Source organism: Eschrichtius robustus, chromosome 4 (assembly GCF_028021215.1).
Source record: "Eschrichtius robustus isolate mEscRob2 chromosome 4, mEscRob2.pri, whole genome shotgun sequence".
NCBI classification, from domain to species: Eukaryota; Metazoa; Chordata; class Mammalia; order Artiodactyla; family Eschrichtiidae; genus Eschrichtius; species Eschrichtius robustus.
The window spans coordinates 147,238,578-147,382,756 of NC_090827.1; the positions used below are offsets into that span (position 1 = coordinate 147,238,578).

The 144,179-nt window shown below is 41.1% G+C and overlaps 1 pseudogene; it reads right to left on the bottom strand.

Annotated features, from left to right (window-relative positions):
• Positions 1 to 10,435: 10,435 nt before the first annotated feature.
• LOC137763556 (large ribosomal subunit protein eL32-like) lies at positions 10,436 to 113,874 on the bottom strand (annotated as a pseudogene).
• Positions 113,875 to 144,179: the final 30,305 nt, after the last annotated feature.

Sequence of the window (144,179 nt, forward strand, 5' to 3'; positions counted from 1 at the left end):
GAGACCCACGTTAGGGCTCCAATTAACTAGCAAGTGTAAACCACGGGAACCAAGAGACTTTCTGCAGACTTTTTTTTTTCTCTTCTCTGTTTGTATTATTGTAGTGAGTAGGGCGTGTGGTGCACAGGTCTGAGTGTCAGCACGGTGGAGGCATCAGGAAAAGAATGAGTTGACGGTAAGAAAAAAATAAGAAAAAAAAAAGGTCATGAAGAACCTAGGGGTAAGACGGGAATAAAGACACAGACCTACTAGAGAATGGACTTGAGGATGTGGGGAGGGGGAAGGGTAAGCTGGGACAAAGTGAGAGAGTGGCATGGACATATATACACTACCAAACGTAAAATAGATAGCTAGTGGGAAGCAGCCGCATAGCACAGGGAGATCAGCTTGGTGCTTTGTGACCACCCAGCGGGGTGGGATAGGGAGGGTGGGAGGGAGAGAGACGCAAGAGGGAAGAGATAAGGGAACATATGTATATGTATAACTGATTCACTTTGTTATAAAGCAGAAACTAACACACCATTGTAAAGCAATTATACTCCAATAAAGATGTTAAAATAAAAAAGAATGAGTTGACGGGTCAGGTAGGATGCTGGAGGATGGGGAAGACGGACGTCACTGATTGTGACTTCAGACCTCAACCTGGATGACTCAGCCATTTTCTTCCATTCTTACCTACGTGATATTTTATGTCCTATCCCTTTCTTATTGGGTCTAGTGGGGACCACGGATATTTGGATCCGAAGGCACTCTTTTTAAAGGGCTCATCTTGACACACAGACTGTCGACTGGCCTTATTTATGCATTAAATCTCTGAACAACTTTGAAAACCTGCACTAAACAGAGCATTTGACTTCCAGGTTGGGTCGCTAAGTAGGAGGCGTCACCATGGCAGAAATCCATGGCGATGCAAGACTCCAGTGTCTAGAGAAGACACGCCAGCCTCACTCATTTTGTTTTGAGAGAGCACAGTTTCCATGGTGATTAAGGTCTTGCACCCCATGGGGAAACAAGGAACTATGGCAGAATATGTAAAACTCCATTCTCCTGTCCCTCCTTGGACGCCGATGAGGAGAGACAGGGCCAAGACACAAACAAGAGGGCACGGTGTATGGTGAGAAACAAGAGGGCCCGGTGAGATGTGGTGAAAAAACTACATCAATAACAGAGGAACTGGGGTGCACACCATCCCTTCCGTATCATAGCGCAAAACAGTCAAGCTCCATCATAAAAACTAAGATCATTCATGGAAAGGAAACATCTCCTCCGGGGAATTTTGGGTGCCGTCTTTCACTGGCCCCAGGGAACTACTGGGTCGGCCACAAATTTTGTTCGGGTTTTTCTGTAAGACAGTATGGAAAAGCCCGAACGAACTTTTTGGCCAGCCCAATATTTAACTTTAAGTTAATTTAAATTAAAAATGTAGTTCTTTAATTGCACCAGCCACATTTCAAGTGCAAATAGCCATGCTGGGCCAGTGCCTGCCATATTGGACAGAGCAGATACAGAATATCTTTATCAGCACAGCAGGTCCTATGGGACGGTGCCGCTCTCGTGTACTCTGATCCAATGGCGTGCTCTGACCTGTAGCTCATCGGGTAACCATTCTCAAGCCAAAAGAAAGCTATGTGTGAGAGGGAAATAAGCCTCCACTACACGTAGCACAGCCTGAAAGGCTCCAACGAAAGCACTGAGAAATTGCGGGGACACACCCTGGGAGGATGCAGAGATGGGAATACTTCCTCCCAAAATGGATAGCTCCTTCTCTTCTGCCCGAGGGTCCAACTGGGAGCAAAGAGGTGAGGAGCAATTCCTCATATAAATGAAGTGGGAAGGGAGGGCTAGCCCAGCACTGAAGGCCTCGGAAGCCAAGAGCGCCAATGTGATTAAATAATTGAACTGTCTCACCCTGCCCAGTCAAGCTAGATTCCAACGAGGGTAATTAATCTTCATAGTGCCTGCTATTCCCAGCCCTGTGCATACCTCTGCTCTTGTTCAAAGTCAAGTTTCCCAACCTGCCTGTTTCTTACAAAGAAGAAAAGGGAGGAAGAAGTGAAATAGACTTCCTTATAGAAGGACATAAACAGAAAATTACCTTCAAACCTAGTCTTTATGAATCCCCCTCCAAAAATGGTGGAATTCACACCGTTAAGTGTATGTAACGTTATAAGCAAATTTCAGAGAAACAAAGATGTTTGGGGTTTATAGTTACTCTTGGAGGATGAATTTCAGAACTTTCCTTCAAGAAACCCTCAGCCCTTGGAATTCCATGAGCCCAGAAACAAAACAAAGGCTGGAACAAGGAAGGAAGACAAGGCAGGTGCCAAGGTTGGCCTCAGTACCCGAGAGAACCATTGCTCAAGAGCAAAGCCAGAAGGTGGGGAGGGGCCGTCATGGCACATGTGTTTAAATTCATTCATTCACTCAACAAATTCATTGAGTGCCTTCCATGCCAGGCATATTCTAAGAACTTGGGGCACAATCCCCGTACTGGTGGAACTTACATTCCTAAAGCCGATGGTTAAATTTGTTTTGAATCCACCCACACTTTACCCAGTAATAATATGAGTCAATTTAAAAGATGCAACATTTGAGCATCTATTTATTTTGTATCACTTCCTATAAAGTGATGGCTTGACTCCTATAAAGGTGTGTTTGTGTGGGTGCATGAAAGTAACTGTGACCCCCAGGAACTTCCCAGAATCATGCAAATTGTGAGCCTGACTTCATACCAAGAAGGAGAAAGGACAGACCTTTCCAGTCAGTTCTATACACATCTACCAGCTCCACAAAATGACCAGCAAAGCCAAGGCACAGCCAGCTGCCAGATCTGTCTCTTCCTGGTGGGAAGTAGGTAGGCGAGTAGCTGCTTTCCACAAGACAAGGACCGTGAGAAAAGATGGGAGAGCCAAACAAAAAGTGAGAAAAGGAAAAATAATCTTACTGCATTTTCCACCACCCCTAAGTATGTATTAATGAACCGATAAGGTATGCCCTGGAGAGTCTTAATACTACAATATTAAACTCGGTACACCAAGAAAAGCAAAGATGGCACATTATAACAAAGAGAGTTTGGGTTCTGTGTTGTTGGTTTTCTGGTTCTCGCTAATGTTCTGGTTTTTAGCTTTGCTCACTTGGATGTATTTTCCTTTAAAGGGCTGCTGGCCACAGAGACCATTTTCCAACCAAAGTGCAATGCTGCCCCCTGGTGATAGAATAACATAAGAGCACCTGTAGAAATCAAGAATCTCCAAGGCAAACTTTCCTACAGTTCTGCCTAGATTTCATTTTGCTATCTTTTCGTCCTCCAAAGTGCAAATAGTTCATCCTTAAAGATCCTCTGCACAGAGATATTTTCTGGCTCAGCCTGGTTCACACCAGTAATCAACACAGCGTTTTATTCTAAAACATGAACTGTGTGGTGATTACAAAACAAGCAGTGGTGAGGAGAGGATTTCTCTCCCTTTTTGCTTATAAATTATGTGATCTCCCCAGAGAAAGCTCAGAAATCAGGTCTATTTCATATAACCTTTAGAATCCTGATTGGAATTCTCACTGGTAAGACATTTACTGAGAACTCAAGCTCAACGAAATCAATGCCTGGGTCTGATAGACATTCAGCTCCCAGACAAATGTATTTGATTTCAGATCATCCCTCAATCTTTGCAGCGGGAGTAAACCTGAGACCGAAAACTCTGTAAACAACAATGCAGGTGATACACTGAACTATCAGAAGCCACCTTCCTGTGTTACATGAAAATACAACTGCTATCTTAGAGAAAATTATGTCATATGAAAACATGTGAGGAGGAGTTGAGTGGAGAACTCCTCCCTCCATGATTAGCCAAGGTCAAGTATTATATGATCTCCTTTTTCCTCAAACCATGACTGCAACCACCTGCATCAAAATAATCTGGGAGTTTGATAAAAATGCAAACTTGGGGGCCCAATCAAGCTCTATTAAATCTGAAACTCTGGGTATAGGATCTAGAAGCTTCTTGGTAAAATGTGCATACTAAACTTTGAGAACCAATGAGTAAAATTTAATAAAAATTTTTAAATTTCCATTAAGAAAATTTTCCTATTCAGGAATTCTCAAACATTATAAAGCTACAGAATAACCAAAAATAAAAATAAAATGATACCTATCAATTAACACATTTCCTTGATTTTCTACAAAATTAAAGGGTATCACTTGGCCATGCAAGGCACTCTCCAACCAGTAGACAATGATAACAGCCAACCCAAATCACAAATACCATTTGGTCGTTGCTGGTGATCATTTCTAACTGTACTTCTTACCCTAAAGCCATTCTTTCAAAAAGCCCCATCAGGAAGTCACATGAAATGGTTCATTAGGCAGAAACATTCACTAAATCAGAAGATAAGACAGCCTTGAGTACCACACAGCTCTCTGCCCTCATAGAGAAAGACCTGACAAAACCAAACAAAAAAGAAAAGGAAACAAAATATATATATATATCCAAGCAACTAGCACTCCCTATTTTTCACCCCTTCTGAACTGCATGGCTGGCCCTGGTGCTTCCCTCCCTTCCCCCTGAGCCACAGTTCTCGGCCTCTCTCTGTCATCATTTTGTGGCCACTTGTCACTGGGTCCAGTTCCAGGGCCTGGTGAAAATGGAATGTGCTCTGGTCCTGCCAAGCCCGGGCTGAGATGCCAGCCCAGTCAGACTATCTCCTTGCAGGCTGTAGTGCTTGGACGGGTGCCAGTACCAATGGGTTGTATTTCATGTTCCCCTTGATTGCCTGATGAGCCACAGAAGGGGACAGCAAGAGGTGGAAAAGAGCTGTGTCTTTGCCTCAGGGAACCTGTGTGGGGCTTAAAGAGGGTCTAGCAGCTCTGTGGACCATCCCCTCAGCCAGCCCTCAGCCACCAGCAGAAAGAGCCAGGTCCCCCAAGTTTCACAGCCCATGTGTGGGGAGGGCAGCGCCTCAGCTCCACCAGCCTGGGGTGGCCAAAGAAGCCAATCATGAAAAGGAAACTCCCTCACACTCACACCACAGGGAGAGCAGCCTGATGGGGAAATCTAGAAAGACCCACAGTGGTCAAGCCGACGTCCAAGAGCAACAGCTGCAGGGGAAGTTCTAAAAGCATGAATAACATTAAGAAAAGAGCCTTGGGCTTCCCTGGTGGCGCAGTGGTTAAGAATCCACCTGCCAATGCAGGGCACACGGGTTCGAGCCCTGGTCCGGGAAGATCCCACATGCCACGGAGCAACTAAGCCCGTGTGCCACAACTACTGAGCCTGCGCTCTACAGCCCATGAGCCACAGCTACTGAGCCCGCATGCCACAACTACTGAAGCCCGCGTGCCTAGAGCCCACGCTCTGCAACAAGAGAAGCCACCGCAGTGAGAAACCCGTGCACCGCAACGAAGAGTAGCCCCCCACTTGCCGCAACTAGAGAAAGCCCACGTGCAGCAACAAAGACCCAATGCAGCCAAAAACAAATAAATTAAATAATTTTTTTTTAAAAAAGAGCCTTTTGGAGGATGTGGAGAAAAGGGAACCATCATACACGGTTTGTAGGGATGTAAATTGGTGCAGCCATGTGGAAAACGGTAGGGAGGTTTCACAAAAAACTAAAAATAGGGCTTCCCTAGTGGCACAGTGGTTGAGAATCTGCCTGCCAATGCAGGGGACACGGGTTCGAGCTCTGGTCTGGGAAGATCCCACATGCCGCGGAGCAACTAGGCCCGTGAGCCACAATTACTGAGCCCGCGCGTCTGGAGCCCGTGCTCCGCAACAAGAGAGGCCGCGATAGTGAGAGGCCCGCGCACCGCGATGAAGAGTGGCCCCCGCTTGCCACAACTAGAGAAAGCCCTCGCACAGAAACGAAGACCCAACACAGCCATAAATAAATAAATAAATAAAATTTAAAAAAAAAAAACAAAACCTAAAAATAGAGTTACCATATGATCCAGCAATTCCACCCCTGTTTATATATCCGGAGAAGAGGAAAACTCTAATTCGAAAAGATACATGCACCCCAATGTTCATAGCAGTACTATTTACAATTGCCAAGGTATGGAAGCAACCTAAGTGTCCATCAACAGAGGAATAGATAAAGATGATGGAATACTACTCAGCCATAAAAAGGAATGAAATTTTGCCATTTGCAGCAACATGGATGGACTTGGAGGACATTATGCTAAGTGAAATAAGTCAGACAGAGAAAGACAAATACTGTATGATATCACTTATATGTGGAGTCTAAAAAATACAACAAACTAGTGAATAAAACAAAACAGAAGCAGACTCAGATATAGAGAACAAATTAGTGGTTACCAGTGGGGAGGGGCAAAATAGGAATTGAGGGGGGGGGAGGGCTATTATGGGACTATGTGAAATCACGTGTGTGAAACTTTTGAAAATTGTAAAGCACTATAAAATTTAAAGAATCTTTCATTCGATAAAAAAGAAAAAAAGAAAAGAAACTTTTGGTTTATTCTGAAGAGGGATACTGGGGCCATGTCAGGTCTGTTTGTTCCGGGAGAGAGATCGAATACTACAGAGCACACTTTAACTTAATATAGAATTTCAATACATCTGCTGAAGTGGTTTCTAAGTCACAGCTACCCAGTGACAACAACGAGAGGCCTAGGACAAGAATTTACCTCAGAGGTTGGCTGTTAGGGTTTATGTCTGGCTACAAAGAGAAGCAAATTGCAAATTTAATGATAAAACAGTTTAGAAGAGAGAGGGCTTTTTTTTAATGAATTACAATAAATATATATGAATCCAAGTATTTTCCCAGAGGTAGGATTTGAATTTTCGTAAATCAGCTAATGTCTTTGTCAATTCTCCATTTGTATCTGGCCTATGTCACATCTTAAAATCCATACCACTTTATATCTCTCCTTAATTGCTCCACGTGGGTAACTTGCCTTTAAAACTAGTTCCCTTTGCCACCTGACCTTAAAAAGAAGATTAGAAAGTAAATTTTTCATCCTGCAAAACTACTATACTTCCATACACATGAAATAAATCACGAAGAGCACAGTCGAACAGAAATTCGATTAATGTTTTTGCCATTTTCAAGCCTGTATGAGACAGAAAACAACTGTTTCAAGCAAAGATTAAAAAAAAAAAAAGGAATCCAAAATTGTATTAATATTGCTTATTTGTAAAAATGGATTTTCTGGTCTGCTTTTGCTTTTCGTTCCTTTGATAGGCAAAATAATGCCTCCCCTCCCCCGCCCGCCAAGACTATCCACATCCTAAACCCTGGAATCTGTGAATATGTTATCTTACATGGCAAAGGGACTTTGCAGATATGATTAAGTCCAGGACCTTGAGTCGGGAAGATTATCCTGGATTATCTGGTGGATTCGATGTAATTACAAGGGTCCCTCTAAGAGGGAGGCAGGGGAGTTGTTCAAAGAAGGAGCTGCCATGGTGCAAGCAGAGGGAGAAGTGATGTACTTGTTGGCTTTGAAGATGGAAGGGGGCCCCCATCCAAGGAATCTGGGTGCTTCCAGGAACACAGCCCTGCTGACACTTGATTTTTGTCCCGTGAGACCCATTTTGGACTTCAGACCTCCAGAGCTACAGAATACTAAATTTGTGATTTTTTTAAGCTGCTAAGTTTGTGCTCATTTGTTTCAGCGGCAATAAGAATAGAGTCTGCAAGCCCTTTCTGAAAGGAATGATGACAACCATTCTCTATGTATCAAAAATTGACAACACAGCAGTGGCCAAACATTCAAAGTCGGTCATATTCTTGGGCATAATTAGAATCTGACACATACTTTATAGTTATAGGTGACGACTACCAGTGAAAAAACAAATTACCACTGAACATTTTACTTTTTAAAGTAAAAATTATTAAGGATTCATCAGAGAGAGCACTGAAATGATGAAATCCGCTCATGCAAACTGACTTGGCAGTTGTTCTGGTGATTTTATCATTCCTTCTGATCTTCATGATTAACAAAGAGTGGGCAATTGACCCAGGAATAGGTCTTTGTTTGTTTGTGTGTTTGTTTTATTGAAGCATAGTTGATTCACAATGTTGTGTTAGTTTCAGGTGTATAGCAAAGTGATTCAGTTACACACACACACGTTCTTTTTTATATTCATTTCCATTACAAGTTATTATAAGATGTTGAATATAGTTCCCTGTTCTATACAGTAGGTCCTTGTTTTTTGTTGCGGTTTTTTTTTTTTTTTTTTGAGTATAGTTGCTTTATACTGCTGTGTCAGCTTTTGCCATACAGTAGGTCCTTGTTGATTATCTATTTTATATATAGTAGCATGTATCTGTTAATCCCAAACCCTTAATTTATCCCTCTCCCTCCTTCCCCTTTGGGAACCACAAGTTTGTTTTCTTTGCCTGTGAATCTGTAGAAACAGGTTTTTTTTTTTCAAATGAGGGAGAGAGCTCCACTAAAATGGACTTCCCGACCTGTATATCTACCAGATGAACAAGAACTCATTTTGTTGCTAAAAACGGAAGAGGTACATGCATCCCAGCCATAGAAGACCATGGAAGGGATGAGCACGAGGGGGAGACATCCCAGAGCACGTACCTCCCTGCCACGGAAGGAAGACAATGGCCACGCCCTCACCAAGAGGGGACACCAGGGTCTGACTTGACATGAGGAACCCTGTCTTTGAACTGGACTTGTAAATATGGACTCTTTTTAGGCTAGCTCAGGGAGAATAGGCTGGGAGGTAATAACCCAGAGTGAAGGGCTATCGGATACCTCTCTCTTTTTTTTCTTTATTAAAGATTTCTTTTTTTTTTGATGTGGACCATTTTTTTTTTAATTTTTGAATTTTATTTTATTTTTTTTATACAGCAGGTTCTTATTAGTTATCCATTTTATACATATTAGTGTAGATAAGTCAATCTCAATGTCCCAATTCATCACACCACCACCAGACGTGGACCATTTTTAAAGTCTGTATTGAATTTATTACAATATTGCCTCTGTTTTATGTTTTGGTTTTTTTGGCCGCGCGGCATGTGGGATCTTAGCTCCCTGACCAGGGATTGAACCCACGCCCCCTGCATTGGAAGGCGAAGTCTTAACCACTGGACCGCCAGGGAAGTCCCATCTTTCTCTTTTATAATCAAGATCCTGGACACTCCACTGATGCACAAGTACTTACTCTGATATTTAAAAGTGGGAAATACTCTTTAGTGTTTTTTAAAGACTATTTTGGTCCTTCCCAAGCCCCACTGAAATATTAAACTCCTAAAACCTTTCGTTTTCAGTAAAGTTTCACTTCCCAGACAGTTTGACATTTGTTTTTCTATCCAATTTTGTTTTCTTGGTTTTTAGATTAATGGTGTCTTGAGAGCTGGCCAGGAGTAAGAAGGGTGTTTTTGGAAGGGAGAGAAGGTGGAAAATGAAGAAGCAGTGACGGGCTCACTCGAGCAATCAGACAAACAAGTCATCTGTCTTGGGGCTCAGGAAGGGGAAGGAGGGAGAGAGCTGCATCCTGCCCTCAGCCCAGAGTAGGTCTGGTGCAGCAGAACCTCTCCAGCTCTGAGGGAGAGAGAGAAAATCCTCCTTTCTCTCAAAGCAGTAAGTACAGAAGAAGAGGCCGTGTCCATCTCATTAGGAATAATAGAGAGAAATTGCTTACAATCATCTCTAATGGGTTGCCAGTTTTCTAACAATGGGCTCAGCAATTACTTTGTTGATTTTTAACCGAATGCAAAAATAATAATCACCCTCTGAGTGAGCCTTGGATCTGCCCTTCCACCTTTCACGCGAGGCTCCCGAGGCCCCAGGCGCCCTGCATTGGTCTTTTGACATTTGCCACATCTGCTTCTGACCAAGGAACTCATCCACCTCGTACAAGGTCTCTCAGGAAATCCAGTGGAAAAACAGGAAGAGGCTCACATAGAAAACAAACTTATGGTTACCAAAGGGGAAAGTAGAGGGGAGGGAGAAATTAGGAGTTTGGGATTAACAGATACACACTACCATACCTAAAATAGGTAAACAACAAGGACCAACTGAATAACACAGGGAACTATATTCGATATCTTGTAATAACCTATAATGGAAAAGAATCTGAACAAGAATACGTGTGTGTGTGTGTGTGCATAACTGAATCACCTTGCTGTACACCAGAAACTGACACAACATTGTAAATTTACTATACTTCAATTTCTAAACATGGTTTTAAAAAAAGGAAATCCAGTGGGAAATCCTGGATGTTCACCCTTTCCCACTCTAGTTCCTCCAAACCTTCCAAAAAATACATTTTCCCTACCTTCTGAACCATAAGTTATCTTTGATTTTAGCCTGGGCTAAACCAGAGATTGGCCTCTTAAAGTTTCTGACCTCTGACCTCCTCATATTAATTTCATGGTTAAGAAGCTACGGCTGTCAAGAAAATCTCTCCATCTCGTTTCCCAGTCCTCTGACTATCCTAAGAAGAGAGTGCAGCCCTGTCTAACCCTGGTGGGGAGCTGACAAGCCCAGACAGGACCTCCGGGCTGTGGGCTGGCTGAGCCTGGAGAGGATGAGGACGAAGTAGCCAGAGGAGAAGGAGGCGGCATCCAAGTAGCCGCCTAAAGCAAACAGCCCAGCGGTTCATGTCCTGAACTGGCGACAAGAACCCACGTGAAAGGCCTGGTTGATTCCAGCCATGAAATTTCTAGCAAATGCCTTCCATGTCTTGGTGTTCCTCTTTCTCTCCCAAGAGACGATAATGACAAACCCTGTGACCACGTCTCCTCTGAGCACTTGAGAGAAAACACTCCGTGAATCCAAAGCCCAGTAACCATGTTATTAATAATGCCACAGCACTGGCTGCGTTCTTTCCAAGGTCGAGATGTTTAACGGGCACCCTCTCCGCCTCGTCACAATGGTGGATGGCACGCTGATGGGGGTAGAGAGGGCGTTCTGGCCAAGGACACTTGGTGAACCAACAAATTCCTCCTCCTGAAGCTATACGTGAACCTACCTTTCTAGAAGAAAAAGGGCGTGATGGGAAAGCAGGAGAGTCCACTGCTACAACAGTCCCCCTTGCTACCAGATGTGCTCTTCTCCCACAGCTCTTCCCTAATTCTCCCGTCCTCGTGCAAGTGTCCCTTAGAGAAAATCACCTACCAAGAGCTCATTTTACTCTGTGCCAGGAGCTGTGATGACATTCCCACATCCTAGGAACCTCCTCTGACCACTCTGTGAGAACCACCGACACCATTAATCTGTTTGCATCCTTCCTGGCTCGTAATAGACTTTTAATTATGTGCTTGTTCACTTATCCCGCAACCATGGAAGCCAGGTATGATTATACCCATCTTACAGGAGAGAAGCCTGAGTCTCAGAGAGCTGGAGTCATTTTGCCAATGCCACAGAGCTAAACGACTGTGGAGGCCAAGATTCAACCCCAGACCTCTGGGACTATAAACCTGGACCATCTTTGTCAACACGGGATATTCTTCCTCCTTCCATCAGCCAACCCCATCCCTCCCAGAGTATGTATTAATATATATATACACCCCATCCCTCCCAGAGTATGTATGTATGTGTGTATATATATATACACCCCATCCCTCCCAGAGTATGTATGTAATATATATATATATACTCCATCCCTCCCAGAGTATGTATGTGTATATATATACACCCCATCCCTCCCAGAGTATGTATGTAATATATATATACACCCCATCCCTCCCAGAATATGTATGTATGTGTGTATATATATATATATACACCCCATCCCTCCCAGAGTATGTATGTAATATATATATACACCCCATCCCTCCCAGAATATGTATGTATGTATATATATATATATATATATATATATATATATATATATATATATACACCCCATCCCTCCCAGAGTATGTATGTAATATATATATACACCCCATCCCTCCCAGAGTATGTATGTATGTGTATATATATATATATATACACCCCATCCCTCCCAGAGTATGTATGTATGTGTGTATATATATATATACACCCCATCCCTCCCAGAGTATGTATGTAATATATATATACACCCCATCCCTCCCAGAATATGTATGTATGTGTATATATATATATACACCCCATCCCTCCCAGAGTATGTATGTATGTGTATATATATATATATATATATATATATATATACACCCCATCCCTCCCAGAGTATGTATGTGTGTGTGTGTGTATATATATATACCCCATCCCTCCCAGAATATATATATATGTGTGTGTGTGTGTGTGTATAACTGAGTCACTTTGCTGTACACCTAACACAACATTGTAAATCAACTATACTTCATTTTAAAAACTTAAAATTAAAAAAATAAAAATAAAATAAAATGAAGGTCACCTTCAAAATAAATAAATTTAAAAAAATAAAAGAAGCTCAAGGTCCACCTCCTCCTTGAAGCTTTGCCCATTAATTTCTCCACAATCGCTGACCTTTTCAGCAGACTCTCATCTTTACTTACATAATAGCTTACATGTGGGCTATTTGTCTACCTGAGTTATATAATGATTAGAAAAGAAAGGAAACTGGAGGGAGGGAGGGACTCAGGAAGAGCAAATGGAGGTAAGTGGATTTCAGAACAGGAGGAGATACTTGTGCGATGCAGCCTTGAGAGAGATAAAGGATGCCGAGGAGAGAGCAGCTGAAGTCCAGAGAGCTCCTCCTCCCCCCCTACACTGGGAGGAAGGAGCTGGGATATACAGACTCACATTCACACATGGGTTCATTCTGCCTGGTACTGCTGTATCCCAAAACGGAGTTCCCACGGATGGATGTACAGTGATGCGACCCTGGATAGTGGGCAGGGAGAGGGCAGAAATTCCTGGCTTAAAGAGAGATACTTCCTGAAGCTACACCAAACCATGGCACCACCTGACTAAGGTTCCCCACATTCTTTCTATTGGAAGCATCCCAATCCCTCAGTGCTTCAAGTCTACAAACAGCCTGGGGTGGGGAGGGAGGGAAAAAGCGGGGCAGGCAAAGGCAACAGACTATAAAGTCAAGAGGGCAGAAACCCTGTGCCTTCTTAGCGCACACCTGAAATGTTGCGGGCAGGGTTGTGCTGCATACCTGCTCTGCGTGTGTGTCTTCCTATCAACCCCTGCTGACCACCTGACCATCTGCACTTTAGCAGAGGACTTCTGATACGTTCAGACACAGAGCAACTAGTTCTTCACCCTCCCTGGCTCCTGCATCTCAAGACAGCACCATTACTTCTTCAGATCTCTTTACTCCACCCCATTGGAGGTGCTTAGCTCTCTCAAGAGTGAGCAGAGAAAGTATGACTTAAAATGCAAAGTGGAAAACAGCTCTCTGGCTATTCCACACGATATTATAGTGTGGCAAGATTTCAGGAGCATCTGCACATGCAGCTGAGCCCTATCACAGCATAAAGCAAGCCCAGAATCATTTATGGGTCGAATGCCCCCATCGCCACCTTAACAGAGGTGGGCTATTCCATTTGGCCCACATTATGCAGGACGAAGGAGAGAGACGTAAAGAATCACCAGTTCTTTATTCCATTACGGTTGGAAAGAAGCTGACACCGACAAGGACCCTTTTCAGCAAGGGATTATATATCACACCAGAGAAATGCATAAAAGACAAATGATCCCTGACACCATTGTGCCTCCATTGACCTGCTCAAGGTCTAAAGGCGGCTGCAATTAGAGACCATGGTCACAGATCTGCTGGCAGCTCAGAGAGCCTGCATTTACTTTAATCCTGCAGAAATGAACTGGGATGAATTTGGTGGGCACAGACTTCGTCTAAGTTTGAATTCTGTGGGTCTGATTCCGATTTCTGGGAGTTTGGTAATTTGCTTTTGTTAACAAGATCTTTCTCAGCTTCTTCAGTGTTTACAACGTAAGATCTAATTTGGGCTTAAAACGCTCATGAAAATTAAGTGCATTACTTTAAAAAACGCAATTGGGGAGAGATGGAGAGGGAAAACGACGCCACATGCCACAGATTTAGCACGTTTGCACATTTGCAGAGGTCCTCCCAGCCGATGGCGACCGACAATCATAGACACCACCGCTCCAGCCCTTCCGTCAGACCTGACTCTCCGACCTGGGGACGTGTTAAGAGATCTATTTTACCGCTTTGCATCCTAAGAGACCTTGAAAATCTATTTGGGATGGGAGCATCAAAGTTTTATTTATTATAGCACTTAAAATGCATACAAGCCCCCTGAAACCAAGCTTCTGCAGCACCGTGGAAACGGCTGCAATATGAATGGTTATTGTGGTGCCTTTTTTCTATAATAAGAGTAGTTTTCACGTACTGAGTGCTTTCATGTGCCAGGCATCACTCTGAGCACTTTCTTTTTCCCAACAACCTGTGAGGAGGTTGAAGCACAGAGCAGGAAAGGAATCTTAGCAAGCCACACAGCTACTCAACGGCAGATCTAGAATTCAAGCCCAGCTTCACTGGCCCTTAACCCCTCACCCATCACTCTGATATGCTGATTGCTCTAAACATCTTCTTACGCCACCACCCCCCAAACAATTAGAGAAGGTCCATTAGATTATGACACCCACATCCCCTGCACATAAACAATACTTAAAACACCTTTCATTCATGAGTTTAGTAAAAGCCAGCCAGGTGAATTTCAAGACTATAATGCAAAGGATGGATCGGTCCAAACAGATTCCAGAAATATGGGTGTGGATTTTTAAAGAAAAAAAGCCAGCTTATTCAGAGAACTGCGAGTTAGTGTGTTGCCTCCAGGGAACGGTCAGCTGACTGTCTCCAAAGAGACACTTCACTGCACAAAGAGTGGACACCGGTCTATGTCAGAGGTAGCTGAGGAACAGCAATCATGTATAAAACCGGAATCCCAAAGCACTAATTTCCAACAAAAATTGACCTGCCACGTGAAAACTATCCACCCCAGTCTCCCCTTTCTGCTGACCCATAGGGAAGTCAGCCCGTAACCAGTAGGGGGTTGGTGAACATGGAATCAGAATATACGTCCTGAGATGCAGCTTTCATGGCATCTCATGATGATGGCTTATCACGGATCTAGTTAACGCAATAGGGACGGCCTCGTGAATCAGGCCTGAATTCGACTGGCTGAGGTATCCTCTCGCTTGGACGAGACTTTGAGGTGGGGAGATTTCTGTGAACCTCTTTGCTCTCTCTACCCGTGACTGAACAACCCTCCTCCTCCTTGAGAAATTCTGTCAAGTTATAACCGAATCCTTGCTTTCCTAGGAATCGGTCTGTTCTTATTAAGTGATGTTCATATATCTGTACTCTGTTCTCACGGGGTGAATTTTAAGGGTATCCCAAGTTAGGTTCCTGGGGAAGCCAACTTTGAGGGAGAACGCTGGTTAAGGGGCACCCTTGGGAACACCACCTGTACAAGGGGTGGGGGTGGGAAGGAAGCATGAGGGGGCAGAGGAAGACACTGGGCAGCAATGTGGCCCAAGGAGGACCTCAGCCAACCCCTCAGGGACCCCTGGAGCTGAGAAGCTGGGATGACCCTTCAGAGTTGTCCCAAGTTGGGATGAGGCGGTCAGGCCTTTATACTCCTATAGCCCTCGGTCACGGGCTGTGGACCACCCTGAAAGTGGGCGAGGTGGATCTCTAGAGCCCAAGCAGTCCCCAAAGGAAGCGGAAAGCTGAGCTCTCTGTCAGCAGCATTTGGGCAGTTGGGAAAATAAGTCTTTCACTCCTGGAGGGGCAGATGGGCAACTCATCATAGCAGCCTCCAAGAAGGAGAGCCCTAAATTCCTGGAGAAAGCCTCACTCGTTCCCTAACAAACTGAGAACCGGAGAAGAACTGAAGAGGCGGTGGGGATGGGAAGGGCTAACCGGGGATCAAGTCCGCCCAGCCCCAAAGGCTTGGAAGGATAGGAATGCCTTCCTCGGGCCAGGGCTGCCCAGGTCTAGTCTCCCCACCCCCCCCTCCCCGCTCCCCCAATCCACCGTCCGGCAAGTCCCACCTTCTGTCCATCCCTCCGAGGGCCAGGCTCTCCTTCACCTCGGGACCTTCCCACACGCCATGCCGCTCCCTCCGCCTGGGACGCCCGGCTTCCGCCTCTCCCCTCACCCCACCTGAATCCTATTCCCCCTCAGGTGTCAGCGCAGAGCCCAAACCCCTCCCCTGGAGAGATGAAGTCCACCTGCTGGATGATCTCAGCTCCCTTCACTTCTCCATCCTGGGTAGTTCTTCTGTTTATTTCTAGACCATCCCACTTTCCGCTAACCCCGTCAGCTTGGTAAAGGAAGGGACTGCATCTGTTTCACTCACCGTGGTTTTCCCAGTGCTTGGCACAAAGCCTGGGAACACGCAGGCACTGATGAACACTGAGTGAATGAATGAATGAATGAATGAATGAATGATTGATTGAAGGCATAAATGAATGAATTCTAGCAATTCAGGGCAGCACCAGCAGGGTGAGAAGGGCCCCAGAATAGACCTCCAGCTCTGAGATGGTTCTAAAAATGATCCCACTCCAGAGATAACCCCCCAGCCCTGAGTTAGGTGCCCCAGCAAAATGCTCCAGCAGCGCCATACTCCTGCCAGAGCCCTGGATTCATTCACTGCCTTGTAATTGCCTGTTCACTGATATTTTTTCGTCCCCACTACATTGTAACATCCATGAGAGCAGAAGCCATTTCTATCTTATTCATCATTTTATCCCCAGCACCTAGCACAGGGCCTGGCATATAATGGGTCCTCAAGAAATATTGCTTGAATAAATAAAAAAGAGAGAAGTGCATTTATTAAGGAGAATTCAGTGAAATATTTTCAAATTTACACTGGCATTAAAGTGAAATGTGATGGTGTTTAACTAGCTTCCAATAGAACTGTAAACAAAAGAGCAGGGATTTGGGGGGTCTTCTCTGAGGAATGGGGAAGCCCTGTGAACCCACAGAAGGGCCCCCCCCCCTTCCACGTGAAGCGTTGTGAAGCACCTGACACATTTGGTATATTTCAGCGATGTTTATAATCATAGCCACGCTATACCAAGGACTCACTGAGAGCTTAGCAAGGTGCTAGGCATTTTATACAGACAGTATTATCTCTTTACATGTATAGAAAATCACTGCGATGTAAGATTATCCCCCTTTTTCAGATGATGAAATCAAGGCTTAAATAGATGTCACCTGCCCCAGGTGATCAAACTAGTTAGAGGGAGAGGAAACATCGAGAACCAGGCATGCCTGATTCCACAGCCTCTACTCATCTTCAGTGCCATGGTAAGCTCCCCCTTCCACAGGATACAGTCTCTCCACACAAGTGAATGCAGTGGGATGTTTAAATATGAGCACAAAATAATACTGGGGTTACTTTAATTAAGCTTTTTAATATCTTAACACCATCCCAATTTCCACCATATCACACCCACAAGGAAGGCAGAGCGGAGCTAATTACAACATCTAGAGGACTGAATAAAGCATCCACTTGGAAATCTTGACAGTGGTCTGCCAGCGATTCCAATGACTTCTCTCTATCTATTCAATCAAGTCCCACAGGCAACGTGCAAAGATTTGCAAAGCTCACGTGGAGCCTAAAGATTTTTCTATATGCACCCAAGGCAACCTACTCACGTTCAAAGTGTGTGTGTTGAAAATGCATTTCTGGCCAATCTGTGAGGCAGGAGAGAAAGGGAGGGTTTGGGTTCGCCTCTGGTCAGGGCTGTGTCTTCCTTCTGCCATGTCATGCCTCAAGGGAAAAGTAGGCTGGTGTCTGAGATCTAAAAATTAATGTACTAAAACATTTTTCTTATTTTTAAAATTTATGTTTCCATGGTAACAGAGCCATCAACCAACAAATGTGTCCTTTTCTCCTGCAAATAAATAATGCTTTCCTCAACGAAGAAAATGAGAATAACACATTTATCCACTTTGATAAGGAACCTATCTTGGGAGCCTCCAAGAAAGTTCACACTTTCTTTTCCATGTCTCTCCTTCTTTGAAGACTTGCCCAAGAATTAAAGTTTTGCATCAAGGAAAAAAAATAGTCTAGAAAAGCTTTTGGTGTCATGAAAACGTGAGTTACAAACCCAGGAGAAAGATTTCAGTTGGCCTTTTTCCTGAATCAAAGAAGATCCGAAGGTTATTTTTCCTCCCCCTAAATTTCCAGGATCTTGTTTCTGAGACATCCTTAGACACATCTACTGCTTGGATCAATTCTGGAAACCTAGTAAGCCCCGTTGTCCCCTGGCCAGACACTAACAATAACCCCATGACCCTTAACTCATCCAGAAACCCCCTCCCCGCCCCCTCCCTGCAGGCACCAGAGTGGCACCTCCACTCTCCCTTCTTGGGTTCCCCTCTGGAAACCAGAGCTCTGGGAAGCCACAAAATCGCCCTGTACTTCCCCGACCCTGGGCATTCACGGAGAAGAAAAAAGCACTCTCTTCAGGTCAAACCTCAGAATCTTCGAAATAGTGAGGGGTCGATTTCTTTCGGACTTAATGATCTACCCAACTCTCTATCTTCCTTCTCTGTAACTAATTTTAGAACAATGACATCATACATGAGTGTGACGTCATATAAGAGCACAGGGAGCCAACCTCTTCTTTTTTTTTTTTTTTTCTTTTTTGACCAGGGAGACTGGCAAAAAAATATTCACACTTATAGGACAGTTATAGGGCATGGGATACAGAACATCAGAAGGGATGAGGAGCCAGTGGGGGAGTATCTGACAATGGTTTCAGCCCAGCCGCCTGGCTGGAACCCCACTCCTGTTCTATGGCTGGACCCCTGTACAGCTGTGCTTCCATTTCTAAGATCCCTGCTGTATCAAACATCTTATAGGCTACCCTGTACCTAGAGATGATCATACTAAGTGAAGCAAGTCAGAGAGAGACAAATATCAATGATATTGCTTATATGTGGAATCTAAAACAATGATACAAATGAACTTATTTATAAAACAGAAATAGACTCACAGACATAGAAAACAAATTTATGGTTACCAAACGTGGCAGGGGGGGATAAATTAGGAGTTTGGGATTAAAATATACACACTACTACATATAAAGTAGATAACCAACAAGGACCTACTGTATAGCACAGGGAACTATACTCAATATCTTGTAATAACATATAGTGGAAGAGAATGTAAAAAATGAATATGTATATTTATATAGATATATATGTATAACTGAGTCACTTTGCTGTACACCTGAAACTAACACTACGTTGTAAATCAACTATATTTCAATAAATATTTTTTCAAATTTTTAAAAAAAGAGTACCATCAGATTTCTCCTACAAAGTAACATTTTTAGGTACCTACACGCTCTCTTTTCTTCTGTTCTTTCTAATTTCTTTTCTTAAAAAGGAAAGAGAAAATAAGAAAAAAAAAAACCAAAACTAACCATATAATGCAGAGCCAGGCACCCAAGATGGAGAAAATATCATCCTTGGATCTCCCTCACCATGACTTCCTCCCCGTGGGCTGTAGGGAGAAGTTTAGGGGGGAAGTGCTTCGGCAGGTTGGCCTGGGCTGTTCTGAGCTGGCAATGGGGCGAGGACAGTGGATTTTCTGTCCAACTGGAGGGCGCCCCTTTGGGAAGGTCTGTCTTGTGGGCTGAGACAGTTTGGGCAGCAGCTGCAACTAACTACCGGAGACCCTGTTTCCTAGTGTCACTGTCACCTCTGGAGCCTAAGAATAAAGTACTCAAGACTAGACCCCCATTGCTGGCAAGTGCAATTCAGTAGGTATGGGCAAGAGCTGGGCATCCATGGTTTTTCAAAGATCCACAGGTGCTTCTGCTATGCAGCCAGACCCAAGACCCATGGACCTCAGGATGTGACCTCGAATGGAAGGCGCCCCCGAGAGGGGCCCTACTTCCCATCACACCTTCCAGATATTCCAAGTTGACATTAAAGATGAGCATTAGCAGTGAAATGACAAAAGATTTATCCTCTTTGTATCAATTTCCTCTTCCTGCTGTCACAAATTACAGCAAATTCAGTAGCTCGAAAAAACACACATTTATTATCTTACAGTTCAAGAGGTCAGAAGTCCAAAAGAGGTCTTACAGGGCTCACACAGGTGTTGCAGAGCTGTGTTCCTTTCAGAGGCTCAAAAGGAGAATGTTTCCTTGCGTTTCCAGCGTCTAGAGGCCGCCTGCATGCCTTGGTCTGCGGGCCCCGGCCAGCAACTGCATCACTCCCATCTCTGCTTTTCTGCTTCTGACTCTCTGGCCTTCATCTTTCATTTAAAAACCCCCTTGTGATTGCACTGGGTCCACCAGGATTATCCAGGATAACCTCTCCCATCTGAAGATGCTTAATTTGATCACATCTGCAAAGTCCCCTTTGCCGTGCAAAATACCATATCCACTGGTTCTGGGGATTAGACGTGGACATGGGGCGGGGAGAAGGGGATGGCAGTGCTCTTCTGTTTACCACACTCTTCTGGGAATTTTGGAGTGGTCCAATTAGAGTGGAGAGTGGGTGTCTGCCAGAGGATTCTCTCCTTATCAAAGTCTCCAAACCATCTTTGTTTAGTAGTCTATGCTCATTCTGCCTGCTACCCGTTTCCACTCCTGCGTTTCCTGGCTAGTGATTCTCTCTTATTTCATCTCTCCTTGTCTTTGGAGATACATAGTTGAAGATAAGACACAATGCTTTTTCCAAAGTGAGACAAGGGCGCTGCACTTGGCCTGCATGAAAGAAAAATAATTTCAGAGCATAAGTTTACAAACTTCGTGCAAAATAAGCTTGGGAAACTCGACAGCCAAATAATGTCAGTCAGCATTCCTGGCACGTTTGTTCATTAAATGCTATGCAAGCTGAGCAGGTCTTTATCGTTGTTGAAATAGCAAATCTGCACATTTTGTGTGATTCGAAAATATTTGTAATAGCACTGTTACTCAGTATATAAGCATGGTGTCAGTCTTCACATTCCAATTCTTTCTTGATGGTGAAGGAAAGCATTGCAGCCAGCAGTAGAGCTCTGGGGAGTTTTGTCCATGATAATAGAGTATTCTGGAGGGTAAGGAGGGGAAAGGGGGGAAGGCGATTGTAGAACAGGGAGACAGGATACGGGGTTCTATTTGCTCTGGGAAAAACAGTTGGACATCCACTGTGGTTGTCAGAGAAGGTATGAAAGTTTCTTGGAAATTAAATTCAGGGAAGATGACATTCAAAGCAAGAGGAAATGAAAATTCTCTCTGACTCAAAGCAGGCACATTTAAGAAAAAATGAAGTGATTATAAACATTTTCCAGATACCTTCTTTACATTCCTTGTTTATGAATGGCCAGTTCACCTTCATTTTTCTATTATAGGGTTCATCTTTTTTATTGATTTGTAAGCACTCTTTGTGTATTAGGGCTACTGACCTTTCTTTCTGAAATACGTATTGCAACTAGCTTTCCTGTTTGTCAGTCCCATTTGTGGTAAGGATGTTTTTCCATGCAGATGTTTTAAATTTGTAATCAAACTACCAATTTTTTCCTTCATGCTTTGTGAACTGATTATTAAGCTCAGACAGGCCTTCTGTACAAGTAAAATTATTAAAATTTCACCCACTAATAATCAAAAAATGCAAATAAAAATGAGGTTTAATTTCTTTCCTATCAGATTCATTCCTTTATTTCCTCAAAAAATGTTTGTCGGGCTTCCCTGGTGGCGCGGTGGTTAAGAATCCACCTGCCAATGCAGGGGACACGGGTTCAAGCCCCGGTCAGGGAAGATCCCACATGCCGCGGAGCAACTAAGCCCGTGCGCCACAGCTACCGAGCCTGCGCTCTAGAGCCCGCGAGCCACAACTACTGAAGCCCAGGTGCCTAGAGCCCATGCTCTGCAACAAGAGAAGCCACTGCAATGAGAAGCCCACACACCGCAACGAAGAGTAGCCTCCGCTCGCCACAACTAGAGAAAGCCCGCACACAGCAACAAAGACCCAACACAGCCAAAAATAAATAAATAAAATAAATAATAATAAAAATTTTTTAAAATGTTTGTCAAGTGTCCATTATGTGACAAGCATTATGCTAAGAGCTGGGGATCCAGGAATAAAGAAATCAGAAAAAAAAAAGTTCTATCCTTGTGACATTTACACTCCACTGGGTCCAGATAAGCAATAAACAAGATGAATATGTAAGCTACATAATATACTAGAGAAGTGTTATGAAAAAAAATAAAGCTGGAAAGGGGGACGAAGGCTACTAAGGATGGGACAGGTGGCATTTTAAATAGGATCATCAGGGAAGGTCTCCCTAGCAAGCCAGGCTAGTGATCCTGGCAGAGCTTTGAGCCACTGTGAAATTCTGAGACTTTGATCTGCAAACAAAGAGACCAATGCGGCCAGAGGGGGAGAAGACAAGGGTAAGAGTGGACATAGGTGGGAGTGGTCAATATCGCCCAGGCCCTGTGGGCCACTGCAAGGATTCAGGCTTTTTACTATGAATGAGTTGGGATGACACTGGAGGGTCTTGACTAAGGGGTGATGTTATCTCACAACTTCTCAGAATCACTCCGGCTTCCACGTGAAGACCAGACTGTCCTGGAAGTAAGACAACCTGTTCGGGGACTACTGCATTGATCCAGGTGAGAGATATCAGTGACTTGGGCCATGTGACAGCAAAGGATTGAATGTCTGAGCGATGAGTCAAAGGTGGCATCAAGCTTTTTGACAACAGAAAGGATGGAGTAGCTGTTAACTGTGATGGGAAAGCTACGAATGAAACAGATTTAGATACTAAGCATCTAAGTGGAGATGTCAAAGAGTCAGCTGGATCTACAAGGTACATTCCCATGCTCTCTTCCCTCCCTGAACTGGAGATGGACATTTGGGAATCACCAGCATAGAGGTGGAATTCAAGGCCATGAGGCTGAGTGAGATTACCAAGAGACTGGCAAAGATGAAGAATACTGACAATACCAATACCGACAGGTGCCTAAGAAAATGCACATTCTCATATGCCCCTTCATCTAAATCTAGATAAGCCCTTTTGGAAAGCAGTAGCACCATATATCAAAATTTAAACATGCATATCTCTTTTTTACTGAAGTATAGTTGATTTACAATGTTGTGTCAGTTTCTGGTGTACAGCAAAGTGATTCAGGTATACACACCCACACATATATATTCTTTTTCAGATTCTTTTCCATTACAGGTTATTACAAGGTATTGAATATAGTTCCCTGTGCTATACAGTAGGACATTGTTGTTTACTCTGTGTATAGTAGTGTGTATCTAAAACATGCATATCTTTGACTCAGCAATTCCATTTCTAGGAATTCATCTTAAGGAAGAAACCAAACAGGTGAGTAAATATAAGGACGCTCCAATAAATGCCCAAACAAAAGGGAATTCGTTATTGTGGCACACACACAATTAATATTATATAGCCATTTAAACTTACAATAAAAAGATTTGTATTCACATGACCTATCGTATCCATAACTTACTAAATACTTTAGCAATATAGTATAATATAGATATGCATGGGTTTTTTTCTTTCTAGTTTAGGCTACACCCTAGAAGAAGACAATTGTTCTAATCAGGAATCCACACCCTGGGGCGGTCAGCTAGCATTTTATCAGAAACACCACACTCCAGAGGGAGTTACTAAAAGCCCTTCTGTAATCCACATCTCTAATGAACAAGAAATGGTTCTGCTAATTAGCATACTGAATTTCAGAAATGGGTTTTCATAGGAGAAATTAATGGGTTGTTAATGAGCGTAATGGATATTAGAAATGGGCAATCACTGGTGAAATTTGTAGAATTCAAATTCGTGAAGTGGCTAAAACGTTTTAGAGACACCTCTTCCTTTTGCACCAACAGGGCAACAGGTAACTAGAGCAGCCTGAGGGCTATATTTTCAGGGATGAGTCTAGATTCCTAAATAGTCCTGCATCCAGCCACAAGTTTAAAGACTCCCAGGTGCCTACTGATGAAATGAAGGGCGAGAGAAGGTTGTCTCGAGAATTCAGTGGGGTTTCAAGTGAACCTTTCACTGAAGTGATGGTTGGAGTCTCTAAGAGGAGAAATTACAGGACTTCAGTGAATTTATAGAATAGGTTAGATGTATTGTGTGGTTTTGCTCCTGCTTGCTAATGATTGTTTACTTGCAGAAGATCTTCATATTCGTTGGAATTAGCTCTGAGATACACTTTCATAGATAACCTGAGATCCAGATCCTGAGACACAGCTACTGCTTACCCCTCTCACTTTTCACATGGCCACTCTTTTTCACCCAGAAGAACCCATGCGTTGTGTGTGACTCAGGCAGATGCCAGGGGCACAACTCAGAAAAGGACCGTCTGCCCCTGAGACTACAGCACTGGGATACTTGCGTCAGGAAAGCACAGGGCTGATACTTGGGTTGCATTTTTATAATCAGGTAAAAAGATAAAGCTTGAAATTGTGTTTGAAAAAGTGAAGTCAAAATAGAATGTGCAGGGCTTCCCTGGTGTCACAGTGGTTGAGAGTCTGCCTACTAATGCAGGGGACACGGGTTCGAGCCCTGGTCCGGGAAGATCCCACATGCCGCGGAGCAACTAGGCCCGTGAGCCACAACTACTGAGCCTGCGCGTCTGGAGCCTGTGCTCCGCAACGGGAGAGGCCGCGACAGTGAGAGGCCCGCGCACCGCGATGAAGAATGGCCCCCGCTCGCCACAACTGGAGAAAGCCCTCACACAGAAACGAAGACCCAACACAGCAATAAATAAATAAATAAAAATTAAAAAAAAAAAAATAGAATGTGCAGGACTTCCCTGGCGGTCCAGGGGTTAAGACTCCGCGCTTCCAATGCAGGGGGCGCGGATTTGATCCCTGGTCGGGGAATTAAGATCCCATATGCTGCACGGCCAAAAAATTTTAAAAAATAAAATAAAATATTAAAACTTCTTTAAAAAAGAAATAGAATGTGCAAAACAGCCAGGGAATTCCATCAGCTTAAACAGGCAGCTGGAAATGGATATGTCACCCCTATTCCTAACTCTGTTACACCCCTGTTTTTTTCAATAGTAGCATTTAGGGCTTAAATTACCTGGAAAATTTCTCCTCCTTTTTTCCCCTGTCTCAGGAGCAATCATTATGTCTTAAGTGACCAGATACATTCAGATATTCATAAACTGGGCGTATTTACCCTAACTCTCCTACTCTGCCCCTCCTCCCACAGGCAGTCAGCAGGATTGATGAATTTGTTTCCCATCGTTCGTTTTAAGTAGCAAGATGTTATTCTTGGTTGTTCAAATTACTAACATTTTCCATTGATTCTACCTTTCCTCCTTCCTCTCTCTCTTCCTTGCTTCGTTAAGTAATCCCTGATTTATTTCCCCTTTTATCCATCCCTCCCTTCCTGTTGCTCTCTCTTCTTATTCCTATTCTCCAGCAATCCCAGGCACCCAAAGGAAATAAGAGCAAGTTAAGAAGCAGCCTGCTCTATTTACAATAGCCAGGACATGGAAGCAACCTAAGTGTCCATCATCGGATGAATGGATATAGAAGATGTGGCACATATATACAATGGAATATTACTCAGCCACAAAAAGAAACGAAATTGAGTTATTTGTAGTGAGGTGGATGGAGTTAGAGTCTGTCATACAGAGTGAAGTAAGCCAGAAAGAGAAAAACAAATACAACATGCTAACACATATATATGGAATCTAAGGAAAAAAAAAAAAGGTCATGAAGAACCTAGTGGCAAGACGGGAATAAAGACGCAGACCTACTAGAGAATGGACTTCAGGACACGGGGAGGGGGAAGGGTAAGATGTGACAAAGTGAGAGAGTGGCATGGACATATATACACTACCAAACGTAAAATAGATAGCTAGTGGGAAGCAGCCGCATAGCACAGGGAGATCAGCTCTGTGCTTTGTGACCACCTAGAGGGGTGGGATAGGGAGGGTGGGAGGAAGGGAGATGCAAGAGGGAGGAGATATGGGGATACATGTATATGTATAGCTGATTCACTTTGTTATAAAGCAGAAACTAACACACCATTGTAAAGCAATTATACTTCAATAAAGATGTTAAAAAAAAAAAAAAAAAAGCAGCAGCCTGGTGAGGACAGGCCCCAAGAGAATTTCATGGAGTAGGTAGTGTACCCCGAACATTAGAGAAAGGGTGCGTTTTTACAAACCCACACTCAAAAACTTGCCCTCAGTGAAGCTGGAAAAAAATAGTAATCAAATGATTAAATTTTTTCAAAAGCTTTTTTCCCAGGCTTTCTAAAGGCAGAATAGAAACAGACATAGGAGGGAAGGGTAAATCACAAAACAGGAGAATGCAAGCCTTAGAGCACTCTGATAAGAATGTCGAGAAACAGGGGCTTCCCTGGTGGCGCAGTGGTTGAGAGTCTGCCCGCTGCTGCGGGGGACACGGGTTCGAGCCCTGGTCTGGGAGGATCCCACATGCCGCGGAGCAACTGGGCCCGTGAGCCACAATTACTGAGCCTGCGCGTCTGGAGAGGCCATGATGATGAGAGGCCCCGCGAACCGCGATGAAGAGTGGCCCCCACTTGCCACAACTAGAGAAAGCCCTCACACAGAAACGAAGACCCAACACAGCCATAAATAAATAAAATAGTGTTTAAATAAATAAAAATAAAAATAAAAAGCCAGCTTGTATATCACCTGCTCTTTAAAAAAAAAAAAAAAAAAAAAAGAATGTCGAGAAACATTATTTCCTCTTCCAGTGACGTTTTTTTAAAAAAAATACTATTTGATTTTAAGCTCACCAATCTATGTCTGGATGAACATACGTTACCACACAATTATTCCCTGTTGAAAATCTCCACTGCCGTACAAACCAGCAGGAAAAGGGATTTTCTGGCAGGGGGTGGGCAACATGGCACGAGCTGCCTGACCCTTTTAACTGCTTTAAGTGGCTGGCTATTTCCTTTCTGTGTGTCTTTTTTTTCCCCTCTCCTCCTGCTGCTATGACTGTTGTTTCTGCTTTGCAAGGACATACCATTTTACTTACCACTCTCTCTCCCCCTTCTTAATTGGCCTGCAGTAAAAATACAAATTGCACCACTGTACTTTATCACGAGCCATTTGATGGGCCAAAAATGCCTCATAAGTACTGCCTTGAGGATATGAATCAGACCTGCTGACTTTCTAAGCACCCACTTTTATATCTTGACCCCCAGATGAGGCCAGGGGGTGGTACTCACGCCCACTCCCATGGGAGTATTCAGCCAGTCACTGCCTTTCCATCAGCAAAGACACAGCAAAAAGGTGTAACATCCGTCCCGCACGAGGCAAGTCCACAGCCCAAATCTCTCCTTCTGTCCATTAGCTTTAATGCCCGTTGTTCTTTATGAGCATGAAAAGTCTGTCTCATTTTTTTCCCCTCTCTCTAGGTAATAGAGCATGGAATGAATGTCTGAATCCTAAAATGGCAACTAAGCTTAGTAATCTTCTTTAAAGTCTCATAGCCTGGCAAAGGCAGCCTCCTTTCTTTGGAAGCAAAATCCAGGAAAACTGTGTGGTCTCAAAAAGGCTGACAAAAAGTGAGGTTCCAGCTAGACAAGCATACGGAGCTGGCTTCAGGGGTACTGTCTGCGTTGCTGTTCCCACCCTGTGTGTATAATTGTATGTTTCGCCGGGGAACGCTCATTGAAGATCTGCTTATGTCATATGATGATATAGGTTTATTGTAAGATTTCAATTTCTCAAAGCTTGATTCTTTGGGTAAATCTCACCACCAACCTTCTTGTATCAGATATCTCGGAATTCATATCACTGTGTGTACTCTGAAACATCAGAAAGGAGAAAGCAGGTAAAAAAATGTCCAATGCGAATAAAAAGCAAAATGGTAGAACAAATAAACTGACTATGACCTAATCTCTGTCTTAACTTATTCATTCAGTAACTAACTTACACGGCATACTTTTGTACCTCTAGGGCAGAAGCTGTGTGCCAAAAACACATCTTCATTTATTACTCAGCTTAATAGGTATATGCTCAGTGTGGAATATGGTGGAACTTCAACTTCATATTTTTCTTACTTTTATGCATCATTTATAATTTTGTCTAAGGTGCTATTTTCTCCACCTCAGGTCATTTCTTCAATATCTCTATTTTCTGTTTATAAATTTTCATGAGTTCCAAGGTTTTGTAGCCATTATGATTTTTTTTTAATGGCATTTCAGCTCCAAAGGGAGATCTCAATGCATTCTACCAGTAATTTTCAGAGGAACTCCCAACATAGTCCTTGCTTTCTGATGTTATTGTGCTTTCTGTTTTCATCTCAGAAGCACACACATCACTTATAGATGTCTCACTCTTTTGCATTCATGATTCTTCCAGATCAGTCAATGTTAAGTTCAGCGAATTGGAGCTTTCATGCTCAATTCCGTTCTGGAAAATCACCTCCTCTCAGGCAATGAGCCCATAGAGAAAAGGTCTGGGAACAGAACTCAGGAAACACCAACATTCAAACCCACAAAGAGAATGAGAAGCAGCAGTGAACAAGAGTGAATGCAAAATAGGAGAAAATGGCATCACAGAAGCCAAAGAAAGAGTCAAGGAGGAAGGGAGGGTTCCATGAGGAAGACAGGCCAGAAGACCAGGAGAATATTAAGGAGTAGGCACTCACCAAAACCAAGGAAACACCACAGAAAACAGAGGGTGATGTTCAAGGCTATACGTGAGACAGTGTAGGCGGTAAACCACTTGAGGGCAGACACCGTGACTATTATTTCGCTTATAAATATCCTAACACCTAGCACAGTGCCAGAGATATGATAGATCGATAGATCAATAGATAGGTAGATAAACTATATATAATGAGCATTAAGTAGTTTCCAAGTATACGTTTGTATATTTTTCTGCCCGAAACACAGGAAATAGCGGTCAAAATGTAACCCTGCCACTATGGAAAACAGTATGGAGTGCCGTCAAAAAAAAAAAAAAATAGAACTACCATATGATCCAGCAATTCTACTTCTGGATATACACCCAAAACAAAGGCAAAAACACTAATCTGAAAAGACACATGCACCCCAATGTTCATACCAGCATTATTTACGACAGCCAAGATATGGAAGCAACCCGAGTATCCATCAACAGATGAATGGATAAAGAAGATTACATTGAATTATATATTCAATATATAATTGAATATTACCTGGCCATAAAATAGAATGAAATTCTGCCATTTGCAACAAGGTGGATGGACCTGGAGAGTATTATGCTTAGTGAAATAAGTCAAACAGAGAAAGACAAATACTGTGTTATCACTTATATGTGGAATCTAAAAAGTAAAGCAAATGAATTTATATAACAAAACAGAAAGAGACTCACAGATATAGAAAACAAACTAGTGGTTACCAGTGGGGAGAGGGAAAGGGGGGAGGGGCAATAGAGGGATAGGGGATTAAGAGATACAAACTACTACGTATAAAATATAGATAAGCAACAAGGATAAGCAACACGGTTATATTGTAGAGCACAGAGAAATGAGGCCATTATTTTGTAGTAACTTTAAATGGAGTATAATCTCTAAAAATATTGGATCACTATGCTGTACATCTGAAACTAATATAATATTGTAAATCAACTATACTTCAATTTGAAAAAAAGAAGAAAAAACGTAGCTCAAACATACAGTAGCCACTGTCAATAGGAGTCTTGGCAGAATGTTAAGTTGATGATTTCTGTTTGGGAGACAGTGTTGAAAAGAGAAAACTTGAGTGGACAGCAAGTTAATAAACCAAGATTTGAACCCTGCCTCTGCAATGACCCTCACGGGACTCCGAACTAACCCATAGCCTCTCCAACCTCAAATAGCAAAATTAGGGGAGTGGATTCTGTGGTGCTTTTGCCAACTACAAAACGTCATGTACAGCATCCTTTTTTGCTCTCCCACCTCAAGGCTTATCCTTTACCCACGCAGGCAAAGATTTTTCCCTGGCTACCGTGTCCTCCCAGACCCCTTGCGCTGTCCTCTGGCTGCATCTAATTCTCACACAGAAGCCTGTCCTTCTGGAAATGCCCACTTGCTCAAAACTACCATTCTTGCAGCGCAGCTGGTCTCCGCTGAATGTTATCAAGAAAGTAAAATATTTGATTGACTCCGTTCTCACTCGGTAAACTAGGTTGGTGTGCGGTACGTCTTGTGTTTGGTGGAGACGCGCTCTCCACCTTTACTCTTACCATCATGGACCACATCAGCAGAGGTCCTGTGCCCTCTGGCCAGTGGGAAGTCCTAACAGGAAATCAGAGGAAGGAAGAAAGGAGAAGAGGGGCGTGTATCTCCCTGGCTGCTTCCCTGTAAGCTTTACTGGAGATGACAGATGCCTTAATTAAAAGTCACTATTCATCTCTCGAGAGGACACTTTTTTTTTTCAATCTTGGCATATTTTATTACCAATTTAGAAACCAATAAATTCTTTTTTTTTTTTTTACAGTAGATCCTTGTTGGTTATCTATTTTAAATATAGCAGTGTATACATGTCAATCCCAAACTCCCTAACTACCCCTCCCCCCAACCCCTTCCCCCTGGTAACCATAAGTTCACTCTCTAGTCTGTGAGTCTGTTTCTGTTTTGTAAATAAGTTCATTTGTATCATTTTTTTTTAGATTCCACATATACGTGATATCATATAATATTTGTCTTTCTCCCTCTGACTTACTTCACTTAGTATGATAATCTCCAGGTCCATCCATGTTGCTGCAAATGGCATTATTTCATTCTTTTTAATGGCTGAGTAATATTCCATTTTATATATGTACCACATCTTGTTTATCCATTCATCTGTCAATGGACATTTAGGTTGCTTTTGTGTCTTGGCTACTGTAAACAGTGCTACAGTGAACATTGGGCTGCGTGTGTCCTTTCAAACCATGTTTTTCACATTTTATGAAACTCTTTCCTCTTGTGGCTTTGGTAACTGGTTCAGTAACCTCTCCATCTTCACCCCCCTCTCAGCCCCAGGGGTGGTAACAGCTCAATTGTTACAGCTCCAGTTTACTAAACTATCCCTTCTGGTTTCCGTGAACTCACCCCTTTGTATCAATAAATAAAACTCCTTAAATTTTCCTTGAGTTATCCTAATTTGAGTGTTTCATTTGTTTCCTGTTAATTATTGCTGGGTTTGACGGGCAAAGGGGAGGGAATGTTTTTAAACCAGCTTGTTGATATAAACTAATCTCTAGTTAGTAAAATGAGGCCTACAGTGGTGCTTTGATTTTTTTAAGGTTGAAGTTCTTTCTCTGGCCTGTTCATGGACCAGTTCGGTACACTTCCCCCTCCTACAATGTCTGAAAGATTGTAATCCTTGGTCTATACCAATTCAAACCTTGATCAGATTTTACTTACTAGAGTTAAAAACACACCTGAAGTCTAACATGACTTCAGGAATAATTTACCCAAATCATATGATTCCCCCAAAATACACACCCTGAAGATATAATATGTATTGTTTGCTCCAGCTATTTTGAATTATTGATTTTAAATGGCCCTCAAAGGGCTATTCTCATTCACCACTCATGAGAAGATTCTGTTATAACATGAGCACATCAAAGTGGGCAGCGTCAGACAACCAGCATCCATGTTACTGGATCCCCATGAATTCCCAAAAGAGGAATGGCCAGACCAAGCAAGGAAGCAGCACTCAGCCAGGCGGATTTAGCCATCCTCAGAATATTTTTCTTTTTGAAGTATAGTTGATTTACAATGTTGTGTTAATTATTGCTGTATAGCAAAGTGATTCAGTTATACATGTGTGTGTGTATATATATACGTATGTATATATATATGTGTATATATATATATAAATATATATACATTCTTTTCTTCATAGTCTTTACCATTATGGTTTCTTATAGGATACTGAATATAGTTCTCTGTGCTGTACAGTAGGACCTTGTTGTTTATCCCTTCTATATATAATAGCTTACATCTGCTAACCCTGACCTCCCACTCCATCCCTCCCCCAACCCCCTTCCCCTTGGCAACCACCAGTCTGTTCTCTATGTCCGTGATCTCAGAATATGTTCTAGCCCCAAGAGCAGTGGCCTTCGAGGAAGTTACACCACCAGCTCACTTGACATGTCTTTTTATATTGTCTGCTTCAAAGGATTTTTTTTCTTGACCTGATTTTGTAATCACTTTGCTTAGCAAGCACCATATTTGGAAATATGAAGGTTTTGATTCCACAGTAGCTCCTGAAAATAGAGATGTTCTTCTTATTCAGATACAGCAAATGTCTAATTCTTGCCTCTAAACAGTCTAGGTTAATTGCCTCACTTAATATCCCACCGCAGCAAATTCTACAGCCTAATTCCACGTTACACTAGAAAAAAATTCTCTTTGTGTGAAACCGGGCCTCTAAGTTAAACTAAATGGGGAAAGAAAATAGGTGTTAAGAGTCTACCTTTCCCCCAAATCAATGTTATCTCGGTTAATGGTCTCTGGAGAAAGAGAAAGCACATCTCATATTCTCCATGAAGCCACCCCAACATGTACGTATCGTCAGGTAAAAGCTGCCTCTGTCAAGCATACACAGAGAATCTTGTGTCTCTGTATATAAAGCACGTCTCTTCCGTGTGACAAGTCGTGTCCAGGCAAAGCTTATTACAAATTCCATTTGAAATCTTGAGAAGGAATAGGAAAAAAATAACAACAGATTTGTGGAGCTATACTCAGGAAATGACTTGAACTCATCCCAATTTTAAAGTTCCATTCTAGACGGCAAGCAGCTACAACCCCATTTTCTGGGGGAACTGCCCTTACAGGGAACGTGTGGCAAAGCCACCTGCTGCTTTATAGCGATGGTTTGCAGCCTTGTTTTTCTGGACCAGCTATGAAATTGCACTAATCACAGAAACAGACTGTTTGGCCAGGAAGCAGTGGGTGCCAGATACAAGTGAATTTAAGCCCACATGTATTGAAGCTGCAAGCTTAGTTTGCAATTTATGGGCAAGTGGTTTTATATTTATTGATCTGGACCAAGTGCAGGTCCTATAGGGGAAATATGACAGATTTCATCTGTCTGACAGCCAAGTCTAATTGTATTTTCAGTCTGAAATGACCAAAGACAAAAGTGCACATGTCAAGAGCCTTCACTCTGGTGCCATATGGAGTATTAGATTCAGGGCTATGGTCACTGTAAGTGTTCATTTTAATAACTAGATGCAGACTGCATCCTGAACAGCTAAAACAAGAGAGGTGAGAGTTTTTCATTCAAATCTGAATTAATACACCATCTGATTCCGCCTGAATGTGGGTGGGCCATGAAAGTGTGCCTTGTATAGACCTGATTGGGGGGAATTTAAAAGATGTGTCATATATTATTGATTTATCTGGACCAGGAAACTTCCGAGCCAAAAGTCAAATACTTCCCACAGTGTTTGTCATAAAATTATAACCAGTACTTCTGGGAAGGTCTGGCATCTTAAAAATCAGAAACATCTCCTATAACCTTAGTTATAGCCAGGAAGCTTAATCGTGCCTGAGAGAATAGTGATCTATGATTTCTCTGTCTTTCTGTCTCTCTGTCTCTCTCTGTCACACACAATCATATCTCATCATCACAGCATATTGTACAGGCACTTCAGTAGAAGCCCTGATATAACTGAAGAGACCATAGACAATGAAACGTACCTCAAAAGAGTACCGCCTAATACCCAGCGATCCAGAGGCTGGGTTCTAGTGAAGCATCGTTCAGGATTCTGAATTCTGATCGGACAATCTTTTACTAGTAATATTTGACCCTGTAGATCCCTCCTGCTTCTTGGCTTCTTCTAACTGTGTGCATGGTGTACAAGACAATTTACTGACTGGTTATAGGCAAGTTACTTATCTTCTCTGATTCTGGAGTTATCATCAAAGCAGTTCCAACACTACGTCCTAATGGATAAAATGGATGGCTGTTATAAGGATTAAATTAGTTAACATGTCTTTAAAAAATAAAATATACTCTAATGCCTGGTCGAAGGAGGTGCTCAATGAATGCTAGCTTAACTTCCCTCTTCCCTGCTACCTTTAGACTGTCTCAAAGAAATGTTTTTTCTATTCATTGCTTCAGCTCCCATCTCAATCTTCACCTTCCAGAGGCACATCTTCAACCCAAACTTCTCTTCTATTGTTCACTCCATTAACCTACTTATTACCTGTTCATCTACTATCATCCCGTGTTTCCCCACATCCTAGTGTTCCAAGTTCAAGTGCTCTTCCATCAGTGCTCCAAGTTTGACAACAATAAAATCAGGTTCACTGTTAATTCCGCCTCAACCACGCTGACCTGCAGCCTGCCGTCCACTCTAGCTCCCCTTTCCCTCTTCCTCTCTTGTTGAATTCAACCACTATCCTCTCACTCTTTCAGTCTCAAAACCCTTAAATGACAGAGCTGCTCCTTTGTCCCTCACAGCCAGTCAGTCACCAGATCCTGCCACGTCTCACGACCTTTCGGGTTCATCTCTTCTTCTCTTCCCAGTGTTGCCCAGCCCCTACCTTTCTCTCAGTACGGCCACACGCACCCCAGCTATTCCTTTACCTCTCATTGCCCCAAAGGGCACTCTAAGTGGGAGCGCTTTGGACCTACAAGAATGAGATTTGATACTAGCCTTCATATTCATTTCCCATTCTGCAGAACCAATTGTCACAAACTTAGTGACCTAAAACAACAAACATTTATTATCTTATAGTTCTGGAGGTCAGAAATCTAAAATGGGTCTCACAGGGCCAAAATAGAGGAGTCAGTAGGGCTGCATTCCTTCTAGAAGCTCTAGAAGATAATATGTTTCCTTGCCTTTTCCACCTTCTAGAAGTCACACGCATTCCTTGACTTGTAGCCTCCTTCCTTTATCTTCAAATCTAGCAGTATAGCATCTTTCGATATTTTTCTCTCTCCCTCTCTTCTCCTCTCTCCTCCCCTCCCATCCCTTCCCTTCCCCTCCCCTCCCCTCCCCTTCTCTTTCTCTCTCTCCCCCTACCCCTCTTCCATTTCCATTCTCATTTCTCATACATTATCTGGTCCACCCAGATAATCCAAGATAATCTCCCCTCTCAAGATCTTTAACCTTAATTACTTATGCAAAGTCCCTTTGCCATAAGTAAGGTTACATATTCACAGGTTCCAGAGTTAGGACATGGATATCTCTGGGGGCCATTATTCTACCTACTCCACCTACTTTGCCAGTCTCATTTCATACAGTTATCCCCCCACTTTTCTGTGGGTTCCAGCCACACATGTGCTCTTATAGTTCCTCAAGTAAACCATGGTTACCTCTGCTACATGACCTTCACACATACAGGTCTCTCCTTCTGCATTTAATTTACTCTTAACCATATTTCAAGCTAGGTCAAGTGCTCATGAAATACCTTCACAGTATCACATGCTTTTTTTTTTTTTCTGGGCACACGTATCATAGTTTACAGTTACACACATTTTTGTGATTACTTGATTAATGTGTATCTCTGCCACTAGACTCTGAGTTCCATGGAGACAGAGACCATGTCTGCTTTTACTCAATTTTGTTCTGGGGCCTAAAGCAGAGAGTATACAACATAATATGCATTTGATGAATATTTGTGGAATGACTAAATCAGGCCAGTAGGTGATGGCCCTCTGCCATCATGGATATCTCAGGAACTGACGTTCCCCCCAACCTGTCCCACACACACCTGGGTCCAAAAAAATAACTAACATTTACTAGAACCTACAATGAACTGTAATTTGCCTCATCTCATCTAATCCCCATAACAAATTCCTGAGGTGACTACTATCATAATCTTCACTTCACAGATTAGGAATTAAAGACAAGAGAAGTTTAAGAACTTGCCCAAGAAGACAGAGCTAGTAGGTCACTGAATCAGGGTTCTATCCCAAGTGGGTTTGCTTCCAAAGACCATACCTGTGCCCTGGGATTCTTGTCATATACCCACGTGGCTGGGACCATCAACAAACCCAGTCGAAGCATCTGGGTGAGGAGACCACACCAACATGCACGCCCATGGGCCCACATGTACCACACACAGCAAACACCCCTCCCAACTCCTCTGTCAACCATTTGGGCAATTGGGAGGACATTCTCAGAAGACCCACGGTCAGACGCAAGCATGTCAAATAAAGCAGTAGGAACACAACTGGTGTGAGAGCTCATGACCCCCCTACCTGGGTGATGAGGTGGGGAAGGCAAGGACTTCGAAAGGTGTGGGCATGCATAAGGCTAGCCAGATATTCCTTTTTTCCCCCCTATTTTTTTAATTGCTGTTTTTAACTGAGGTATAATTGACATATAACATTATGTTAGTTTCCGATGCACAACATAATGAGTTTCACCTGTTATTATTAATATCAGACTTTTCACAAGCCTAATAATTAATTAATATCATTCCCCTATTATCTTGCTTTAGTGTGGTATATTTGTTACAGCTGAGGAACCAATATCGATATATTATTAACTAAAGCCCACTGTTTGCATTAGCGTTTACTCGGTGTCTTACAGTTCTGTGGGTTTTGACAAGTGCAGAATGTTAGACATTCTCCATTACGGTATCACAGTATAGTCTCCCTTCCCTAAAAATACCCTGTGCTACACCTCTTTATCCTACCCTTCTCCTCCCCCTACCCACAAACCCTTACAAACCACTGATCCTTTTACTATCTCTGTAATCTTTTAGCCAGAACCTTCCTTAATGCCACAGATGGGAAATGTGAACCCCATGAAAGGGGAAAGGAGAAGCTAAGGTATGACAGAGATCCCTGCTGGCCTCCCCCTGAGAGGAAGAGAGAGCCTAGCAAAGGGCAGAAACCCTGCTGGATCCCCTCTGTTCAATAAGGATGTAGACCAGGGGAGTCAGTCCCCACTGCCCCCTGCCCCCTGCATCCAAGGTAAAGAAGAGTCAGAAGTCCTACTGGGTCATTAGGACAGAGGAGGGGTAGAGGAACCCCAGCAGTACTTCAGGAACCCCAGAAGTACCAAGCTTGCTGCTTTTAGAAACTGAAAAAATAAGTCAGCTGTTTGTTATACTTGCAGCACCAGGATATAATAAAGCAAATTAATTTTGGACTCACGCAGTGCCCAGTTCCTCCCTGCAGTGGGAGGAGCCCAGAATACCTTCAGATCTCCTTCACAGTCTTTTCCCTTTAAGGCCAAATCCCTGAGAGGGTTCAGGAGGATTTTCAGAACTGGAACACCTGCCTCTCTTCCCAAAAGCAATCCTACTTACCAGCCAGGAAATGGGAATGTGGGAGAATGAACCCCACTTTATTCCATGACATACCCAAGGAACCCTTCAGAATTACTCTACTCAACTGCTCTATCAAAAGACCTAAGTTGGTACTGATGTTTAATGTGGAATTAGTCATAGGGGGAGAGTTTTGGAGTCCTGCTTAATACTTACGTTCTTTATTACTTTAATCTCAGCCTGTCCAGGTATATCCTTTATCACATAGAAGTCGTATAAACGTTTGCTATAGGAATTCATCTAGATCAGAGAGAAAAAATAAAATCATGGGAGAGATCAAATTGAGCTTGAAGTTTGAAGGATGGGTATAAAATTAGAGATGGAAGGCAATATTCTAGGCTGGAAGAATTTCGGTCCACACAAGTAACAGGAAGTATTGCCTCCAAGAAATCCTGCTGATGAGTTTGGCAAGGTAGGTCCTTGATTGCCAGCTCAGGACTTCGGATATTTTCCTACAGTGTGAGTATAGCTAGCTGCAGAGTTTTGAGCAGGAAACAGCTTGGAAATTTTTCTCTTACCACAAAGGAAATTTCTACATCTAACAAAGGAGGAACAAGAACAAATTTATAAAATATATCTATACATCAAGGAAGCAACCAATTCTTTCTCTTTTTCAACCACATACATCATTATCATTAATTAGCATTAATATATAAAACTGTTTATAATTTGCATTTAACTTCATTGGATTTTTACCAGGTTAGCCAAAATTAGTCAGTCAAAACTCTCATAGTGGAATCAAGCGTGACTTTAACAATTTTAAATTAAAACACAAAACTCAAGGATCATTCATGAATGTGTTAGCTTTTCTTTCCAGAGCTATTGGCTGCTTTTAGCCATAACATATCAATTTTCAAAGAAATGAATAGTACCTAGGACACTCCATTGTGTCTGGGATTACCGCCAACTCAGTTGAAACAAATTCTAAGTTCTGCCTCTGCTGCTTCTTTTCACAGGTTGAAAGGATGCACTTTGGAGTTCTGCTCTGTAGGACACCCAATTTACCTGGTCTTGAAAAGCTGCTAAGCAGTTTATCTTCTACCCATTTTAACGATCAAAACTGAATTCCAACGAAACCCTTCTACTATGAGTATTGTACTAATCTGTATTGCCTGCTGTTGACAAGGTGAAAATGGCACAGATCTAGAGCCAGCTTTATTAAATGGAGTTGTATACAGACTACTCTGCATAAAGCCCTACAAGTCGAGTCAGGCTTTGGGGGCAAAACATGATAAAACACGAGACCTGAAACCAGCCTGCCTAAGCGGGGTGTCCTCCAAGAGGTTTGAAACATCAGAGTAAACACGTGAGAACGGCCTCAGACTCACAAACCTAAAGCCAGACTAAGGAAGGAGGTGGGCACTGTGTGAATTCAAAATTAATTGGCTTTATTACTTCCTGCTGCTGCAGTACAACAAACAACTGACTTTTTTTTTTTTTTTTTTTCAGTTTCTAAAAGCAAAAAGGTCGGTGCTGGTTGTCACCATGAACATCCAATGAATGATTCATTCTCACTCAAGTGGAGCCCATGGAAATGTTGCCAATAACTTGCTGTCTTATCTTCAGTTCTCAGCAGACAACAGATTCGTCTACAGTTTTACAGAGCCATACATTTTTCAGCTAGCGCACCAGTAACAACACTAAGTGATTCCACTTGGTCTCAGCCCTCAGGGCTTTGGGGAGATGAGAAGGTAAACTCCAGCATCTCGAGCATCAACAGGGAGGGACCGTGCTTCCCACAGCCTGCTGGGAAGTCCTGTCCGGCGACATGCATTTAGCCAGGTGACTGCGACCGCCTTTTCCCACTTCAAGGCTATTGCAGAGAACTGAGAGGCTTATTAGCCATGTTCACCCCACGGGGCTCCCAGAGGCCAAATGAACCCACTGTGCGGGGCGGCCTGAGAGAGAGAGAGAGAGAGAGAGAGAGAGAGAGTGAGTGTGTGTGTGTGTGTGTACCTCTCTTTCTCTCTTTCAACCTTGGGAAAATTATTAGTTCACTCATGTGTGAAAATCAGGAAATACCTTCCAAGATTCTTTTGAGGTTGAATTTAAATACTACATAAAAAAATGCCTAGCCTAGCACTACTGCATATAGGAGATCCTCAACAAATGTCATCTCTCAACCTGCTTTAAATTTCCCCGTGCAAGGATCTCACGGAAAGGGAAGCCTCCATACTCCCCAGACTACACAGGCAGGAATTACAAGCATGCTTATTAGGCCCTGGTCTCAACCCTGATTTTGACATAAATTCAATCCTAGTGAAGGCCATACCAGCCATCCTCAAGAAGATGTATCTGAACTACAAAACACCAGCCTCGACTTTATTGGAATCCAGTGTAAATCCACCTAAGTGGCCAGAAAAATGTTCTCTATTATAGGGTTTCCCAAAGAGTGCAAAAACTGGGCCCTATTACTTGGTGATGAAAGGATCAGCCATGAATTCATGAGATGCCATCAAGAGCTTTGCAAAGCACTCCTCGGCTCTCCGGGGCCATCATGAAGTACTCATGGAAGCGTTATTTTTCAGCCCCCGGGGGTCTCTGTTACAGAAACCCAACTGCCCCTCCTTACAGCCTGCCTTATTGTGGCCTTTCGCCAGACCCACTAAGAGACCAACACTCGCTAATGTCACATGAGGACAATACCACCTGCTTTTTCCCCAATTCTAAGGCTTGGGGGGAGCATACTTTCTGCAGCCATCCTAAACTTCTAGCCACGGACACTCTCTGTTCTCCAATCAACCTTTTCCCAGCATTACATGCATTTCAGTACTTTTTCCTTTCTCGGATGAAGAAAGGCATTCATTCTGAGACACGTTTTTGAAGCAATAAACAGCTCACTTCTTTGTGCAAAAATAAGCAATTTTCAAGTAACCTTTGGAAGCATCTAAATAACCCACACATATTTATAGCTGAGTGACTCTTTGGATGGAAGAAGCTTTAAGCATGTATTTGCAAAGATTTCCATTAACATCTTTGAGCAACCTCTCATCTCATTTTCAAACAAATGGCTCACTCAACAGAAGAGAATCTGGGTTGTTTTTTTTTCTCTCTCTCTCTCCTGCCTCGGCTCGGCTTCCTAAGCAGAGATTTGATGTGTGCACGAAACACTGGTATGAGTTCAATGGGCGAATCTTCACCCAGAGGTCTCAGGGCCCTGGGAGTGAAGATAAAAGCCCTCGTGGTGTCCAGGGTCAGCCTTTTTTTTCCCATTTTAGATGAACCTCAATTTCACCTCACGCCGACATCCCCCCCCCCCCCATCGCCTTCCTTCCTGCAAGAATAATTCCCCAAGGAAAAGGGAAAGGGCTCTCATTTCCCCATCACCTCCACACTGCAGCAGAAAGCACTGTATTTAAAGGGTTTGCTCTCAGGAGAAAATGCCATAAGCTATATTTATCTCTAATCCATTTCTCTCTACTCCAAGATGAAGGAATTAATGACTGCTACAGCTGCTGTCCTTAGCACGTTAATTATTGTAAATTGGCTGCAGCCTCAAAAAAAATCCACTCAACAACAACGGGTGAGAGGGCAAGGTTTACGCAAAGCATTAGATATCTAACCTAAATAATAAAGCGATGTGGCGTGGAGCCCAAGACGATATATACCAGCTTGGGCCCTGGGTTTCCAGCCACAGGCTGTAAGCATGGAGAAGGGGGAGAGGTGAACAAGAGAGGGAAAAAAATACATTGTCTATACACATAACTTTCCTCAAGACGGATCAGATGTTAAGGGAAACTACTCTCAGGTTCATAAAAGCCTGCATCTTTGCAAGTCCCCTTAGGTCATTTTTCCATACATGGGCTGTTTCGACATTTCCTCAAATCCTTGCAGACAGGACACAGTGAACACACGTGTTCAGAAAGACTTGTCTGCCCTGTTTTCCTTGCAATCCCACTTGGAAGCCCCCGTTCCAAGGCCCACACTCTTCCCTCTTCAAATCCTTTCATCTTCCATTTTCTCTCTCTCTGTGACACGTCTTCCCCTTTTCTGCCCCTTCCCCATCCAACACAGTTTCACTAATTCTTAGCCTCAGTTCAGTGCCAGCTTCTCCAGGAAACTGTTTGCATTCCCCTGGCTCTTCCAACATACTTCAAGGAACTTACATCTTTGTCCCCTAGTTTCACAGACCCAAGGCTATGAGCCCCCTGAGGGCTGGACTCAGGAAATTTTTTTTTTATAAATTTATTTATTTATTTTTGGCTGCGTTGGGTCTTCGTTGCTGCACACGGGCTTTCGCTAGTTGTGGTGAACAGGGGCTACTCTTCGTTGCGGTGCACGGGCTTCTCATTGTCGTAGCTTCTCTTGTTGCGGAGCATGGGCTTTAGGCGCGCAGGCTTCAGTAGTTATGGAACATGGGCTCAGTAGTTGTGGCTCGCGGGCTCTAGAGCGCAGGCTCAGTAGTTGTGGCGCACGGGCTTAGTTGCTCCGCAGCATGTGGGATCTTCCCGGGCCAGGGCTCGAACCCACGTCCCTTGCATTGGCAGGTGGATTCTTAACCACTGCGCCACCAGGGAAGCCCCTCAGGTAATTTTTATTAACACACAGTTGCCCCTCTCTGCACGATGCCCATCCCCTTCCCCCATCCCAGCTCCCTCCCTTTTCTTCGAATTCAACCTCCCACCTCCCACCTCCTACCTCACCCCTCTAGATTATGGCTTCTTGAGCCCATCACTCCAAGAAAACGACTCTCTCTAATACCACCTCGCTAAATCCCAAGGCACATTACAGACCTATCTCAATGAAAACACCCCAAGTTGTAAACCTGGAGCTCATTCTTACCTCCATCGTCACCTTATCTCTGACTCTAAGTGATGACCACGCTCTGGCAGCTCTACTTCCTACATAGCCTTCAGCCTGTCCCACTTCTCTCCGCCCCTTCTGCCACCGCCCTAATTGGGATCTCATCACCACCCCTCAGAGAGCTGCAACACCCTCCCAGCTGGCCCTCGAGACTTCCAACCTCCTCTCCCCCCACTACAGCCCCCAAGTAAGCCTTCTTAAAAGCAAATCCTATTACTGAAGTCCTCTACTTAACATTCTTACCTATTTCCCCCTTTGCCTCGGGATAAGTTCCCAATTCTTAACATGATTTACTAGGGTTTTCATTGTCTCTCTCTCTCCAGTCTCATTCCATTTTAACTCGTTATCTCTGCCATCATCCTAAATTTCTCAGGTTTCCTTGAGAGTGTCAGGCTTCCTCTCATCACCCAGCACTGCCTGTGCTGTTCCCGAATTCTTTTCCAATCCCCTTTGCCCGGCTAACTCTTCCTTGCCATTCAGTTCTCATCTCACATGTCACCTACAGGAATCCTTCTCTGCCTCCCTCAATCCTGATAAAGTGTCCTCACATCCTCCTATAGCACACGGTACTTTCCCCATCACAGCACTTAACGCAACTGGGTAACTGCCTATTTTCTCCTTTCTATTCCACTTTCTCTGCAAGGGCAGAGATGCCCTCACCCAAGCTGAGTGGGATATATTTTAAGGATGCAGGGCTCCTCAAAGGCACCTGAGAACATGAGCTTCCCAGGAACCAGAATACAAAAGCCATCCGAAATTGAAGCCTTTCTTTCTATGTCTCCCCAAGAGACTTTAAGGTCATGGCATCGTTGCTCCTGTCTGCACCTCACTCCCATTCTCTCTCGCTCTCCCAGACAGGTTCCCCTACTTCAGCTCAGCCCACAAGCCCACCCAAGCCTGCGCTATGTGACCTAACTCTCAACATCACCTTGCATCTTTTGCGTCTGGTGCTAACAGCTGTCATCTCTCAGCTTCCCAATTCCAAGTTCCTGAAGGAAGAATAGGATTGGTCCCTCTCATCTTGTGGTTCTGTGCCACATGCGTCTTGGTGGATGAGTGCCCTTGATTCACAAGAAGGTTGGGTGTCATGTACCTCTGGGACACCCCTGTTACACTGTCTCCTAGGAGGTAACCAAACTTTCGTTGTTACACACTCACTGCTTAGCAGAGAGTCAGGCACTGGGGGTCTGCTGAGTAATGGCTTAATAAACATTTATCGGTACTCCCTGCTTAGAAGACCCATCCAGAGATCCTTTTTCACTTAGACCAGTCAGGGTAAGCAAGTTCTTGATCTCCATATAACAAGCAAGTTCTTGATCCCCATATAACAAGAAGATAGCTTTTGTGACTTTAAGGGAGTTGCCCAGATAATAAATGTTTTCTGACTCTTAACTTCCCTAAGAGTCCAACCTACCACTTAGCTGATAACAGCTCCTAGTAGCTTTAACCAAAACAGCAATAATCTTTTGTAACTTCAGCCTGCTTGTTTGACCTCTTCTTAAAATAATTGCTGACTCGGGCTTTAGAAGTCTAGAAAGAAATCCGATAAAAAGTATAAACAGGATTCATGCAATATTTTAGCATTGGTATAATAACAATTGCCTCAAGATCTGACCAATTTATAGCCCACAAGTTTACTCTGCAGGTTTACAAGGCACTGGGTGATGAGTGTGGCTTCTGACTTAGGACAGATATGAAAGGCTCTATCTGAAGTCAGGTCTTTTTTGAACAATCCGGGTTTTCACTCCTTATTACACTTTGAGATTCATATTCTCTCTCTCTATCTCTATCTCTCTCTCTCTCTCTCTCCCTTACCCACCCCATGCCACCATTTGTCTATTTGCCTTTCAATACTCAAGACCAACCATCTATTTTATTTCCAAAACTTTCTAGAAACCAGTAATCTCCTGGAGACTGAAAGGAAGGAAGGGAGGACTGAACACTCACAAAGTCTTTTTGGATGAATCCATTCATTTGCTTGAAGAAAACAAACAAACAAACAAACAAAACAAACAAAAAACTTAGAGGTTCGTGAGCCTGTAAGGGACCGAAAACAGACCTTAGAGGCACTGAAGGTGAGGTTACAGGGCTCCAGTGCTGGACAGCTCCCTGCCCACCAGCCATACTCCCTTTGCCTTTAAGGTCCTGCCACTGAAGACCACAGAATAGCCTCAGCATAAGGGCTTGCTAAACATACATATTCCTGGAACCTATCCCACTGACTGAATCAGAATCGCCCAAAATGATAACCTGGGAATATGTATTTAATGAGCGCTCAGATGATCCTTATGAATTGACAAGTTTGAAAACACTGCTCTCCATGATCTTCCAAAACTTTGGGTTCTTCCCAAAGTGTGTTCCATTAAGGTAGGTGTTCTCATGCCCAGGAGAGTCACCTAGATAGCTTCTTACACAAGCCAATGCCCCCGCCCAGACCAATTCGGTCAGAAGCTGGAGCGTGGACAGCCCAGGCATTTTAAGTCCCACCCACACACTGAGCACAGTTTTATTCAAATCGGCAGCCATGGATGAAAAACACTGGTACAGCACCAGCTCTGCGAGATGCTCCAGGAAACACTAGCATTCGCAAGGGTAGAGTAAGTGTAAAAGACAGTAGTCCACAAGCCCCTCTTCTAGATTTCCAGTGCAATTTGTCGTATCAAAGAGTCTGGAAGTCCTACCACAAAAAAATCCTATTTAATTTTGTTTAAATTTATTTAAATTGCTCTCAAATTTTAACTGCAGAAAGAACTTGTGTGTTTGCTTGTTTGGTGGCTAAGATGGCTGGTCTTTACATAATAGGAATGAACATCCTGTGTAGTAGGAACACACTTAAATAAAGACTGTTGCCCTGTTTTCTGAGTGAAGAACTAGCCTTGATGTTCCAATGCAGTTTGTGGTACCTCCTGTATTACCATTCTGCTTCCATCAGATTCATTTCTATTTACTATTTACTATTTTATTCCTATCTCTGGATTTTGTGTTGGCACTGACTCTCCCAGACTTGACCGTGGGTTCTCTCCCTCGAGGAACGTGGCTGAGACAAAGCTTTCTTACCCCTTTCCCTTCATTCAACCTGACTTGGGGGCCTGGAAGAACTAGCCCTGCCCAAATGCAATGACATGTCTGTAAGCTGTATGCAAACATATCATATCCAAAGTTCTTAATATCATGATTTCCAAGTTATCCACATCCAAACAAGAAAGGGATGGAAAACGAGAGACTAGGGATCACGCATGCCCAGAGTTTGTCCACAAGTGGATCCCCACTGCAGGAAAATTAACACAGGAAGGAAGGTCAACCCAGTCCACACACACACACACAAACACACACACACACACACACACACACACACACGCACGTCCCTAAGCTGGCCAGTTTCCTGAAGGGGAATAAAAGTAAGTCATTAAAATACTTGAGGAAAATGAAGAGAAAAGCAATGGACTCTCTACTCACAAAAAAAGAGAGACAAAGAGAGAAATAGTGAATTTTAAAGTATTTGACGTTAAACTTCTTTCCCACTAGTACAGCATGAATAATCATTCTGACTAGCACTAACGCTATGGCAGGATCTCTCCACAGCAGCAGTATTGACATTTCAAGCAGGATAATTATCTGCTGTGTGCACTGTGAGATGCTTAGCAGGATCCCTGGGCTCTACCTACTGGATGCAATTGGCATGCCTCTCCCCCATGCTGCGGCAATCAAAAATGTCTCCAGACATTGCTAAACATCCTTCTGGGGCAAAATTACCCCAAGTTAAGAACCACTGCTCCAAGGCATGATTCCCATATGTTAAACATTATGAAACCCAGCCACAGTGGGGGAAATAAAAAGTTAAATCACAAATCTTTTTTCTGGATTATTTCACTGGGATTATATAGCAAAATATTAAAAAAAAAATTTTCTAAGAAATTTCCCAAGATTTTTGTTTCCTACAGAAAATGCTAATTACACTATTTTTAAAATTTTCATTGGAGTATAGTTGATTTACAATGTTGAGTTAGTTTCAGGTGTACAACAAAGTAAATCAGTTATACATATACATGTATCCACTCTTTTTTAGATTCTTTTCCCATATAGGTCATTACAGAGTATTGAGTAGAGTTTCCTGTGCTATACAGTAGGTCCTTATTAGTTATCTATTTTATGTATAGTAGTGTGTATATGTCAATCCCAATCTAAAAATTACACTATTTTAAATCTTCAGTTGATTGGTGAAGAGCAATGTCTTGGGGGAGAAGGTAAATTTCTAAGCTGAACCTAGAATATTTTTGTAATTACCAAGAAAGTTGGGGAATTATGCGTTTACTATATAAAAGTTTACAACGTTGCACGTAAAGAGAAAAATATCCCAAGCTAAAAGGGAAACAACAGGCAAGAATTCAAAATATATGTAACAAAGATTAATGTTCAACATATGAAGAGTCTACCAAATCAATTCTGTAAAAATTAAAAACCACTGAGATTGTGATAAATAAGCAGCCGAAAGATTCACGCAAATAATTCACAAAAGAGGACACTCAGCAAATGAATAATGATGAGCACGGGAAATCAGGGAAACTAAATGATGCATAACTTTTGCCTAAAAAAATAGTATCTTTTTAACTAGGAACATTCTGCACTGATAAGGGTGAGATGAAGAAGACACACTCACATACCAGTGGAAGAACTTCTTAAAACTAATTTGGCAAAATTTAGTATGGGCTTTAAAAATATTCACTTTGTTCAGTCTATCCTAAGAAATTAATCCTAATTACTGGTAAAGCTTAAGGATGCTCATTAGAGCATTACCTAATACAATGAAAAATTGAATATCACCTAAATGTCCAACAAGTATATTGCAGAGGATACTTGTGGCAATTGACTGTAGTATTACAAAGCCACTAAAAAGTTACCTAAGGAAAAACAGGTACAAAAATCATACTAAAAGTATGATTACAACTATATATATTTTTTCAAGGGGGCTGGATAGATACTGACTGAAAGGCTGACCTGGTTTACTTTTGGGTAGCTGGATTACAGGCAAAATTTTTCACTCCTACTGTTTTGTTTCTAAATTTTTGGTAATGAGCACGTACTGCTTTTACAGTGGTAAAAGTAAACTCCATAAGAAATGATTAACTTTTCTAAAAGAGCAGCTCAGTATGGTTCAGGCATTAAAATAAACTGGCTTCTCAGTCATGTTTTCTTCAGATTGAGCTGTTTTGAAAACATTCCCATTGCATGAAAGCTGATTGAAGCCAAAGAAATCTAATCTGCTCTAATTTCAGGGCCATGAAACCCAGCCACATAAACAACCAGGGGAAGATGGCTTCTGGGATATCCTTAAAATGCCTTAAGACATGACTTTTCTCCCTTCCCTACTCACTTTTTTTTTTTTTTTCAACTGAATACATCAAATAGGCTCTTCTCCACACATCAACAGAAAAATCCCAAGCAGGGAAAAGTAACATCAAGTCAACTCATTCACTGAGATAACAAAAAATAAAATAAAATAAATCATGAATTCTCAGTGTATCTCCTTTCTCATCATTGAAGCCTGGTCAATATTTATTGATTATTACTCTCTTCCCTTTATCATATCAGATTCATGAGACATAAGAAAGAAGCAAAAAAAGAGAAAGAAATAAAGAAAGAAAGAAGCAAAAGACATGGAAAGATCTCAGTTGAAATAAATAGTGATAGGAAGTAAAGAAAAGATATAGATAGATAAATAATACATATATACATATAGAATCACTTATTTCCTAATAATACAAGTCAGAAATTCATAGGATTTATGACTGGAAGATACTTTAAATACAACTGTTTAAGGCTTCCCTGGTGGCACAGGGGTTAAGAATCCGTCTGCCAATGCAGGGGTCTGGGAAGATCCCACATGCTGCAGAACAACTAAGCCCGTGTGCCACAACTACTGAGCCTGCGCTCTAGAGCCAGCGAGCCACAACTACTGAGCCCACGCACCACAAATACTGAAGCCCACGTGCCTAGAGCCCGTGCTCCGCAACAAGAGAAGCCACCGCAATGAGAAGCCTGCACACCTCAACGAACACAACGAAGAGCAGCCCCCCGCTTGCCACAACTAGAGAAAAGGCCGCGCACAGCAACGGAGACCCAACGCAGCCAAAAATAAATACATTAAATAAATAAATAAACAAATAATACAACTGCTTCTACTACTTCATTTTGTGTATGCTTTTGTGTCAAAATAAAGAAGACTGCCACAGGAGGTCATTGTAGACAGATGTCAAAGCAGGCACAATGGTGGGGAGATCCTTAGAATCAGAGTCTTAGATTAAATTAAGATACTAAATTAAATTAAGCAATTAAAATGGTAGTGTAAGACCTTTAGATATCAAAAGCAGAATTCATCTCTACATTCCCTAGATGAGGTCGGAATCCTTTAAGAATTATCATTGATGCCTTCATCCTCATATCAAATTCCAGGTCATGTGAATTTTACTTTGAAAATGTCTCTTACATCCAACCCGCCTTCTCTATTCTCGTCAATTAGGTGAACATAGAAGAGAATGGCATTAATCCAGGCAGGAGATGAAGATCTGGGCTGAGATGGTGACAACGAGAACAAAGAGGAGAGGGCGGAGATGAAATATACTTTAAAAGAAAGTACAGGAAGAGATTGATGACTGATTAAATATGGTGCTCATGTTTTCTGAACCCCCCAAAATTGGCTATATGGTCTGACAATCATGAGGGTACTTTTGAGTTCAATGGGGCAGAATATTTGCTCTCAGCATCAACTCAGAAAATCTACATAGAGGGTTTTTTTTTTTAATGATCAAGGCTGGGAGCTATAGAATGGAAGTCAGGATGAAAGAGTAGGGAGGCAGCAACAGGAAGAAAAGGAAGCCCTCTCTAAACTTTAAGTACTGGCATATTTTCTTTTTCTATTCAAGCATGTTCTCTTCCGCTGGAAAACGCTTTGTTAAATGGATCCGAGGTCGTTTCCATCCTCATGAGAAATCTGATGCAGTATTTCATCCTAAACATTATAAAACTTGGCATTAAAAGCTTCCCAACGTCTACTTTCCCCTGGAGTCAGGTACCATTTGTCATTTGCTCACACGTTCCTTCTGGCAGACTGCTTAACAATAATTCCCACGGGCGGCTAAGGGGCTGGAGAGCATCCTTCACACATGACTTTCCACTGCATCCAGAGGCCGATGGACACAAGCAGAAAATCAACTCACCCTGTTATTGATGGTGTCTGCCATTTAGGGCACACATGTGCTGTCTTCTCTCCTTATTGTTCACCTGGGTTTATAAGGTGCTGCTAAAAAACACAACTTGAAACCTGACAAGAAGTTCTATATTAAAGCGTTCATCCCTATGAAGCACTGTTTTTTTTGGGTGCTTGCCCAAGTCTATCTGTTCCAGAAAGACAGGGAGGAGTGAGTATACTCTCAGGGCGAAGACAGAAGGATTGTGAAAAAGGAATATGAGCAGTATTTTCACCATAACTACGGTGACTGCATTTTCTGAGACAAAAAAAAATGTGACTTATAGTCTGAAAAACATTTTTATATTCAATACAATGGAGGCCAAGAGAAAAGTAATTTTGAAATTAAAACTGAAAAATCCAAGACGTCGGTCACTATAGCCATAGAGTCACAGAGAGAACCGTCTATTTTTTTAACCTTTGATAAAAGGATTTTTTAAATCTTAAGTTATTAAATTTGGAAAGAATAAGGGGAAGGACACAGGTACATATACATATCAGAATGTATATGAACCTTACTAAGTAAATTAGCAAAGTACATATACATATCAGAATGTATATGAACCTTACTAAGTAAATTAGCAAAGTACATATACATATCAGAATGTATATGAACCTTACTAAGTAAATTAGCAAAGTACATATACATATCAGAATGTATATGAACCTTACTAAGTAAATTAGCAAATCACTAACTGTTTTTGTAAATATAGTACAAAATCTAAAAGAGGAATTTTTTGGTCCATAACACAGCTCTCTAAATACTTTTAACCTACAGCCTAAAACAAGTATTGAACACAAACCCTGTTGGGAATTGTAGGAAGTATATAGAGAATACATTTTTTTCTCACTTTGTGACAAGGAGGCATATGGTGTAGAGAGACCCTAAGAATAAAACATCCTAAAACAGCAGTTTTTTGGTCTCATGGCCTTGATGGTGGTCTGTTTTACCCTTAGAAGTCACGCCTAAGTCAGAGCCATTACAGTTAATGGGTGTTATGGAGACACAAGGAAACAGACCCTCTAAACAGGACTTTTCAGCTAGTGTCCCTGTGAATATGAGATGAAGTTTCTGGTATCTATTAATGTTATTGATTAAACCACCATGCTTTTATGTATCCAGAATGTAGTTTATGTTTAAAATTTTTCTTTTAAATAAAGATTTTCTCTACCTTTCGACTCCCCCATATGTAGGGGAAATTTTTCTCAGCTCAAGGGGCAATCATGACATAGAAAAGGCTCCCACCTCTGGGCACCAAAGGTGGGGGGACTCCTGAATCAAGAGAGCCAGCTTTTGTGGTAGTTAAAACCAGACCTGCACCTCTAACACATGTCTCTCCCCCGGTGGTGGCCCCCTCTGCGGTGACAAACATCCCCGAGGAATGACCTCGGGAACTCCATAGTCATTGTTTGGGCGTGGTCTTGAGCAGCGCGTACTATGATTCCTTGATTTCAAGGAAATGGAAAGAAATTCCCACCTGGGGGGAGTGAGGAGGAAGAAAACGGGTTGCAGACCTAGAGTAACCCATGTCCAAAGGGGAACTCCTGCCCCTCCTGAGGACCAAACAGATCCCACCAAGCCCCAGAGAAAACCAGGCATATTCTCAAGGTCTCAAAATTCTAGGCAAGATCTAAGGGAACAGGCTGGTATGACTCACTCAGGACCACAGCCATCAGGGTTGTGTCCACACCATACAGGTTTATGTTCTACCTGTTGAGTTCAAACGACAGCCCATATAGATATTCTGGAAACTCTGCCCCATGACTTAGGTCTGTCTTTAAATTATCAAAATAGCCTAACCTTCCTGGAGGAAGGTATTTGGCAATACCTTTCGAAAGACTTTAAAATGTGTATATACTCTTGGACTCGGCAATTTCTCATCAGGAATTTGTCCTGAAAGAAAAGAAAAAAAAAATCATGGACTTATGCAAAGATTTAGCTATAGGGATATCCAATCTGTATTTGTTTATAATAGTAAAAAACTGAAACAACCAGTAAAAAACTGAAACAACAATCTAGTATATTGGTATGAAATGCTATGTACCATTTAGAAGTAGTGTTATGGAAGAACATTTAATGACACAATATGCTAACTGAAAAAAATTATGGAACAATGTAAACAGTGTGGTTCTATTTGAGGAACGTATCAAAAATATAAGTAAGCAAGATTAAGAAAATCAAAATCTCCATTGACTTGTAAATAGTTTGGTGTAGCTTCTAAAGTCTGTACAAGGAATATGGGCTCTTTAAAATAATAAATAAAACAAAGGTTTTTTAATTACTCCTTCTAAATTTCAAACAGTTCAACATTCTTCAATAATAACTATCAGCACAGCTGTTGGGAAAGAATGTATTCACTTTCATCCAAAGGTAGGGTCATCCCAACTTGAATTGCCTCCTTCTGGTAGCTATAAGATAATTAGAATGTATATTTCCTACAGGAGGAAGGAAATGCCTTGCTTTTTCTTTGAATCCTTTATCATTAAAACCCTATAATTAAGGTTATTTCCTCTACTTAACTGAACTGGGTGAATTCTAAAGTGATTTTTTCCGAGGTGAAGGTGTTCATTTGCATTACCTCTGATTACTCATTCAAAAGACTGAGCCAGGTTGCATCTGCTGTATATTATGCAGTGAACTGTTGATTATCTGTGGAGACAAGGACAGCACAAATAATAAAAATCCACAGAGAATACCCAAACTTCATTTTAGCCAGAAGTGTCAACTGTTTGCCAGAGTTGTTAGCAAGGAACAAAGCTGATTTGAGTTTTATCTCTCAACTCCCTTCCATCTGCTTGAGGATTATGCTAATAAGTGAAATGACCAGCAGCAGAGGAAGCCCTGGGTAATTCCTAGCCAGGAGAACTGGCTTCCAATTAATCAAGATTTGGCTGAACTGGAGCACGGACATACAACTCTCTCCCAAGAAAGAACCGAAACATTCTTTAAATATTCATCATCTAAAAATTTCCATTTACTAGATAACATGTTTGCTAGAGTTACATGAAACTCGATTCATGCAATACCCCATTTCTACACTACCTGAACCCTACGTACACAGAATAAACAATGAACTCATTTCTCTTTGTCATACTACCCTACTAAGCTATACAATTAAAATTTCTAAATGTGTGTTATTTATAGCCATTACCATTCGGTATTCCAGATCAATCTATTTAGGCAAGAGGCAATTAACCTAAAACTCAAGAGCCTAAAATTGTTAGTCTCTAAAACTTGGAAGAAAAATGTGTCCTTCTGTGACCTTTCTTTAGTCAGTATAATCTACAGAAATTCTACACTCCTACGTATTTACACACATACATAAACCCTAGCGATGTCCATGGTTTGATTTAACAGATGATTCTGACACGCCATATGTCCACATATCTCATTTTAAATTTGAAACTAAGAAAGTTAAGACAGGCCTTTTTAGACCTTATGAGAAATATCATTTCTCTAAAACTGCTTATCTTTGAGGGAGTATCACAGATTGACTGACAGTTAACTGCATTAACTTTTTAAGATTCTTTCAAGCCTCTGTCTTTTTCGAAATGACTATAAACGTAGGTCGGTGGTTCATAGGGCTTTTTTACCCTACAACAAATATGAAGTAAGATAAATTGGACTGAAACCCTTTTATGCTTTATTGAATAACAGCCAGTAATAAGGCAGCCTCAGAGAGCAGATTCTAATATCAGATGCATGGCATCGCTTTAAATATCTTCTATTGCACTGGATAACAGATTAAAATCTGTCCCTTCAGGAGGAGATTCGAATTGCCTCTTGCAGACTTTTCAGCAAGAACTTTTTGGTCTTTCCTTTCACGAAGTGGTAAGACTTTTTTTTTACCTAGCTGATACACAATTTGTGTCCCCCTCCCCAGAAAACATTCCGTTTTCCTAAGAAAATACTAGGCATTCTGAAGAGAAACTGATTTAGAATTTGCTGGTTTTCAACAACCCAACATTCCCTTTATCGTGAATATTGCAAGTCGTTGTCACCAAGTTAAGAGGCAAACCTGGGCCATCATCCTCAGGAATCCCTGTTTCCTTTAAGTTCAAGAAGCTTCTAGGCTTCCTAAAAATATAAAAATGAATTTGTATTAAAATAAAAATTCAGAAAAAAATTACCAATGTAAATCTTTCTTGGCCTGTATATTCGCTTCTTGACTCAGACTTGCTTTCTTTAAATAATTGAGCATCTCCCCCAGAGTCTGGAGGTATCGTGGTTTTCTTCTGTGTATGTGACTATTTCAAATCAAACCTGAGTCACTTTCTCAATGTTTTCCACAGGAGGCATCGGGAAGGAGAACCAACCCATTAAAACAACGCATAATGGTTTCTGACATTCATTCCCTGATTTGGGGTAACTTTTCTCAAAATTTCATTAAATTTTAAAAAAGATAACAGTGTTTCTACCTAGAAACAATCCAATCAGACTTCTTACAGTATTTCCACAGCCCATAAAATTCAGCTTCAACATTTATTGATCTTTTGGGACCTCAAAATGTCCCTGGTATTTTCCAAAAAATAAAAATTTCAAGAAGTAGGATTGAAAAAGAAATAGCATCCACCTAAATACGAATGAAGGTGCCATATATAGACCACATATTCACTCACCAGGACTTCAATAATTGCTTAAATTAAGTAAAACAGATTCTAGTGGTAACGATAGGGAAAATTATGCCCTCTATAAAAATATGATGCCGCCTTTTTTTTTTTTAACATCTTTATTGGAGTATAATTGCTTTACAATGGTGTGTTAGTTTCTGCTTTATAACAAAGTGAATCAGTTACACATATACATATGTCCCCATATCTCTTCCCTCTTGCATCTCCCTCCCTCCCACCCTCCCTATCCCACCCTTCTAGATGGTCACAAAGCACCGAGCTGATCTCCCTGTGCTATGCGGCTGCTTCCCACTAGCTATATTTTATGTTTGGTAGCGTATATATGTCCATGCCACTCTCTCACTTTGTCCCAGCTTACCCTTCCCCCTCCCTGTGTCCTCAAGTCCATTCTCTAGTAGGTCTGCATCTTTATTCCCATCTTGCCCCTAGGCTCTACATGACCTTTTTTTTTTTTTTTTAGATTCCATATATATGTGTTAGCATACGGTATTTGTTTTTCTCTTTCTGACTTACTTCACTCTGTATGACAGTCTCTAGGTCCATCCATCTCACTACAAATAACTCAGTTTTGTTCCTTTTTACGGCTGAGTAATTTTTCCAGAATTGGCAACATCCTTTCTTCATTTTTAACACTTTCCTTACTCTTTCACCTCATTTCAACTCACTGGCAGTAGTCCCGGACATTGAAAACTTAAATCCCGTTGTGAACACCTATACTTATCCCAGAATCAGCCTGAACTCAGTGTCAGACCAAGGACTGATTCCCGCTCACACACACAGACACCCAAATCTCGGAACGTTCTTCCCTTCCTCCCTTACCTGGTTCCAAAAATTAACTTTGAATTGTTTTTTCTCAATCAAGGGGGGTAAGAAGGGGAGGGAAGTTAGAGAACGGAGAGCTTTGTTTATTCCCCTAACACAACCAGTATTTGGCAAGTCATTTCATTGAGAGCACAGAAAATGCTGTGCAGTTTAATAATAAAGAGAAAACAAACAAACTGAAAATATGGAATATGTGGGTCTCATATCGACTTTCATAAAGAAGTTGGAAATTACCATTTTTTAAAAAACGAATAAATCAAATGTGGTTTGTGAGTTTGAAAAAAAGGCTCCTTATACAACTAAGTGTTACCTTAGGTTAAACACCTACTGCTTCTCTAGTTAAACTCGTTTATATCACAAACACTTATTCAACTAAACCAGGCCCTTTATCTCTGTTATTTTAAAAAATTCAGGGCTTCCCTGGTGGCGCAGTGGTTAAGAATCTGCCTGCCAATGCAGGGGACACAGGTTCGAGCCCTGGCCCGGGAAGATCCCACATGCCGCGGAACAACTAAGCCCGTGCGCCACAACTACTGAGCCTGCGCTCTAGAGCCCACGAGCCACAACTACTGAGTCCACGCGCCACAACTACGAAGGCTGCGTGCCTACAGCCCGTGCTCCACAGCAAGAGAAGCCACCGCAATGAGAAGCATGCGCACCGCAACGAAGAGTAGCCCCCGCTCACCGCAACTAGAGAAAGCCTGCGCACAGCAACGAAGACCCAACGCAGCCAAAAATAAAAACAAACAAATAAATAAATAAATCTATTTTTAAAAAATTCAAAAAATGTCTAGAGTACAGAGAAGATAATTTCACAGATTCCCTGTGAGGAATAGTTCCCTTTAAAGGCTGCATTACAGGGACTTCCCTGGCGGTCCAGTGGTTAAGACTTTGCCTTCCAATGCCAGGGGTGTGGGTTCAATCCCTGGTCAGGGAGCTAAGATCCCACATGCCTCACAGCTAAAAAACCAAAACATGAAACAGAAGCAATACTGTAACGAATTCAATAAAGATTTTCAATAAATAAATAAGTAAATAAAGGCTGTGTTACAGAGGCAAAAAGAAATTGGGAATTGAGCAACGGTCTTCCGATTTCATTAATTGTATGAGCTATTTGAAAAATGCACACTCAGTCAAGTCTGGTTTTTCTTTAATAGCAATATTTGGGGGCCTGAGATATCTAGATACCAACTTTTTGCTTGGCTTTACGTGTAAGCCTAGCCTGAAACACTCTAATTAAGAATCTCTCCTTCCTCCTTTCCTCCGCGAGTAAATTTCTCCAAAAAATCCAAAGGATTTCCCTTTCTGCTCTTTCTCTCCTATACTACAAGCTAGACAACCTGCTTCCATCCCCACTGCTCTCTCCAACTTCTCTCACTAATGTTACCAGTGACCATCCAATTGTTAAACTTTTTTTTACCTTTCAGTCCTTATCCTAGTTACATAGTTTGACCCTTTCCCCCATCACTCATCCTTGGAGACTGCACGAGCATGACCTCTTCCATGAAGTCTTACCCAACCCATGCCCCAGTGGCAACCTGGGCGCCCCATCCTCTATGCTCCTGGAGCAGCTTTGCACGTTCCAAGAGAATTTCCATGCAGCAAGGTACCCATTTTTTGTCTCCTCCACCAACTACGAGCAGGGGGATTTCGATTTATTTATCTTTATACCCACATCACCTACCAAGTGTCTAGAGTTGGCTGGCAATCTATGCAACTTTTTCCATCTCAGGATGTAGAGCAGAGAGCTCTGGCCACGCTGCATGGTAGCTCTCTCCCATGGCATTTAGATGGAGAGGTTTTAATAACTGCTGGAGAGGGTGTGGAGAGAAGGGAACCCTCCTACATGTTGGTGGGAATGTAAGTTGGTACAGCTACTATGGAGAACAGTACGGAGGTTCCTTAAAAAACTAAAAATAGAGCTACCATATGATCCAGCAATCCCACTCCTGGGCCTATACCCAGAGAAAACTGTAATTTGAAAAGATACATGCACCCCAATGTTCATTGCAGCACTATTTACAATAGCCAGGACATGAAAGCAACCTAAATGTCCATCGACAGAGGAACGGATAAAGAAGATGTAGTACATATATACAATGGAATATTACTCAGCCATAAAAAGGAACGTAAATGGGTCATTTGTAGAGACATGGATGGACCTAGAGAGTATGATACAGAGTAAAGTAAGTCAGAAAGAGAAAAACAAATATAGTATATTAATGCATATATGTGGAATCTAGAAAAATGGTATTGATGATCTTATCTGCAAAGCAGAAATAGAGACACAGACGTAGAGAACAAATGTATGGATACCAAGGGGGAAAGGGGATGGGTGGGAGGAATTGGGAGATTGGGATTGACACATATATACTACTGATACTATGTATAAAATAGATAACTAATGAGAACATACTGTATAGCACAGGCAACTCTACTTAATGCACTGTGGTGACCTAAATGTGAAGGAAATCCAAAAAAGAGGGGATATATGTACAGGTACAGCTGATTCATTTTGCAGTATGGTAGAAACTGACACAACATTGTAAAGCAACTATACCCCAATAAAAATTAATTTTTAAAAAAAAGAATATTAGTCATAAAAAAGAATGAAATAATGCCATTTGCAGCAACATGGATGGACCTAGAGACTATCATACTGGGTGAAGTAAGTCAGACAGAGAAGGACAAATATCGTATGATATCACTTATGTGTGGAATCTAAAAAAATGGTACAAATGAACTTATTTACAAAACAGAAAAAGAGTCACAGGTATAGAAAACAATTTTATGGTTACCAGGGGGAAAGTGGGGGAGGGATAAATGGGGAGATCGGAATTGATACAGACACACTACTATATATAAAATAGATAACTAATAAGGACCTACTGTATAGCACAGGGAACTCTACTCAATACTCCGTAATGACCTATATGGGAAAAGCACCTAAAAAAGAGTGGATATATGTATATGTATAACTGGTTCACTTTGCTGCACAGCAGAAAGTAACACAACATTGTAAACCAACTATACTCCAATAAAAAAAAAAAAAAAAAAAAGATGGAGATGTTTTGCCTAATTTCTTTCCAGGTACTCTCCAGCGAAGTTTTCATCCATTCATTCTTCATCGCGAGCAAAGAGGTTCCCATCTATTTCAGCCCACAGTGTTATCAAATATCTCAAGGCTCCTTTGGTACCTGAAATGGAGCCTGAACAGAAGTGAGGTCCACAGTGGCAAGAGGGCAGGGAGGACGGGAGAAACCTAGAAAGTTTCCAAAATCAATCCACTCTTCCTACCTCCTTCCCCTTCTTCTGCAGCTTCATCTCTTTCAGAAGCATTGACACCTCCTAGCCATCTAATCAAGACAAACCTCTCATGAGGTAATTAAAATCCAGTTGGTCTTCAAGGGGAACAGAAAAGCAAAGGCTGAAACAATTAGCTGACTGTACCAAACAGCATGGTTCACCCCTTCCTGCCCACACCCTCTCCCTCTCTCCCCAACCCCCTTCCTTCAATTGCTTGCTTTTAAGTATTTTCACAGGAAGGAAAACTTCATTCTGCTGAAAGGTAAGAAACTGCGCACATTCAGACTAGGAAATAGTTTAATTGAATTTCAGATGAAAAAATGTTTAAGACTGTTTAAGGCGAACGTCAGGTTCCCTGCTTGGCTGGGAAATGCATTATACAAAAAAGGAAGTCAGAGATACTCACTAATCTGTTATCATCAGGTTAGAGGAGAATATGGTATTAGCATGCAAAGGGACGTGGGCCAGCAACACGGGGAAAGACAAGCCTCTCCAGAATGAAGACTGCATAGTACAGAGGTAAATTGTGCTAGTAATAACTCAGAAGGTAGAAAATGAACTTGTAAGGCTCGTAAGGCTGTGTGTGCCTTGATTACATTAACGCTACTTGCAATATTATGCAGTATATTCATTTTTATTGTATTAGTTTTTGAATAGTCCATAAAAGGCCAGTGTTTTATTTGGCTCTCTGTCTTTTCTACAACATCCCCTACCAGCACATTCAAGCGTTAGCATTCCGGTTTTCTAAAATCTTTTAACCATTGATGGCTGCCAGCAGTCAAATTAAATTCAAAGGGTTTAGTATAGCTCCAGGTTTTAGCTATATAATTTACTAAGAATGCCCGAAGCATTGGCAATCTAATTTGCAGTTCAGCAATGAATACTATTTCCTAACGAAATCTGCCTGAAATTTCCTTTTGAGGCTCCAGAAAAAAATACACTTGTGACACCTGTGTGTCTTCCTTCTGGCACCCATTCAAAAAAAAAACAAAACAAAGCAAAACAAAAAACCCTGCCAAAAGAGAACAATATAACTTATGTAAGGTGGCAAAGGAAACAGTACCAAGAGCATGGATTTGTTTTTATTGCCAGGCTATTTGGGCCAGTACAGTCACTCTGTTTTTCTTTTTTTAATTTAGATTTTTTTTTCAATGTCTTCTAAGTCCAGTATTAGTGCTATATTCATTACAGCTTGAATGGCAACAAACATAGGCTTAATCAATATCTTGGACCACTGATAAATAAATAGAAAGATAGATAGGTAGGTAGATAGATGGATAATGATTGATAGAGAGATAATGATAGATACATAGATACATACATAGATAATGATAGATAATAATGATAGATAGATGATGACAGATAGATAATGATAGATGATAATGATAGATAACAATAATGATACATAGATAATGATAGACAGATAGATAGACAGGCACCACTGCAGAAACCCCCAGAGTTGACCATTTCCATATCTGTATGGAAGTAGACTTGGCCTCTCTTCAGTAGCAGGTCAGACTACCAATTCCTAATACTGGTGCTAATTTCATTTCTATCACTTAACCAAGAAGCACCCTTGCTTACAGTGTCCTTGTGCCTCTTATTTCACTCTTACAGAAGGGAAATAAAGCAGAAAGTGAGTGTTAAAAGTCTACAACTAGCTTATAGTATTGTTCCGTCTTATAAAAAGATGGCTCTCTCTTACCTGAGGTTAAGGCATAAGGAATCCTTGAAGAGTGTTTTGTGAATCTTCTGTGAAGCTGAAAATATAAAATGTCATTTACCTTTTATTTTTAAACTTCATCTCTCTTCCTAGTGTCGAGGAATTCCGATTCCTAGCCCTACCCATCGCCAAGTAAAATCCGAAATCTTTCAAGCTTTCCCATCACAGAGATGGTGCTCACCACTAAAACAGGCTCTAGAAATAAAATCATCAGGCTGATTTAATTTAATTAATAAATGGCATAATTTGGGAGGCCATTAGAGAAGTCAGAGGGGCTAGCTCCACCCACAACAGCGTCAATAACTCACCACCCAGCCAACTAAGTGTAGCTCTAGACATCCAACCGTTAAAGTATAAATTGGAAAAAGCCAAGTTCCCAATGACTCTAATGATCTAAATCCGGTTCTTGATCGCTCTCCTTCCATTTCACCCTCAACAGTCCCCTTTACACCTTCTAATAAGCTCTATAGTTTATAAAATTTGAAAATAATAATGGGGAAGCATTTTAGTGTTTTTTTTAAGCCTACCAACAGACCAGCCCCTACAAGGAAAAAAAGAGGCAACCCAAGACAAAAGGAGAGGAACCCTAAGATAGAGTCGGTGCTTCCGCCCCAGGTCACATCTCCTATCCATAAACTCTCTTCCCCACACACGCACGCACTTTGGAGACTGCTTCATCGTCCAAAAGTATGGCAGAAAATGAAACAAAAGTGAAGGCCGCAATATCTTGATTTTTCATAACTGTCTTACAACGGAATAAAAAACATAACTAGCCTAGATAATGAAAATGAGTCTGCTTTCCAAGCATCACCTTGCTCCTTGCTCCTAAAGGAACCCAGCTCCGCCCACTTCAGCTCAGAACAAGGAACCATATTTGTTTGCAGGGCACCAGACAAAATCAATGTAGTCAGCCATTCGCTTGCCAGTTAAGTTAGTGAAACAGCAACTAAATAATGCAATTCTCTCAAGTCTGAGCATAAAAATATCAGCTGCATAGCTGATCCTAGACATAGGAGAAGGAAGAGAAGTAACTAGCATTTTTAAATACCTTCTATCATTTTCACCCTTACGAGAACCCTGCAAGGAAAGAATTACTATCTCCATTTTACATAAACTCGCTTTACATAGGAAATTTAAATAACTTCCCAAAGATCACAGAACAAGTTTGTGGCAACGCTAGGATGTACCCAAGGTCTCTCTGATGCCTTGAGTTAAGATGAAAATGAATGAATGATAAAAAACGATGATACTTTATGTGCACACTAGATGAGGGCCTATACTAGATATCTTTAATAATTGTTTATTTTTAAGGTTTTTTTACACATATATATTTTTTTCAGATTCTTTTCCGTCATAGGTTATTACAAGATATTGAATATAGCTCCCGGTGCTATACAGTAGGTCCTTGTTGGTCATCTATTTTATACCAAGTAGTTTGTATCTGCTAACCCCAAACTCCTAATTTATCCCTCCCTCCCACCTTTCCCCTTTGGTGACCATAAGTTTGTTTTCTGTGTCGATGAGTCTATTTCTGTTTTGTAAATAAGTTCATTTGTATCTTTTTTTAGATTCCACATATAAGTGATATCATATTTTTAAGTTTTGACTTTGCTTTGCTGTTACCTTATCATTATCTTATTCTTAGATCTAGTCATTTACATCTAGAAAGTGACTAGAAACAACCCCATCTGTATCCGTTCCTTTCCCTTGCTTCATCTTCCTCTCCTTTCCTCACTGACCTGTCTGTATCTCCCAAAGATCCAGGCAAGATGACAAAGACTATGAGTGGATGGGAATTAATGAATTGTGTTGATGTAAAATTGATTCTGAATACAGAACGCTTGTTACATTTTATGGATACTTCTCATGGCATTTGGGATTGGAAGAACTTTACAGAGGATTAAGGACCAATAAAATCCCACAAGATGTACAGTGTATGTGTCAGACATCTAAAAATTCTTGAGAAAGCAATTATACTGAGTGCTGTCTAATAATAAATCCAAATGGACAGCTATGATCCAAACATTTCCTAACAACGCTACGCCCACCTGACTCTGCATTGCAATCTTTGCTCGACTCTCTGCAAAAGAACAGATGTTCTGCTTTGGGTTGAGAAATCAACAGTTACCATTCATATGTTCCAAAAATTCAAGGGCCTAGTGCTGCTGTTTTAAGGATGCTAATTAATTCCAGCCCTTATGCTCCAAAATTCTTGCAGTTTCAATCAATTGTGTTCTCACAGGACCTCGGTCCCCAGATCTGCTTTGAAAGCCCATGGGGATAAACAACTAGGAAATGGACACTTCACTAACCTAGTGGGAAGAAAGGGATTAACCTAACAGGCTCTGATTTTGTCTGTTTCTTACAGCGTTCTCTTCACCATCCTCTCTGTTGTATCGATTTGAACAGGTAAGCACATCCCAGATGACAAATTTAATCGAAACAATGCCTAGAAATGGCTTTGGTCATATATTTTTCCGCATTTATTTTCCATTCAAACACAGACTAATTTTGGAAGCAGCGTAGAAAGAGCTATTTCTGAATCTGTTCCTGGCTTTTATATTGTTTGTTTGTTTGTTTTCATATCTAGTGTTGATCGTGCATAACATCCAGGTAGGAGCATGGTAAAAATGCAGAGTCCCGGGTTTCAAAGCCCACAGTGGATCTGTGAAGGTACCAGGGTATCTGCGATCTTTAAATAAATGCCCTCTTCGGAGGCAGATGGTCCAAAGACCTGAGGAAATGCTGTGTTCATCCAAGTGCACTCCTGAACACGGATGTTAACAATCTGTGTGACCTCTGCCCCCGATGAGAGAGCTCAGGCAGAAACAGCACCGTGGGTTGAGAACGGTATAAAGTCCCATCCACTTGCATTAGCGGATGCTGTTCTGCTCCAGGCCCCATAGACGTCCTTCACACCAGCCTTTCCCATAGTTTCCTGTGGTTGAATCACCTGGGGTGATGACCATTGCTGGGCCCTGGGATGGGGCCCAGGGATCTGCTTTCTTAACAAGCACCCCAAGTGACCCTTACATAACACCAAAGCTGAGGCGTCAGCCAGAACTGGGTTGGAACCTGAGATAGTTTACTTATAACTGCCTGACTTGGGCGAGTTTCTTAACCCTGACTTGATCTCTCTGAGCTTCGGTTACCTCACTCTAATTTGGAATACTAGTGTTAACTTCCAATTGTTGCGAGAATTAAATATGATAATGAGTGTCAAAATATGTGCCCAGGGTAGGAATTTGAAAACGGGGGGAACAAGAGCTTTCATCTTTGTGTGTTGCCCACTTGTCCAAGGAGCAGGGCCAGTTGTAACCGAGCGGGACCCTTTGGGGTCTTCCCAGAACAGAACCCCCTCCATGTCCTCCACCTGCCTCTTGTCTGTAGAAAATCTGTAGCCTCCTAGGCCTTCCCCAAGTTCCAAAGAGTAAACTTCATCAGAGAAGTGAGACAATGCATAAAGAAAGTAGAACAGTCAAGCAAGACAAAATAATTAGAGGTTAGCCATTCAACAAAGTCAAGGACTTTTAGTTCCTCCTCAAGGGCTATAGATAATGTTCTGAGCCGTGTCCCGTGAGCTGTTTTACAGAGACTGAAACCCTCACCACATGGAAGAAGTTAACTATATGCTGCCCACAAGCATGTAGACCCCAGGTGAGCTGGAACCAGAAGGTTGAAGATGTTGACTCCTGATTACCTCACCACCAACCAATCAGAAGAATGTCCACAAGCTGACCACACACCCTACAACACCCCTCCTTCACCCAGTGTTCAAAAACCTTTCCCTGGGACTTCCCTGGTGGCACGGGGTGCCATTAAGAATCCACGTGCCAATGCAGGGGACATGGGTTCGAGCCCTGGTCCGGGAAGATCCCACATGCCGAGGAACAACTAAGCCCATGCGCCACAACTACTGAGCCTGTGCTCTAGAGCCCACGAGCCACAACTACTGAGCCCACGGGCCACAACTACTGAGCCCACGGGCCACAACTACTGAAGCCTGTGCACCTAGAGCCCGTGCTCCGCAACAAGAGAAGCCACTGCAATGAGAAGCCCATGCACTGCAATGAAGAGTAGCCCCCGATCGCCGCAACTAGAGAAAGCCCGCATGCAGCAACGAAGACTCAATGCAGCCAAAAATAAATAAATAAATTTATTTTTAAAATTTAAAAAAAAACCTTTCCCTGAAAGTCTTCAGGGAGTTCAGGTCTTTTGAGCACTAGCTGCCCTGGACTCCTTGCTTGGCGCCTGCAATAAACACTGCACTTTCCTTCACTACCACCCGGTATCAGTAGATTGGCTTTACTGCCCGCTGGCGAGCGGACCCAAGTTTGGTGCAGTAACACTGTGACCCTTTCCCACAACTATTTGCATGAGTTGATACACAGGATTCTCTTTGTGTTTTGCTGAAGGAGAGGAAGAAATGTTATTTTTTGTTTTAGGGGAGTTTGGGGAAAAGGAGGAAGAAATGGAGAACATAGAGAAGGTAATAATGGGACATGTCCAGATTCTCACACTTGACTTCAGATTGTCCCCAAGACAGGGCTACGGTCTGAAGGAACTGTTTTCTTTTTCTTTTTTTCTTTTGGCTACACTGTGAGGCTCTCGGGATCTCAGTTCCCTCACCAGGGAACTGAACCTGGGCCACAGCAGTGAAAGTGCTGAATCCTAACCACTAGGCCACCAGGGAACTCCCAGGAACTGTTTTCTTAAGAGATGTTTTGCGACTGTACACCCAAGTCATTATGTTTTAAGGCCCGAACAATAAAGTGAAGCAGAGAAATGGGGAGAGAGCCATCCTCCATTTCTGTGTGGATAACATCACCACTTGGAAACCTAAAGATGGGCATCATTAGAAGAATCAAAAGACAGCACTTGACGTAAGTATCAGTGACCTCACAGCTGCTACCATTAGAAATGGCAATGGAATGCTCCTTCAGATGGCTTTGAGGGCTGCGTGGAAGGGGTCGTCACAGAAAACAAGGAAAGCTTAATTTCTCAAGCTGAAAATTCAGCTGTCAGCACATGCCAGGCTTCCCTTGGGACCCTCGCACACCTGGAGAGGTCTTCGTGGGACAGCTCCATGCCCAGCAGGAGCGAGGAGGGGCAGGAGCAGGAACCCTGGGTCCTTGCGGTCCTCACACCTTGCTTTGCATGCACAGATGGGTGAGAAGTCACATAACAATATTCATGATCAATGCTTGTTATTGGTCCCAAGGGGGACCAGCCAAGCAAGAGCAGAGAGAAACAAATGCTGTTTCTTTGCCAGAACTAAATGTCAAAATAAAAGCTCAGACAGTGGTAACTATCATTTCTACGTGGGCTTAGTTGTCGCTGATCTCAAACAAACAACTTTAAGTTACATGTGATGCGGTCTCCTCATCTGAGAAATAGTCTACTTGCCAGAGACTCTCAAGGTTTGATATATAAAGATCAAAGTAGCTCAATATGATATAAAGAGCCCAAAAAATTAAGGGTTTGGTCTATATCTGATGGTCAAATAGCATAGCCATCTGTGAATTATACTGTATCTGGACAGCTGTCAATAACAAGCTGAGTGACCTTGAACAAGTCCTTTAAACCCTGTAAGCCTCACTTTCCTTTCCTCCTCAGTAAAGGGAAGGGGTCTGTAAGGTCTATTTCATCCCTAGGGTTCCAGGTAGAAGATACCAGGTCTTGAGAAGAGTAGCTAAAAATACCATCTCCTTGTAATGCCACGGGAGTTACATCACCCCGCACTTAATAAGAATCCAAATGTTGACTGAGATGTCCTGTAAGCAAAAAGAAACACTGAAAAGCTTTGTCAGGCATTTTGTAGTCATTTGGTAATGCAGATTTGAATGTGTCTATCTTGAGCATTCCCAGATGTTTATACCATTTGGACGTGTGGTAAAAAGTTAACGTTTCCCTTAATGAGATGCATCCCAGCCCCTTTCTGGCATTACAGCCACAGTGAGGGGTGGAGGAACAGGGCAGATGGGCTTCACAGTGAGAATGACACATTGTACTCACCAGCTCATTGGTGACACTGGCCACTCGAGTTCAACCCTCTGTGTTCGTTCAACTGGTTCATCAACAAATAGTTACTGTGTAACTCTCCTAAGCTAGGCACTGTGCAAAGATGTGGGAAATGCAAATACATCATCCCGCCTTCCCTGAATGTGAAATCTAATTTGAAGAGATAGGCATCCAAGCAATTATAAAAGAAAGAGATAATATACCATGAGTGTCAGTTACATGATTCTAGGCAATGAGCGCCATCTTTCCGGTGGATTTTAAATGTACTCGGGATCTTTCTTCAGCTGAATGAGACATCAATTCTAGACGGAGTGCTCCAAGGTTCTTCCAGTGAAAGTGGACTTTGAGCTGGATGTAGTGGAGGAATGTAAAGAGACGAACGAACTGGAGAGCACTCACTCTAAGATGGGAAATGAGCATAAACCAAGGCACTAAACTGGGAAATCTCAGAAGCAACCAGAAGAGAGCAGATTAAATCCTGCACTGTCACTCAGTGTGGCAACTACCTCCAGCCCCTCCTCGCTATTTCTGTACCTCACAAAGTGGATCCCATCAAACTGATCCTTAGAAACAGCTTCTTGACTCAGAGCTCTTGTTTCTTTAACCAGAATTACTCATTTCATCAGACTCAGTGGTTAGTTGCCAGACTCAAGTTTAGAGATCTGTAGATCCAATCTTTCCACTAATACAAGAAAAAATGCATACCTGTAGACCTTCCCATTTTTGCTCCCGTCCAGTAAGAATAGAACGGCATGTGGCCCCCACTGCCCTCTCCCTCTTAACTTTAGGTGGATCTTCTGCCTTTAGCTACTCCAATCGTTTTAATCCACAATAAGCCCACTGGGACATGTCAGGAGCATGAGGGGCAGAAAGCCAAACCATGGGGCTTTCCAGGGGAAACATGTTGATAAATACCCAGACATATCTGGATTGAGCAGTATAACATCCCTCCACTGAGCCTGGAAGAAATCTTGTTAGCCATTAGCCATTGGGGATACCATAGCCCTACCATGAATTTTCTTTGCAAATCAGAAAGACCTAAAACATGACATCAGTGCAGCTGGTGCTGGAAATAAACTCAGGACTAACAACAACTGCATGTATAAACACTGGAAAAGCAAATGTATTTAACGAAAGAGAGACAGCCTTTATACCACACAGCTCTCTGGAACTTACCTCCCTCACAACTGAGTTACATTCATCCTATTCAATAAGGATTAGCCTACAATAATCCTCATGATTTTCTATATTTTTCAGCAGCTTGAGTACTTTAAATTACAAGAAGCTTTTTACAAATAAATTATCTTCTATGCAAGGTTTCTATTTCAATTACCTTCTGTAACTCAGCAGGTCTATTATTTTAATGTTTGGTGTTTGTTCCTTCACCTGACACATTCCACCTTTGACAAGTTTCTCTCCATCGGCAGTTTCTATTTATATTTCCACATGTTAGTATAACAAATTTAAATAAAACCCTCCACTTGTATCATTAATTAGCATTTGGCAATGGGCCTAATTAAATGCCTTGGCAGCCAAATGATTTAAGCATCTAAAAGGTTATTTTTATCATTGATTAAGCATGCCTGTTAGAGAACTATTACCACCAACTTCCCAATAAAGGGAACTCTTCTGAGTCTAGAGCAGCTCTTAATGCCTCTTGGGGTTGTGCTGAGTAAATGGCAGTCAGCGGAGTCAGTTTTTCCAGCAAATGAGGAAAGTTTGTCCAAATGAGAGGAAGTTTAAATGATTAAAAATTTTTTTTTTAGTTTAAATGATTAATAATTTTCCTGCTAATCCATGGTAGAACTTCAGGAAACAAAGTTTTCTCCTGATTATTGGTAATTTAGGGAAATGTGAACAGGGATTTTTTTTAAACTGAAATATAATTGATTTACAATATTTTAGGTGTAAAGTGATACAGTTATATGTATATATTTTTTCATATTCTTTTCCATTATAGGTTATTACAAGATATTGAATACAGTTCCCTGTGCTATACAGTAGGTCCTTGTCATTTATCTATTTTATATATAGTAGTGTGCATCTGTTAATCCCAAACTCCTAATTTATCCCTCCCCTCCCCCTTGCCCCCGGTAACCATCAGTTTGTTTTCTGTGTCTGTGAGTCTATTTCTATTTTGTAAATAAGTTCATTTGTATCATTTTTTGATTCCACATATAAGTGAGATCATATGATATCTGTCTTTGTCCAACTTACTTCACTTAGTATGATCATCTCTAGGTCCATCCATGTTGCTACAAACAGCATTATTTCATTCTTTTTTCTGGCTGAGTAATTGAATAGGAATTTATTTAACCAGAAGAAGTCCTAATCCACACTCTACTAATTGTGAAGCCAAATGTACTTCTTCAAACCCCCTGACTGAATACAAACTGCCCTGGGCCTGGAAAACCTTTGCCCTCTAACTGTGAGCTCTCATTCACAGGACCCCTGTTCACTGTTGTATATCCAGCAACTCGCCTAGCGCCTGGCATTTAAGTGCCCCATAAACACGTGTTATGTAATAAAGTGAAGACTACCAGCTTCTAGTATACCTTTTAAGAGAGGATGACATAAAAATAGGGTGGATTGCCATTTACTTTTCACTTGTTTGTGATCCCATTTAAATATGAGACATAGCTCTAAGAAGTGAACAATGTGGAGAAAAAATAGCTGGAGAAAGCAATGCAGTAAATTTTGGAAAACTAGCCACCGTGACAGTATATCTTCCCCCCTTTCATGAAATGATCTAGGTAAGGAAAAATAAGGGGTGGGGTGAGAAAAGGAGGGAAAAAAGAAGAGAAATCCATTCTTCCTTAACATAGGAAAATACAGTATTGTTATTGTACTTAAAATAAACATGATCTCTTATGTAATCTATTGGAATTTCAAGATCTTCTACAAATTAATCCATATAGTATAAAATGAATGAAAATATTCATTTGCTGTGACTTTTCCAAGTATAGTGTTTCGTGGTTTGCTGACTCATCAGAAGAATTAGAAACCATGTCCCATGATGAGTGACGCTTTGGTGGCTAGAATACTGACTTGAATGTTACAAATGGAGCGGTCGATTTACTCGAGACTTCCCTGGGCTTTTGGCATGTGCGTAAATATTTGTTGAGCGAAGAGATTTAAGACATAAAGACTTCTTTTGGGGAGTTTACAATCTGGTTGTCTTTGGTAAGAATCTTAGGAGGAAAAAAGAAAAGAAAAATATGGAGATAAAGAGGAATCTGTGTTTTAAGAAAACCTTCAAGAAGAGAAGAAAAACTAGAAACTTCCAGGATAAGATATGAGGGTAAACTACAAAACATTGTGCATTTAGCACCTGAGAGAGCCTCAAACTCCAGGGGGAAAAAGCTGAGAAACATAATCCACCACCACCTTCAGTCATAGGTACACTGTTATTCAATTTTAGCAAAAAAGAAAAAAAAAAATATATATATATATATAAATATTGAAGGAATTGAAAATAGATCTAAGCTATACTGTGAATAAAATATTTAACCATCAAACAAATTCATAATCAGAAGCTGGCTACTTTTCAAATATATTCAACAGTGAACGAGGGGAACGTGAACTCATGTGTGTGAAAGAGGCTTGAAATAATTCTCTGAATACCAACACTAGGTTTTGCAAACACAAATAATACACTGTTCAACATATTGGGTCCCCTCCATCTTGGGAAACATCCACTGCTTTATTTGCAGATCCTTAATTTTCTCTTCTTAAGTTTCCTCAGCGCTACTAAAAAGTAAACAGCCCAGAAAATGGTTCCTACCCTTTTACTTAGAACAGTTATGGCAAAAGGGTCAGACTAATAGACTGACTTGTGTACGCTCACTCTGGTGGAAGAGAGTAAGATAGAGAAGGGATCTTTGAGGGCTTTCTACGTGCCAGATGCTGTGTTAAACATGTTATAAGTAGCCTCTCTTAAACCTTACAACCACCCTGCAAATTCATATTAATAGGAATACTATGTCTATTTTGGAGATAAAAGAATTAAGAATCAGAGAGATTTACCAGTTTTCACAACGCTAACCATTAGCGGAAGTAGGATCTGAATGCAGGTCACTTGGGCTAAAAATATCTGTGTTCATCCTGCTGGCCCATGCAGCACCCTTCACAAGAGAAAGTTTCCATAAAACCACCACATACCCATTCTGGGCTACAAATAGGCATTCAAGTTTGTCTGACCTTCATTACTCTTAACTGAATGAGCACTACCAATGACTAGTATTTGGTGGCTTCTGTAACCTGTACTCTAGTAATATTCATGCATCTGCATTATGCTCTTTGGGTATACTTTTTAGGTAGCTCTCTTGTGAAGCTAATATTGCCTGTTTTATAGCTATTATATTTGTTTACTTGTCTTATGCTGGCGATCACCTCCACTACCATCAAGAACACCACCAGATTGTACATTACTATTCTCTGCAGCCCCCAGCACAGCGCCTTGCAAATTATTGGTAGTAAATGGTTGCTGAATTGAACTGACATCTACTGAACTGAATTGGATTGTTCTGAATTATAAGATCAGGTTGTACAGTCCACTTCATATTTGATTCAAATAATTATTGAGCACCAACTGTGCGCCAGATGACATTGTATCTTGTAGTACCACCCACGGTATTCAGTTTTCCTACAGTATCTTTTAAATAGTAAATGACACTCCATTGCTTGTGATATCATCATGGACCCCATGACTAGGTATACTGGTATTTGATAGCTTTAAATTTTGCCATTCAGAGCTGTAAATCAGTACTGTAGACGAGTCTTTCTATGTGACTTTTTCCCCCATTGGGAAAGTGGAAATGTGACATGTCATCCTAAAATCTTCTCAATTATGAAAATTCAATTCTTGAGTTACGTGGGGCGCTGCAAGTTCGGGGGAAGGTGGGGAGATCGGAAACAGTATTTCTATGCTTTGTGATTTACTCCCTCTCATGCTCAGGTTTCCTCTCCACTTCTGTTAGAGTTCTGAGAAACACAGTCCCCGAGTAATTTAATCTGCTGGTTTCTGATCCTCCTCACTTCTTTTCCGCATGGCCATTGCAACGTGGCCGTTCTGGCGGTTAAGATATGCGAATCCTTGGGGATGTAATTAAAGAGGCACTGAGATGCTTTCATCAAAGGACAGTTCGTCTGCGGCAGCTCTACTGCTGTTTGTGCAGGTTAACTACTTGGCAGTCCTTTCATGTCCTGGAGTCAATCTGTGTTTAAAGAATGGAGGTGACTGGGCAGGACGGGGAAGTTTATCTCTGCTGCCTTCTCATTTATTATCACATTGCTCTCTCTCACATGGCACTATCCCAGCTGATCAAAATCAGGGACCACATATCACCAGAGTCATTGGGATGAAAGGCAAAATACATTCTTTGTTCAATTTACATAAGAGTATTTAAAATAATCATGGCAATAAATCTGATGGAAATACCCAAACACGGAAATGGCTTATTCCGGAGCCGGAATTACTGTCTTCGTTTTGTTTTGTTTGCTAGCTCTCCACAGCATTCACAGACATCTTTCCAATATATGAATATTCTCAATTATCAGATCAGCCTGAATAACTGTGTCAGTCCGAACACTCTGCCTGCAGCCAACGCATCTGCGCCTGATTTCAAACAGGGAATGGTCAGTTATCAGCCGGAGAAGCTCAGCTCTGTTCTACTTCCTGACATAAGGCCATAACCCTTTGAAAGACGTCAGCGTAAAGAGGTTCTCCTAAAATAGCATTCATCCAAATTGTGCCTTCTCTCTTTCCCTCCTAAAATTCAACACAATCCAAATGTATTAGGTGCCTATCATGTTCCTATCAGGTCAAAGTGAGAAGCCAGAAAAATAAGAATGAAAGAGACAGAGGCAGATCAGAACTTAGGGTGATGAACTGAGAGAAATGCAACTCTAAAAGAAATCCTGAGGATTTTTCGAAATACCAGCAATCAGGTCACTGAAATCAAAGAGCAAAAATGTGAAAGCAGACATTTTTTCATGCAATCAAAAGACATGAAAAGTCAATCAACATAAATGTGACAGCCCAGGACCCTTAACACAGAAAACTTGAAGCCAAATTCTGTGCCAGGAAGACAGATGGAATTCAACATTCCTTTGCAGTTTCCTGAAAAATACACAGGGCTTTGTATACTGTCCCTTTGAATTATGAGAGTAACATCATTTAACACAGTCATGAAATGCAAGAGCCGTAACATGTATAACAACCATGTGTAGGTGACAGAAGTCTGCTGAAACATACCCAGGACATCTCAAACTTCCTGGCAGACGGAACCAGAAAACCCACACAGGGCTCCTCCACAAAGCTGAAAAGCTGTCTATTCCAACTAAAGCTACTGAGAAGACACCACCCGCTCCAATTTAGCATAATTCTATTAACACATGATAAGAAATGTGAAGAGTGGCAATCCACGGGCCAAGAGATTAGATGTAGTCCCCACTATATAGTAGAGGTGGTGGGAGACAGAGGGCAGCAGAAGGGGTTTGTGTGATCCACCCACTTTGAGGGCAAGATACTGCTTTCCTAGGGGTCTCCGGCATAGAGTGTTTTTGCTGCAATGAAATGTTATCTCCAAACAAGCCATTCCAGCACAAAACAGCATGAGCTAACAAAGCCTGAAGGCCAGTGGAGGCCAACTTCTCACCCTGTTATGTTATCTGAGACCAGTGGCCAGTGTTGCTATGACAACTTTTCAAACTAGCCCTATTGGGGGCTTGAAAAAACAAACAAACAAACAAACAAAAAACCTCCAAGCACAGATTATGTCTACAGGACGTGAAAGAGCTGGTCAATTCAGTGGAGGGTAAATGGTCAGGACAGCTCTTAAGCATTATTTACAGCCCCTCTACCCCCGATGCTGAAAACTGTCTGAAATCTTCACTTATACTGTCATGACAGTATAGAGAAATTCCTTTATAAACCCTAATACAGTAATTACATAGGACCCCAAAAGGCTGCCCTTTCTGATTCCTGTGTTCCAAATGTAATTTTCCTCTGTCCCAGTACAAGCATCCCACATTGCAGGAGATTTTTACAGCCCACTTGATAGTCAAGCCCCCAGAGAGAGTAATTTTGAGGCAGGAAAGCAAGTGGAAAAGGAAGACGACAAAGTTCCCGGACCACAGTGACTCTATGGACAAAAGGACAATCAAAATAAGACAGAGAATGAAGAACTTTTCCTCGTTCTCTGATTCTACCAAGAAAAAAAAAAAATTACTTCCCTCAGTAATTATTTATTTTCCAGTTTCCACACGTGGTTCTCGTGATAATTGCTAACTTCGTGAGATGTTAGAACACTGACACTTCTGTAAAGCAAAGTGCCTTTTGACATTTATGAAGTGCTGATTCTCTATAAATATAGAAAAGTGGTAATCATCACAAGAACTACTCAATGGAAGAGATCAATAGTGAAGACGAATACTCTGCTTTCATTGAAATTCAGAAGGCAGAAAAAAAGTCCATTTTTTTAATCTCTTTGATAAACTAGCACATTCTGTGACTTGCCAAATAAGATTTATGATCAGAGCTATGACACAAGGAAATTTTAGGAAAAAAGGAATCGTAGGTCAGCTTGGTCTCTTTCCTCTCTTCGTATAGATCTACCTATAGACAGATGTGTACGAACACCTTTGGTGACAGAGAGTGAACGCTATACTGTCACTCATCTTATGAGCTTTATAAAAAAAAAATCACCAATTGTGGGTAGCTTGTAAAACAAAATAAGCAATGATATCCATCACAAAATTGCTGGAAAAGCAGATAAGCTTCCGAGAGTGATTTGAGGAATATTAAGTGTAAATCGTGCTTTCGTGTCCAAGTGACATTTCTTTTTCCTCACAACCACAGTACAGTGCTGGAGAAAGCGCAATGTGGGTTGACACCTCTATGAAGAACACACTTTGCCCAAGTCAGAAGCTTCTTAAAGGGCTGAAGTTTAGGATTATTTGGCAATCAAATCTTGTTAGGCTTGCCTACAGTATGAGTGGAGACCTAATCTCTACAAACCAGAAAGTAAGCACCCCACCAGCACTGGTTGTGCCCATCTCCTGACCTCAACTTGAATGCTGGGTTCATTTTAGCACCCAGCAAATCTAATGTGGCTCTCTGACCCCTCCGCCACCACATTACTTCTTATCATATTTTAATATCATAAAAGAATCAGGGATCTGATTGCTATCCAGGAGTTCCAGTTCCCACATGGGTGATATAGGTCTCTGAAAATATGCCAAGTGGCAACCTTCACTTACTGAACAAATAAATATTTATAGAGCACCTGCTCTGCCTGTGTCTACAGCAGTGTGGGGGGATAGTGGTCCAAAGCATGGACCATGGAGCCAGGTTGCCTGGCTCAAATCCTGGCTCTGCCCTTGGCTAGCCGGGATGGCCTTGGACAAGTTAGTACTTAACTACTCCGTGCCTCAGTCTCCTCATCTGTAAAATGGGCATAACAGGAGTGCCCACTTCAGATGGCTCCTGTGAGGATTTAGGAGTTAATACACGTGAAGCACCTCAACAGCGCCTGGCATAACGCTGGGGTCAGCTTTTGGGTCTTAGCAAGCACACACTGGTGTCTGATAATGAGGTGAATTAAGAGCTCCCAGTTTCATATGCTTCATCCAGTCTGTTCTATTTGATCTACTTCTCATCCCCAGAGAAATAAATCAAGTAAGACATTCTAGTTTTTTTCCACATAGCCTAAGGTATCCAACTAAGTGTTAAACTGTTAATTCTGCCTCGGTCCTTCCAAAGCTTTTTACTGTAATTAATCTCATAGTCTATTAGGAGTAACTGAAAACAAGTGGTTTGTTCCAACTTCAGAAAGGAAACACTCTAACATTCCTATTATTATTATTATTATTAATACCTACCATTTATTGAGTATTTACTATATGCTAGGCAATATGTTAAACACTTTATAAACTTTACGTCTTTCAATCCTTACAAAAAATTCCATTAAATGGGCATTAGTTGCCCCAGTTTATAGATGAGGAAAGTGGGGCTGACAGACTCACAGACACAGAGAACAAACTAGTGGTCACCAGTGGGGAGAGGGGAGGCAGGAGGGACAGGATAGGGGTAGGGGAGTAAGTAAGAGGTACAAACTATTAGGTATAAAATAAGCTACAGGGCTTCCCTGGTGGCGCAGTGGTTAAGACTCTGCCTGCCAATGCGGGGGACACGGGTTTGAGCCCTGGTCCGGGAAGATCCCTCATGCCGCGGAGCTGCTAAGCCCGTGAGCCACAAATACTGAGCCTGTGCTCTAGAGCCCACAAGCCACAATTACTGAGCCCATGTGCCACAACTACTGAAGCCCACGCACCTAGAGCACGTGCTCCACAGCAAGAGAAGCCACCGCAATGAAAAGCCCGCGCACCGCAACGAAGAGTAGCCCCCGTTCGCCGCAACTAGAGAAAGCCCTCACGCAGCAACAAAGACCCAAAGCAGCCAAAAATAAATAAAAATTAAAAATCTATTAAAAATAAAATAAGCTACAAGGATATGCTGTACAATACAGTGAATATAGCCAATATTTTATAACTATAAAAGGAGTATAAACTTTAAAAACTGTGAATCACTGTACTGTACACTTATAACTTATATAATATCGTACAGCAACTATACTTCAATTTTTTACAAAGACAAAAAAAAAAAAAAAAACAGCTAACAGAAACACACAAAAAAAGAAAGTAGCGCTGATAAGGACTATGTGTCTTGCCTCATATTACACAAGTAATAGAGTAGCACTAGCTGCTCTAACAAACCCCTGAATCTCAGGGGTTTGACCAAGCAAGATGCTTTGTGCGCCTGTGGTCCGATGCAGCAGTGGCGATGGGGCAGGAGGGAAGCAGGCTGCGCTGCGTGAAGTCATTCAAGAACCCAGGCAACTTCCAACTTCTCCGCCCTCCTCCAAGGCCCCCGCCCCCCAAATCTTCTCCATTCAGACGGCGGAGGGGGAAAGGGAGCGAGGGTCACATACGATGGAAGAGTATCTTTCTGGCCCAAGGCTGAAAGTGGCACATTCTACTCTCGCTGCCCTCATTCCAGTAGCTCTCATTCAGTCACGTGGTCACACCTCAACTGCAAGGGAGGCTCGGGAAGGCGGCTGGTCTGTGCCTCTGGTACTCACTGTCTCTGAGACACACTGCCTGTAAATAGCAGGGCCAGGTCCTGAACCAGATCCACTGGCTCCAAAGCCCTTACTTTTTTACTTTTTAACCTTAGGATTTTTTTGTTGTTGAGCCATAGTTAATTTACGCTGTTGTGTTAGTTTCAAGGGTACAGCAAAGTGATTCAGTTATATGCATATATTTATTCTTTTCCAGATTCTTTTTCATTATAGGTTATTACAAGGTATTGAGTAGAGTTCCCTGTGCTATACAACAGTAGGTCCTTGTTGGTTATCTATTTTATATATATTTTATAGTAGTGTGTTTATGCTAATCCCAAACTCCTAATTTATCTCCCCACACACACTTACCCTCCACTATCTCCTTTGGTAACCATAAATTTGTTTTCTATGTCTGTGAGTCTGTTTCTGTTTTGTAAATAAGTCCATTTGTATCACTTTTTTAGAATCCACATATAAGTGATGCCATACGATACTTGTCTTTGTCTGACTTACTTCAATTGTACCACCATCTCCAGGTCCATCCATGTTGGTGCACGTGGCATTATTTCATGCTTTTTTTATGCAAAGCCCTACTCTTGCCCACAGCACCATTCATGTCTGCACCAGCCTCTTGGATCCCCTGCTTCCCTCTGCCAGCTGACTTTAGATGGAAGGCTACATGCCTCCATCTAAAGTCATACTTGTGAAATTTCTTTTTAAGTTTTATATGTATATCTAGCTGTATACAACTATTTACTTAATATGGTTTATTTCATTCATCATGAAAACAGTCAGGAACGCTATATGACTTTCATCAACCCACTTCAGGGACTTCCCTGGTGGTCCAGTAGTTAAGACGCTGCACTTCCACTACAGGGGGTACGGGTTCGATCCCTGGTTGGGGAACTAAGATCCCACATGCTGTGCGGTGCAACCAAAAACAAACAAACAAATCAACAAAACCTACCTCAGTCTCCCGCCAGCCTTTGATTCCATGAACACAAACCACTTCTGACTGAAAGAGTACAACCTCCACAGGGATCCCCAATTATTGTTGTCTCTTCAAAGTCCATATCAAGATATCCCTACTACTAAACTTAAATTTGTGACACATGAGATTCCAACTCTGTGTATGACTTCTGCTTAATCATCTTCATGCACATATTCATTGGATTCTTGCCCTTGAACTAAGGAAATAAAAGACACATTGATGACCCATCTGACCCATAAGTGATAAACATTATGAAAAGCCTTTAAGAGCAATATCCAAAATCTGATGTGTTGACGCTACACTCAAAAAAAAATTGGTGACGTATTTTTATAGTTGATGCAGGGCTACAAAATGAGTGAACATTCAGGAAGGCTTGAGCCACATACTGAATAGCACTGTATAAGTCTTACAGATAGCCTAAATATAATGTAAGAGTCTTGAATCTGATTGGTTAACTCTGTTGCATAAGCTGCACACTACTGAAAATCAATTTAAGAAACCTATCAATCCCCAACAATAGAAGCCCTTATGGTCAACAATTGGACATTTTTTATTAGCATCATTATTTACATTTACCAAATACTTTCAGCCTTCTATCTTCTTAGCAGAGGGTAAGGAGTCCATTTCCCCACCCTCTCTGAAGTTAGGCATGGCCGTGTGACATGCTTTGGTTTACGAAATGTGAGTAGAAGTGACAAGTGTCGTATCTGGTGACAAGATTTAAGAACAAGTACAAGCAGACCTCGTTTTATTGCTCTTCGCTTTATTGTGCTTCACAGATACTGCTTTTTTTACAAATGCAAGGTTTGGGGCAATGCTGAACTGATTCAGTCTATCAGCACCACTTTTCCAATAGCATTGGCTCACTTCGTGTCTCCGTGTCACTTTTTGGTAATTCTTGCAATATTTTAAATTTTTTCGTTATTATTATATTTGTTATTGTGATCTGTGATCAGTGATTTTTAACGCCACTACTACAGTTCGCTGAAGGCTCCAAAGATGGTTAGCATTTTTTAGCAATAAATTATTTTTAAATTAAGGTATGTATATTGTTTTTTTAGATATAATGCTATTGCACACTTACTAGACTACAGTATGGTGTAAACGTAAGTTTTATATGCACTGGAAAAAAAAATTATGTGACTCACTTTATTATATATTCGCCTTGTTGCGGTGGTCTGGAACCAAACTGCGACTGTCTCTGAGGCATGCCTGTACATGATTCGCCGCAATCCCATTCTCCTGCTGTGGTGGATTAAAATGGCCATAAATTCTCTGCGGTTTCTTCCAAGAGAAGGTTTCTCCTTCTCTTGAATCTGAGCAGGCCCTATGACTTGCTTTGACCAATAGAACATGGTGAAAGTGACAATGTGAGCACTGTCCCCGAGAGGTCTATGAAACTCCACCTCTCACTCTTTATTAGAACAATGAAACCCAGGCTAGACTCCTTGAAGATGAGAGACCAGGTAGTTAGAGAGACCCAGCCGTCCCAGCTGCTCCAGCAATCTCAGTTGAACCCCAGACACATGAGTGAGGCCAGCCATCCCCAGCCAACCCACCAGCTGACTATGACTGCAAAACAACCCCAGGCAAGAACAGCAGAACTGCCCAGCTAAGCCTACCCCAAGCTGCAAAATAGTGAGCAACTAAATAATTGTTGTTTAAAGCCACTAAGTTTGAAAGTTGTTTGTTACACAGCGCTAGGTGACTATGACACCAACCTGGGCAGCTATAGAAACAGATGGGGAGTTTCTTTCAGCCTGGATCTCCAGGTAAGGAAGACAGGGCAGAGTCCCTCAAGATGTATACCAGGAGTAAGAGATCATCCTTTGTCATTTAAGCCACTGCAGCTTTGAGGTTGTCCTTCACTACAGCGTAAGCTAGCCAATACTGACCAATTCAGAAATTGGTACCAATAAGTGAAATTCCGCTCTACTAAAAAGGTAAGGTCAGGGAGTAGACAGAGGGGAACCCGCCATCAGAGGCTGCAAGGATGACACTCCCTGTCACACAGTGATCCAGTATCTAGTAAAGTGTTCACCTGTGAAAACGCCAAAGGCAAAAACGTACCAAATGAATATGTAGCTCCAAGGAAGAGTGATGAGAACAGGAAGCAAAGCCCCACGGCCACCCTACAATGGGCACTTAGCATGAGCAAGAAATAGACCTCCATTTCTAAGACGCTAAAATGTTTGTGGTTGATTGTTCTCAGAACACGTCCTGACTAATACGGCCTCTGAGCCCTTCTTAACACTAAAGTGGTGTCTGGCAGCCCTGAAAGACACCCAGGAAGCACCTTACTGTGGCCCACAGAGAATAGTTCACCAACAAAGGGAACATGGGAAATACTGAACTGGAACATAAAGCATTTGGCTCTGGAATACTGAAATGAAAACAGCGACCAAACCTTCAAAACAACTCGACTTTCTTGAGTAAAAGCTATCAGGTAGCCTATGGAGTACAGAGCTGCAAATAGGGAGAAGCCCAATGAAAGGAGGAAAAAACAGGTTGGCGTGGGATTTTCTCCTCTTTTAATAGTCTTATGCCCTGACAGTTGTGAGTTGTTACAAGTGACATCACTGGAGATAACGTAACTGCCTCCCCAAGAAAAAAACATAAACCTGTAATTCTTTGCATCAATGTGTAAGACTGGTGCAAACACATGTAGAATGTTATGTAGAATGTGAATCAGAATAAAAGAAATGGTTTTGTTTCTTTTTTTTTTAATTTGGATTTAGAGTCAGTTTTCAAGAAATGTGATTTTTGCAAAACCGCAGAGGAGCTGGTAAAATTTTACAGTGATTCTTTAGACCTACCCAAGCTTTCCTCTGATATTTTTACAGACCTGACCTCCACTCAGCCTTTCTCCTTTCTGGAACTGCAACCACCATACTTGAAGTGTGCAAAAGAGGACTTAGATATCAGCAGGGACTCCAGGTGGGGGAGTGAGACTAAGCGTAATTGATATCAGGCATCAGATAAATCCCAACCAAGGGAATGAGTCTGTCCCTTCTCAAGCAGCAGGCTTACACATGCGCGGATCCAGGATTGATAGTTGTGTGCCGCTGTTTCATACAGACCAAGGTGACCCCATTCACCCAGCCTGCCATTGCAGTGATTCTTGAATAAACGTCCCCAACTGAGAAAGAAGTGCAAAAAGTGATTCTAATGGGCCAGACTCATCATCAGAATCAATATCCCTGAGGTCCAGTGACTGAAGCAAACCAGGCCAGCTCTGGGGAGCCCTGGACTTCACCAGCCCCGCTTCACGCAGCAACAAATGGGAATCTCCCCTCAAAAGCCCTGCTTATGCTCATGGAAACGGACATCATCCCAATATCAGTACCAGCTGCGAAGCTAATAAAGCAAATATCAGCTTTCCAAGAAGGCCGTTAGTATTGGCTACCAGTAGAGGAAAGAGTCAAGAATGAAGTAAATAAATCCAAGGGAGGGGAAAATGTACCACTTCAGAAAAACTATGAGCAGAACAGATAACGCTAAACTATTTGATCGTTTAACTGGAAAAGAGTTGAAAGAAAGATTAGTGAAATTTGAAACGTGGTATATTTAATGATTCTAAGGTACATTTTTTTCCAACAGAATGGGCACCAGCACAGAATCCTAACTTTTCCATTTAATGCAAATTAGAGAATGCCTTTTTTTAAAAAAACAAACAACAGTGTTTGCTTCAGGCTGAACCGCCTCCCCCGCTCTAATAATGCCTGTATCTGAAAGATATGGGGCTCGTTGATGCTATATAGTTACCAACTTGTGAAATATCTTATTCTGTTATTTACCATAGCCTTTAGAAATTTAGTGCTTCAATAGTTTCCTGACACTTGGATTCTTTGCAGAGGTGAGTTTAAATATAAATATGTAGGGACTTCCCAGGCGGTCCAGTGGTTAAGACTCTGCACTCCCAATGCAGGGGGCACGGGTTCCATCCCTGGTCAGGGGAACTAAGATCCCGCATGCTGCACGGTGCAGCCTAAAAAAAAACTAATAATAAATTTTTTTAAGTACTCCAAAAAATATATATATTTATATATATATAAATATATATAAATACGTAGCCCAATCCCTGCCACTACCTCCATATTCAGGAATATAGTAGGGGCTTCCCTGGTGGCGCAGTGGTTAAGAATCCACCTGTCAATGCAGGGGACACGGGTTCGGGAAGATCCCACATGCCGCGGAGCAACTAAGATCCCACATGCCGCGGAGCAACTGCAAATACCGTGGAACAGTATTTGCAGCATGCAGGCTCAGTAGTTGTAGCCCGTGTGCCACAACTACTGATCCTGCATGCTTCAAATATTGAAGCCCACGCGCCTAGAGCCCGTGCTCCGCAACAAGAGAAGGCACCGCAATGAGAAGCCCGCGCACCGCAACGAAGAGTAGCCCCCGCTCGCAGCAACTAGAGAAAGCCCACGTGCAGCAACGAAGACCCAACGCAGCCAAAAATTAACTAATTTTTTAGAAAAACATTTTATTACAGAAAAAAAAAGAATATAGTAATAGGAGGTCCAGTGAACTTGCAGGCTCAGTGAAAAAACGATGTCCCAATCCTTATTCCTAGGGGAGGAATACAGCTTTCTGCCCAAAGACCCCTGAAGCCAATAAAAAAGGGATAAGGTGACTTGAAACAGATTTTTGTTTGTTTTTTCTGTTTACAAAGATTTTTTTCTTCCAGCTTTATTGAAATATAATTGACATATAACATTGTGTAAGTTTAAGCTGTCGAATGTAATGAGTTGAGATAGATAGATAGATAGATAGATAGATAGATAGATAGATAGATAGATATAATGTATATGTTGCAAAATGACCACCACAGTTAGCTAACGCATCCATCACCTTGAAAATCATTTTAACTATATTTATTCCACACAGAAATAACTCAGTGAAAAATCAGGCAAGACCATTTTTAATATCAAACCAAATACTGTGATGAGATTTTAATGACTGAGTTTGGTATTATCTAGGCATGGACTATGTGGATGATAAAATATCAGAGGAATTTTTTTTCTTGCCCAGAATTTGGGCTCTGTGCACTTCACACCATGGTTGATACCAGTTTCAACAGACAAATTTCCAACCCATGGTACATGACTTTACCACTGGTTGAGGAACAAATCCTATTATCTAAAGCAATCTCTGCAGCCTCGTGTCCCCCACGCATCCTTACAGATCACTCCTCAATCACCTCCTCATTCGCCTGCCTCACTAGACCACCTGATGTTTCCCAAACATGCCAGGCTCTTTCACACCTCCCTGTGCTGTTCTCCATGCCTGAAGTGTCTTCTTCCCACTCCTTGTATAGTCAAATCCTAATCAAACCCAGTACCAGTTACTCAACACAATTTCCTCTAACCCTAACCCCTGGCAGAATAAACAGAACTCTCTTCCCCATCCTTAAAAGCTTTGTTCTTGTAGCCACTCTGGCAATCACTACAGAACCCGTGCTCCTTAAAAACAGAAATCATATGGGACTTCCTTGGAGGTCCAGCGGTTAAGACTCCCTGCTCCCAATGCAGGGGGCCTGGGTTCGATCCCTGGTCAGGGAACCACAACTAAAGATCCCGCATGCTGCAACTAAAGATCCCACATGCCGCAACTAAAGATCCCACATGCCACAACGAAGATCCCGTACGCAGCAATGAAGATCCCGTGTGCCGTAACTAAGACCCAGTGCAGCCAAATAAATAAATATTTTTAAAAAAAGAAAAGAAATCATAGCCATCATCATCCCCCAACCATCTAATAGAGTGCTATATTAGTTATCTATCACTGCAAAAAAAAATTACCCCCAAACTTAGTGGCTACAAGCATCATTTATTATTTCACAGTTTCTCTGAGTCAGAAATCTGGGCAAGGCTTAGCTAGGTCTCCCGGCTCTGGATCTCTCATAGGCTGTAATCAAGCTGTAGGATGGTGGAGGCCAAAGTCTCATCTGAGGGCTCAGCTGGAAGTGGACCTGCTTTCCAAGCTCACTCCAGCGGTTGTTGGCAGGATTTGGTTTCACGTCAGCTGTTGACTGGAGGCCTTCCTCGGTTCCTTGCTACCTGGGTCTCTCCATAGGGCAACTCACAACATGGCATCTGGTTTCATCAGAGCAAGCAAGTGAGAAGGCCCGAGAGTGCCAGCAACAGAGGGAGTGCCAGCAACAGAGAGAGTGCCAGCAAGAAGGAAGTTACAGTCTTTTGTCGTGGTAGCAACATCCCATGACTTGTGCCATATCCTACTTGTTAGAAGTGACTCACTAGGTCCAGCTCACATTCAAGGGGGTGGATATTACAGAAGAGCATGTACCAGGAGTTGGGATCATTGAGAGCTGTGTCAGAAGCTGTGTCCCATAAATGCCTTATATAGTAAGCATTCAGTAAAGATTTATTTATAAAAGCAGAAATGTGACATTTTCTTCAAATATCCTTCATTGTATGATCAATTCCATTAACTTTAAGGTCATTAATAATAGAAATTATACAGGGCTTCCCTGGTGGCGCAGTGGTTGAGAATCTGCCTGCCAATGCAGGGGACATGGGTTCGAGCTCTGGTCTGGGAATATCCCACATGCCGCAGAGTGACTAGGCCCGTGAGCCACAACTACTGAGCCTGCGCGTCTGAAGCCTGTGCTCCGCAACAAGAGAGACCGCGATAGTGAGAGGCCGCGCACCGCGATGAAGAGTGGCCCCCACTTGCCGCAACTAGAGAAAGCCCTCGCATAGAACCGAAGACCCAACACAGCCATAAATAAATAAATAAAATAAAATAAAGAAAAACAAAGAAGCTACATTAAAAAAAAAAGAAAGAAATTATACAAAGCCTATGCTCAGAAACACATTTTCAAAATCACCTTCTCGAAGGCAATGTGACTGTTTAATTTTAATAAGTAATACTAGCCACTGTAACTAACAAACCCAACTTCTCAATGACTTCACATGATAAAGGTTTATTTCTCACCATTGTCATGGAGAGTGGAGGGCAGCACTCCTCAATGACTCTCATCCACACAGTAGGACCTTATCATCATGCAGCTGATTATAAAGGGATTTTCATGACCAGGACTGAAAATGGCATCCATCACTTCCCCTCATATCCCACTGACACCATTGAGATGGCCCCAGCCCAACTGTAAGCAAGGCTGGGAAATGTAGTCTCTCTATATGTGCCCAGAGAAAGGAAACAGACTGGCGAATATCTAGCCAATCTCAGACAGAAGGATGCTGTCACTTCGGATACTCTCCTTGTAGATGAAGAACTAAACCCTCTTTAAATAAAGATTATACTGCATCGAGTTCCTGACAGTAACTGAAGTATAGGTACCCCAGCTCTCAGGTGAGTAGTTCGGCCAGTGACTTCCAAGTCCTCATTCAAGTTCTCAATGCACTGCATTCAACTAGTTACAATTCGGCCTAAACAGCATCACAGTGTTTAAGTCAGATAGGTTACCATCCCTGGAGGAGGATAAAGTGGGTCCAATTCCAATGTCTTCATCCAGAAGAGGCAGAGCTCCATTAAGAGTCTAGCTTTGAAGCACATCTTTTATGCTTATATTGGCTAAAAATATTTTGCAAAGCCAAAATAGAATTCAATCTCTATTTATGAGAAAAGTAACCATTATTTGCATTCTGGGGCCAAACTTTCTCTTATTTGTACCAGAGATTCCAGGAGATCAGGAAGCATGGTGGAGAGGAATAGGAAAATGGGGATGGGAGGGAGGGAGTGTCAAAGGCAGAAAGCAGAAAAATAATTAGAAGACTCATCCAAATTTCTACTGCTCTGTTAGCTGATGGGTTGTCATTTCAGCCCAGATGCTTTAAGAGATTCAAAAGATTTAGAATTCTCATGTAAAAGAGTTGGGGGGGGAGAAGTGTGAAAATATCATGTTATGTCTTTTTATATGCTTACAATACAAATAGTCAAAGCAAAAAGTGTGTGTGTTGGCGGGGGGGGGGGGGGGGGGCGGGTATGTCTGACAGGAGAAACCCTGTCTGACCATATTGAACAGATTGGTATGAAAAAGAAGAGCCTATAGATAACGACTCTACCTTATGGGTGGTCTGCATTAGCACAGCAAGGGAAAGTGACTCATGTTTCTGCATCATGAATAATGTATACAGCACACTGAGCAATGCAATCTCTCTTTAATTGTATTTCTTTCGCCAACAGAAATATCAGAGACAAAACTCTAGAACTTAATAAGCACACATTTTGTCACACATGGAGGAATTTGAGTCCAAGGGTACTATGAAAATATTAAGTATGTTTGTCCCTTCCCAACATCACAGTCACAAGATAGAAGAGTTTAGCATAAGGACAACTATAATGCCAGCAGTGTCACTGCATTACATTGGAGCATGAATTCTTCATGACCATCTAGGTAGGTTTAAGTGGCTGGACACCAAGAGGGTTTCAAAGATCAAAAGGCAATTATGTCTTCTATATTTTTCTGTGCAAAGCATAAACTGGGAGTATTTTGCTATAACTCAGCAATCCTTTAATTTGCAAGAAGAACAAAAAAGATATCTTTCTGTTCAGGTTACAATTATACTCATCCTATTGATGTCTATCTCAAGAAAGAAGGTGCATAATTAAGAAGACTCTTGAGACATTAAAAACAGGGCTACTTACCTACAATGTCCCTAACAGTTCTCCCAGACTTCTGAAAAGCTTCACTTCATCCTTATGCTTCCCAAATTCTATTTATTAGAGTAGAGTTTTGTAAATCCATAAATCTCCTGAAATTGCCTGCTAAAATGTGCAATTCTTGTGTGAGCTTGTGATATTTTCCTGGGGACAGTGGCTAGGGCTCTCATCAGATTCCCAAAAGGATCTCTGAGCACACTAAAACTAAGGCACTGGACATTTCTTTGGTTAATAAGCTCTTCAAATGCAAATTACCCTTGGAAGGTTAGTGATGCCTTTTACACAAACAGTTCCCAAAGGCTGGTAGGCGTGTGGCCTGTGCTTGCAGAAATTTTTTACCAATCTGAAGCCTCCCTCTTAAGTACATTTCTGATGACTCCAGGTTGGGCGAACGGGGCGCCCAGGTTGCACAGACCTATGTGTCAGCAGATGCCTCATGATGCTTGCTCTGTAGTCTGTTTTTGGAAAATGTGCTAACCAGACACCCTGCTTACAGCTTAATTTCTCAGATTTCTCACCAGCCTTGCAAAGAGAAGTTGCAGAAAAGGAATGGGCAACTTGAGGGCAATACTTCCTGAGCTCCTCTTAGTTTACCTAGAACATTTCAAATTGATCTGAACAAGTTAAAAAACATAGCTTACCATTTTGTCAAGCTCCTCCAGGCAAAATTTGGTATTTGACAATGACTATTTCAAAAAAAAAAAAAAATGTCCCAGATCATGTTAGACAATCTTCATCTCTTAATGTGGATTGCTCAGTTGCCAATTTTACATGTAACTTATAAAATAAAAATGAATGTTGTAATTTTATTACATTCTATCCTTTAAAAAATATCCTTTTTTTTTAACATGTCAGTATGAAGTTGCCAACTATCTTCTATTAGGCTGAACTATCTTCTGTTGTAAGATTATATCCATCCTAATTAGAAGGTAATAAGCTACCCTTTAGTTTACAAAATTCTGGTGATAGAAGTTGAATAGAAAAGATGGCAATTCAAAATTTTTAAATTTCTCTTATTCATAAAATCCAAAAGCCTAGCATTGATTTATACCATAGTGTAAATTTACTTATCAACTTGATTTCCTACTTAGAGAGGGCAGAATGCTCTAAGGAAGTGAAGGCAGTGGGGAACAGGATGAAGAGAAGTGGAGATGTCCTGAAGGGTTAGAACCCTAAGGGAGAGTTGGTATAGGTAGAGCATTCTTATGGGCTTGCGAGAAGTCAAGGGCAGTATGAGGGATCTGGGCACCTGGATGCAAAACGGGGAGTACGCAGGCCCCCATAACAAATTCTATCTCTTTTGTCATGTTATCGATGGCGTTCCCTGGCTGTCAGGATATACTTGTGGTAATCACTGCTAAACAAAGTTAAAAGCCAATGTCTGCACTTGCAAAGACACCGTGCAAGTGTTATATTTTATGTAAATGTAAAAGTTGAATTCAGAAAAGATTGTTTGACATGCTTATTTATGGAGAATTCTGAATTTTTGTTTTATTTTACTTGTTTAGGTCTATCCCTCTAGAGCCCCAGAGAGATGTCACTTAAGCACATCTAATAGAAACCTCCCATGATCTTGCCTCTACATTTCACTTGGGCCCAGTGACATGGCCACAGGACATGGAACTTCCCCATAGATACAATTCCTGCCTTTCCGAAGATTGTCTCAAACATCCCTTGACTCCTACAGCAAATATTTATTGGGAATGAGTTAGGTATATCCACCTCCACTAATTCAAATGACTCATATTCACCAGCCAAACAAGGATATCAGATTTTTAAATACCAAAGGCCACGTTTATATTAAGTGGAAAAAAAATTTTTCTTTTTAATTTCTAAAAGCCCTGGCAGAAGCCTGGCTTTTTTTTTTTTTTTTTTTCTTTTCCTTAAGAATTGTGACCATCCATCTGAGAAGTGACCACTCACCCAGTGGCCTGCTATTGAAATCTCTCTGGGACACTCAGTGCCTTTCGGTTTACAACAAAGAAAGGTTCATTCTGTACCTACATAAAAGAATCTTCTAATAAAAAAGCTTCTTACATGTCTCAAAGGAATATTGGAAGGATGAATTAGATAATGCCTTCAAAAAGGCACTTTTAAAAGGTGCCTTGGAAATAGAAGATGCTATCACTATTGTCATTTTGTTATAGACAATAATGTTACTTGTTTTTCTTGGAAAAGCTACCTTTCCATCAAAAAAATAAAAATAAAAGCCAAAAAAACAAATATCCTAAAAGCTGCTATTTTGTGGACTTAAAAATGTATTTGTGGCTAGATGAATATTTCCCTTCTCCCTTCCTCCCCTCTAAGTCCAAGCAACCCCATGGGACCTGAGATTTCTGTAGTCAAGGTTGGGAGAATTGAGACAGACAATAGCAATATGTAAGCAGAAAACAGCAGAGAACAAAATTACAGAAACTTATCGTAAGAGGACACATTTGACAGCATACAATTCGAACTCTTTGCTATACTAGCGGAAGACATGGACCCAGAAAAGTTAAGCCACATTCCAAACATTACACAGCTAGTTAGGAACAGAATCATTGTAGTCCTAAAACATAACCAAACGGCTAGAAGGAGAAAAGGACATCCCCCATGCCTGTTTCAGCATCACCATGGTCCCAGAAGCTGCCTGATACTCAAGTCCATCAAGAGGGCATCCAAGCTTTGATGCTCTACAGCATGGGGGTTATGAACTGGAAACCCTCAAGTCTGGTGACCCAGGCTCTTTCCTAACCCCACCCTACTCCCTAGCTCTGTAACTTTGAGCAAAGAATCTCTCCAAGCTTAATTTCCCTCAGCTGTAAGAGTGGATATTATCAGTACTTACTCACCAAAGGGTTGTTGAGAGGATTAAATGTGACTACAAACACACGTTTAACACAGTCTAATGATAACTGTTGACTTTAATGTCTCCAGATAGCAAAATTAAATGAGGATTAAAAGAGAAATGCATATAAAGTGCTCAGCTTAATGCTTGACACCGTAAGTGCTCAACAAATTTGGGGAAGTATTACTTCATACTCAGGCACAGGCATCCATTCAGCAAGCATTTGTTGAGTCCTTCCTTCCTAGGTGCCGGGAACTATCCTATGCCTTAGGATTCTACTACCTGAACTCAACTGCTGACAGTCAAATGGAAGAGACAGACATGTGGTTGAATAAAAGCTCTATATCAGAGCTGGACAAACACAACCCACAGGCCAAACCCATGCCCGTTTTTGTATGGTCCCGGAGCTAAGCATGATTTTCACATTTTTAAATGTTTGGGGGGAAAAAAATCAAATGAAGAAGAATATTTCATGACATCGAAAGAGTCCATGAAATCCAAAGCTCAGAATCCATAATTAAACTTTATTGGAGCACAGCCATGCTCATTCATTTAGATATTGTCTATGACTACTTACACCCAGCAGCCAAGTTGAATGGTTGCAACCGAGACCATATGGCTGGCAAAACTGAAAATGTTTACTATCTGGCCCTTTACAGAAAGCTTGCCAACTCCTGCCCTATGTCTTGGTAAATACTATAATATATATGTGTGCTGAAGGATGCTATAGAAGCATGTGGTAGGGGACAGGGGCACCTAACTGTGTCTGGGAACTTGTGGAAGCTTCACTAAAGAACTGAGTCTTAAAAAATGAGTAGGAGTTTGCCAGATGGGAAAGGGTACATGGATGCATAAAGGTTCAGAATCATACAGAGCAAGAGAGGTTCTGGGAAAATAGCAAGACACTGGGTGCTTCTTTAAGTTAAGTCTGACCTTATTGTCCTAACAACATCCACAAAATGCCATCACTATATGTCCCTGTGCAAGAATGAGTTAGGTTTCCAACGGTCTAGTAATCTCCAGAACATTGTCCTTAATGCCAGAACAATTCTCTTCTCTCAGAAAAGTCACATAGAACTTTTGATCCCTCTGAGGTTTTCAAGTTTCTGATGGAAATGAGATTTAATGGACTCATTATGAATACGTTCCCTCCCTGTGTCCATGTCCAGTCTAATTAGCATGTGTCACTGGGTTAATCAGTAACTGTGACAGGTTCTTACCACAGGTGTTAAAACCGTACTTGGCTATAGGTTTAAGGAGCACTGAGACATGTGATCCACGAATTTAAAAAGAGTAGAGAAAAAAGAAAATAAACAAGAGAAGGGCAGGACTTAGCAGGTGGCACCAGAATGACACCTGGTAACCTGGGAACGGCTGGCACAAGGATGTTAAAGTCTTCCGATCCTGGCTCCAGAAGGTGAGCAGCATGGATAACCAGAGACATTCCTGAAACTTGGGACATGGAAGAGAAATAAATGGCAGATACAGTAGTGATGTCAGTCACCAAGGCTGGTGACTGGCACTGGCTTCACTCAGTGAAGTCAATCAAAGGCTCTGCTCTTGTAAACTAAGAGGCTGCTGTAAACTTGAAGTCATACGGCAGAAACTAAGACAGAATCCAAATGTGAAATTCATACCAAAACAAAACCCAAAACAAACAAAAAACTCCAACAACCCAGAAAAGATCGAGTATCAGTTTACTTCTCCTCTCTGACTTGGAAAGGTCGATTGATTAATGGTCGGTCCACCGCCCAGGGCAGCTCTACTCCCCAGCCCTTCCCATTCCCATACAAGGCCCGGCAGTTCACCCCCAGCTCTGCCAGGTACCCCAATGCAGCCTTGAGCACCCCTACCTTCCTCCACCCAAACTTCATCCATCCAACAACATGTTGATTGAGCTCCTCTAAGAGGCTAAGTGCTGGGGATACCATACTAAACAAGACAGAAGTCAGCCGGCTCTCACAGAGCTCTCTGCAGAGCAGGGAAGACAGCTGCGATGGTCAATGAACCAAATCCTCTGGAATGAGACAACCAAGGGGCCTAATAGAGCCAAGTGGGCGGTGGTCCACAGTGAGGAGGAAGGGAGAATAGACCACTCCCCTCTGTGGGCAGTCCCTCCCAGGCCCCTAAGCAGCATGATTTGTGTCCCATTGTTTGGTAGCCTTGAACAAACAACTCTGGGCGCACAGCCATGTGGGCAGAAGAGCTGTGACAAGGAGACAAATCCAAGCCACATGTAGGATACAGTCCTCAAAACACCTCAACCCGCTCCTGAGTCAATCTCCCGGCTCTCCCTCACCTAAGATGGGTGCTTTCCCAGAAGTCTCCTCGGTGCCCCCGCAAATAGACTTCAGCGGGCATCCCCTCCGGGTCAGCAGAGAAGCCCAGACACGTCTGCACACCAGCAGGGAACCCCGCTTGTGTACTTTCTTGGGAAGCTACACAGCTCCCAAGAAAATAAATTGAAAATTTCAATTCATCCAGCCCCTGGTTCATTAGCTATGTTGGACATGCCTGAACCATGCTTAGAAGCAAACCAGTATCCCAGCTACAGAGAGACAAATGTCACTGACTAAGTGACCCTGGACGCAAAGAAATTGCACAGTTTGGATTGCTGGGACCCACGTTGAATCCATATTGCATATTTACCATCCTCCAAGCAATGTTCGCACCATAAATCAAGCTCTAGCACTTTGTAGAAATGCTTTCAGGCACAAAGTATCTCATTGTTACGTCCCTCACCCACAAACAGTGCATTTTTTTAAACACAGAGCCAAAGGCAGCAAACCATTCAACTAAATAGGGAAATGCTCTTAATGCAGCAAGTATTCTCCACGCTACCAAACTTCAATAAAGTCAGAGGGAAAATACATTTCCTTTGCCCTCAATAGAAAGAATGCACATAAGTTTGAGAAAAGCTGAGGAACCCACTTCTAACCTCTCTCACAAAAGCAATCAAACAAACTGCCTGCTCTTTGTCAAGAATGACTACATATAAATCTCCTACAATCTAAGTGAGTAATATTATTATTTTAATATTTATGTGTGTGCCAAAAGTATACACAGCCTAAGGACCTTTACAATCAAATGTATAAATAAAAGAAGAAGGAAAATTTCAGATGAAACCCAGAGGTGGAAATGGGAATTCGAGTTGGAATTCTTCAGTCAGCACGTGCACTGTCTCTGGCTTTGAGAATGTAAAAGGAAAGATGGTTATAGAAAGAAGGACAAAGAAGAGTATGAAAAAGAGAAAGGAGACAGTGAATGACCACTTAGAGAGTGAAGTGCTGTCTCTCCCCCTGGGCTCCATCACTTCAGCTAATACACAACAGAAACTCCTTCCCAAGGAGACCCAGAGTAAAGAGAATACACCAAAGGGGCTTAGTTTCAGGTGGCGGTTGAGAGTGTGGTCTCTCAGATAAGACTGGGTTCAAATCCTGGCTCTCACAGGTGTGTGATTCAGATCAAGGTCCCTCATCACCTCTGTAAGCCTCAGTTTCCTCATCTGTAAGGCAGGTGAACAATAGTAACAATAGCATAGGACTTAGAGTCGTAGGGTTACAGAAAGATTCAATGAAATAATAAAGAAAGCACAGTGCCCAAAATAGAAAGAAAACTAAATAAATCTTATTTATACTGATTTTTAATAAATATATTTGTCTTCACCTTGAAGAAGGAAGAAAGTGGTTGAATGGTGCGGTGAGGGACCTCCTGGCGGTTGTCCTAAAGGCCTTGGTTTTGGCGTCACCACCAGGTAATTCATCTTACCACTCTGGAGCCAATTTCTTCATAGAAAACAAAAATGTTGGATTAAACTACCCTAAAGCTAGCTTATATCCTCAAAAGAATTCCATGAGAACTATTTGAGACTAAAATCAATAAGTTCCACAAACATATGGACACCAAGGGGGGAAAGCAGTGGGAGATGGGGGTTGTGGTGTGATGAATTGGGAGATTGGGGAAAAAAAAAGAAAAAAATATTAGAAAAAAAGTGTAGGTTAATAATTTTTCAGTGTTTCTTTTTCTAATATGAGATCTTAAGGCTTTCAATGTGCCTCAACGGATTGTTTTAGCTGCTTTCTGCAAGCAACTTTTTGTATCCCAAAAGTTTTACTATGTGGTATTTACATTGTTATTTATTTCAATATACTTTCTAAATTTGCTGTAAAAAAGAAAAAAAAATCAATAAGTTCCTATCTAACTCACGTTTCTTGCTGAAATGCCAAGCACCATATGGGCTCTCTTGCTCTCTGTAATCTGGACTCAGCGTTGCCACAAATCGAATCATGTCTCCTGAGACACCAATGACAAATTTAGACTAGAGTGTGGGTGTTTGTCCTGTCCCCCAAAAAGAGCTACAAGAAGGGGCCAATCTCTTTCTTCCTGTACTTCAACAGCAGTCACAAGAAGCCCAGGCTCTCTTTGTTCTGAAAGCCACTCGACTTGGTATTTTTCCAGGGATGAGGTGGTAACCATTACCTTCATCCTCTGGGGGGGGAAAAAATACCCAAGGCCTAGAATTATGGAAATAGATCAGTTTTACTTTGTGACGTTTCCCCAAATCTGATATCACTGAAAGAAAAAATACAATTCTTACTCTGAACAGTAATAATGAGGTTGAAACCATATGAGTAATTACAGTCAAAGGAATCATGGAAACCATCTTTTCTAAGAAAATATCTAACAATGGGTGATTTATGAAGCCCAGGGTTGTGGTTCTGAGTGGCATACATGCAATTTTGAAATACCTCTTTGCTCCTATGTCTCATAACCATCAATACAATACTCTTGCTCGTTTGATAAGAGGCTAGATATGGTTTCATTTCCTTAGTGTTTCACAAGCATTTTGAAATCCCGTAACAAAGGGAGATATGAAATGGATGTATTAGATTTATCTGAAATCCAATTGTGTTTAATCATAATACTTCTTATAGAAATCCCCCTTGTATAAGATCATATGTGATATATTTATACAGCAACATACAGTAGCCACAATAAATGATGTGAGTGATTACTTAAGCTGCAGGTATTAATGTTGTCCTCTTCTGCCTTTCCTCTGGCTATCTGAGTCCCTTTTAAGCCTAGCTCATTTCTATGTAATCCACAACCCTTTGGTTGAATGTGCTGCTTCTCTCACATAGAAATTAAATTAAATTCCCTAACATCTAGACACAGTACAGAAACCAAGAGAAAACCAATTCTGTAGGTCTCCATTGTGTTTATAATAATAGATGTTGATTTTTCTTCAGTTTCAGTTACTGAAGAGCAGTTCCAATTTTTGAGATATAGTACAGAAAATAAAAAATAGTTCTGTCATATCGTACTTTATCATAGTGACAAGCAGATTGGATGGCATGATACTGGTAAAAGAACATGGGTATAAACCAGAACTCTGGGCTTCCATCCTGAGTCCGACATTTCTTATGTGTGTCTGAGACCCAGCCAGCCCATCTGTAAAGTGAGAGACCGGATACTCCCCCCATAAGACCATTATAAGGATGACATAAAGTAATTTAGATCAATGAAAGAGCACTATGCAAATATTAGCTGTGATTCTGTAATTTAATCAATGCCACCTCAAATCCTTTGTGAAAAGAGGTGGAATGATTAAATGGATGGAGATAGAGAGATAGATACATCTATACATCCATACATCCACACATCCATATGTAGATACAGAGATACATAGATATATAGAAAGAACGATGGATGGATGGATGGATGGATAGGTAGGTAGGTAGGTAGATAGATAGATAGGCAGATAGATAGGATAGGGTCTGAGAAACAGAACTAATAATAAATAATAATTCCCAATACATGTATGACATTTTATCATTACAAATTACACTTTTAAAAGTCGTGGAGTCTCTGCACACAGCTCTGTACCAGGGCATCCCCCCAGCTAAGAGGATGTGTGGGGAACACAGATCACATTCCACTCACAAAGGGCACATCCTGGGACAAAACTGTGTCTGCCTGGATGTGGGAACACCTTTTTCTCATTTTCACAAAGCCCTCCTATAGACTAGCAGTGAGCCTGATGAGAATTATTGCATTAAACCCTCAAACAATTCTGAAAGATATTATGGCCCTACTCTTACAAATTAGAAAACTGAGACTCAACTGAAATGAATTGTCCAAGGAATTAAAGCATGAATCAAGGTCTTCTGACCCCCAAGCTAGTGCTCTCTTTAGTACACAATGGAAACCTACGAGCAAACCAAGTAAGTGTTAAGCAGACTGATACAAAGCTGGACAAAATATGACAAAAACTCAACCACATGTTAACTTTTTACTCTGCTCATCTCCACCAACAGATCCTGAATCCACAAAAGAGGGAGATTTATGTCAAGACCCTAGAACACAAATCTACAACAGACACAACTTCCACCACATACAACACAACATACAATCCTTTCTATCAGAATGCTTTTAACATAAGTAGAGGAAACAGACAGCTAAATAAACACAATGCACTATTAATAGGAGATAGAAATGCAATGTGTTTTCCAGTGTGTATCTCTAAATGATGGGCGGGGTTCAGATAAATGCTCTCTAGATGGGATGGGGTAGGTCTGCAGACCTGATGGAATTGGAAGTTGGGAGGGTGGCCTGGAGGTGTGTGATTAAGACCTCTTTGTGGTGTAACTGTCAGGGCATACTGGCTGACCTGGTCACCGAGGGTGAGGAATCAGGCACAGCATCTGCAGCCTGCAGGTGGGGATGAGCAGGAAAGACCCAAGGGGTACAAGCTGAAAGTTGAACAGAGCAGATCAAAGCATGTAAACTGGAGAAATGGATATCAATGACCCACTGATGGAGGCAAATGATCAGGGATCCGGGAAGAATGAGAACAAGGAACGACATGTGAGTAAGAGGGAAGTCTGAACAACTGGCAGAAAAGGGGGTGTTCCGTGCACTCTTAAATACATTCTTACTGTGCATGAACACTGAACAATAAGAAGTTTCACTGAAAGGATCAAGTTCAGAAGGGACAAGAGGACCTGAGCCCTGGAGCTCTGGAAGGCCAAACAGTGAACAAACCAAATATTTATATGGACAAATCTTCAGCTTGTGGCTATGTAAGAGTCCAGTAGCCCTGGGTAGGATGAGGTCTTCAAAAACTATGGTAAATGGAGCTAGAAGGTAGAAAAATTATAGAAACATAGGGGACTTCCTTGGTGGTCCAGTGGTTAAGACTCTGCACTCCCAATGCAGGGGGACCAGGTTCGATCCTTGGTCAGGGAACTAGATCCCACACGCCGCAACTAAAGATTCCACACGCAGCAACAAAGATCCCGCGTGCTGCAACTAAGACCCAGCACAACCGAATAAATAAATAAATATTTTTTTAAAAAATTACAGAAACATAAAGGGGAAAATCTAGGACACAGTAGAGTGGCATTCATTCACTCATTTATTCACTCAGCAAACTTCACTGGTGCCCATTACTAATATGTAGTAGTAATAGTAGAAGTAGCAGTAGTAGCAGCAATAGCTGACACTTACCACTTCTCCTATGCCACACATTGTTCTCGGGACTTTTAAATCGTTTAACCCTTGTGAGCATTCCTATTTTTATAGAGGAAGAAACTGAGGCACAGAGAGGTTAAATAGTTTGCCTGAAGTTATTCTGCTAGTGAGTGGTACCAGTGGGATTTAGACCCAGGCTCTCTGGACCCCGAGTCCATGCTCACATTCTCAACGATGACAACAGCCTGTTAGGTACGTTCTGGCTCTCTGCCAGCTTCCACAGCTGTAGTAAGACCTGCCTCCTTTTCCTAAAGGAATTTGCCATCCAGTGGAAGTTCTGGTAGAGCAGTAAATAGCACCATGGAGGCGAAGGTCCCATGTAAAGCTTCAGTCAGTCACAATTTTCCTGGGTAGACCCAGATTTTCTCGCCCTCCTTTGGGTCCCATCCATGGAAAGCTTGCCAATCATGGGAGCTTAACCATGGCATTAATCAGAGGGACGAGAGAATCAAACCTCCCAAACACTCATCTACCTTTCGAATAATAGATTTGAATCATGCACATTTGGTTTGAGCACTTAGCAGGTATCTGGAATCTATTTCTGGTTTACCTGAATCCTTCATCAGAAAAAGAGTCTAGAATATCCTATAGTTTGCCATTAAATAAATATAAGCCTCTACCAGGAAACTGTTTTACATAAGATGTTCTCTATGAAAGTTAAATGGTCTTTAAGAAGAAACTCTCAATATTTGTCTGTACTCAAGATTACTTATAAGCACATTGTAAGAATACCGATAAGAAAAGTGACACACGTGTTTCCAAAAATGTGCAGGAAAAAAGGAAAGTTCAAAGGCATTCAAACTGCTTTGTTTCCAAAGCCCACTGATAGGCACTGTGGCTTCTGACTGCAGCGTTTACAGAGCCCTTGACAAAACAGCTCTTGACCCCATGTGTGTCTGGCACACTGATGCTATAAAAGATTGTTACTGAAGGTTTTTTGGTTTTGTTTTGTTTTGTTTTGTTTTTTTCGGCTGAGTTTTATGGTTTTATTAACACAAACAAAATGTACACATGAGCTGCCTATTCATTTTCTTGCTGCACAGCCTGGCGTTGGGACCAGTGACTCCGATGGCCTGCTGGGCTGCTCTTTCCACAGTGGCTTTGCAGTTCTCGGGGGAGACATTGCGAGCAACCTCAGCACAGTAAGATTTGTCGCACATCAGCAGCACTTCAGGCTCCTTGACCTTGTGGACCAGGAACTTGCGGAAGCCGCCAGGCAGCATGTGCTTTGTTTTCTTGTTGCTCCGGTAACCGATGTCGGGCATCAAGATCTGGCCCTTGAATCTCCTATGCACCCTGTTGTCAATGGCTCTGGGTTTCCACCAGTTCTGCTTACTTTTGGCATATTGGCCTGACTGGTGCTGGATGAACTTCTTGGTCCTTTTTTTTTTTTGGATGATCTTGGGCTTCAAGAGGGGTCTGAGGGCGGCCACAATGCCGAGTAGGAGATGGCTGCCACCTCCTTAGGCAGCGCCGAGGAAGAGCGCTGCTGAAGTTTTTCTATTCTCTTTAAATAAACTGTCACAGTTACTTATTGCTGCATAACAAATCACCCTAAAACACAGGGGCTTAAAGCAACAAACAAAACTTATTTTTGCTCATGAATCTGCAACCCCGGCAGTGCTCAGCAGGGACGGCTCTTCTCCACCCGGCTCAGCTCCATTCTGATTGGATATGCCTCTTTATCTCCAACACGTGGTCTCTACTGCATGGCAGCTTCAAGGTGGCCAGACTTTTCACAGGTGGGCTCGAGGCTTCCCAGGCATCTGTCCCAGGAGAGAGAGCCGGGGGGGAGCTGTGTTGCCCTTCACGGATGGCCTTGCTTCAGAAGCCATGTAGCCTTACCTCTGCCACATTCTGTTAATCAAGGGCGGCCATCCCAAGGCCAACCCAGGTTGAAGGGGAGGGGAAAATAGACTCCACCTCTTGTGTGGGAGTGAAAATGTTTTGCAAAATCACGGGGGATGGAAAATATTGCTCCTGTGATTTTTGATGCAGTCTAGCATATGAACCCACAGGAAGAATGTGTTTCAGAGTCTATACTGGGAATGAGTGTGGTGTTAACCAAGAAAATGTTGGCTGAGCTCATGAAACTACGGATCTTGTTTCTCTTCTTTTCCATTGGCTTCCAGAAAACTCATTGGCAAATGTGTTGCCTTCCTCCAGCCAGATCCCTTGGCAAACTTCATATTCAATAACTTACCTTGTCTTCATTTTATTTTCCTACCATTAGTTTCCCTGTGCTCCAATTTTCTTCACTTTTAAAACACTCTGTTGTTGTATATGTGTTTTGCTAAGCTGTCTTAAACAAAGTGAGAAATGAATGTTTAAATACTCTAAGAAACCAGAGAACCCACACAATAGGAAATATATCCAGTAAAAAAAAAAGAGAGTGGCATGGACATATATACACTACCAAATGTAAAATCGATAGCTAGTGGGAAGCAGCCTCATAGCACAGGGAGATCAGCTCGGTGCTTTGTGACCACCTAGAGGGGTGGGATAGGGAGGGTGGGAGAGAGACACAAGAGGGAGGAGATATGGGGATATATGTATATGTCTAGCTGATTCACTTTGTTATAAAGCAGAAACTAACACACCATTGTAAAGCAATTATACTCCAATAAAGATGTTTAAAAAAAATAAAAATAAATTTAAAAAAAAAAGATACCAAGAGAGTATAAACCTCACTAATAAAGAAGTGCATATTAAAACAAGGCACCATTTTCTTACTTATAATTTAATGTGGATCCTAAGCCCAAGGCTTAGTTCTTCACTGGTACTGTGAATTTTCAAAACTATTTTCTTTCTTTTAGTCAGGGATAGGGATCGGCATAGGAATAGTGAAATCAGTACTTGTATATGTACCTGGGAGAACTGTAAACTTGCGCAGTTGTTCTCACAAAATAATGTGATGATATTTATTAAATGCCATAAACTCTGATCCAGTAAGATTTCTTCTGGGTTCTAGAATAAGGAAATAATCCAAATTCTGGGAAATCTGTATTACATATTAAGATATATGCATTTCCTATATACATTGGAATGTCATCTCAGCTTATCTTTTTTTTAAAAAAAAAGCTGTGATCAAATATACATGCATAAAAATTTACCATTTTAACCAATTTTAGTTGCACAGTCAGTGGCATTAAGTATGTTCACATTGTCGAGCAACCATCACCACTATCCATCTCCAGGACTTTTTCATCATTCTCAACATAAACTCTGTACCCATTAAACAATAACTCCCCATTCCCCCCTCTCCTCAGCTCCTGGTAACCACTATTCTATTTTCTGTCTCTAAATTTGACTAATCTAGGTACTTCACATAAGTGGAACCATGTAATATTTGTCTTTCAGTGTCTGGCTTATTTTACTTAGCATAATATTTCAAGGTTCATTCATATTGTAGCATGCATCAGAATTTCATTCCCTTTTTAAGGCTGAATAATATTCATATATATATATGTATATATATATATATATATATATATATATATATATATATATATGGCATTTTGTTAATCCATTTGTTCATTATTGGGCATTTTTACTGTTTCTACCTTTTGGCTATTGTGAATAGTGCTAGTGTACAAATATCTGTTTGAGTCCCTGCTTTCAATTCTTTGGGGTATACACCTAGAAGTGAAATTGCTTCTATTTTGTATCAATGAAAAATTAGAAGCAAACATCATATACAACAAATAAGGAAATTGCTAACTAAATTATGGCACATGTCCTTGATATCCTGTCTCCTTTTAAAATGAGGACCCTAGAGGCCGCACAGGCCGCCTTCCCAGGCCCCTGTTCTCCACGCCCCGCACTGTCGCCACCACAGCATCTGTCCTGCCACGTTGATCATTTCCCCTGCTAGAGGAAACGATCCTCTGTCAGGATAGGGATTTTGTTTTCTATCTCTGGCCTCAATTCTTTAATAGCTGGCACATAATATGAGTATGATAAGTGTTGATTAGGTAAAAGAGATTAGCAGGAAATAGCAGAGTCAAAAATCACCTCATAATAAATTTAATTCAGCTGTTTGTTGACTGACTGTGAAAACCTTATCAAGGACATGAACCTAGACTCGAATTTGGGGAATACAAAGTGAAAATCTTATAAGTGATAGGAAAGTCTTTGGAGGAGTGGGACTATACCTAGTATGTCACGGCACTAAAGTCAGTTCCTTTATTTTAGTGTTTAATATACAGCGAGAGTGTAAGATTCTTGAAAGATCTGGAATCTTTCAGGAGGGCCAGATGAATCTTTCTTACATGGAAGCACTCACACTTACACATTACTCTTCCCCTTTTATTCCAATGAACGTGCATACAAATATACACGCCTGCATTTTGAGATAATAAATATGTCCAATATTCTAAAATGCCAGTGCTAATAATGATTTAATAGCCATGATATATCTAACTCACTCCTAAGTCCGAAGAAATAAATTGGCTTTTAGTAACAGACATCAGTAATCCCAAGTCTTATTCAATCTAGATCTTCCCTCTTTTCATTTACTACTGCATCCTCTTGAGAGTTGAGTGAGACCTTTATTCACTGTCACCTCCTCTGAGAAGTCTTCCCTGATCCACCCCGTCCTGGAGCACATCCATCACTCTCTCCCTCCTTCCCTTGCTTTACTTACTCTTCCTGTCATTGATTGCCACCAGACATGCCACCTGTTTGATCTTTCCTTTGTTTCTTTTCTGTCCCTCACTTAAGAAGGTACATTCCTTGAAGGCAAACGCTTTTATCCACCCAGCACCTAAGCAACACCTAGAAAATAACAGCAATTCAATAAAAATTTGTGAAACACATCAAGAAATGCTTAATTAAAAAGTCAGGACCTAGAGAAGAGATCATAGGCAAAACATTCTCTGACATAAATAGCTGATTCACTTTGCTATACAGTAGAAACTAACACAATATTGGAAAGCAACTATACTCCAATAAAAACTTAAAAAACAGAAATGAGCTATCAAGCCATGAAAAGACACTGAGGAACCTTAAATGCACATTACTAAGGGAAAGAAGCCAATCTGAAAAGACTCCATATTGTATGATTCCATCTATATGACATCTGAAAAAGGCAATACTATGGAGACAGTGAAAGAATCAGTGGTTGCCAGGGATGGAGGAGGGGGAAGACAGGGTAAATAGACAGAGCACAGAGGATTTTAGGGCAGAGAAACTACACTGCATTATACTCTAGTGGTGGAAACATGTCATTATACATTTGTCTAAACCCACAGAATGTAGAACACTAAGAGCTGATTCACTTTGTTATAAAGCAGAAACTAACACTCCATTGGAAAGCAATTATACTCCAATAAAGATGTTAAAAAAAAAAAAAGAGTGAACCATAATGTGAACTATGGACTTTGGGTGATTATGATGGGTCAATGCAGGTTCATCAATTGTCACAAATGTACAACTCTGGTGGGGGATGATGGGGGAGGCTAAGCATGTGTGTAGGCAGGAGAATATGGGAACTCTCTGTACCTTCCTCTCAACCTTGTTGTGAACTTAAAACTGCTCTAAAAAATAGTGTCTTTAAAAAAACAAAACAAAACAAAACTCTACAAATAACAAATGCTGGAGAGGGTGTGGAGAAAAGGGAACCCTCCCACACTGTTGGTGGGAATGTAAATTGGTACAGCCACTATGGAAAACAGTATGGAGGTTCCTCAGAAAACTAAAAAGGGAATTACCATATTACCCAGCAATCCCACTCCTGGGCATGTATCCAGACAAAAATTAATCCAAAATTAATCCATGCAGATACATGCACCCCTAGGTTCATAGCAGCACTATTCACAATAGCCAAGACATGGAAACAACCTAAATGTCCATCGACAGATGAATGGATAAAGAAGATGTAGTATATATATACAATGGAATACTACTCAGCCATAAAAAATAATGAAATAATGCCATTTGCAGCAACATGCAACATGCAGAGATTATCATACTAAGTGATGTAAGTCAGAAAGAGAAACACAAATACCATATAATATCACTTATATGTGGAATCTTAAATATGACACAAATGAACCTACCTATGAAACAGAAACAGACTCACGGACATATGGAACAAACTTGTGGTTGGCAAGGGGGAGTGGGTTGGGGGAGGGATGGAGTGGGAGGTTGGGGTCAGCAGATGTAAGCTATTATATAGAGGATGGATAATAAACAAGGTCCTACTGTATAGCACAGAGAAATGTATTCAGTATCCTACGATAAGCCATAATGGAAAAGAATATTAAAAAAAGAATGTATATATATGTATAACTGAATCACTTTGCTGTACAGCAGAATTTAGCACAACATTGTAAATCAACTATACTTCAATAAAAAACTAAAATAAAATAAAATATACCATTTTTTAGAATATTACTCAGCCATAAAAAGGAACGAAATTGGGTCATTTGTAGAGACATGGATGAATCCAGAGACTGTCATACAGAGTGAAGTAAGTCAGAAAGAGAAAAACAAATATTGTATATTAACACATACATGCGGAACCTAGAAAAATGGTACAGATGAACCGGTTTGCAGGGCAGAAATAGAGACACAGATGTAGAGAACAAACATATGGACACCAAGGGGGGAAGGTGGCGGGGTGGTGTTGGTGGTGGTGTGATGAATTGGGAGATTGGGATTGACATGTATACACTAATATGTATAAAATAGATAACTAATAAGAACCTGCTGTATAAAAAATAAATACAATAAAGTTCCAAAAAAATAAATTAAAAAAAGAATTTAAATAAAATAAAATTTACCATTTTAATTAAAAAAAAAAAAAGCCAGGACCTAAATTATATATACAACACACACTTATGCGTACACACACACACACACACACACACAATGATTACACGTAAATACACTCAAAATTAACAGTAACATCAAAACTGTAATATCGGTGAAATTGTGACTGATTCTTTTCTGTATTCTAAGTATTCTAATGTAATTGCATTACTTTTGTTGTGGGCTATCTGCCATGGTAGGGTGCTACCAAGGTGGGAGTTTACTACCAAGAATCCTCATGTTGGCACTTCAGTGAATTCGTAGTTCTCCAGAATCTTTTTCTCAACTTTGCAAGCTCAACTAGTTGATTTTTTTCACAACCTGAAAGTAAGTAGATCGTTCTTCAATGGATGTACTCAAATTAACCTTGACTGCAAAAGACTAGTACATAAATCTAAATGCAAATTATGTCTTTAAAACAAGAAATTTAACTGCCAAAGGGACCTTGAGTTGTACCCTCTTAACTTAGTGACCATGGAATCAGATAAACAGTACTTGGCTTTAAGTTCTGACGTTTAATGGGATTGATTGTTCTATGTGGGGACTTGCCAGCTGTATCACTTCAAAAAAGCTGTTCCTGTCCCCAGACAGATGAAGTCCACTGGCCAGGAGAACTTCTCTTGGGCAGAGCTGGGAAGTAATGGCAAATCTCCCTCCGTGACTTTGTGGACTTCCATCACTGATCATCTACCTCCTTTTCTGATTGACATGTTTTTTCTTATAACATATTAACTAAATTTAACTCATAATAGCTTTCTGACATGCTAATAGAGCCAGTTTTGTATTGTACTTCCTGCTTCTGGACCTGAGCAATATTTATATTTGAGTCCTGTTTTGCATGTATTCTAAAGTCATTATTATGCTTTGATTTTACAGATGACTCTCAGAGACCCAGGACATTTTTTTTTTGCTGCTGCCTGCATTAGAATAATAAAAATAATTTCTAAAGTCAGGATGGTAAATATTCCATATTAGGTAAGGTCCCTTTTTAACCATGTTTTTAAAAATATACACGCTTTAGAACCTGTAACAGAGTCCCAGTTTGAGTCTAAGGTGTGTTCACCTCGAATCTATTCTACTATCCTGACATTGCACAGGGGCTAGTGGGACAGGCTCACCAGGAGTCTACTTAAATGATGATCAAGGTTCTTCCCAGGAAAAAACTCATTCTAATAACAGAGTCAATGGCCCAAGCTTGGAAGAGAGAAGTGAATGAGAGCATAGCAGGTGACTGTCGCTCAGACTGTCCTCCAGCCCACACCCACTGCAGGTTGCACCAATAGGAGCCAAAATAATTCCTTCTCTGAAGCCTCCATGGGACCTTCAGACTGTGAAACATCAGCCACACTAGAGCCAGTGATGGTGAGGTGTTGGTAGCAGCAGCTCTGTACACCTTGTCACCAGGGGTGGAGATCGATTCAATGACCTAGATTTCAAGGGCGCAGAGGTCAGTGCCCTCATTGCCAGAATCACCAAGCAACTCGAACACTGGCAGCTCTGGTGTCTTGGGTGGACACTGGTGACACAGCTGAGTAAGACATCTGCCATACCTGGAGTCATTATTGTAGCTAGCCAGGACAGGAGATGGTTTTGAAGTTTTTATGACACAGACATTTCCTAGAGATCTCTAGACCATTTTACCAAATTTGAGAGGGCTGAAATTTCTGCAGACCAAGTGAGAACAGATACATAGAAGTACTGCTTTGTAATTATTGTTTCTACCGTCCCAAGGTTTACCAAGGTAGGCGCGGCCTAGGAAATAACATTTACACCTAAAAGTTAAGTTTCAGTTGGATACAGTCCTTTCACTTATGGAAGATGATTCATTCTCAGATGACAGAAGACCAGGTAGTCACTGTGATTCCCAGTAAAATCAAACTACATCCAGCTTTTAAAAAAAAATGGTTATAAATTTGAAAAAATTATTTTTAAAATGCCAAAGAGTAACAATGATGTCATAAACACCCATTTCCACCCCTCAAAATTAACATTAATATTTTGTCATATGTGCTCCAGATCTTAATCTTTTAAGAACTAAAGCACCACAGTCAAGGAAACTGTCCCCTACGTTTCCTTCTCCACCCCCATTCTCATCCCTCACCTTCCACCCTATGAGAAAGTCATGGATGCAACTTTTAAATATACAACAAATAATATAGCACATTATTTATGAATATAAAAATACATGCACCCCAATGTTCATAGCAGCATTATTTACAATAGCCAAGATATGGAAGCACCCTAAGTGTCCATCAACAGACAAATGGATAAAGAAGCTGTAGTATATATACACAATGGAATACTACTCAGCCATAAAAAAGACTGAAATTTTGCCATTTGCAACAACACGGATGAACTTGGAGGGTATTATGCCTGGTGAAATAAGTCAGACAAAGACAGACAAATACTGTATGATACCACTTACATGTGGAATCTAAAAATACAACAAACTAGTGAATATAACAAAGAAGAAGCAAACTCACAGATATAGAGAACAAACTAGTAGTTACCAGTGGGGAGAGGGAAGAAGAGGAGAGGGTCAAGATAAGTGTATGGGATTAAGAGGTACAAACCACTATGTATAAAATAAATAAGCTGCAAGGAAATATTGTACAGCCCAGGGATAGCCAATATTTTATAATAATTATAAATGGCATATAATCTTTAAAAATTGTGAATCACTATGTTGTACACCTGAAACTTATATAATGTTGTAAATAAACTATACCTCAATAATAAATAAGTAGTAAATTAAAATAAAAAGCAAAAGTATAAAGACAAGGAATAGCTGTATCAAGACAAATTTTTAATATAAGAGATAGGAAGAGAATGTTTTACTCTTCTTATAAATACTGTAAACGTAGAGAACCTGATTACTCTTAAGGAAAAGTAATTAAGGATAGCCAAATACTTTATTGAAAAGTATAACATAGCCATAATCTCACTCTTCCTTTTCAGTTGAGTGTGAGAAAATGATAGGAGAAAGTTGGGAACTGGGAACCAGAGATAAGATAGTGTTTGTTCCTTCCAGCAATTCTTCCTTTTTAGAAACTGAAGGAAGAGGTGACTAGGAGAGACCTACAGTTGATTTCTGAGCAGTGAGTAGCTGCAGGCACCATGATGCCAGCCAAGCCTAAAGGATAAGACCCATCCCTGGGCATGGGTCTTTTGATTCCAAGCTAAGAAATTCAAGGTAAGCTACAAAAGGCATTCTAATCGGGGCCTACATGTGTTTGATTACAAACAATAGATACACCTAAAATTAGTTTTAAAATTACCCAATTTTCCCCTAATCTTGTCATGGTTTTGCTTTAAAAGTGACTATAGGGCTTCATTTAAGTACAAGAGTCATTAAAAGTATTTAAATGAGGTTTTCCATTGAAAAGCAAAAATAATGTACAAATTGGGGATTATATATCAAGGGTCAGATTCTAATTAAACAAGGAGATTAAAACTATTATTTATCGCTGCTTCTTTCTAAAACCCAACCAATAATAATATTAAAGGAATAAGAATTTATTAACTCTCAAGTTCTCAGAGCATGGGTGGGGCTTGGCAACTGACCCTAGACTGAGGGCAAGAGTGTAAGTCACCCAAAAAGCAAACCACAGGAAACACGAGGGCAGACAAGAGCAGAAGAGTTAGCAACAAAGTTCTGGAAGCTGGAAAAGATGTGGACTTGAGGCAACTGAGTGAGTCAAAGGGAGAAGGTAGAAAGTACCATAGTGGAGAACATGGGGAAGAAGACAAGAACTCATCTCTTCACACCATAGAATTCTAGAAAGATTCAACTTTGGGAGGTGCTGGGAGAAAAGGCTGACTGATAAATAACTCCCGTCCCCCAGCTTTTTCTCAGTTGAATATAAAACCGGTTAAGACATAGATGCAGGAACCAGGCAGCAGGAGATCAAAATGTCACTTTTAATGTGAAATCCTGGATTGGATCCTGGACCAGAAAAAAATTGTTGGAAAAACTGATGAAATTCAAAAAAGGTCTGTGGGTTAGTTTATTGTAATGTACTATGATCTGCTTTCTATCTCTGTCCTGTGGTTACATAAAACATTAACATTAGGGGAAGCTGGACAAAGGGTATCTAGGAACGCTCTGTACTATTTTTTGCAACTTGCCTGTAAGTCTAAAATCTCTCAAAAATCAAAACTTCTTTAAAAGTTAAATGCCTCCTTTATCACAAATAAAGCTCTTCTGAGAAAACATAGCTTATTCTGCCTGAATTAGATAGATTTGCCAGCTCCACCCCTGAATTAGACAGATTTACCCAATCAGAATCACAAGCCATGATGGGGCAACTCATGTCTCATCACAGGACAGTGCCACGGGCCCTAAGCTGACCCCCAGCCAAAAACCATTAAGAACACATGCTCCGTTACAGACAGGCAAATCTTAAGTGTAAGAAGTTGGGATCACGTAAAAGAAAAGTGAGAGGAAAGGGCTGAGCCGTGCCTGCCCAGTTCTTCTCCCAAACTCTCCGATTAAGTCACTCTTGTCACCTGGGGAGGAGTGAAGGCACGAGAAGAAAGAATCCAAGAGTATTATTCTAATACAGTGACCTCAGACGTTTTGGTCTCAAGACCCTTTCAGACTATTAAAAAGTACTGAAGACCTCAAAGAGCTTTTGTTCATGTTGATTATATACTAAAAGTATCAGCTTTTGGGAAATATATACATATATATTTTATATATTTATATACAAAGGTATTGTGTATATATGTATATTTCCCAAAAGCTGAAACTCTTAGTATTTATTTATTAATTCACTTAACAATATTAATAAATCCAGTACATGTTAATGTGAATAACATATTTTATGAAAGATAAGTTTATATTTCAAACCAAGAAAACATAGTGAGAAGAGTGGCTTTGTTGCACATTTTTATAAATCTCAGTAATGTTTGGCTTAGCAGAAGACAGCCAGATTCTCATATCTGCTTCTGCATTTAATCTGTTGCATTATCACACATCATGTTGCCTCTGGAAAATTCCCCTGTACGTTCACGGGAGTATGTGAGTGAAAAGGGCAAATCTCATCTTAGTATTATTATAAAAATTCTTTTGACTTTTCAGACCCCCAGACCACACTCTGAGAACCGATGCTGTAATAAATGCCCCTCCATGTGCAGTAACAGCAAGGTGCATGTTCCCCAGACGGGAGACCGGAAGTGCTTGTGAAGGCTGGGGGAAGACTGAGTCTGAACCAGAGCCGCACTGGTTGAAAGTCTGTCTATGAAGCAGCTAAAACCCTTGCCCTGAGTCCCCTCCCTTAGCTGCTACAATGAGGTAACTGCCTGTCTCCCTCCATGTTGCCAATTTACCGAAAACCTAAACGCAGACAAGCTCCAGACTCAGGGATGCCAGCCAGAGCTGAGGAAAACAGGGTGAAATCATGCATAAGGTGTGATGAGATCTCCCATCCTCCTTACCCTGCTCTGCTCTTAGAATCCAGCAGCCTAGTTTGTTATCCATCCCCCAACAAACACACCGTAAGCAAGAGACTGGGTAATTTTTCACTGAGGAAAATAAACAATACGAGAGAAAAAAAAGACCTATAAATACTGAGAGGTGAGATATCCATCAAGGAAAGAACACCAACAAATTACCCCCAATAAAAGCCCACATCTTGACAAGCCCTGCCTCTGCACATACTGTTCCAATCAACTGTCATGCATCACTCTTCAGCACTAGTAGACAGTCTAGGATTATTAAGTCAAACATTCTCAGAAAGCATCCAACGGGGGAAAAAATTAGACAAGATGATAAAAGTAGAATGGAAGGACAAAGTGTTAAAAAAAAAAAAAAGGAAAGAAACATTCATCAAACAACAAAGGACTTCTTGGAAGTTAAAAATATAAAAGCAGAAATTTAAAAATTAATAAAAGTTTTGGAAGATAAAGTTGAGAAAATCTTTCAGAAAGTAGATCAAAGAAAAATTGGTAGAAAATAGAAAAAATAATACTAAGAAAAGCAGAGAATCAATACAGGTTAAGCATGCAATAAATATGACCCCAGAAAGAGATAACTGAGAAAGTTACTTAATAAATAAAAACGAAAACTTCACAGAATTGAAGAGCTTGAGTTTCCAAATTAAAAGAGCCCATCACATACCCAGGACGATACACAAATGTATGAAGAAGAAAAAAACCCATACACAATATGAAACTCCAGAGTAAAGGGGATAAAGAGAAAAGCCTAAAAGTTTCAAGAACACAAAGACAGGGAGCACATGAAAGTGAAGATTCACAACGGCATCAGACTTGACAATAAGAAGTCTGGAAACTACATGATAATGGATAAAGCCTTCAAAATTCTGAAGAAAAATGTTATCAACCTAGAATTCTAAACCCAAACCATTATTCAGGGATGAGGATAAAGACATGTTCACAGGGCTTCCCTGGTGGCGCAGTGGTTGAGAGTCTGCCCGCCAATGCAGGGGACACGGGTTCGAGCCCCAGTCTGGGAAGATCCCACATGCCGCGGAGCAACTAGGCCCGTGAGCCACAACCACTGAGCCTGCGCGTCTGGAGCCTGTGCTCCGCAACAAGAGAGGCCACGATAGTGAGAGGCCTGCGCACCGCGATGAAGAGTGGCCCCTGCTCGCTGCAACTAGAGAAAAGCCTCGCACAGAAACGAAGACCCAGCACAGCCATAAATAAATAAATAATTTTTTTAAAAAAAAAGACATGTTCACAAATGCCACATCTGAAAAAGATTACTGCCCAGGCAACCTTTCTCAGGATGCCACTAGAAAAATGTAATCCACCAAAAGGAAGCAGGCAACCAAGGAGAAAAAACATGGAATCCAGGATAGAAGATATGGTAGCCAGTCTTCGAGATGGACCCAAATGAGCCCCTCCTCCTTATATTCACACCCTGTACAGTCCCCTCCCCTGTTGGAAAAGGATTGGTCTGTGTGACCAAAAGAAGATGGCAAAGTAACAATCGGTCACTTCTGAGATTAGGTTATGAGAGACCCTGAGCCTTCCAAAATATCCAACTATCCGAAGGCCTATTCTGCCAGTTTTTCCCAGAGCACAGACTGCCTCATTTCTGATCTCCACCCTGAATTCCTTTCAGGATGTGTTGGAGGTCAGCGACTGCAGTGGCTAATGGCTAATCCATGTAGAGCCGCATGACAAGCGACATCCTTTAGTTGGCACTTGGTAGGAAAGACTTGTCTCTGCTCCACGCAGAGGCAGCTGGGGTAGCTCAACTGGGGCATAAGTGATAGTCATCCCAAATCTTGTGCCATAGCTACACAGTCTCTGAATGCCTGGTCTTAAATTACGACTCCTTGAGCCCTGCCTTAAGCCCACACTAAATTTCTAACATGACTTTCTTCATTCACGCTGTTTTGCAAACTTGCTGTCAGCCCCCAGGAATACGAAAGAAAATCACCGAGATTATAGAGAGACGAAGGGCCATGGGACACATGAGGATCTCTGCCTGAAGGGCTCCGCTCTCCCCAGAGATGAGGTCTAGAAAGTGGTGGGGGAGTTGAAAGCATTAGTTATGAAGTGGTTCCCCTACCCTGAGGTACCCTTCCTTGTTCAGGTTTCCTCTCTGAGCCACAGAGATGGGCGATTTACACAGAACAGAATGATACTGCAAATGAGGCGGCCCTTTCCTACGTAGCTTCTGCATGTTTTCGGAGAAAAAAAAACCACAGCCAACCCTGGCCTCCTACCTCACATCTCTGCAGGACCCCCGTTTCATGCTTCAACAGCCAGATGGGTGATGGAAAAGCTGTTGGTCGTGATGCAAAGGCCTACAAAGAGCGAGCAAATGTCAAAGAATGAAGAAAGAAATGTCATTCCGGGACCTCTTTGAAATGTCCCAAGATAGAAGCTTGACTCCTTCGTATCTAAAGTGACTGAATCTAGCCGGGTGACTTTTACACTTGAACACAGGTGGCATTTGTAAGGGTTGAGTCTGAGAACTCCCCATTGCTTTGACACTGGGTACTGAACAGGAAAACAGCACAGCTCAGGTGTAATAGGTCTTTCTTAGTCAGAAAAGAGCCCATTTTAAAACAATTCTACTTCATGTGAGTTATGGTGACTTTGAAAATGGTTTCTTTTTTTTTTTTTTGGCTTTGCTTTGCTTTCTTGCTTTTGTCTGAAATTCTACTATAGTAATAGTATAAAATGTAAACTAGGCTAAAGCTTTTCTATTCCCTATGCGAGCAATTACAACTGGGAAGAAGTACAGGTTTGCCCTGCTATCTGAAAGTAGAGCTGCTCCTACAAAACCTTTCTTGTAAGCCAAAAAGGCGTAAAGCAAAGAAGCAAGTACCTTAGGACACATCTTGCTAACGATGCACAAAATAAATTGAGATTCCCGGGGAAGGAGCTTGGTGGCGCCACTCTTGCCACTCAGGGTTTCCACTGCTTCTACAACAGCCCCTGCGAAACAAACACTGAACGCTATTTTTGCTTCTTACTTCTTTTCAGAAACATGCAAATCCTTTTCAGATTTATCTAGGTTAGTGAAAATAGGTATCAATGTAAGTCTTTCATAAAAGCAAAGTGGTGTAAAGTGAACTTTCGAAAAGTGGGGAATACCTGTACAGCAAAGATAAAGGCAATCAACAGATAATACCAAGACCTTAGCCTCTTCCTCATGAATGTCTTTTTCTACACTTACTAACATTCTCTCTGTCAAAGATATGTACATGTAACTAAATACTCAAAAAAAGAAAATGCTATAAAAAAAAGAGACCATATGTTTAAGCCTCTTAAGCTTAAGCTTAACCTTCCTTTATTCAGACCTTGTGAGCTATCTATTCTCAAAAATTCAAACAGAATTGCTAGCCTGAAATTTCTAAATATACAAGGGGATGTACAACATGTAAATTAATTAATCAAAAGTTGCCATTAGAATGGAGAAGACTAAAGGAAGTTTCTAACCAGAAACCAGGATACTTTTCACCTCTAGAGTTCTTCCCCATTTGTCTAATCAGAAAATATTTATTGAGGAAATATGTTTTAAGCACTATTTCAGGCTCTGGGGGACATAATGTTCTGGTTGTCTATTGCTGCTAAATGAGAGATCCCAAAATCTAAATAAATGACAATCATTTTATTATTATGCCACATAATTCTGGAGGTTGACGAGGCAGGTGTCTTTTGGGGTCACTGATATAGTCGCAGTCAGATGGTGACGGGCCTGGAGTCATCACAAAAGCTTCCTTAGTCACATGTCTGATAGTCGATCCTGGACCTCATCAATTGATATCACTGCATCAAAGAAACACAACCTATTCTTGTAGCCAGGGTTTCCTCACAGCATGATGGCTGTGTTCCAAGACTGAGAATCCCTACAGGACCAGGAGGAAGCTGTATCTCTTTTATGAGTTAGCCTTGGAAATCACATAGCATCGCTTCTGCCAGTAGCCACAGGCCTGCCAAGATTCAAGTGGAAGAGCGTAGCCCATTCCCCCCGCCCCGACATCTCTTGCTGGAGGAGTGTCAATATCACATTCTAAGAAGACAGGAGATCTTGTGGCCATCTTGGAAAATTCAATCTGCCATGCAAAGTAAACAAAAATATAAAGTCTCTGCCCTCGTACATATGCTTAGGGATGGGAGGAGCCTGGCAATAAACAAATCCAGAGATAAATACAGGAAATATCAGATGATGATAATTCTATGAAGAAGAATAAGGGAAAGAAAGGGGTATTGAGAGTATCATCTCCTTTATGGAGAGTGGTCGCAAAAGGCTTCTCTGATAAGGAGGCCATTTAAGCAGAGAGTCTGGAGCAACTGAACAATTGAGCCATGCATTCCAGGTGGAAGAAATGGCAAGTGCAAAGATCACAAGGGGAGACGGTGCTTCCAGCAGTCAGAGAATGACCAGGAAGACAGTGTGGTTGGGACAGTGGCAAGGACTCAAGAAGTGGGCAGAGAGGTGGCTGGGGACCAATCTTGCAGAGCCTTTGGCCATGGTGAGGACCATGGTCTTTGCTCTGAATGAAAATGAGAAGCCATGGAGAGTTTCTAGTGGGGAAATGGCAAAAATTGACTTGCATCTTATAGGAAAACTCTGGCTGCTGTGTGACAAATGGAGCACAGCATTGGGATGGAAGCGGGAGACCAGCTTTGAGACTTTTACAACCATCCAGGTGTGACGTGGTGGTACCTCAGACAAGGTGTCTGCAGAGGAGTGGTGAGAAGTGGCCAGGTTCTGATGCTAAAAACATCAAACTCCATTGTTTTAGCCTTTGGATAATAAGCCATGTTTATTGATCTAAATATTAAAACCTTGGCTTAAACAGTAAATATTAAAAGATAAAAATGCATCATTTATCATTGGGCTGCGTAGCACAAGCAAATTTTCTTTTAACGTAGCATTATAGGTTATCTCAAACACTTTGGAAAACTTTTCCTTCTACAGCTTTACTATTTTTCCCTCCTATGACACAGTCTAGTCTGCGCATCCAAAGCAAAATGCAAAATTAAGGCAATCAGCACTGAGGCCAAAAAACATTAGACTGAAATATCAAGGCAACTGAAGAAAAAGCGTTTTACTGGTCCATAGGATTTAGGTTGTTACCTCAAATGTTCATTTCCCTTTACATAAGCAGGTAACAGTAGCAGCTGAGTTGAAACTCACGGGTAAGAAAAACGTCACCCCTGTGAGGCAAATGGCTTTTTGTAGGACAAGAGAGTAAATCACTCTTCAGGGTACTCGGTGCCCTAAAGGAGGTCATTCCCTCCCACACATCAGATCTCTTTATTCCCAGGGAGTTTTACGTTCATATTGGCTCATTGACCACGCAGCCAGGACCGTTATGCAGCTCTTAATAGATTACAGGTTACTGCCTTATTATGTTTGCTAAATGGTGGTACATCTAATCATTTTTATCACGTAGGGAAATTTCATGATGTCTCTCCAGCCTAGCCGAAGCCCAAAACAGGATTCCCTGTTTATTCCCTTATGCCGTAACTAAAAGTTAGCAGAACCAATTAAAGAGTACATAATAAGCCAGTTAGTAATTCCTTACTTGTCTCTACGAGTGGATAATGTGTGCCTGCTCAAATTACAGCTCATTTGAGAAGACGCTTTACTACGCTACTACTACAATTCGGCATTATTTCATTTTTTCAGTATCAACAGCATCATGCAGTAGCTGAGATCCTCCTGTGAGATTCCATAGGAATTGAGCTTGTCCTTACAAGATAATCACTCACCCTTCAAGTCCAGCATCGTGACCAGCACTCTGAATAGCTGCAACAGCAGCACTAAGCTGAAGCCAAACCACATCCGGAAGACGAGGCACTTCCCTGGGGAATCAGGTGATACTTGAGATATTAGGGCTTTGGGTCCCCTATTTCCAAACTTAACACATTATCTTGCTGCCACCAGAGGTTAATCACTACGTTCTGTTAGGCTCTTTTTGCCTTGATCCATCCACCAAGATCAAACATGCAAAATGACCACAATCCATCCAAGGCCAAGGCCAAGATCCTATCCATGGATTATGGGGAAAGAGAAACTCTTAGATTATTGCAAAACAACCAGCTCTAGTATCCAAAGAGAGAACAACAATCTTTAAAAAAAAAAAAGAGAAAGAAAAAAGAAAATTTTGTAACTTTGTCAACATCTATTTTCACCAAACAACTCGTTAAATCACTGTAAAAGTCAACGCATATGGTTGGATTTGACAGTTTAAATTCCAGAAAGAGTTATAACTCATAATACATGATGTAGTCTGGGTGTCTCATCCATGAATTATAACATTTTTATTACATTACAACTGCAAATTATCAACTTCTTCCCTATCCTGACAATCTCTTGATTAAATGCGGGATTGTTTGGCATTATGAAAATATATTATGATAATGGATGACTCCATCATTTGTCTCGATTATTTCAATATCCTTATTTAAAGCTTAATCACTAGAGCATCTGGCCCAAACTGAATTGTTGATTTAACAAAGTGATAGCAGCAGGGACAAAACAGAAAAAAAAAAAAAATTTGGTCAAAAAGGCCCATGTTTCATAGTCATTATCTTGCTCTGTCTCATCGTATTTTTCTCTAATATTTGTGTTCCTTCAATATTTTTGGTGTCCATTTTGATCACTTTAGTGCCTTCTCTTCAAAGTTGTTCTTGCTTTACAGGCCTTATTCCCATTGGCCCAACTGAAGGGTATTTTATTCTGTGTCTTACACCGATAATGGGGCAATAACTTGTACCCATCAAGTTTCCTCATAAAATGGTTTAATGTCTTGAAGCAGTGCCAGTATGTCAGCTGAGGGAGTGAATCAAGTAGATATCATTTCACATTTATCGGAGACCCACAGTGCATTAACTCCTTAGAAAGAACTTGCTTAAAAATTACCCTCTTTTAGAAGTGTCGATTCTAAAACTAAAGGACACATAAATATTTCAAAATATAGATAATATGTACCTATATATTCATCAGTTTTAATATTTTTTCTTTTATTTGTATTCATTTTGGATTAAAGTAGTTTGTTCACATTTTTCTAGTTGCGAATAAATACATATTCATTACAAAAATGTTGAAAATAAAAGTTCTAAACAAAAAAAAAGAAAGTAATGATCACCCACAATCTAAATACCCAAAGATATGGAATGGTAACATTTTATGATTTTCACAATTAATTCTGATTTACATTTTCCGTTAATAGTACAAGAAAAAAAAATTAGTGCAGTACTAGCAGAAATTTTCTCAAGGAGGAAACAATCTTTGTTTAGGAACACACCTATATAGACGTGTTTGATTACAAAATTGAAGCCCACAAGTCTTGGCTTGAATCTTCTGAGGCAGGACAAAAGAATATCTAAATGGTTTTTCCCCAGAAATGGATAAGAATCAAAATCTACAAGGAGAGAGGAGGAATTAAAAAGGAGAGGGGCTACCCTGGCATGGCAGAAGAGATGATCAGTAATTTTTAAGGCAGGTCTATCTAAAGGGTAGAACAGGAATGTCTAATATGCTTTTCATAGAATCAATGAACACAGACCCTCTAACCCTCCAGATCAACCACCATCAACCCCTAAATCTTCATAAAATCTGCAATACTCAGCAGCTTAAGTTGGTGGGACTTTGAGGAGAAAAGACATTGGATAAGGGCAATATGCAGCAGGCTAATATCAGACAGGAAAAGAAACAACATCCAAGAGGGCAGAATGCAGACTGGAAATCAAACCTGGAACCAAAGTAGGAACTCGCAGCCAGAAGTGATTATGAAAAATGTCACTTCCCTGGAAGCCTACAGATAATGGAAGAAACATAGAGTATTCCACTGGAATGGAGACATAAACCAAATTTTATTTAAATATCAAGGACAGATGACCCCCAGTAAGGTAGAAGTTTCAGACCTGATACCTGGGTTACATTTTCAAGAAAATACTGGAAGCTTTAGACGATGATGATGATGATGATGATGGTGATGCTGATGGTGATGATGATGATGATGATGATGGTAACAATGATGGTGATGGTGATGGTGATTATGATGGTGGTGATGGTGATGATGATGATGATGGTGATGATGACAATGATGGTGGTGATGGTGATGATGATGGTGATGATGATGGTGATGGTGATGATGATGATGGTGGTGATGGTGATGATGGTGATGGTGGTGATGATGGTGATGCTAATGGTGATGGTGACAAAGATGGTGATGATGATGGTGATGGTGATGATGATGGTGGTGATGGTGACAATGATGGTGATGATGATGGTGATGATGATGATGATGGTGATGCTGACGGTGATGGTGACGATGATGGTGATGACGATAGTGATGGTGATGATGATGATGGTGGTGATAGTGACAATGATGGTGATGATGACGGTGATTACGATGATGATGGTGGTGATGGTGATGATGGTGGTGGTGATGGTGATGATGATGAAGGTGATGATGATGGTGATGCTGATGGTGGTGGTGATGGTAATGCTTACATACTTAAAGGTAAATGTGATGAACAAGACTATGAGCATGTTCTAAAACGTCTGTTCAGTCGATCAAGTAACCAGTATTTGCCAAGCATTTCCACAGACAGTTTGCTCAGGGGGATAGAACACAATCCTGATTGCAGCAGGTTTCAGATCTGGTCCCATTAACAGCCTCTGAACCCACTCTCCCGGTCCACAGTTAGCGCTATGGAGAATCTTTGGCATTGGTTACACAGTAACGAGGGAGGAGTCCAGAAGGCAAGAGAGAATGGGATCAACTAAGTATGAATCCATGTGCATTATTACCATGTGCTCTTTCCTGAATCACAGGCAAAAGGAACTACAGGAATATAACCTTTAGCTCACAAATAAAACCACATAGGTGGTACCAAGTACAGTTCAATGATCAGGTAACAGAAAGTCACCAGTAATTAGAAGAGTCAGGATGTTTGGTAACTGAAGTGAAACTTTCAAGAATGTACAGAGTGTCAGTGGAAAGAAAGGAAAAAAGGAAAGAAGGAGAGGGAGGGAGGGAGGGAGGGGACTTTAAAAGAAAAGAAAAAAGAAAAAAACCAAGGGAAGATAATTCCAAGCTAGACAAGGGTTTGCTATGGTTTGGGATACGGCAGATAGGAAGAGAGTAACCCAATCAAACAGAAAGTTCAAGCTCAGGTTAGAAATCCAGAGTAAGATCAGATTTTGAAAGCTAAAAAGAAGACTGTCTCAGTTTATTAGGGAAAAAGAGAGCCAGTGTAGGTTCTTGATCAGAGACTTCCATGATAAACGTGGTGTATTAGAAAGGTCAGTTTTATCCAGTTAGAGAGATAAAACATAGTATGGAGAACACAGAGAAGGTTGCTACAGTAACACAAGTTCAAAGTGATGAGGGCTGTGACCACAGGGGCTCAGTAGTGCCATCTTCACGTGTGAAAGTGGCTGTCTTCACTGAGCACCTGAGAGTAGTTACACAAAGGAACAGGAATTTAAGTAAGTGCCTATTTCTATTTTATTGTCTAAAATTCCAATGGATTTACCAGACTAACAGGCCTCATAACACAAGGTGGAGTGGGGAGAAGAGGGAGATCGTGGGGAGTTATTCGGAATAAAGAGATGGGGTAGGGAAACAGGCAAACCTAGTGTATTCGTTTCCTATTTCTGGTGTAACAATTTTTTTTTTGTATTTTTAAAAATTTTTATTTGATTTTCCTCCATATATCTTTTTAATACAATTTTTAAAGGTTACACTCCATTTACAGTTAATACAAAATATTGGCTAGATTCCCTGTGTTGTACAATATTATCTCTGAACTTATCTTACACTTATCTTACAGTAGTTTGTAGCTCCCACTCTCCCACCTCTATGTTTCCCCTCCCCCCTGCCCCTCACTGGTAACCACTAGCTTGTTCTCTATATCTGTGAGTCTCCTTCTTTTTTGTTATACTCGCTAGTTTGTTGTATTTTTTAGGCTTGACATATAAGTGATATCATACAGTATTTGTCTTTCTCTGTCTGACTTGTTTCACGTAGCATAATGCCCTCCAAGTTCATCCATGTTGCTACAAATGGCAAAATGTCATTCTTTTTATGGCTGAGTAGTATTCCATTTTGTGTGTGTGTGTGTGTGTGTGTGCGCGTGCGTGTGTGTGTATGCCATGTCTTCTTTATCCATTCGTCGGTTAATGGACACTTAGGTTGCTTCCATATCTTGGCAATTGTAAATAATGCTGCTGTGAACATTGGGGTGCGTGTATCTTTTCAAATTAGTGTTTTTGGTTTTTTTGGATCTATATCCAGGAGTGGAATTGCTGGGTCATACAGTAGTTCTATTTTTAGTTTTTTGAGAAACCTCTACACTGTTTTTCTCCGTGGCTGCACTGACGTAACAAAGTATCACAAACTTTAGTGGCTTGAATAACACCAATTTATTACCTTCTGGTTCTGGGAGTCTGTAAACAGCATCCTCTGTTTACTCTCACTGGCCAGAACCTTGTCATGTGGTCACACTCAACTGGGAGATGAAGGTGTGGCTCTGAGATGGGTCGGCCAGCCAGCAATATCTGTGATATCCCATAAAACTATCTCCTCAGCAGAAATAGAAAGTTTTCAAATGGAAACAAATCATTGCTTCACAATAACGCACCAAGAACAAGGAAAAGAAGCGGGAGGAAAGAGAGACAGAGGTGGAAAAGCATTTCCTCCTGGAGAACAATTTCTTGATATTGGATAGTATTTATGAGGCATCAGAAACTGTTTCCTAGTGGGCTGGTGGCACGTGTTTCCCTGGAGATATTTAAGGATTTCAATTGCAATCAAAAGTGAATGGAAATGTTTTAAAATTTCTCTCCTACCAGAAAGCAAGGAAACTGACAAAATAGCCCCCTGAGTTGCCATTTAATCCCAATCTGTGTTTATGGCATATTCGTTTTCTATCTTCTCAGAACTGTTCAGGAAAGTGTTCCTGGCAATAAACCATAAGCTCCAAGTACAGAAATGAGGCCAAGAGAAAAAAAACTGGCAGATTTTTTTTTTAATTACATTGAAATATTCCCAGGAAACATCAATGTTGTGAACAGTTTGATATGTCATGTTGTGTTTGAACGGTAATTTTAGGATCAGTATCATCTGTAATAAGTCAAATTCCACACATGAGCTTCCTCCATAGCCCCAAACTCGTAAATCCGAGATAGAAGTAAAAAAAAATAAAAGAAAATCACGAAATCTTTCAAGAATCTAGTCACTTAAGAGAGAATATTATCATCCCAAATATCCTCTCTTTCAATTGGATATTCTACCCAATTGAAAGAGAGGATATGTATGTGTGTGAGTGTGTGTGTTTTTCAGGGGTGGGATGTGGGGAGAGAGAGAGAGAGAGAGAGAATCGAGAGACAGGAGCATTAGAAAGAAATAGAGGTGTTTTTAATGAATAAAACTCTGAAAACACTTCATTCCACCTGTGCAGAAATTATGGAGAGCAGTGGTATTTTGCTGACCCAGCAAGATATTTGGTTAGCAAATCTCTTGACTACCTAAGAACACATTGTCAAATTATTTAACTTGTTAATAACTTCTAAAAACAGAAGTTCTCGGCAGCCTCTTTGCTAAGGAGGCCTCTCTCTTGTTTCGGAGCTCTCTTCACTGCTCTCACCGCAGCTACTACTCCCCTTCCTCCTACTCTGCAGAGCCTTCCTCTTCCCACCCTTGGCTCCAAATCCCAGCTTACCTACTACTCTTTGTTCTGGAACCTGAATCGTAGCCCCGCCTTCTCCTGTGTCCTTGCCCAGACTGAATACATTCAGTGGTTCCCTCCCATAATCCTCTTGTCCAGGCCCCTATCATTTATGAAAAGGAATTCTGTACAGGTTTACATGTAGTCTGTGCCATAGCCAATTTAATTCAATAAATATTTATGGAGGGCCTGTCTAGAATTGTGCTATGCGCTGTGTGAAATATAAAAGAAATATATAGCACGGTCCCTCCTGTCAAGGAGTTTGCAATATTCCTGGGAATAAAACTTGGATGCTGAAGTAATCACAGGATGCCAAACAGAATAGAGCAATGCAATCAAATTATGTAACCAAGACTAAAATATAAGGTACAGACAACATTATGCTTGGTCGGGGCGGGCAGGATGGAGCTATGGGAAATTATTCGTAGAGGAGATGGAACTGGAGCTTGTCCTTGGGAGATGTATGGGTTCAGCTGCACACAGCAGCAGAGAAGGGCACTTCAGGCAGTGCAGAGGGTGTAAGTAAAATCAGAGAGCAGGAACGACAGGCTGGATGTGTAAGAGGGGATTTGAGAGGCCAGGCTCACTAGAGAGAAGGGGACGGAAGTTGCCGAGTTGTGTTAGAAAAAGCTCCATGGAAAGAATACAATGAAACCACAGAATGCCATGAAGGGCACGGTAACGGTAATGAATTTGGACTTGAACCGTACGCTCTTCATCTCTCTCTATCCCTTCCTTGATGTTGATTCTTTCATCATCATCAGAGAATGCATTCATTGGCAGCCAGCATGGAAGTTTGGCATTCAACAAGGAATACAGCATAACTTTCTTTTCCTGAAAAATCTTCAAGAATAAGTGTGAGGCTTTCTAGGAAATCAGGCAGAAATAGTGAAGGCTTGAAGAACTTCTCATGCCATGACTGACCAAAATGAACAGACATAATTCATCAGTGCTTGAACATGTTGAGAAGAATGTGGGCTATGGAACGAGAAAACACAGCTTCTGCCCCCTACATGACCTTAGTAAAGTCATTTAACTCCTCAAGCTTTAGTTTCCACAACTATAAAAATGGTAATATCATTGCTTATCACAGGGTTGTTTTGAAAAATAGAGATAATGTGTATAAGGTACCTTGGGAGTACAAATATATGGAATCCTTTATGAGTTTTATTCGTTCAGTAACTGTTGAGTGTCTAGTCTGTACCAAACACTGTGTTCAGCACTAGGAAAATAAAAATGGAAACATATGGTGCTTATTCTCAAGACATGCGTAGATCCAGTTTAAAACAATGGAAAGAGCAGCCTCTCAAAGTCACATAAACTTGGAGTTAGAGCTCATATCCACCATCTACTAGGTTTATGAATCGGGGGAAACTATTTCATTAGTCTAAGCCTCAATTTTATCATGTGTATAATTGGTCAAATAGCATCTACCTTATAGACAGACTTGAGAATTAAATACAAATATGTAAAGAAAGTAATATAGTGCCTGACAATCGGAGGCACTCGATAAATGATACTTGTTTTACAGTGGAAAGGCAGGCATGAAAAATCGTAACAGTGAGTGGAAAGGAGTTAGAGAAGTTTTCACAGATGACAAATTCTCTGTACTGAGACTTAAAAATGAATAGTATTTGCTGAGCGGGCATGTATTGGGAGGACCTTCCTGGAAGAGAAAACAGCATGTGAAAAGGTACAGAGACATTAAAGTAACTGGCATCTTCTAAGATGTGCAGCTAATTCAGTATTTCTAGATCATAAGCTCAAGGCAGAGTCCAGGAGACAAAAGTGGTCAGATAGACGGGAGTCTAATTATGAAGAGCCTGGAATGTCACAGGAAGGGGTGGAGCCCATCCCATAGGCACTGGGGAGGCATTATTGAGTAGGAAACTGACGTGATCAGCTCTGCATGTTGGGAACCTCTCTGTGGTGTAGGGGGAGACATGCAGGAAGAACACTAAGAAGCCTATTGAAAAGTCTGGGTGAAACAAGGAGATGGAGACGATGGGACGACTGCTTAGGAGTTGGTTCCAACAGAATTAATTTTAATTGGATTTTGGAGGAGGGTAAAGCTGAACAAGAGATCTAGGATGCTTCTCCTCCTTTTCTTGCTAGAAGGTGATGCATTTCTTGAGATTGAGAATGCAGATGGAAGCAGGTTTGGAGTAGAGATGATATATCCTGTCTGGGACATGATGCATTTGAGGTGCCTGTGGAACATGCAAGTAGAGATTTGGACATACTGTTCTGGAATGGAGACTGGAGAACTGAGCTGGCTGTTCATGGAAATCTGGAGGTCGCTGACGTGGATGGATGGATGGATGGATGGATGGATGGATGGATGGATGGATGGATGGATGGAAGGAAGGAAGTAGCCATGAGGATAGACTCACACAGAGAAAAGGACAAGAGAAGAGGTAGCCCCCTAGTCAGGCCATTTCTACCCAGCCTTAATAACTGAGCTGCTTGAGGAGATGACAAAAACCTCAGAAGCAGAGTATGCTTAGGTATGCCCAAGGTCAAAGACATCCATCTTCTGGCACACCTTTCCTCCCCATGGTGTAAGTTTCATTTGTCTGAAAATAACCAGAGGGAGCACGTGGAGAGAAGCTCTTGGATGTTGAGGAACTACATACAGGATGACAATTATAAACACACTGTCTCTAGAAAAGCACTTCATTTACAAAGCAGATTTGACAGCTCAAGTTGCTTTTTTGGCGGAGCAATCCTGCCCGGCCCCTGAAGACCTGGTGAGCTTCGATTACAGCTTTGACGCTAGCTCTACCACAGAGACCCCCTAAAATGGGAGTGATAGATGAGGTCCTGTCAGGCTTCATTCCCTGGGTGGCCTTGAATCTCTGCTGTTATCTGTTACCCTGCCAGCTCTGACAGTGATGAACACAAGGCAGGCAGCTAACGACACCCCGATTCATTACCCAAAAAGAAGGGAGAGCAGAAATAAAGGGACGGTGACTGCCGTGTCAAAGCTTCGCTCACGTCAGTGCCATCTTCCTGCCACATGTCTGAGTGGTGAAGAAATGATGGAGCCCATTTGTCTCAAACAAGAGCTCTAATGCAACTCAGAACAGAGCAAGTCTCGACAAAGCTTGACCAGGAAAATGTACGCTGGCCTCTTGGTGGTAAAGCTCTTCACAAGCCTTACAAACATAAGAAGAAATATTTAGAGGGCCTGATTTTTTTTTTCAGTCTGCTCGTACTCTGGAAAAACATAAAAAAATCAAAGATACATAAAATCATCAATCTCTACTGCTTGCCCAGGCTAAATTGTTATTCATTCCAGGAGAGTACACAGTTTCTCTCTGCACGATTATATGAAGGCTGTGACTCGGCAATACCAAATATTTTAGGCAGGCCTAACATTGCTTCCCATAATAGACATTTATAATCTTTAAGATATATTTAATTGGTACCTGGTTCCTCCCTAAGCAATATTTCATCAAGATTTTTGTTTCAACTGGTTTTTGTTTGTTTTCTGACCTGATGGGAAATGAAGGCTTTTACTTACTTCATGGTCTCCTTTTTCTTATTATGGGACTTCTTGTGATACCTAAAGGCATGGTTATATACTCAGTAAATGCATCTTAAATTTAATGCTCTAAGAAGGCAAGATTTTTCCATCTTAATCCATCTTCATCTAGGGTGTCATCAGAGCACTGGTTCTGTGGGACATTAAGAAGGAAGGTTTTTAAAAGAGGGGGAAAAAAGTTTCATGGTCAAATAGATTGGAGAAACCCTGGGTTTATTGCTTTACTACAGATTTCTTTCCTATTGGATGTTTTTCAGACTCTTTAATATACTAATGAACATTTTGACGCTCCTAAAGAAAATATAATCTCAATCTATTTTTTCTTAAAATATTTGTATGGGCTATATATCTAGACTAATGTTACCCAGAACCACACTTTGGGAACTCTTGGTCTAGACTTGGCCACAAACTCCATCTTCCTACTCATTTATCCCATCAACAAAATCAAATGATTTTCAAGCTAGGCTCTAAGTGTTTGGCAGAGAGAGGCAGTCTGTGGGTGGAATAAATGCTGAAGAAGATATGGTTCCTGCCCCAAAGAACACATGTATCTTGCCCTATATCCTGCCCTCGTAGATCGTGCCCTTTGTCCTTATCTTCCCTGTCTAAAAGAGAGCAGCATGGGGGCTTCCCTGGTGGCGCAGTGGTTGAGAATCTGCCTGCCAAGGCAGGGGACACGGGTTTGATCCTGGGCCGGGAAGATCCCACATGCCGCGGAGCAACTAAGCCCATACACCACAACTACGGAGCCTGCGCTCTAGAGCCCGTGAGCCACAACTACTGAGCCCGCATGCCGCAACTACTGAAGCCTGTGTGCCTAGAGCCCATGCTCCACAACAAGAGAAGCCACCACAATGAGAAGCCCATGCACCACAAGGAAGAGTAGGCTCCACTCACCGCAACTAGAGAAAGCCTGCACGCAGCAACGAAGACCCAACACAGCCAAAAATAAATAAATTTATTAAAAAAAAAAAAAAAGAGAGAGAGAGAGAGCAGCGTGGGTCAAAGAAGATGCTGAGGCAAAGAGGAAGACAATAATCTTAAATTTGGAACAAAGGCAATGCTGATGATTAATACATGGGTTTTATCCTTACTTTTTAATAAAGATCAAATTGTCTTTCTAAAAACAGTAGCACAGACATTACCATTTCTTTTGGGGAGCATTCCAATTTTTATATAAGTATGAATGAAAGTGGTCAGAGCTCCAGAATACCTAAAACTACAGCATAAGTTAGAAAACAAAACAGTGCCAAATCTGAGAGCAAGCACAAAGAGATAATTCACTTCAATATTATAAGACATATTATGTGTTTCTTGTTAAGCACCATGTTTCTCGTTATGTAAGACATATACACATTGGCAGTATTTCTCATGTTGGCTGTTTGGTTTATTCCAATAAAGTTAGCCTCTGGTTATGTTCAAAATAACTTAGCTTAAGTGTGGGTTTCAACACAAACAACAACTTAAAAAGCGATAGGAATTAATCAGTTTTGTTTATGAGTGTTTGTTAATCAAGCCATGGAGTAAAGGTAAAATTTAAAACAAACTGGAATCTCCATTATCCAAAGAATTTTAAACTAGTATTAAAAGCAGTGTGTAAGTTGCAAAAGACTAGAAATGGACTGTATAGCCTCTGTGACCTTTCTCATCTTCAAAAAGCAATCAGGATTCAGGTGGGGAGAACCGATCATCCAAGAACTAAAGTAATACCTGGGAGAGATGAAACCATCATTATAAATTAGAAGTGACCCATCATCCATTTTTCTGCTATCTTCTCTCCAGAAGAAAGTGGACTCTCTGAAAAAGCTTACTGCATTCTTTCCTCATGTACTCTAGGAATTCAAATGCCAATCAGGATGTTTTCTAAGTAAAATACAAAGAAAAACACTTCTATTTTTTTCCTTGTTCCCAGTGGCAGATTATTTGGATCCAGACCTCATGGAATTTACCATTTACCATAGGATAACAATAATTCTGTGGTTTTTAACAGCATGAGTTTTCTCCTTCCACCATTTCATGTAAAATTTTTTCTTTCCAATTTCCTACAACCAACTGTGTGCCTTTACTTTTCCTGCAAAGGCATTTATTTCTGTCTGACCAATCTGAATTTTTCTGTTGCCTTGTTACCCACTGGTGACAAATATACTCCTTCGTTTCTGAGTTCTCTAAGAGCAGGAGGATTGATGGGTGTGAGGAAAGAGCTGGGATGACCAAGGCAAGGAAGGAATTCATCTTATTAGTCTCTGATTCAAGTTTATCACCAGGGAGATAATATTTTAAACTCCAAAAAACATCTTGGAAGTTTCCAGAATTTCTCCAGAGACACAGATCAATAGACCAGAATAATCAAGAAAAGGGAACAAGTTTGCCAAATGCCACTCACTTGGTAGAGTGTTTTACTTGAGTTAGCTAAAGACTTTTAATGGAATTATTCCAACCCACTGAAAGAAGGAACAAATCAACCCTCCAGGGAAGTACCTCCAAAGTGCTGCTGAAGATAAAAGAAAGGGCGACATTTTAATTCCAATCTTCAACCCTCAACACAGGGATGCAGGTGGCACTTGCTTTGGACGTTGTTCAGTTGACGAACATCTTTCCCACAGCACTGAGCAATCAGTGTCCTGTCCATTCAAAATAATGCTCAACGGGATGGGGGTCCTGGGCCCAATAATTTTGCAGATGACTCCCCTCTTCTCTTTCTGCTAGAAGTAACTGAAAATGAAATCTGCCTGATTGCTGTGAGGGCTCCTTTGGCTTCTTTGTTGTTTAAATATTAGCCCCAGGGCTCAGAGCTAAACCCCCATCAGCAAAGAGGAGTGATCTGCCCTGTTACCCTGAAGCAGGGATAAAAATTCAAACATTTTAAAGCAAAGCCTAGGTTTTAGAAACAACAGAGGAATCACACAGGGTGGGGTCTGAGTAACAAGTGAACCTCCAGCTCCCAAGAACATTTCCCAGAATGGCTCCTTTATACTCGTGCATTGTAAAGCACACAGACATCTGGGCACACGGCATTTCTTCCTCTCTCTAGATGCCCCTGACCTTGACACTGAGCGCGCTGTCTACACCTCCAGCTCCCTCAAGACTTGGCTCTTTCCCAATCACTTCTGCCTTCAACTCCATATGCTCTTCTTTTCTCATCTTCGCTCTCCTCTCTCCGCTCCATCTCTTTCTCTGCTCTTCTTTATTCCTGTCCGTCTCCCTCCAGGATCCTCCTTTTTCCTGTTATGGCAGCCACTGAAGCATCCATGGGTGCTTAAACTTGACTTAGCTGGCAGGGGGCCACGGAGGCTGCCCAAGAGAAAGGGAGACCCTAAGAAAGTGCAAAAATCGGAGCTGGAGCAAAGCATTTCTTTAACTCGAAGTCAAAAATATTTTCCTTAGCCCATGCTGCATGCGCTGTATTGTTAACTTCTATCAAAGGGGTTCATATCTCAGGAATCAGGGGTAAGTTTCAAACACGACTGATGGCTGGTCCAAAGAACACCCTCGGCGCGATAAGCCGCAGAGAGGGTCTGTGCTGAGCCCGTGCAGGATTGCCTGGCCGTGCCTTTCAAATTCCTTTCATCGCCATCGGTGACTGTAATCACTGCAGGGTGAGAACAAGCCGGGACTTTGTGGAATATTCTTAACTGCTAATATGTAATCCATACAGCCAGTGGTAGCAGCCCGAGGATAAAAGATGTAAAGAAATGGAGACACGGGACTGATTTTTTTTTTTGAAAGGCAACTTGGAAGGGAAAAAAAAAAAAGTTGAGAACAGTAAGATTTATGTTAACCCATTGGGAGTGCTCTGGAAATCTCTTTGATGAAGGATTGAGATTGCTTTGAAGCAGACTTTATTGAAGCAAAAAAGTAAGTGTGGTGTCCAGGGGCTCGGGTTGACTGGGTCACTTATCAATCTTCTGGACTTTGAGTTGCCTTTTTCTTGCAAATGCTGCATGCTACCAAACTCTTAAATCCTGCCCTACCAAAATAATCTCCCTCTGAAAAGGAGGCTTTACTTAGCCTTCGTAATTAGTAGGAACTTGACCAGCGGTACATACGTAAAAAGAACCCAGAAAAGAGAAGACACACACACACACACACACACACCCCAATATAACATGTAAAAGGCTACTAGACAATCTTAACCCCGTTACACATGTCCTTTCTTACTATGAGTTCAGATTTCAAACACAAAACTGCAGGAGCGTGGGAACAAACCCAGGGCATATCACAGGAAGGCAAAAGTGATTAGCAGTTTCCCCTGATAGAAGAATCATGGCTGGGCAAGTATGGCTTCAGGAGTGCGAAGTAAAGATGGTCTTGGCTAGAAAAAGAGAAAAGCAAACAGAGAGCTTTGAACCATCAAAGAATATGCCTGGAACTGGGGTTATAAAAGCTTCCCCGAGACAAGTGAGACTGCAAGTTCAGGGATCATGGGAGAAAGACTTAACAGAAAAAAAAATTTTGTTTTAAATCAAGGAGGAAGCAAAACAAGTACCAATGAATGACATAATGACTAGAAAAGGACACACTGCTGATGATCAAGGAAAAGCTGATACCCTGGATTTCTAGCATGACCTGTTGACTGTAGCTGTGCTAAGATGTTATTATAAATAATCCTTTTTTAAATTTTTTTTTTTACTTTATATTGCTTTTTTACTATGAGAGAACAAATAGGCCTGTTTTATTTTATTTTTTGGCTGCGCTGCACGGCATGCGGGATCTTAGTTCCCTGACCAGGGATGGAACCCGTGCCCCCTGCAGTGGAAGCAGAGAGTCTTAACCACTGGACCGCCAGGGAAGTCCCTATAAATATTCTTTTCTATCCTTGTCAGCTGTGACCATAAAGTAATGAGGCTGATTTTTTTAGCAAACAAATCACAGTTTATACATTCAGTGTTGATTTTCAAAGAGATCGGTACTGTTGTTCTTAGATTTTAAAGTCCCTGATATGAGCAAACTCTTTTCTTTGTGACTAGGGTTTTGCCTCTGAAGGCAGTTTCCAAAGGGGGCCCAGAAACGGTTCGAACAATCACACATCAGCATTCATGGAATCACTGGAGTTAACGGTGAGCCTTCCCAGGTAACTCTTTGGAAAGACAATTCTAATTTAGGGATACAAGTTCGAGAACAATAGTACAGAAATCAGGCCACTGGTCACAAAATGATATTAGAGAATTACTAGAGCAGGAGGAATTAGTTCTCTTCTACAGCCCTTTCCACAGATAGTGAGAAATATAGCAATCTCATTCTACTGCCCAATGAAGAAACCATGCTAGAAAATATGGAAGCAAGTTCAGCAGAGAATCCACCTATTCGATCATTATAGCTCCTGCAGCAAAATGAAATCACTATGCTGTCATTTGCCCTGATAAAAAAATACAAACACAGAGCATTCTCAGATGTTTAGCATACAGATATGTTCCATGGAGAGCCAAAAACCCAACACTAAAGGCCAAGGCGGGGACTTCCCTGGTGGCGCAGTCATTAAGAATCTGCCTGCCAATGCAGGGGACACGGGTTCGAGCCCTGGTCCAGGAAGATCCCACATGCCGCGGAGCAACTAAGCCCATGCGCCACAACTACTGAGCCTGCGCTCTAGAGACCGCGAGCCACAACTACTGAGCCCGTGTGCCACAACTACTGAAGCCCATGCGCCACAACTACTGAAGCCCATGCGCCTAGAGCCCGTGCTCCGCAACAAGAGAAGCCACCACAATGAGAAGCCCGCACACCACAACGAAGAGTAGCCCCTGCTTGCTGCAACTAGAGAAAGCCAGCGCACAGCAACAAAGACCCAACGCAGCCAAAAATAAATAAATAAATAATTTTTTAAAATAAGAAAATTAACACAGGTGATTTCCGACTTAAGGATAAATCACCAAAATCCAAGGAAAGCACTAAAAATTAGTGTGAGGAAGAAATGGTTTCTGTACCATCACTGGCCAATTTCTCTGATAAACGAAGATGATGCTTTCAGTTCGGCCTAAATGGGTGTGCTCACGCGCCAACGGAGAAAGAGCAGGATGAAGTAACATTTGTTGAGCCTCTATCGTGTGTCACAGACTTTATATCACAACAACCCAGCATGAGAAGAATCATTACCTCCATTTCTGCACATGAATCAACTGAAGACTCAGAAGTGAAGTGATTTATCCAGTCACAGAGCTTGCAAATGGTGGATCCAAGATTCAAATCTGATCTCTCTGGTATCTATAGCTAGGGACTTTTCACATCCCTAAGCCGAGCTCAAGTGACATCTAACAAGGTGTCTTACAGTTGCTTCCCACTTTCACGAAAGCTGCACTATGAAAATCCAGTTTTACAAAATACTTTGATTAGAAAAAAAAACTCTATTTAAAAAATAATTTACCATTGAGTTCCTTCAATAAAAAGCTTATGTGGAATCATTACAGAAATGCAAATCAAAACTACAATGAGGGGCTTCCCTGGCGGCGCAGTCGTTGAGAATCTGCCTGCTAATGCAGGGGACACGGGTTCGAGCCCTGGTCTGGGAAGATCCCACATGCCGCGGAGCAACTAGGCCCGTGAGCCACAACTACTGAGCCTGCGCGTCTGGAGCCTGTGCTCCGCGACAAGAGAGGCCGCGATAGTGAGAGGCCCGCGCACCGCGATGAAGAGTGGCCCCCGCTTGCCGCAACTAGAGAAAGCCCTCACACAGAAACGAAGACCCAACACAGCCATAAATAAATAAATAAATAAATAAATAAATAAATAAATAAATAAATAAATAAATAAAAAACTACAATGAGGTATCACCTCACACCAGTCAGAATGGCCATCATCAAAAAATCTACAAACGATAAATGCTGGAGAGGGTGTGGAGAAAAGGGAACCCTCATACACTGTTGGTGGGACTGTAAATTGATACAGCCACTGTGGAGAACAGTATGGAGGTTCCTTAAAAAACTAAAAATAGAACTACCATACGACCCAGCAATCCCACTACTGGGCATATACCCTGAGAAAACCATAATTCAAAAAGAGTCATGTACCACAATGTTCACTGCAGCTCTATTTACAATAGCCAGGACGTGGAAGCAACCTAAGTGTCCATCGACAGATGAACGGATAAAGAAGATGTGGCACATGTATACAATGGAATATTACTCAGCCATAAAAAGAAACGAAATTGAGTTATTTGTAGTGCGGTGGATGGACCTAGAGTCTGTCATACAGAGTGAAGTAAGTCAGAAAGAGAAAAACAAATACCATACGCTAACACATATATATGGAATCTAAAAAAAAAATGGTTCTGAAGAACCTAGGGGCAGGACAAGAATAAAGACGCAGACGTAGAGAATGGACTAGAGGACACGGAGAGTGGGAAGGGTAAGGTGAGACAAAGTGAGAGAGTGGCATGGACTTATATATACTACCAAATGTAAAATAGATAGCTAGTGGGAGGCAGCCGCATAGCACAGGGAGATCAGCTCTGTGCTTTGTGACCACCTAGAGGCGTGGGATAGAGAGGGTGGGAGGGAGACGCAAGAGGGAAGATATATGGGGATATATGTATATGCATAACTGATTCACTCTGTTATAAAGCAGAAACTAACACACCATTGTAAAGCAATTATACTCCAATAAAGATGTTAAAAAAAAAAAAAAACCTCACGTGGAATATCTTAAACAAAAAGAATTCATCTCTTGCATAAGGGATGGTGCATTTGTAAAAACATGGGGTCATTTTTTATGACACATCACGTTTCCTCCCCCATCTATCTCCTTATCCTGCCCCCCAAAAACACCACTAGCAACAGCTCCCCAGTAGTAACAAGTATGTACTGAAGGTTGGTCCTCAGGGGAGCCACAGGACAGGCATTTAAACAGGTGACAACAATTGAAGAGTAGGAACTTGGTAATGATAGGGCAGGGTAGATCTCCCCCACGTCAAACTCCCTTCTGCACTATCATTTTGACTCCCTTCCCCAGCCTCCCACTAGAAAGTTACACAACATCCATTTTTCAGTATCGGGCTATCATTAATAAAACATAAACACTATACTCCATGGGGCCAGGATTGGGCTTCAAACAAAATCTAAAGTGTGAACAGCTCTTAAAGGCCCTTGGTCGCGATTCTGTCACCACCATCAACAGCCTGTTCCAGAAGCCTCATAACCTGTCCTCTCCACAAGCGACTTGGCTACAAAGCAAGTTGTTTAGAGTAGCAGATAACAACCTCCCTTGAAAGAAACTAGTGAGGTATTTTAGAAAATACGGTCTGTAGCAAAGGTGGTCATGGAATCACACAGCAACCTCTCAGGACTCGTTTCCTTCGTCATCACCCTAATGATGCTGCTTATGGTCTAAATGATGCAGCACAGGTCTCCCACACCCCTTAAGGTCTATGACACCCCGGTATCTTCTCTGCATCTGATCCAGGGAAAACTAAAGGGATGACAGCACCAAAGAACTTCCTCCTGGTTAATAGAATTTGAGATCCCCTGGAGAGGCGCAGTCTACTGTAAAGATTCTTTGGGTAGTAATGAGACTTGGGAGTTTGATCTGCCATCAGGAGACTCTGGCCTATTTTAAAGACCCCCTAAGAAAGAAGGTTCTTAACTCTTCCCATCTGCACAGGAATAGGGAGACAAATGGGAAGGGAATTCATTTACATCTCAAATCAGTATATATGTGAGTCAACATAATTGGCCAAAGACAATTTAATTCCATGATAGCAGGCAAGTTATTCTTAGATCATTCATCATGAAAGTACTTTCCTATCTATTGCCTAATTATAGGATCTGAACTAAAGAAATTCAACCAAATCATTTCCTTGATCAAAATTCTTCTATGGCTCTTTGTAATCTAAGGACTCTCACGTAAAGGAGATGGAAGAAAGAAACCCCCTTTACACATACCAGGCATACTTTCTTTTTTGTTGTTTGTTTTTTTAACATCTTTATTAGAGTATAATTGCTTTACAATGTTATGTCAGTTTCTGCTTTATAACAAAGTGAATCAGTTATACATATACATATATCCCCATATCTCTTCCCTCTTGCATCTCCCTCCCTCCCACCCTCTCTATCCCACGCCTCTAGGTGGTCACAAAGCACCGAGCTGATCTCCCTGTGCTATGAGGCTGCTTCCCACTATCTATTTTACATTTGGTAGTGTATATATGTCCTTGCCACTCTCTCACTTTGTCCCAGCTTACCCTTCCCCCTCCCCATATCCTCAAGTCCATTCTCTAGTAGGTCTGCATCTTTATTCCCATCTTGCCCCTAGGTTCTTCTGACCATTTTCTTTTCTTTTTCTTTTTTTTTATTAGACTCCATATATATGTGTTAGCATACGGTATTTGTTTTTCTCTTTCTGACTTACTTCACTCTGTATGACAGTCTCTAGGTCCATCCACCTCACTACAAACAACTCAGTTTCGTTCCTTTTTATGGCTGAGTAATATTACATTGTATATATGTGCCACATCTTCTTTATCCGTTCATCCGTTGATGGACACTTAGGTTGCTTCCATGTCCTGGCTGTAGTAAATAGAGCTGCAATGAACACTGTGGTACGTGACTCTTTTTGAATATGGTTTTCTCAGGGTATATGCCCAGTAGTGGGATTGCTAGGTCGTATGGTAGTTCTATTTTTAGTTTTTTAAGGAACCTCCATACTGTTCTCCATAGTGGCTGTATCAATTTACATTCCCACCAACAGTGCAAGAGGGTTCCCTTTTCTCCACACCCTCTCCAGCATTTATTGTTTGTAGATTTTTTGATGATGGCCATTCTGACCAGTGTGAGATGATAGCTCATTGTAGTTTTGATTTGCATTTCTCTAATGATTAATGATGTTGAGCATTCTTTCCTGTGTTTGTTGGCAATCTGTATATCTTCTCCCTAACACCATACACAAAAATAAACTCAAAATGGATTAAAGACCTAAATGTAAGGCCAGATACCATCAAACTCTTAGAGGAAAACATAGGCAGAACACTCTATGACATAAATCACAGCAAGATCCTTTTTGACCCACCTCCTAGAGAAATGGAAATAAAAACAAAAATAAACAAATGGGACCTAATGAAACTTAAAAGCTTTTGCACAGCAAAGGACACCATAAACAAGATGAAAAGACAACCCTCAGAATGGGAGAAAATATTTGCAAATGAAGCAACTGACAAAGGATTAATCTCCAAAACATACAAGCAACTCATGCAGTTCAGTATCAAAAAAAACAAACAACCCAATCCAAAAATGGGCAGAAGACCTAAATAGACATTTCTCCAAAGAAGATATACAGATTGCCAGGCATACTTTCACTTAGGGCTTTACACGTACTGTTCCCAAAAAGCCTATGGCTCCTTCCCTCACCTCCTTCAAGTGTGTAGGCAAAGGTCACTTAGACCTCCCATTACTACCCCATTAACTGCAACACCCCAACAAACACACTCACACACACACACACGCACCCTATATCCCTTCAACACTGTTTCTCTATAAACCTATCACCATCACCATCCAGCATACTGTGTAATTATGTCTTTTTTTTAATTTATTTATTTTTATTTATTTTACTTTTGTCTGTGCTGGGTCTTCCTTGTTGCGATCAGGCTCTCCCCAGTTGCGGCGAGCAGGGGCTACTCTTCATTGCGGTGCGCAGGCTTCTCATTGCGGTGGCTTCTCTTGTTGTGGAGCACAGGCTCCAGGCGCATGGGTTCAGTAGCTGTGGCTCACAGGCTCCAGAGCACAGGCTCAGTAGTTGTGGCACACGGGCTTAGTTGCTCCACAGCATGTGGGATCTTCCCGGACCAGGGCTCGAACCTCCTGCACTGTCAGGAGGATTCTTAACCACTGTGCCACCAGGGAAGCCCTATGTCTTTTTTAATTGTCTATCTTCCTCTATCAGAATGTCAGCTCCAAGAAAGAAAATATTTTGGTCTGTTTGCTCACTCTTTTGGATCCATAGCTATTAAAATAGAGCCCAGTAGATAGTAGGTGCTCATTACACGATTGGTGAGTGAACTGAATGAACATATAGCTTCCTGCAAAATTTAGAGTCTTAGCATTTTGTGTAAGCTAACAGATGATTACCTTTCTCAGACAGGACATGAACTAATGAATATGCAATAGCTATTCCTAGTTATGATCTTAATTCTAGTTCTCTTTGAGCATGTGGAATGGCGGGTTTTCAGCTGTGATTCCTGGAGCCTTGGCACCCCTCTGAGACAGGTCTTCTTCACGCCCAACCCCTGTTGCAGAGCCATGAGAGGGAAGACCAAAAAGCCAGGCATCTGGCTCCCTGGCTCCTGCTTCAGCCAAGCCAGCTCTTCTGTTATCTGTCTTACACATTGGCGTTTTCTGTAAGATGTTAGCAGGGAGGAAACTGTCCCATCACTAAAAACATAGAAAAACTCTAGCCTGGACCATGAGATAGAAAAACATGAAAGGACATTGGATAGAGTATCACAGAAACATGAATATTTATAGAGCATCTATTGTGTTCTCAGGTGTGATCTGGACATTGGGAATACATAGACAAGATAGCCAAACTCACATTTAACCAAGTTCACATAACAAATAATTACAATATTCTCGGAAATTTTGGAAAATCAAAGGAGCACTGAGGAAGGATGTCAGGGATGTGCCCTGCCAGAGGCATCTGCTAGTCTTTTTTTAATTGAAATATAGTTGAAATACAATACTGTGTTAGTTTCAAGTGTACTACATAGTGATTTGACATTTGCATACCTTGTGAAATAACCACAATAAGTCTAATAATTATCTGTCTCCATACAAAGCAATTACAATATAATTGACCGTGTTCCTTATGCTGTATACTACATCCCCATGACTTATTTTATAACCTGAGGTTTGTACTTCTTAATCCCCTCCACCTGTTATACCCACACTCCCTCACCTCACCTCTGGCTACCACCCATTTGTTCTCTGTATTGATGGTATGTTTTTGTTTTGTTTGTTTTGTTTTTTAGATTCTACATATAAGTGAAATTATATTTGTCCTTCTCTGTCTGACTTATTTCACTTAGCATAATACCTTCTAGATCCACTCATACTGTTGCAAACAGCAAGATGCCATTCTTTTTTGGCTGAGTAACGTTCCATTGTATGTGTAAACCACATCTGCTTTATCCATTCATCTGATGGACACTTAGGTTGCTTCCATATCTTGGCTATTGTAAATAATGCTACAACATTGGGTGCATACATCTTTTTGAATTAGTAGTTTTGTTTTCTTCAGGTAAATACCCAGAAGTAAAATTGCTGGATCATGTTACAGTTCTATTTTTAATTTTTTAAGGAACCTGCTTACTATTTTCCAATCTGCTGAGTTTTAAGGATAGTTGTCAGTCAGGCAAAGCATAAGAAGACTGACGTTCACTTTGTGACTTTAAATAAGACCTTCATCTCTTTAGGACTTCGTTTCTCCAACCATAAATAGAGAGGCTTGAAAATTAGCTGATGTAAAGTCCCTACAACATTTAAGACTATGTATCCACTTTCTCCTACTTGCCCTACAACCAGATAACAGAAATCATTAGTTTCAAGGAATATTGCTGAACATCAAATGTTTTGGCCAATTCATCTGAACATTAATAATGTATATGGCACAGCATGATGAGAGTCGTCCCAAGGAGAGTCGTTTAAATTAATTGATGTTTTCTTCCATATATGAGAGATTTTTATTGCATTGTCCAGATTCAATTTCAATAATTCCGTTATAACTATGCTCAATACCAGTTATGAAGTCATCTTAAAGTAAGTATGGAATTACAAACTTTATTGTTCACCATTAGCATCAAGTTTGTTTTTACATTTAAGACATTCTTTCACGTGTAACGTATTGAACAAGGAAGCAGGGCTCTCTAAATCTGTTAAATTTGGAACTAGGAAAAATTTCAAGACATTTTACTCCTCCATACTTTCAAATGATAACTAACATGTCAGCCAGGAATTTTTTAGCTGTCATCAACTACCAAACTATCAAAAGTTAACAGGTTGGCATGACAATTACGAGTGGGATTCCAAAGTATTAACTGCTTGGGGAATGTCTGTGTTGAGTCTGTAGATGTGTATCAAGTTTGTTACACTCATGGTGCCCAAGAACTTAGTCCCTACCCAGGGAGATTGATGAAAATGACTTAACAGCAAAGAAATCAAATTAATAGCAATACCTCTAAACATAAATATCAGGTTGTCCTTAATTTTAAGAGAAAACAAGGAGAAAGTGAAAGAATATGAAAAGAGATATTCTTATATTGTGAAGTGTGCAATGGATTTAATTTATAGTTCTGGCAATGACTGGCTATATGACCATGAATAAATCACTTGAGCATTTTGAGGCTGTTTCCTCATTTACCAAATGAGGGTAATAATACCTATCGGAGTGGGGAAAACCCAAATTTTCATCAACTGATTAATGGATAAACAAAATGTGGCATATCAATAAACAAAATAATAAATGAAAGAGGAGAAATAACAACTGATATCACAGAGACACAAAAAATCATAAGACAATATTATGAACAGTTATATGCAAAAAGTTGAACAAACTAAAAGAAATGGATAAATTTCTAGAAACACACAATCTTCCAAGACTTAATAAGGAAGAAACAGACAATCTGAACAGACATACCACTAGTAGTGAAATTGAATTTGTAATTTAAAAAACTCACAGCAAAAAGAGTCCAGGGGGCTTCCCTGGTGGCACAGTGGTTGAGAATCTGCCTGCCAATGCAGGGGACACGGGTTCGAGCCCTGGTCTGGGAGGATCCCACATGCCACGGAGCAACTAGGCCCGTGAGCCACAATTACTGAGCCTGCGCGTCTGGAGCCTGTGCTCCACAACAAGAGAGGCCGCACTAATGAGAGGCCTGCGCACCGCGATGAAGAGTGGCCCCCACTTGCCACAACTAGAGAAAGCCCTCACACAGAAACGAAGACCCAACACAGCCATAAATAAATAAATAAATAAAAATTAAAAAAAAAAAAAGAGTCCAGGACTGAACAGCTTCACAGGGGAATTCTACCAAACATATGAAAAAGAGATAATACCTATCCTTCTCAAACTATGCCAAAAATATTGAAGTGGAGGGAACACCCAAATTCCTTCAATGAGGCCACAGTTACCCTGATACCAAAACTAGAAGAAGACAACACAAAAAAAGAAAATCACAGGCCAATATCTCTAATGAATATAGATGCAAAAATCCTCAACAAAATATTAGCAAATCAAACTCAACAATATATAAAAAGGATCATACACCATGATCTAGTGGGATTTATTCCAGGGATGCAAGGATGGTTCAATATCTGCAAATCAATCAATGTAGTACACCACATTAACAAAATGAAGGATAAAAAAATCACATGATCATCTAAATAAATGCTGAGAAAGCATTTGACAAAATTCAACAACCATTCATGATAAAAATTCTCATCAAAGTTGGTATACAGGGAACATAACATAATAAAGTCCATTTATGACAAACCAAGAGCTAACATCATACTCAATGGTGAAAAGCTGAAAATATTTCCTGTAAGATCAAGAACAAGACAAGGATGTCCACTCTCACCACTTTTATTCAACATAGCATTGGAGGCCCTAGCCACAGCAATCAGACAAGAAAAAGAAATGAAAGGTATCCAAATTGGAAGGGAAGAAGTAAAACTGAATTTTCAGGTGACATCGTGCACTATATAGAAAACCCTAAAGTCTCCACCCAAAAACTATTAGAACTAATAAATGATTCAGTAAATTTGCTGGATATACAGATATCTGTTGCTTTTCTATACACTGATAATGGACTATTGGAAATAGAAAGCAAGAAAACAATCCTGTTTAAAATTGTATCAGGACTTCCCTGGTGGTCCAGTGGTTAAGACTCCATGCTCCCACTGCAGGGGGCATGGGTTCGATCCCTGGTCAGGGAACTAAGATCCTGCATGCTGTGCAGTGCAGCCAAAATACATACATACATACATACATACAAATTTATAATTGCATCAAAAGAATAAAATACCTAGGAATAAACTTAACCAAGGAGGTAAAAGACTTATACTCTGAAAATTATAAAACACTAATGAAGGATATTGAAGCTGATACAAAGAAATGGAAAAATATCAGTACTCATGAATTAGAAGAATTAATATTGTTAAAATGTCCATACTACCTAAAGAAATCTACATATTTAATGTAATCCCTATCAAAATATCCATGCCATTTTTCACATAACTAGAAAAAATCATCCTAAAATTTATACAGAACCACAAAAGACCCCAAATAGCCAAAACAATCTTGAGAAAAAAGAACAAAGCTGGAGGTATTATGCTCCCTGGCTTCAGACTACACTACAAACTACAGTAATCAAAACAATATTGTACTGGCACAAAAACAGATACACAGATCAATGGAACAGAATAGAGAGCTCAGAAATAAATCCATGCACTTATAGTCAGTTAATCCATAACAAAGGAGGCAAGAATATACAATGGAGAAAACGTCTCTTCAATAAGTGGTGCTGGCAAAACTGGACAGCTACATGTAAAAGAATAAAATTATAACATTTTCTCACACCATATACAAAAATAAACTCAAAATGTATTAAAGACCTAAATATAAGACATGACACCATAAAACTCCTAGAAGAAAACATAAGCAGAACACTCTTTGACATAAATTATAGCAACATTTTTTAGGATCTGTCTCCTAAGGCAAAGGAAACAAAAGCAAAAATAAAGAAACTGGACCTAATTAAACTTAAAAGTTTTTGAACAGCAAAGGAAACTATCAACAAAATGAAAAGACAACCTACTGAATGGAAGAAAATATTTGCAAATGATATAACTAATAAGGGGGTGATAGCCAAAATATATAAACAGCTCATACAACTCAATATCAAAAACACAAACAACCTGACTAAAAAATGGGCGGAAGACCTGAATAGACATTTCTCCAAAGAAGATATACAGATGACCACAGGCACATGAAAAGATGTTCAACACCACTAGTCATCAGGGAAAAGCAAATCAAAACCACAACCACAACAAGATACCACCTCACACCTGTCAGAATGGCTATCATCAAAAAATCTACAAATAACAAATGTTGGCAAAGATGTGGAGAAAAGGGAACCTTACACACTGTTGATGGGAGTGTAAATTGGAGCAACCATTATGGAAAACAGCATGGAGGTTTCTCAAAAGACCAAAAATAGAACTACCAGACTTCCCTGGTAGTGCAGTGGTTAAGAATCTGCCTGCCAATGCAGGGGACAAGGGTTCGAGTCCTGGTCCAGGAAGATCCCACATGCCATGGTGCAACTAAGCCCATGCGGCACGACTACTGAGCCTGGGCTCTAGAGCCCACGAGCCACGACTACTGAAGCCCGTGCGCCTAGAGCCCATGCTCCACAACAAGAGAAGCCACCGCACTGAGAAGCTGCATACCACAACAAAGAGTAGCCCCCACTCGCCACAACTAGAGAAAGCCCCCGCAGAGCAACGAAGACCCAACACAGCCAAAAATAAATAAATAAAATAAATAAATTTATTAAAAAAAAAAAAAAAAGAATGAGTTTTGCCATTTGTAACAACATGGCTGGACCTGGAGGGTATTATGCTAAGTGAAATAAGTCAGAGAAAGACAAATACTGTATGTTATCACTTATATGTGGAATTTTAAAAATAAAACAAACTAGTGAATATAACAAAACAGAAACAGACTCACAGATATAGGCAACAAATTAGTGGTTACCAGTGGGGAGAGGAAGGGGGGAGGCACAAAATCAGGGTAGGGGATTAAAAGGCACAAGCTACTATGTATAAAATAAATAAGCTACAAGGATATATTATACAGCACAGGGAACATAGCCAATATTTTATAATAACTACAAATGGAATATAACCTTTAAAAATTGTGAATCACTATATTGTACACCTATAACTTATATAATATTGTACAGCAACTGTAATTCAATTTTTAAAATCTCCCACAAAAATATGTGGTATATCCATACATTGGAATATTATTCAGCATTAATAAAGAATAAAGTATTAATACACGTTACAATATAGATGAACCTTGAAAAGATTATATTACTAAGTGAAAGAAGCCAGTCACAAAAGGCTATGTATTAATGGTTCCATATATATGAAACGTCCATAAAAGGCAAATCTATAGAGGTAGAAAGTGGATTAATGGTTGTCTAGAGTTGAGGGGTAGAGACATGACGAAGTGACCGCTAATGGGTATGGGAATTTGGGGAGGGGTAACGAAAATATTCTAAAATTGATTGTGGTGACAGTTTCCCCACTCCATGAGCATACTAAAAACCACTGAACTGAACACTTCAAAAGGTAATTGAATGTTATTTGAATTATTCTTGAAAAATCTGTTATTAAAAAATAATACCTAAAAATAATACCTGTCAGGTTTGTTGTAAGGATTAATCAATGTAAGACATACGAAAGCTCTTCATTAAGAACATCCTATATAATATTAGCCATATAACTACATTTAAACTTTCCTTGAAAAAGATGTTTTTGGGCTTCCCTGGTGGCGCAGTGGTTAAGAATCCGCCTGCCAATGCAGGGTACACAGGTTCGAGCCCTGGTCCGGGAATATCCCACATGCCGCGGAGCAACTAAGCCCGTGCACCACAACTACTGAGCCTGCGCTCTAGAGCCCGTGAGCCACAACTACTGAGCCCGTGTGCCACAACTACTGAAGCCCGCGTGCCTAGAGCCCGTGCTCCGCAACAAGAGAAGCCACCGCAATGAGAAGCCCACATGCTGCAACAAAGAGTAGCTCCCGCTTGCCACAACTAGAGAAAGCCCGTGCACAGCAGCAAAGACCCAACAAAGCCAAAAATAAAATAAATAAATAATTTTTTTAGAAAAAGTTGGGGTTTTTTTGTTTTGTTTTTTTTTTTAACATTTTTATTGGAGTATAATTGTTTTACAATGGTGTGTTAGTTTCTGCTTTATAACAAAGTGAATCAGTTATACATATACATATATCCCCGTATCTCTTCCCTCTTGCGTCTCCCTCCCTCCCACCCTCCCTATCCCACCCTTCTAGCTGGTCACAAAGCACGGAGCTGATCTCCCTGTGCTATGCGACTGCTTCCCACTAGCTATCTATTTTACATTTGGTAGTGTATATATGTCCATATATACACTACCACTCTCTCACTTTGTCCCAGCTTACCCTTCCCCCTCCCCGTGTCCTCAACTCCATTCTCTAGTAGGTCTGCGTCTTTATTCCCGTCTTGCCCCTAGGTTCTTCATGACCATTTGAAAAAGATGTTTTTGATGCCACCCTGTCAATCCAACAATATCTAAAATAAGCTTAAAACTATCAAAGCGGTCACTATCCACCACATGTTCTTAAATTAGCATGTATAACAAATCTGAAGGCTGGCCCCAGGGTACAGTGGTATGCCAGGAGTCTGTCCATCTCACTAAGATTCTGTATTCTATCTCCATTGCTAAAATTTGGGGCAGCAGTCAATTTAGACCTTGTCAAACTTCTAAAAGTCTCACTATTTGATACCTTACTCTGAACATAAGCCAATGAACAGACAAGGATAAATGTGCTGTAAGGTGTTTGGGACACAGGAAATTTAATGTGTGAACAGAGGGGGCCAGGTGTACGTAAAGCAGGAAAGTCCAAGAGAGGTTTTTCTCATGTGACATAACCATGTTAATTCCAGTTCTGACACCCATTTTCCCTTGAGTTTGGAGTATATTTTGGTGAACACAGCTTTCTCTTGTTTCACTTAATAACTGCTGTTAAAATCTTTGTGACAGAATGAGAAAGCCATTCAGTGGAGACTGCCAAATGTCTAATTAGACAATGTTGAAAATCAAAGGAGGAGAATCCAACTGCTAAATATAATAAGCTCAGGCATAAAATCACTGATGAGAAAAGAAAATGGTACCTTCACTTTGTTAAAATGAGGTACACGTATTAGATATTTCTGAGATTCTCCGTTGATTAAGCCCATTAGGACCAGTATCGACTGAGTTTCAACTCTACATTGATTTCACATCTGATCAAGCTAAGATCCAGAATTACTGCATACCCATTGTACTAGAGAACAAAAGAGGAATTAAACCTGTCTTCCTAAAATTAAAAAAAGTAAAAACCATGAAAGAACATATAAATAAAATCGATTACCTGAAAATTTTAAACTACTTTTAAACAAAAGACGCCTAAACAAAGTTCAAAGACAAGAACCAGATTGTGAAAGATATTCAAAACAAATATGAAAGACAAAATATTTATATCCAGAATACAAAAAGAACTGCTAAAAGTTAATAAGCAAAAGATGATCCAGTAGGAAAATAAAGAATATACTAGGCAATTCATTGAAGAGGAAATACAAATGGCCAAGAAACATAGGACAATAAATTTGCCCTCACTAACAACCAGGGAAATACAAATTAAATCACTAGTGATATTTTACAGTGATCAGATAAGAAGAAATGTTAACATTTGAGAATACCATGCATTGGCAAGGTTTTATAGACAGAGGGATCTATTTACCAGTGGTGACCTGGTCAATTAGAACATTCACTTTGCACCACCTGTTAAAATTTAAAATGTTCATACCCATGACCCAGATGTTAAACTTCTAGATATCTACTAATTAAACAAAAAAAAGTCGGGGGGGCAGATTTCCCTGGTGTCGCAGTGGTTAAGAATCCACCTGCCAATGCAGGCGACATGGGTTTGAGCCCTGGTCCGGGAAGATCCCACATGCCGCAGAGCAACTAAGCCCGTGCACCACAGCTACTGAGCCTGCGCTCTAGAGCCCGTGAGCCACAACTACTGAAGCCCATGCACCTAGAGCCAACAAGAGAAGCCACCGCAATGAGAAGCCCATGCACCACAACAAAGAGTAGCCCCCGCTCGCCACAACTAGAGAAAGCACAGGAGCAGCAACAAAGACCCAACACAGCCAAAAATAAATAAATAAATAAATAAATAAATAAATTTTTTAAATGCTAAAAAAAACACTCTAGTATATGCAAAGGTGTTCACTGCAATAGAAATCATGGAACTGTTAAATAAAATGTATTTTTAAGAGGTGGAATATTATATAGTAGATAAAATGAATAAACTAGAGTATGAATGTGTGTGTACATCGCCATTGATGGTTTTGTTTTAAAGTAACTCACATAAAAATACATAAAATATAATGTAAATATAATGCTTTTCATGTTACAAAACAATACTACATATTTCATAGAAATACATAGATATGTATGTTAGCACAAAAAACAATCATCTGGAAGAATACAAACCAAACTCATGATTACGAATACCACCAAAAAGGGAGTGCCACTAACAAGAGAGAGGGCAAGATTTAGATGGTCATTGAAGAGGACTTCAGCTTTATCTAAAATGTCTTCATAGGGGGCTTCCCTGGTGGCGCAGTGGCTGAGAATCTGCCTGCTAATGCAGGGGACACGGGTTCGAGCCCTGGTCTGGGAAGATCCCACATGCCGCGGAGCAGCTGGGCCCATGAGCCACAACTACTGAGACTGTGCATCTGGAGCCTGTACTCCACAACAAGAGAGGCCACGATAGTGAGAGGCCCGCGCACCGCGGTGAAGAATGGCCCCCACTTGCCGCAACTAGCGAAAGCCCTCACAGAAACGAAGACCCAACACAGCCAAAAACAAATTAATTAATTAATTAATTTAAAAAAATATATGGAACTCACCATCTAAAAAAAATAAAATAAAATAAAATGCCTTCATAAAAAACAGAAAAGGAAAATACAGTCATGTGTTACTCAGATATTTTTTAAAGTGGATGCTTAGGATAAAGCCTGAAAAGAAGTCTATCAAAATGTTCAAGTACCTTGC